General features: G+C 39.6%; 1 protein-coding gene, 1 long non-coding RNA gene and 1 pseudogene across 51 annotated transcripts; 2 read left to right on the top strand and 1 right to left on the bottom strand.

Moving 5' to 3' along the window:
* Positions 1 to 18,815: 18,815 nt before the first annotated feature.
* On the bottom strand, positions 18,816 to 23,609 carry LOC147358311 (uncharacterized). Its single transcript, XR_015141577.1, has 2 exons — positions 23,175 to 23,609; positions 18,816 to 19,010 (listed from the first exon to the last, which is right to left on the bottom strand). It is a non-coding gene; the product is annotated as an uncharacterized LOC147358311 (long non-coding RNA).
* A 244-nt stretch (positions 23,610 to 23,853) lies between these two features.
* EMSY (EMSY transcriptional repressor, BRCA2 interacting) lies at positions 23,854 to 104,649 on the top strand. 50 transcript variants are annotated; one of them, XR_015141573.1, is made up of 22 exons: positions 23,854 to 23,992; positions 25,682 to 25,790; positions 31,091 to 31,190; positions 32,701 to 32,775; positions 34,115 to 34,156; positions 37,529 to 37,704; positions 39,313 to 39,465; positions 41,194 to 41,453; positions 50,403 to 50,679; positions 55,058 to 55,312; positions 67,352 to 67,501; positions 70,196 to 70,366; positions 75,991 to 76,127; positions 78,563 to 78,736; positions 80,743 to 80,941; positions 88,938 to 89,102; positions 90,800 to 90,955; positions 91,964 to 92,005; positions 94,352 to 94,704; positions 96,614 to 97,177; positions 98,146 to 98,646; positions 102,607 to 104,649. XR_015141573.1 is itself a non-coding variant. In XM_086338489.1 (22 exons), the coding sequence occupies exons 2-22, from the start codon at positions 25,721 to 25,723 to the stop codon at positions 102,799 to 102,801; spliced, it is 4,014 nt and encodes a 1,337-aa protein (XP_086194615.1). In that variant the 5' UTR covers positions 23,854 to 23,992; positions 25,682 to 25,720; the 3' UTR covers positions 102,802 to 104,649. The 50 variants fall into 50 exon arrangements, 46 of the variants coding, with proteins under 46 accessions (XP_086194615.1, XP_086194612.1, XP_086194617.1 ...); XM_086338489.1 differs by having other exon boundaries at positions 94,553 to 94,704; XR_015141574.1 differs by lacking the exon at positions 91,964 to 92,005.
* Positions 104,650 to 125,845: 21,196 nt separating this feature from the next.
* LOC147358313 (prefoldin subunit 4 pseudogene) lies at positions 125,846 to 126,706 on the top strand (annotated as a pseudogene).
* The last annotated feature ends 17,473 nt before the right edge of the window (positions 126,707 to 144,179 follow it).

The following is a 144,179-nucleotide window of genomic DNA, read 5'->3' on the forward strand; positions in this document are numbered from 1 at the left end:
TACTGGAGCTCCAGTTTCAGCATCAGTCCTTCCAATGAATATTCAGGACTGATTTCCTTTAGGATTGACTGGTTTGATCTCCTTACTGTCCAAGGGACTCTCAAGAGTCTTCTCCAACACCACAGTTTGAAAGCATCAATTCTTCGGCACACAGCCTTCTATATGGTCCAACTCTCACATCCATACATAACCTCTGGGGAAACCATAGCTTTGACTATATGGACTTTTGTTGGTAAAGTAATGTGTCTGCTTTTTGTATGCTATCTAGGTTTGTCACAGTTTTTCCTCCAAGGAGCAAGCACCTTTTAATTTTGTGGCTGCCGTCACCATCTGCAGTGATTTTGGAGCCCAAGAAAATAAAATCTATCACTGTTTCCATTGTTTCCTCATCTATTTGCCATGAAGTGATGGGACTGAATGCCATAATCTAAGTTTTTTGAATGCTGAATTTTAAGACAGCTTTTTCACTCTCCTCTTTCACCTTCATTCAGAGGCTCTTCAGTTCCTCTTTGCTTTCTTCCATAAGAATTGTTATTATAATTATATATATTATATTATAAATATAATACTAGAATATTGTAATTATTGATAAAACCCCTATTCTGCAGTTATTTGTCTGTTTGCTCTAAGACACATTCCCCCACTCTTTGCTTTCTTCAGTATAATAAGTAATATAGAAACTTGAGAAATACATTTTTTTAAAGCCTCTCTTGCCAGAAGAAAGGTATTGGCAGGAGACTGAAAGGCACTGTGAAGGGAAGAAGCCATAGTTTTGTCCCATTTTTCGGTGGTGCCTCCACCAGCAGCACCTCTAATAGATCAGTACCTACCGTGGGGTGGCTTCGCCCAGGGTGACAGCACCTTCCCCATCTCCCCTTTTCTCTTCTAACTCTCATAAGCTGTTTCTTCCTTAGGCTACTCTCAACAATTTCTTGTTCTCAATCCTTTTCTGTTTGAAATGATCTAGAGCAGTACAGCAACCCACTCCAGTGTTCTTGCCTGGAGAATCCCGGGGACAGCAGAGCCTAGTGGGCTGCCGTCTATGGGGTCGCACAGAGTCGGACACGACTGAAGCGACTTAGCAGCAGCAGCAGCAGCAGAGCAGTACAGCAGAGAAGACAATGGCACCCCACTCCAGTACTCTTGCCTGGAAAATCCCATGGATGGAGGAGCTTGGTAGGCTGCAGTCCATGGGGTCACTAAGAGTCGGACACGACTGAGCGACTTCACTTTCACTTTTCACTTTCATGCATTGGAGAAGGAAATGACAACCCACTCCAATGTTCTTGCCTGGAGAATCCCAGGGACGGGAAGCCTGGTGGGCTGCCGTCTATGGGGTCACACAGAGTTGGACATGACTGAAGTGACTTAGCAGCAGCAGAGCAGTATGATCCCATATGATGTTCTGTGATGATAGAAATGTCCTAACTGCACTGACCTATACAGTATCCACTAGGCATATATGGCTACTGACTTCTTGAAATGTGACTAGTGTAACTTAGAAACTGATTTTTTAATTACTTTTCATTTTAATAATTTAAATGTAAATAGCCACACGTGGTTAATGGCTACCATACAGGACAGCACAGACCTAGAAGGATTTGTTTTTCTGACTGGACATTGGCTGATACAATAGTTGATATCAAAAGTGGTTGTGGGAAACCAACCCTCAAATATAGGACTCTGGGAGACTTCCCTGGTGGTCCCAGTGCCTAAGACTTCCTGCTCCCAAGTGGAGGGGGCTCAGGTTTGATCCCTGATCAGGACACTAGATCCCTCATGCCACAACTAAAGATTCCGAGTGCCACAACCAGACCCAAGACAGCCAGATAAATAAATATTTTTTAAAAAGATGGGACCCTGGGATTGTTAAATGACCTCACTGGGCTTGAATTCAGTGATGAGCTCATTGCCAGTGGAAAATGAGTTACTAGGCAGCAAAGAACCCCAACCTCATGGAAGATGGCAGGCAGTAACAGGACTCCAAGTTGGTTTGACATACTCCAGAGGTCCCTAAAGTAGGCAAATTCAGTGGAACAGAGAAAGACAGTATATTTCACAGGCAAACAGCAGGAACAATAGCATAATACAGCTGGTTTTATTGCCCTGAAGTCCCCTGGGGCAATCCAATGGGCCTAGATGGCAGCTACACACCAATGGATTTGCACTGTCACTGAGGAGCCCTGGGTAAGGGCTCAGAACCTTTTATAACAAGCAACCAACAAGCCAGTCTCCTTCCCCAAGGGAGTGAGAAGAGCTGTACAACAGTCATGCTGTGGTCATCTTGGTCTACTTCACTGTCTTTGAGACTAGTTGCAGAAATGACCCAGAGTCCGAGCATGGATAGTCCTCGCAGTCTGGCACACCTAACAAGGATCTACAGAGACCCTTGGGGCCCCTGGTGGACTGCCTTTTCCAGTAACTAGTGATCCATAACTTGCAATAGCAAAAGAGTTACTTAAACCACCACCTGTGAAATTAAAACAAAAAGAATTTTTTTAAAAACCTATCACCTGTGACTACCTGGGATGAACTGCCTTTTGGTGGCCAGTCTTTGGGAGAACAAATTTCAGCAGATCATGCTGCTGAAATTATTGTTATGGTGAGAACTGTGACTACAAGGGTTTTGAGACAGGTTGGCTGCTTCTGACTGCACCAGAAGGCTTGTTGGAAGAAAATCATAAGCTCAGAGTTCTAAACTCTCCAGTTGTAGGCACACTGAGAGAAGTGGAGAGTTTCTACTATGACTCTAAAATAATTTTATACCGATTATAGCTTCAGGACAAATATAATTGAAAATCAGATACAAACTTTGATTCTCTGACTGCCCAATTAAAATGTTAGTGGAATTCACAGATTTCTTAGAGGAAAGTGAGGGCATGAATGGGAAGGAATGGAATCCTGAGATTTAGAATAGAGAGATTTGGTTTGATTCAGAAAATAAGAGAATCTGAAGTGCCCAAAGTCTCCTGAGATCCAGAAATATTAATATAAAGAAGCTTCAGTTCAGTTCAGTCGCTCAGTCGTGTCCAACTCTTTGCAAGCCCATGAATTGCAGCACGCCAGGCCTCCCTGACCATCACCAACTCCCAGAGTCTACCCAAACTCATGTCCATTGGGTCGGTGATGTCATCCAGCCATCTCATCCTCTGTCATCCCCTTCTCCTCCTGCCCCCAATCCCTCCCAGCATCAGAGTCTTTTCCAATGAGTCAACTCTTCGCATGAGGTGGTCAAAGTACTGGAGTTTCAGCTTTAGCATCAATCCTTCCGAAGAATGTCCAGGATTGATCTCCTTTAGAATGGAGTAGTTGGATCTCCTTGAAGTCCAAGGGACTCTCAAGAGTCTTCTCCAACACCACAGTTCAAAAGCATCCATTCTTCGGTGCTCAGCTTTCTTCACAGTCCAACTCTCACATCCATACATGACTACTGGAAAAACCATAGCCTTGACTAGACGGACCTTTGTTGGCAAAGTAATGTCTCTGCTTTTGAATATGCTATCTAGGTTGGTCATAACTTTCCTTTCAAGGAGTAAGCGTATTTTAATTTAATGGCTGCAATCACCATCTGCAGTGATTTTGCAGCCCAAGAAAATAAAGTCTAACATTGTTTCCACTGTTTCCCCATCTATTTCCCATAAAGTGATGGGACCAGATGCCATGATCTTAGTTTTCTGAATGTTGAGCTTTAAGCCAACTTTTTCACTCTCCTCTTTCACTTTCATCAAGAGGCTCTTTAGTTCCTCTTCACTTTCTGCCATAAGGGTGGTGTCATCTGCATACCTGAGGTTATTGATATTTCTCCTGGCAATCTTGACTCCAGCTTGTGCTTATATGATCAAGTTTTTTTTAATCACTCCTTACATAGGGGGTGTGTGTGTGTGTGTGTGTGTGTGTGTGTGTATTGTAAGAGAGAAAGAGAGGGAGAACAGAGAGCAGCACACGTGTGCATAAAAGCATCTGTATCCCCTAGGACCATTTAGGACCCTATGTTTGAAGATGGAATGCACAAACTCAAAGTTCTTTCCAAGTCAGAAGAATCTAGGTCTCCCATCTCCTTCAAATCACTTTCATTCTATGTCTAGCCTTGGCTGTTAGCATAATAGAGGCAGGCAAGGTCCATGTGGAAACACAAAATTCTCAATCATAAATCTATCAGCCTTAGAAAACATTCACAGCCTCTTGCCAAGTCTGATTTCAATCCTCCTCTTGAGGGCCTGCATTTCTCTCTCCCATTTGTTCTACGCTTTTATTGTTTGTTTATTGAAATACTCCACTTGCTGGAAGGCTCCCAAGGAAGTAAGTCATAATGCTATTTTGTTACAGCTGGGATTCTGGGGATGACGAGGGAGGGAAGGTGAATGTGGTGTTATGTGGGACTCCCCATGACACCCATGGCAACTTCATTGATAAGACTTCAGTGCAGTGATAAAACTTCAACACCCTACTTGTCTGAGGATAGAGCAATGAATAAGTTGGGGGACCCTGCCCTCAACTCATGGTCTTACAATCTAGTGGTGAAAGTGAAAGTTGCTCAGTCGTGTTCAACTCTTCACGACCCCATAAACTATAGCCCGTCAGGCTCCTCTGTCCAAGGAATTCTCCAGGCAAGGATACTGGAGCGAGTAGCCATTCCCTTCTCCAGGGGATCTTCCTGACCCAGAGGTTGAACCCTGTTCTCCCACACTGCAGGCAGATTCTTTACTGTCTGTGCCACCAAGGAAGCCCCAACAATTTAGTGGTAAAGATAGAGAAGAAAAAGGGACTCCCTGGTGGTCCAGTGGTTAAGACTTCGCCTTCCAATGCAGGGAGTGCTGGTTTAAATCCTGGTTGGGGAGCTAGGATCCCACATGCCTCACAGCCAAAAAAAACCAAAGCATAAAACAAGAAACTATATTGTAACAAATTCAATAAAGACTTAAAAAATGGTCCACATTAAAAAAAATTTTTTAATAGAGAGAGAGAGAGAAAAAAAAAAAAGGTACAATCCAAGGAGATCAATGTTAGAAGCAAGTGCAAGGCGCTTCAGGATCAATTGAGTTGAGAATAGGAGGTGGAGAAAGAGGGGGTGCTTTCCTGAACCTCATCCTGAAGGATGAGGAGAGGTGTTCCAGACAAGCATATGGGTGGGGTTGGCATTGATTCTGGCAGAGGAAGTAGCATGTGCAAAGTCTTGGAGGGGAGATATAGTGTGTCTCTTCAGGGACAGCGGTGACCAGTAACTAGAATTTGAAGGGAAAGTGATATAAGATGAGGCTGCACTGGTGAGCAGGGACACCTGTTCTGGAGGAATTTTAGGTGTAAGAGTGACATGATCGGCTTTCTCTGTCAGAAATGTCATTCTAGAGAATGGCACGGGGGCCAAGAAACCGGTTAAGAGGTTGCTGCCTTACTCCAGGCTGCATTACTCAGAGAGATGTTGGAGGCTTGAAACAGGGTGGTAGGAGTAGGAAGAGAGAAGGATTCAAGAATTTCAATGTTATTGAAAAGGCAGAATTAACCAGACCTTAGTAACCTATTAGACATGGAGAGTGAGAGAGAGAGAGGGAAGGGTGGATGGTGAGCCCAAGTGTATGGCCTGGCTAACTGCATGTTCTCTTTAAGTGTGAATCAATGGGAGGTTCAAGCAAGTGCTCATGGAACTCAGAGGCTAGAGAGACCTCTGTGGGGAGAGACATGGGAGGTGTGGTTAGTGAGGGTCTCTGCTTTCAGAGAGGAGGTTAAATGAGAAGAGTAGGAGGGAAAGATGGGTCAGTGGAAGAGCATGGGATTTTGGCATCAGAGATACTGGGATTCAAATCCCTGCTCTGCCATTAATTTGCTGTGTGATCCAGGCCAATCTTGGGTTCTCTGAGCTTCAGTATCATCATGTGTAAAATTTAGGCTAAGGCTAATTTCTACCCCTACTGGAAAAACATAGTTTGTAAAAGTGTAAGCACTGGACTTAGGCTAATTATCATTGTCTTCAAGTGCATATGTGCACAAATTCACCCTCTGTAATCCATCAGCAAATAGTGAGTACTTATAAGAACATTGTTCTAGTTGTTTTAAATCACTAAGTCATGTCTGACTCTTACAACCCTGTGGACTGTAGCCCATCAGGCTCCTCTGCCCATGGGATTTCCCAGGCAAGAATACTGGAGTGGGTTGCCATTCCCTTCTCCAGGGGATCACTTATAAGAACATAGGCATCATTTATTAAGCCTCAGTCAATTTGATAAGCACTACGTATAGCCACTGGTCTTCCCTAGTGGCTCAGTGGTAAAGAATCTGCCTGCAATGCAGGAGACCTGGGTCCCATCCCTTGGTTGGGAAGATTCCCTGGAGGAGGATGGCAACCCACTCCAGTATTCTTGCTTAGAGAATCCCATGGACAGATGAGATTGGCTGGCTACAGTCCATAGGATTGCAAAGAGTCAGACACAAATGAAGTGACTAAGCAGCAGCAGCAGCATGTATAGCCACCATCTAATTTAGTCTTCACCATAATTCTAATGGATATTATATGATCATCCCCATTCTATAGAGGAGGAGCTGCTGCTGCTGCTGCTAAGTCTCTTCAGTCGTGTCTGACTCTGTGCAAACCCATAGACGGCAGCCCACGAGGCTCCCCCGTCCCTGGGATTCTCTAGGCAAGAACACTGGAATGGGCTGCCATTTCCTTCTCCAATGTGTGAAAGTGAAAAGTGAAAGTGAAGTCACTGAGTCGTGTCCGACTCTTTGCAACCCCATGGACTATAGCCCACCAGGCGCCTCCGTCCGTGGGATTTTCTAGGCAAGAGTACTGGAGTTGGGTGCCATTGCCTTCTCCCATAGAGGAGGAGAATGATACTCAAAAAGAACTTTGCCTAATGTCACACTACCAGTAAGTGCTAGAGCAGGGATAAGAGCCTGGATCTGACAAAGCTATAGTTCTACATGCTGCGAGAAGATGGTTTCTGCCCATCAAGCTTCACTCTTAAGCTGAGGACTCAAAGGCCAAGAAGTGAGATCTATTCTTGTTGGTAGATGGGTTGTTAGTCTTAGATCATCAATCCCTTGAGCAGGGGAGGCCTCTAGTGCCCTCTTGGGGCAAGGGCGTCAGGGCAGTGGGCCTCTTAGCAGAATCATTTCTTATAGGGTCCCCTGTCACAAAGGCATAGGTAATTTTTCCTGAAGGATTAAGGCTGGCAAATTAACAATCACAACTAGAGGACGTTACCTATGAACTGCTTCTAGTGCCCATGCTTTTGACTTTTTCAGGCTGGGGTCAACCACAGGAACCTTTGTGGGAGACCTCAGCCTGCTGCTCAAATCCTCTGGCAATAATTACGTACAAAATTGTAATAAACAGCTACATTTACTGAGCACCAAAGACTTTATATATGCCATCTCATTTAACTTTATAACCATCCAACAAACTAGAAAATTAGCATTCTAGGAGATGTGTGACTTGAGTAAGTTCACACAGCTAATAAGAGTTAATAACAATAGCCAACATATATTTAATGCTTATCACATGTCAGGTTTCATGACAGACACTGTTGGTTTTCTACATAACAACTATTTCACCCCTTCTCTACTCATGGAATCCTAGTTTTGTTCAGATATCCATCCCTAAGAAAAGAGGACTCTATCTCCAGCCTGACTGGCCGAGCCAGTCAATCATGGTGATTCTATTCCCTTCTGTCAGTGATTAGATTAAAGGCAGCCTTATGACCCAGCTTCAGCCAAAAGTGTGAGATGGAGCATTAGTGAGGAAGTAGCATAAAGACTTCAATGGGAGAGACAGTGTGTTTTATAATAACATCAGGGAAAGGTTTTCTTGCTCTTAAAAAAACATAAAATAAATGACCCTCTTTTGCTTTTATACATTGTAGTGTCAGAATGTGATACCTGGAACTGTGGCAGTCATTTTATGATCATGAGGAAGACCAACCTAGGAAAGCCTGTAAGCTGAGGTTGAAAGAGCATAAAGATGGAGTGAATCTGATTTCTTTATGAATAAACCAATCCTGGAACTTCCCTATTTCTAGATTTCTTGTTCTGTGAAATAATAAATTGTCCTAATCATTTCAGCCACTTGTAGTTTTTGTTACTTGCAACTGAAAACATTCTAACTGGTACACATGTACTGCATACATGTACACATGTACTTAATAACTTATCACCAAAAATCAGTGATGATGGTGTTATTGTCCCTATTTTACATATCAGAAAATGAAGGCTCAGAGAACTTGGGTAACTTGTCCTTAGTCAGAGAGATAGTAGAGTAGTGTCTGAACTAGCTCTGTCTAAATCTGGAGCCAGAGTTCTTTTTTTTTTTTTAATTATTTATTTTTGGCTGTCCTGGGTCTTTTGCTGCTCATGGGCTTTCTCTGGTTATGGTGAGTGGGAGCTACTCTTCATTGTGGTGTGTGGGCTTCTCATTATGGTGGTTTCTCTAGTTGCAGAGTACAGGCTCTAGGGTGTGTGGGCCCAGTTGGTTGTAGTGCATGGGCTTAGTTGCCCCAAGGCATTGGGATCTTCCCAGACCAGGGATCAGACCTGTGTCCCTGGCATTGGCAGGCAGATTCTTAACTACTGAACTACCAGGAAAGTCCCAAAGTTCTTAACCACATCATACTTATGTGAGACAATTAAAGCCCAATCTTGTCTGGTTGGCTCCAAGACCATGATTATTCCTTCAGATTTCATTGCTTCCCAATTTCTGGGATGAAGTTCTCAGAAACTTGAATCCATGATGGCTGGTACTTACGGTATGATGTTCCCCCATCAGGAAGAGAAAGGGCAGTCACAGGGTGCAGGCCGCATAGTTGCAATCGAAAGGGACCCAGACCTATGAGTCCCCGTTACCAGCAGACTGAGACTTCCCTGCCACTATGGCTTGATGACATCTGTTCTAAGTGATTGCCTGGCCTCCAAAGAGAGACAACTGGATTAATACTAATGCTTTTGTATATAAAATTCCTCTTTTGTCCCAGGTATTTAGTTCTACCTGGATGGACCTAACCAGTTTCCAACTGCCCCAGTAAGAAATTACTTTGCATCATCCCCTGGTAGCGAATCGGGGGTGCCAGGAAGGGAATTCTTGTGATCAAATGCAGGATTAGACAAAATAACAGTTAAGGTTCCATTCCTTTTCTGAACAGTCTATAATTACCTGAGAGGTACCAAGAAACCTAGAAAAGCATTTTGGGATCATTCTGAGATAGTTTCAACATGCCAGGGAAAATGATTTGAATTTGATAGTAAATGAGTAGCCAATGAAGGCTTTTGATCAGAAACACAACATGCTCAGCATTGTGATTTAGTGTATGTTATTTCGGCAGGTATAAGCAGAATTGATGTAAGAAAAGATGGGGATGGGAAGACCAGTCTGAAGATTTAAGGGACCCCCTTCTCCTTTACCACCTAATGAAAGCACTACTTTCTGATTAGCAGAGCCCAAGTGTCTTGCATACCACAGAAAACAGCTTCAGTGACCTGGGAAGAAACACACCTCACTCTGAATGTTCCCACCCAGCTCAAGGCTCACACATGTCACGCTGCACACAGCAGAGGTGCTGACAGAGCCAGAGGACCAGGATCAGTTACACGGAGAGAGGAGGTAAGACTGCCAGAGCCAAGCTGCAGAGAATTATCACTGAAGACAGCAGGCCCCAAAGGAGCTTGAGGCAGCCTCTCAGCCAGCTGCAAGGAGCTCAGAGCAGGAGTTTCAGGCTCTGGGAAGGCTGGAGGCCTTAGACAGTACTTGGAAGTGCAGGGTCATCAGTCCCAGGATGTGAGGACTGGGGGGTTTCTGAAGGATCCAGTAACCCTCTTCCTGAGAAGCTGGGCCAGTTCTGCATGATTACTGGGGGCAGCCTGGTCTTATGGCTCTGGTTCTGGAAGCAGGGGTTGCACTGCATTTCCTCCATGCTGTCACCAGCTGCAGAGAACTCCTGTTATTAGCTGCCTTTGGGGCCATGGACAAGCTCTTTTCTGAGCCCTCTCAATTTCTTTCTACTTGATTCATCACCTACTCGAGGCTGTCAAAGTCAGTGTTGGCTTCTCTTCGACAAGCTCTGGCCAGACGTGCACATGTCTCCTACACCTTTAAGACAAGCACTCCCGGCACATTCCTTCTTGATGGCCTGTGAACATTGCAAGATTTTACGAAAAGTAAGGCAGCCCCATGAAGTCATCGCTCTTTATATAGCAAACCCCTGCAAGGCAACATAAATGAGTGAGGGGCCTGGGTTTAAGAGAAAGTTGCATTTCTCCAACAGATACACGTTTCTTCACATCCACAAAGAAACACGGTATTCCTTTTTTTTTTTTTTTCATTGCCATGGCCCTTGTGATCTAACCTCCATTTCCCCCACTTTTCACAGAGACATGGGTACTAAGAAATATTTGTTCTCTTAAAGAAAAACATGAGTGCAAGTGTGATGATAAACGGTGTGGTGGAGACTAGCAAGTTATAAAACACCTTTGGCATTTAAGAGGGATAAACAACACTCAGCTCATGTGAGAATGAGAGTGTGGTAATGGCCAGATCTTCTGATTTTTCAACAGAAGCTGGAGATCCAGAATTTTACGTAAAATCTCCCAGTTTTAAAACATTGGCTCATTTCCCTCCACTTACCAACTATGTTTCTATGCTCTTCCCACTGCACCAAGCCAGCTGTCACTCCTGCCCAGACCTTGATCTCTCTGTAATGTTGGTCCCTGTCTGCAATGCTTGTCCTCCCTTTCTCTGCCTGAGAATCTCTTACAATTTCTCAAGACCCAGATCAAACTACCCATCCTTCTAACAGCTACCTTTCTCTTTGTAAGATCAGGTGCTCTTCATTCTTTCTCTGCCCCCACAGTACCCCGCACATACTTCAACCAGACCTCTTACCACACTGTCCTGGAATTGCTGGTTTCCTTGTCTTTTGTTCACCAACCTGAGAACTCCCTGAGGGTAGGAACTTTTATAGTCTCTGATATGAGAACCTAGGGTAGGACGGTGAGAAATATGCAAGAAAGTATTGAGTTGGCCAAAAAGTTCCTTTGGGTTTTCCCATAAGACGTTATGGAAAAACCCAAATGAACTTTTTGGTCAACCCAATAGAAATACTTTCTACTATACAGAGGAGAAGATAAATATTCAGACAAGACAGAGAGCCAAAGGCCTGAACATTTCAAGTAATAGGTCCAGGAGGTGATTATAGGTGATAAAGAGAAGACAAGCCCAGAAGCCAGGAATTAGGGTGATTAAAATAGGTTGGGAACTGGAATGGTTTAAGATGGATGCTGTGGATGGAAATAGTGTCTGGAGCCTGTTTTTACAGGGTGCTGAGAATGTAATAGGGGCAGAGAAGGGTCTCATTGCCTTAACATCTTTGTGGTGGCCTCCACTATTAGCCTGATAGTCTGATGAGTTTCTCTTCTCCATTTCAATGATTCATTCTCAGCAAACATCTGTTGAGCATCCATTCTGTGCCAGGCTGTTAGGTACCGTAACTATAATGTGGAATCAGATATCATCCCTGTGCTTGAGCTTGTGATCTGGTGGAGGAAATAGATGCATAAATAGATAATGACAAGAAAATGAAATAAGTGCTACAACAGAGAGAAGCACAGAATGCTCTGGTAGCACAGAGCAAGGGCTCTCGATCCATTAAGATCCAGAAATGTAATTTGCCCGAGGACATACAACTAGGGAGGATTAGAACTCAGACCCATTAGACTTAAAAAGCTATTCTTTTTCCATTGTAGAAAATTGGGACAAGACAGAAATGACTTTATGATGATGGAAGAAATTTATGTGTATATGCTTGGTTAAGCTGCAACTGTATGAGTCTAGGTTAAACTTGGTTAAAAAAACGATAGTTGCCGGAGATTTGGGAAGCAGAAGTGAATCAGAAGGTGCAGCTCTCTGAAGTTGTGGGTCTGAAGGCAAACATGGAGGTGCCAGCACATTTTAGCTTGTCTTCATTCTCCTCCACTCCACACCCTGGTCTTCCCACTGCTGACTCTCCTGGTCAATCGTAACTCCAAGTCCACCACCAGACATTTGGCTGTGCACCCACAGACTACCCCCTGAGACGTCTCCATGAGCTCCCCCATCACAGTCCCATTCTGTAGCTTGGTGTCCTTGGCTTCTTCTAGGATTGGTGACTTCTAGGATTGGATCCGTTGGTGACTCCACTGGTCCACTTTCAGAGCTCCACTATCAGAGCTCCACTGGCCCAACTCCTCCCACATTGTACAAGTTCCAATTCCTACGATAAACCCCTTATCCCATAATTCAGAGTAGTTCTGCTTTCTTAGTTGAACACTTACTGAAATACTGTGCTTTTCCCAAAGATGAAAATAATTGAGTAGATAGAAGAACTGACTGAGATTGAAAGTCTATTTTCACCATTATCTCTGTAACTCCAGTGCCTCTGCACTTAGCAATTCAGTAAATATTTGTTGAATTGGGTTGAATTTGTAGGTTGCTTCCAGTTCATTAGTACAGATATCAAAGAATAGCTTCTGGGGAAGAGATTTTTTTTTTTTTTGCTTTTGCTTCTGTTTAGTTATTTTCCTAGGATCAATGCAAAGGTATGGAGTCCTTTATGGCTCAGGTTCTGACTCAGGACAGCATCTGTTGCATTGGCTATATATGTTTGTTTCCTGGGGTACAATATATTTTCCTCTGGCTTCTATTTTCCTCTTTCTTCCTTTCTATCCCTTGCAAAAACAGAGGAAAACCTCACTCTTGTGCACTTTCTCCAAAGAAAGTATTTCACACTCTAATCAGATCAGAAAAAAAAAAAAAAAAAAACAACCCATATATCGAGTTACCCTCATGGGAATGCTCCTCTGGCAGGGGCTGAGTTGGAAGTGAGAGAAACAAAGACATCTGGAAGTGGAGGGGCTCTGCTCACTTGGGTTGCATGGACAGCAATCAACTCTGAACCATTTAATTGCAGGGGAATTTCCTTCTTGCTACTTAGATCATTCAGCACTGGTTGAGAGAAGACACATTACATGCTCACTTTGCCTCCTGGAAAGCTGGGTTAAATGTTGTTTCAATTAGATAACCATTTATGGAATGTCTGTCCTAAGCTAGTCCCTAATGTAGCTGCTGGAGATACTGCCCTTGATGCATTTTCAGCCAAAGAGGGAGGGAAACACGATGAGTTATAGCACAAGTTAGTTTATACCAAGTGCTAGAAAACAGGCATAAACAAAGTACTACCAACAGAGGAGGGAGCAATTACACTTGATGAGGGACTTTGGTGAGGGGGCGGGGGTGAGGGAAGAACACTAATGGAAACACTAAAGAAGTACTGACAGAGGGACCTAACATTTTTAAAGCACTGAACTGGGTTTCAGAGAGCTAACAGTTACTGATAATTTATCCTGTGCTGGTCGCGGATCTAGGTGCCATATATATGTTATAACATTAAATCTTCCCCAAAACCCATGTGGAGGAAACAGAGGCACAAAGAACTGAGGTAACTCATTCAAGAACTTAAAAGAGGTAGCGCTGAATTCAAACCCAAATCTTTTTGATTTCCAAGAACATGCCCTGCTCCCATCTGCTTGGAGAATGATTTTCAAAAGACATTTGAGACGGACAGTAAAGAATAAGAAGGATTTTGATAGGCTTCAAAAGGCAAGGGGCTGCATTGAAGGTATGGGGGGAAGGCATTCCAGGCAGAGAAAGAGTGGAAAGAGAACAGCCCCAGGGCAGAGCATGAAGGTGTGAGGCCTGCTTGGCAAACCTTAGGCAGTCTGGGGTGACTGTGGAAAGACATTGCCACATGCACATACCAACCACTGTCTTTTTGGGTTCAACACGCCATTCAGTAATTCACTCAACAGTTTTGGGAATTTAGAAGTCAAAATCCTCAGTTCTTGCTCTCAAGGAGTCTCTGATCTAATGAGACTCTGGTGAGATAACTATCAGCAGATTGCCTTGTACATTTCAGGTAGGGTGTGTGTGTGTGTGTGTGTGTGTGTGCGCGCGCACACGCACGCATACATGTGAGCATTTCCTTCCCACAATCATTTCTCACCACATATATTCCCCAGGCTCTCCATAAGCACGTGTTCCTTTATTACCTCTGCCTTTAGCAAGGATTGGATTTGAACTGCTGGCCTTGACGTGATAAGTTTAAAGCCTGCAGCATCTCAGCAAGTGCCGTCTCCACCCATAAGAGACCTGTTCTGGTCTTCCACTAGCTCACTTAGAGAATAATGATCAATCCTAGGGTTACAAGGGGAAAAAAACTTTCACTGAAACTGACAAGAAAGCAGACACTTTCTACTATTTCTCTGCAGACTTCACAAGTGCTCAACACTTCTTGAAAGAGAATATGGCTCTGAGGCTTTCATTCTGCTGGCTGGAGGAGAGTTTTAAAAAATACATTTCATCTCTGGCAGATCACCGCAGAACGTCATAAACAGCTGGAAACTCTCTGAGGTGAAGACAAGTTGAATATTATGTTTGGATTTATAGTCCCCTCCCCCTTACCCCATGTAGTTGATTTCCATTTCCGACAGGGTTATTATTTCCATCTTTATGAAATATCTTGGATCTCATCTCAGATAATTACTAATTATCATCAGCTCCTCACCTGAGGCACCTTAGCACTTGGGTGAACCTAATTTTTTTATTTAAAAAATGAACTAGGGAAAACTTAATGGGTGAGATTATGTCTTTAATTCTATTTTCATTTGCAATTCCCTTTGGCTTTCTAATGATCAGGTCATTAATCAGTGTCAAATCACCATCCAGAGCACAGACAGTAAGTACTCTTGTTACTTGGGCTCCAACATGGATTAAATGGCAGTAACTTGTGTTTTTGGGTCTGGTGCTCTTTTGTGAGGTGGTGTGGTGATTATTTAGGGTACAGACAAAATCTCAGAGGCCATCTAAGGTTTTTAGCCAAGAGTGTACATCACAGCCTTCTGAAATTTGATAGAGCTTCCCAAGCTGTTCTGACAGGTACTCCCAGTTGAGGACCACTAACTGGGAATCCAATATCCCTCATTTCACTTCTATGTGTCCTGTGCTTCCATGCCTTTGCTTCTCCTATTTTCTCTGCTGTGACACCTTTGATACCCTCTTCTTACTTCTCTGTCTGGTAATATCCTGCTACTTTGTGAAGCCCAGCTCAAATGCTACCTCTGCTAAGGAGCCTTCTGTGATGGAAATAATCCTTTCTCCTTGATCCCATAGCACTCATTAAATGCCACGTCATCGTGGACATTCTGTGTTATCATGTTATCCTATGGTAAATAGAGCTATCTGCATATGTCTACCTTCCCCACTCAACAATGAGGTCCAGGAGGATAATGGTTATAACTTATTCATCTTCCTAACTTCAGGGCCTGACATTCATTCAAAGAATAAGATCAGATCAGATTAGTCGCTCAGTCGTGTCTGACTCTTTGCGACCCCATGAATCGCAGCACGCCAGGCCTCCCTGTCCATCACCAACTCCCGGAGTTCACCCAGACTCAAGTCTATCGAGTCAGTGATGCCATCCAGCCATCTCATCCTCTGTCGTCCCCTTCTCCTCTTGCCCCCAATCCCTCCCAGCATCAAAGAATAAATTGATACCCAAAAGTAGTAAACATTGGCCTGCTAAATTTAGCCAGATCTGGGCTTCCTTTGCATTTATTCACTAGGATGCTTATAAAGAAAGATGTGCAAGGATGTGAAAGGTAAGGACCTAAAGGGCCATGATGTTAAGCTTTTAAGTTTTTTTTAAGAACATCACTTTCCCAACAAACACAATAACTGCTTTTATCCAAATTAGTAATGTAAGGCTAGATACCTACTAGAAATTGAAGATGGGTTTTCAGAAAAGCAGACAATCTCACCAAAACCCAAATCTTAATCAATTGGTTCAAATGGTAAACTTTTACATGTGCATATTTATTCATATAATCCCCACTTAGATCAAGATATAGAACATTTATAGCACACTGGCATGTTCCTACATGCTCCATTCAAGTATTTGCTCTCTTCAAGGTATTTACTTTTCACACTTCTAAAACTATAAATTATATCTGATGGCTTTTGATCTTTATATAAATGGAATTTCACAGTATGATTGCAACCTCCTAGTCTCTGAGCAACCCAGGTCTGCTGTCATAATGAGAAGGAATGAGTGTGTTTTGCATGTGAGAGGGATATGAATTGTTGTGGACATTTTCCAAAAATAGGCACAGCATCATTTCTGGCCCTACATGTTCTTTCAGGACTCTACCACTCTTCCATCAAGCAATGGAACCTATTTCCCACTTTCCCCTTGAATTCAGGTGGGCTTGACTGCTCCAGTCAAGAGTATGGCAGAAAAAAGGCTCGGACTTCCATAGCTTGATCATAAAAATGATAGTTTCCTTCTCTTCAGTCACTTGTCCTTCAAATCTGGCTACATGTTGTAAGGATGCCCAGGCCACATGGAGATGCCACATACAGATATTCCCAAGAATAATTCCAGCAAAGATTCCAGGCAACAACCAACATCAATTGCTAATCATATGAATAAATGAGCACTCATATGCTTCCTGCTCTTAAGATATCAAGTTGCCCCAGCTCATGCCCAGAGTAGAGATGAGTTGTCCCCACTAAACCCAAACTTGGAGATTTAGGAGCAAAATAAATTGTTCAAGGCAAAGCAAAGGTTTGTTATGCAACCACAGATAACTAAGAGTCTGTAGTGTCTGTGTGTTCTTGAGAAGAGTCTTCTGGTGATATCCGACTTTGGACAATTTTTTCTCTTTAGGCCATTGTAAAATGGAACAATAATTACTACGTTAAGGGAATTTTGAGGTTCAAATGAGGTAATACACGCCCAGGTACTCTTTTTATAATAGGATCCAAACCACCTAAAGGAAATCAACATTGCATATTTATCAGAAGGACTGATGCTGAAGCTCCAATACTTTGGCCACTTGATGCAAAGAGCTGACTCACTGGAAAAGATCCTGATGCTAGGAAAGATTGAAGACTAAAGAAGAGGGCAGCAGAAGATGACCTGGTTAGATGGCATCACTGACTCAAAGAACACGAATTTGAGCAAACTCCAAGATAGTAAAGGACAGGGAAGCTGGGAGTGCCGCAGTCCGTGGGGTTGCAGAGTTGCACACGACTTAGCGAATGAACAAAGATGCTACCTAATATTATCTCAACTTAGTTTCATCAAGCTGTTCTAGATTTACTGTTTCGTACCAAGTCCCTTTCACGTGTGTGTGTGTCATATACACAAATATAAACCACCTTTCTGTATACACATAGGCAGGCACATCATAATACTGCAGCTTCTATCTTGCTTAGATCACTTGCTCTGGGGGAATCCAGCTACAATGTCATAAGGATGCTCAAGCAGCCTTATAAGAAGTCCCCATAGTGAGAAACAGAACTCTTTTATCACTAGTTTGCCAACCATGTGAGTGCCCTACCTTGGAAGCTGATCCTCCAGCCCCAGTCAGCCTTCAGATGATTGCAACCTCTTAGAGATCCAAAGCCAGAACCACTCTCCTAAGCCACCCACAGAAACTGCAAAAACTGTTGAAATAAAATTTTTTTTAATTCACTAAGGTTTGGGATAATGTATTATACACTAATATTTAACTAATAGATCAATCAACATGGGGAGGGATGCAGAGATGAAACTGATCCAAGCTTGAGGGCTGCTTTAGGGTCTATGTGGAAGGATAGAGACTGTCGAATGGACTTGAAAGCGCTGATGAGACTGAGCTTGAAATAAATCATCTTGGGAGTCCAGGGTAGAAAGCAAAATCAGAGGAGGGAAGACTTAGAACTGGGAGACTGTGAACTACAGATTTCACTGAAGTTGAAGATCAGACTTAGTGAGGGTAAAGGAGTAAGAAATATGTAATAAATGAGTTTTGATTGTGGAATACCTTGCTTAGTGATTTCAAAGGTGGAACAGTTCTGGAGAACAAAGTGCAGGATGGCAATGATGGGGAAAGGTTTGTATACTTTTCTGGGGATTACATGGGCCAAGCAATGGGGTAACCTAAGCAGGTATCAGCAGATTATTAAAAATCTCCTTAAGAGTCTTTCATGCCTAGAGTTACAAAATGAGGGTGGAATGGAGTTTGAATGGCTTGATGGTAAAAGCCTTAATACAAGAGTAGTTGGCTTTAATACAGATGGTAGTGACAAATTAGAAGAAAGTCAGCCTTTATTTCTGGTTCAGGATACTGAAGATGGGAGGAGGAGAATTCCATTTGAAAGAGTTTCAAGGGAAGCAGTGAACTTGAGGAAAACATTAGATTTTAGACAAGATTAAAAGGCTATGGTTTTTCCTGTGGTCATGTACGGATGTGAGAGTTGGACTGTGAAGAAAGCTGAGCGCCGAAGAATTGATGCTTTTGAACTGTGGTGTTGGAGAAGACTCTTGAGAGTCCCTTGGACTGCAAGGAGATCCAACCAGTCCATTCTGAAGGAGATCAGCCCTGGGATTTCTTTGGAAGGAATGATGCTAAAGCTGAAACTCCAGTACTTTGGCCACCTCACGCGAAGAGCTGACTCATTGGAAAAGACTCTGATGCTGGGAAGGATTGGGGGCAAGAGAAGGGGACGACAGAGGATGAGATGGCTGGATGGCATCACTGACTCGATGGACATGAGTCTGAGTGAACTCCGGGAGTTGGTGATGGACAGGGAGGCCTGGCATGCTGCGATTCATGGGGTCGCAAAAGAGTCGGACACGACTGAGTGACTGATCTGATCTGATCTGAAAAGGTGACAGCAGTGTTCTAGGAACAGGTTAGATGAGTAAGCATGTTTCTTTAGTTCAGCATGGGTTTGCTCATAAAAAAGCTAAAACTTTATTCTTTTTAAAAAAATTTATTTTTATTTTGGCCGTGCTGGGTCTTTTTTGGCTGAAGCTGCGTGGGCTTCTCATTGCAGTATTTCCTCTTGTTGTGGAGCACAGACTCTAGGCCATGCGAGCTTCAATAGTTGCGATTCCCAGGCTCTACAGCACAAGTTCAGTAGTTGCTCCTCAGCTTGTGGGATCTTCCTGGATCAGGGAATTAAACCTGTGTCTCATGCACTGGCAGGTAGATACTTAACCACTGAGCCACCAGGGAAGCCCTACAATTTTATCACTAGCATCTATGCATGCTTAGTTGCTCAGTTGTGTCCAACTCTTTGCAACCACATGAACTGTAGCCTACCAGGCTCCTCCATCCATGGGATTCTCCAGGCAAGAACTCTGGAGTGGGTTGCCATTCCCTTCTCCAGGGTTACCTTCCTGACCCAGGAATCAAACCTGGGTCTCCTGTATTACAGGCAGATTCTTTTACCATCTGAGCCACCAGGGAAGCCCATTGGCATGTGGGAGCTTCCCAAGTTTTATGTAGGTGACTGACGTGTTTGAAATTCACAAAACTCACCCTGACTGTAGTGGCTGTATGGCAGATGTAGTGGCAAGGAATACAGAAGTTCCTTTGGAGAAAGAGGGTAGGTAAAAAGGTTCATTCCACACAGGTGATGAGGCATCACCACCAGCCTACTAAAACAATGAGGTCAGCTACTTGGGAAGTAGAAGAGTATAGAACTGAATGGTTAGCTGGAGAGAGGAATGGAGGCAGTTGACAATGCAAAGGCCAGATCTTTTAATCATTTTAGAACCTGTTCCAGACTGCTCAAAGCACTTCTGATCCTTCACTGAGCCTGGATATGTATAATTGTCAGTTATCTCCAGTTTACTTCCCTTCTTTCTTTTCTGTCCCCCAAATCCACTTATTTTTGATCTATTCGATATTCTTTTTTTTTTAATTTTGGTCTTGTTATCCCCTTTTAGCACACACCCTGGCTATACCAGTGTGGTAATACAACTTTTTGATGGTAAGAATCTAAAGGCAGTGTGATAAAGTGGAAAGGGCTGGTTTCCAGTCTCACTCCTGCCATGAAATTCCTATATGACTCTGGTTAAGTCACTTCACTTCTTTAGACCCCCCAATTTTTTAATTTAGAAAATGAATCTTTAAGGTCTTATCCATTTCAATTTTCCTACCTGTACAATATCATAGGAGCTTAACAGATATTTTCATAAGAGTGAAATCTACCATCTCCAATATAGTACTGCAAAATTAGAATGGTAGATAGCATGCATCTTGAAGTTTGTTCCAAGAAACATACTTAATCTGCTTTGTCAATAGGGGAATACAGTTTGAAATAGGTATTGAACTACATTTCCACAGACCAGAAGTAGAGAAGAATGGTTCTCACTTTATTTACATTTCCTGGAGTTAAAGTGACTTCACTTGAAATCATGGCTTTGCTACTTACCAGCTTGTTACCTTAGGCAAACTATTTGGTATCTCTGTGCCTTAGTCTCTTCATCTATAAAATAGGGGTAATAATATATCTCATAAGGCTACCATGGAGATTAGATACATTTGAAGCAACAGTTAGAACTGGACATGGAACAACAGACTGGTTCCAAATAGGAAAAGGAGTACATCAAGGCTGTATATTGTCACCCTGCTTATTTAACTTCTATGCAGAGTACATCATGAGAAACGCTGGGCTGGAAGAAACACAAGCTGGAATCAAGATTGCTGGGAGAAATATCAATCACCTCAGATATGCAGATGACACCACCCTTATGGCAGAAAGTGAGGAGGAACTAAAAAGCCTCTTGATGAAAGTGAAAGAGGAGAGTGAAAAAGTTGGCTTAACATTCAGCTCAACATTCAGAAAACGAAGATCATGGCATCTGGTCCCATCACTTCATGGGAAATAGATGGGGAAACAGTGGAAACAGTGTCAGACTTTGGTTTTTTGGGCTCTAAAATCACTGCAGATGGTGACTGCAGCCATGAAATTAAAAGACGCTTACTCCTTGGAAGGTAAGTTATGACCAACCTAGACAGCACATTGAAAAGCAGAGACATTACTTTTTCAACAAAGGTCCATCTAGTCAAGGCTATGGTTTTTCCAGTGGTCATGTATGGATGTGAGAGTTGGACTATGAAGAAAGCTGAGTGCCAAAGAATTGATGCTTTTGAACCGTGGTGTTGGAGAAAACTCTTGAGAGTCCCTTCGACTGCAAGGAGATCCAACCAGTCCATTCTGAAGATCAGCCCTGGGATTTCTTTGGTAGGAATGATGCTAAAGCTGAAACTCCAGTACTTTGGCCACCTCATGCGAAGAGTTGACTCATTGGAAAAGACTCTGATGCTGGGAGGGATTGGGGGCAGGAGAAGGGGATGACAGAGGATGAGATGGCTGGATGGCATCACTGACTCGATGGACTTGAGTCTGAGTGAACTCCAGGAGTTGGTGATGGACAGGGAGGCCTGGCATGCTGCGATTCATGGGGTCGCAAAGAGTCGGACATGACTGAGCAACTGAACTGACTGACTGACTAGATATGTAACTGCATCTGTAAGAGAAAGCCCTAGATAAGCATTAGCTATTATTATATGCTAGGCAGAAGAGTACAAACTCTTGTGCCTCTCCTTAAAGAGCTCACTCTCTGTGAGAAAGATTTTCATACAAATGACCGTAACTCAATGTTCTGCGTTCTGTAACAAGAACTTACTACAATAAGTGGTGTAGGAGCAGAGACAAAAAATGCCTCGCTTTTCCGAGAGGGAAAGGTAGGGACAGGATAATTGTCTTGAGAGTAAAGTTTGAGTCTGATCATTAAAGAAGAGAATTTAATGTTAGGAATATTTGGGGATATGGAGCAGTGAGAGGCATTGTGGGGAAGGCAGCTTCTTGCTGCAAAAGACAAACAGGTTCTGAGCAGAGGGAGTATGTGTGGTAGATTAGAGGTAGTAGTTGATGACAGAACATCATCACTTGAGAGCTTGTTAGAAATATAGGATCATAGTCCCTACTGAGATCTACTCAATCAAAACCTGTATTTGAATAAGATAGTTAGGTGGTTCACTGAACACTGAAGTTCGTGAAGCACTAGCCCAGGGCAGACTCTGGAGCCAAGGTGCTTAGGTTTAAATTCTGGCTTTACCATTTACTTATTATTATTTTTCTGGCTGAGTCACTGCAACATGGGAATTGGTTCCCTGACCAGGGATTGAACCCATGCCCCCTGCAGTGGAAGCACAGAATCCTAACTGCTGGACTGCTAGGCAAGTCCCACCATTTATTTACTATGTCTAACTTTAGGCAAGCTAAATTCCTTCCTATGCCTCAGTTTCCTCATTTGTAATCAGAGATAAACAGTATCTACCTCAAAAAGTTTTAAGAATGGAATGAATATTTTAAAAGCTTAGAACAGTATTGGCACCTATCAAGCACAAGGATAGTATAAGCTATAGTAATTCTTGACTCATACACTAATTATAGTCAGAGTTGGTTTTATAAGCAGCTTGTCTTTCCATTTCTACTCCATTACCTGTCACCTTGACATATGTTGTAGAGGAAGACACTTCGAAGTCAGAAGACCTAGGGGAAAACCTAGCTCCCTTCAATTCCTAGCTTTGTGGAATAGGGTGAGTTCTTGATCTGTGTTTTTCTTTTTCATAGTAGGGAGTAATCTTAATTAGACTTGGCTCACTAAGATGCTATGAGACTCAAATCAAAGAATATTCAAAATCTTCTATTAAAGTTTCATTTATCATCTTTCCAAGAGTTAAGAAACTGGTCAGAAAACAGGTGATACTTTTAGTAGGACAGACGGAAGAGAATGCACTGGAAGATTAGGGATGGGGTGGTGGGAGACTATTTGTCCCACTTCCTGACTTTCTCAAGGGACAGACTTGGGTTCCAACACTATAAAATTTTCCTGGGCCTCAGAGGATTCTTAGCTAATGGGCCAATAGCACACACATGTTGTTATTTTTTTTTTTCTACCTAACCTACAATGGAGATCCAAGAACTTTTCTGTACGTTGTGTATCACATCCCAATAGGGTAAAATTAACTTAACATTTATAAGAAAACCTTGTTAATATCATAAAGCAGATTAAAAACTCCTTTCCATTTGACCATTTTTACCGGAACAGTCGTTTCCCAAAGAAAAAAATTTGAAAGGGTGGGAAATCACAAAATTTGATTAGATCTTCAACAATAACAGGTACTGGTTTCGATCTTACGGCCGCAATTAACTATATATTGGGCCCTTTTTCTCATCCATTAAATAGAGGCAACAATACCCTCTTCACACAATTGTTCTGTGATTAAGAACAAAGGCTAAAGGGTGAACCTACCAAGTCGCTGGGCCTCAAATAAATCCCTTCTCCTTCTTGCCTTTGACAGAAATGGCACTATCATTCCCACTTTACAGGTGGAGAAACCCGAAGTCGAGAACGCTCGGGTCCCCCTTCTCTACTTGCAACTTCGCAACCCCAAGTTCGGGTACGCCCAACTGCGGTTTCCACTGTGTCAGGTCTGGCAGTGTGGATGTTCTCTCCTCGAGCTGCGTCTGGCGGGGCTGGAGGCCGTAATAATTGCTCCCAATACTCTTGAGGAATCCGAGTCTAACCTCAACGGCTTCAGGGACCAACAAACTTCCCAACCTTTCCTAACCCCGCCTAGAATAAAGGTCGCAGGGACCCCTCGGCTCCAGCTACCGACGCCATCTTGGCCGCTACGTGTGACGCCACACGTAGCGAAACACGCAGCGGAGAGCCAGTCCATTGGGTCTCTCAGGACAGGCGCGCGAAGCCGGGAGAGGAGGGTATGGGAGAAACTACAATCCCAGCCTTCTTTGCGCGTGCCCACCGAGAGCGAAAGAGGAGGGAGTTTGAGTTCAGACCACAATTCCCAGCAATCCTCGCGATGTCTCTCCTTTGCTTTCAAAACGTGGAGGAAAAGAGGGACAGAAGAATGGAGATCTTTTGGTGTCCGTTCTTCGAAAGGCGGGAAAGGCGAACTACACCTCCCGACTTGCAACGCGCGCCTGCGCCTGCGCCCTGATACCTGTCGCCATCTTGCCCGTTCAGAGGCACCGCAAACAAACCCAATTCCTGGTGTCCCCTAGTCTTGGCGGAGGAGCCTTTTAGATGAGCTCAGAAAGGCCGGGCAGGTGGGTGACTCTCAGACAGACTGCTGGGAAGAGCTGGCAGGATAGCCAGTCTGAAGGACCGCCGGGCCAAGCATTTGGAGCCTGGCTTGGGGCGCCCAGCCCCATCCTCCGTTGTCTCCTAACGGGATCGTGGGGCTCCCCGAGGTGGGCTTAGGGGAACTGGCAGGCCTGGTGCTGGAATTGCGGGGGTCCAGCTCCTGGGGGCCTGCCGGTGAGTCTTGGTCGTCTACCTGGCTGTCCGAGCGTCAACTCTTTCTCTCCGTTGTCCTCTCCGCTAAGGAGGGAGCGAGGCGCTGATGCCTACCAGAGCCCTTGACTCCGGCTACTGGTCCTTACAGAGCTTGGGTCGCGGGCTTGACATTGGGGTGGGCGCTGAGCGGCAAGGGTGAGGAGGGTGGGCGGGCTACTCTTGTTGTGGTGTTGCGAGAGAGTGCGTGTTTGGGGAGGGGGCGGGGCGGGCTGGCCTCCTTGACACTTGAGTTGGGGGAGGATTAGACAGGATTCCGTTTCCCCGAGCGGGCTCCGGCAACCTCTGCCCAGGTTTCCAGTGCGATGCGGCCCCGCAGTAAGGTCCTCTGGCGGGGACGCATCGGGATGCCGTGACGTGGTGCTTGATTCCGGCGGTCGCCGGCCACCTCCAAGATCCTGTCGGGAGGCGGGGACTGGCTTGTGGAGGGAGCGGATTCCTTTGGCTCTGCCCCTTCTTCCTCTTCCCCACCCCTTTTCTTTATGTCATTCTGCCGACTGGGGCGCGCAGTCCAGTTCTCCTTGCTCTGGGTTGGTTCTTAGCTGAGAGGACTATGGGAAGTAGGGGGAGGGGGTTCAATTCCAGGCGTGGAGCTGGAGTTAGCAGCCCTAGCTCTTGGAAAAGAGATAGCAGTTATTACGGATCGATGCCTGACTCCTAGTCTAGACACTGAGCTCGCTCATTCTTACATTCACTCATTCATTCATTCGTGTTACTCTTCTCAATCACTCATTTATTTAACAGATATTTACAGCAGATCTGCTGTGGGCTAAGCAGGTATTGTGTAAGGGCCCAGCGCCGTTGTCTTTTTCTAGACCAGGGGATTACCAGTCCGAAGTTTCTGACATCTAAACTTTTGGGAAACGCTTTTGTAAAGACTTCGGGGTGTAAATTCATCTTTCATTGTTAAGACGAGGAGACAGTTCCATTTATCCACTTAGCATCTTAGGATCTTTACATATTGTATCTCATGTAATTCATAGTGAGAAACCTGGCAGAAGTCAAGTGAATTAATTGCCCAAGATTACATAGGTAGTGGCACCTATTTATTAAATAATGTGCCTGCCACTAGAATAAGAACTTCACGTACACTGTTGTTCAGCCCTCATAGCTGGGTGATAAAACCTCTACTTTATAGTAACACATGTTCAAGTAGACCTGTTTACCCAGGATCACACAGCCAGTAAGTTGTAAGATCTAATTAAAGCCTATAGGTGTCTGATACCTATGTTCTTTCCATGTGATAGCCTGGAATAGTAAACTCCCAAATGGTTAAGTTCTTCGTTTGTCAGAAGTTGTAAAATGTGGAGGTGAAATAGGATTTTGAGATACTTTTACTGATTTTGCTTCTTAACGTGTGAATAGCCAGGTGAGTGGGCTTTTGAATGCACTTGAGCAATGTGGCCTTTTGTAATTTGACTTTTTGGTTTTTGCTTTGGAAGGGAAGACAAGCTCTTTGGGGCTACCAAAAAGAAGCAGCAATGCCTGTTGTGTGGCCAACACTTTTGGATCTCAGCAGGGATGAATGCAAAAGGATTCTTCGAAAATTGGGTATGATTTTAATTTCTGATGTTTTGTGCCTCTCTGTGATGCTTTTTGCTTTCTATTTGGGTCATGACTGTTTGCATGGATGTCATATTTCATGCTGTGTTAGAAATCCTTTAGAGGTATATAGTTCTTGTTTTACTCTTTGTTATTTCCTTAGTGCCTAGCATAGTGCTTTGTACACAGTAGATGCATGAATCCTATTAATAATAATTGCAGCTAAGAATTCTTCAGGGCTACTGGACTGAGTCCTTTACATTCAACATCTCATTTAATTGTCACTCAAACCAGATAGGTATTTTTCTTTTTATGTCCCCATTTTACAGATGACAAAACTGAAGCTTAGAACCCAGACTAATTCTTTAGTATGTCATGGGGTCAGAATTTCAACCCAGGGAATATGATTCCAGTCTCACTTTAACATACTCTTAGGCTTCATGAGTGTGTGTGAATTACATGTGTGTGCGTGTGTGCTCAGTTGCTCAGTTGTATCTGCGACCCCATGGACTGGAGCCATACTGTTTCTGAATTCTGAGTTAATGTAAGCTATGCTGACTTTCCCAAATTATATTTTACTATCAGTAATAAAACACCATTTACGCTTGTAATGAACCATTTAGTGCTTCTTTTCCTTTAGGGCAGTCTTTCTCAAACAGCATTGAGGGAGAGAATTAAGCCCTAATGCTAAGGCCTTCATTGTATGTAATGAACCAAGTTTTCTACCTGCATCTAGAATGGTATGTTATGTATTATCTTTGGGACAATTGAGAAAAAAAGAGTTACTCAAATCATTTTCTGTATTTTGTGATTCAAATGAGAATCCTTGGTTGAGAAATGTAGCCTTAGACTCTAAGATTCAAGGAGGATATTTTTGTCTTATTCACCACTGTAGTCTCAGACCAGCGCATAGTAATGACTCAATAAATGAAAAAAATAATTTGGAAAAGAACATTAAATGTTTTGGCAGAGGAGAGCCTGGTAAGCTGCCGTCTATGGGATCGCACAGAGTCAGACACAACTGAAGCGACTTAGCAGCAGCGGCAGCAGCAGCAGCAATTATTTAGATATCTGTGATTTTGAAGGGGAAAATGCGGACTTTGAATTCACATAGATTTAGGATCTTGGTCCTGTTACTAATGACTGACATCCAAAAGCAAGTTGTTTAATCTCCCTAAATCTATTGATAATTTTGTAAATGAAGGGTAATAATAATCTGCCTCATAAGTTTGTGGGTTAAGTGTATACAGAAAGAGCCTATCACAGTGTCCGACATCTGAGTATATAGCATTTTAAAGCAGTTGCTTTCAGACATTTATTTATTTGCAGTTGAATCTTTTCTTCACAAGAAATCTTTGTTGGAAATTCCTGTGGATAAATCTGAATCACAGCTAGTCTGGCCTTAACTGCTAATAACCTTTGCCCTTTTTATTTCCCCTTAGGGGCTACCATGAAGATTTCTATATTTTAAACTATTTCTTAGCATTGTACTCTAGTACCTTGGTTTTTTTTTTTTTTTGTCAATTATTCCTTTATTTTATTTTTTTAAATTTAACCTTATAAGTTAAATTTTTACTACCCATTCAAGGTTTTCTATACACTGATAGACAATTGGTCTAACTTGTTAGCTACCAGTTATAAAATTGGATTTGTATTTATTTCATAGCTGAAATAGTTAAAGAGTTATTGTGATCTGTTCAGATCACAACTGCAGTCAGCTGCTTTAGTTTCTGGGCTTTTGGAACCTCAAATCAAGAGATTATGTTTAAATATAAAAATTGTAAGCTTTAAGTCTTAAATTTATCCTTACTTTTAGTCAGAGCTGTGTAGGTAATGTTGCTGAAGAGCTGCTTCTGTACTGAAGAGAACAGCCTTCCTATAGGGTAATGTCATCTTCAATGATCCTTCTTTTGGGAGGTGAGCTTTGATAGTGATTTGCAGAATGACTTCCTCCTCACCCGTTGACTCATTATCATAACAGTGAAACCTTTGAATTGCTTTCGGACACTAGCTCTAGGTCCAGAGTTTAGAGAAGGTACTGTGTTTAAGAGTTAGCTTAAAATATTTTAAGGATTAGCTTTTAAAAAGATTCTTTTAAAACAGTTATAAATTATTTTAACATAAGATGTTAAACATTTATATTTTACTTGTGAAAGTGTTAGTTGCTCAGTTGTGTAGCCCACCAGGCTCGTCATTCCTTGGGATTCTCCAGGCAAGAATACTGAAGTGGGTTGCCATTTCCTTCTCCAGGGGATCTTCCTGACTCAGATCAAACGCGGGTCTCCTGCCTTGCAGGCAGATTCTTTACTGTTTGAGCCACCAGAGAAGCCCACATAGACATTGGGATAGAGGATTTCTATCTCTATATAATGCTAACATGGGGCTTTATGAAATACAGTATTCATATTGAATGGCAGGTTTGCTTAAATGGAATGGGTTGAGGCTTTATTAAAATAGTTCAGATCTTTTGTTTTCTGTGGTATTTCATGTGTTAATTGTTTCATTATACTTAAGTCTCATTAAAGTTAACACTGTAATAGAATGGTATAAAAAATAATACCAGAAATTCAACTGAGCTTGATATTTGTCAGAATCTTAGGATTCTCATCAAAATGGAAATCCACAAATGTGAATAAGGTTGGGAAGCTAGCCGATGTTCTTTACAGTGAATGAATTTCTCATTGAATGAAAGGAAAGTGTGCCTTGGATTGTGTACCTGTGAGAACTGTGTTCTGAGTTATACAGTTTTGTGTGTGGTTGCTACCTCTTCTATCCCTGACTTTTTAATTAGACTTGGAATGAGACTTGAGGTGTCAAAATCTTTGTCTTTAGTTAATTTCACTTTCTAAAAAATACTGTGAAATAGTGAAATTTTGATCACCATAAATTTCACAGGCCAAAAGTGAACCTTTTCCTGAAATCACTTCTCTCTGACCTCTCCATTTCTTTTTATGGTATTGTCATTTTCCTAAATATCTTGGAAACTGAAAAACCTGGTTATTTTCCTTCTGCCATTCCTTCCACGTTTAATCAATCACTGAGTCCTATCAAAAACTTTTTAGACTGGGGATAGTGGCTTTTCTTAGTCTGGCCCCAAATTCTTTTTCTATTTTTATCCTTGTTGGATTTTAATCACTTTGAGAATACGGACCTTGTTTTGTTTATATGAAGATTCGCCTTGGTACCTTGCAGTAGTAGTAGTGTTCAGTTAGTAGTTAGGTTTGAATTAGTGACTAGCCAAGTACAGACATATTTTTACTTTTCCTAGTATAAAACTCTCAAAACAGTGACTATTACTGGAAGTTTAACATCTTTATGAAACATTATATGCTCTTTTACTCTATGTTCTTTTTGTACATTTGCGTCCCGCCCCCCCACCCCCCATCCCCCACCCCCCATCCCCCACCCCCCACCGCCCCGCCTAGAGCACAGTTCTGTTTCTGAGTAAAGCTTATGCTTCTAGACTAGATGATGTTTTTCCTCTGTGCCTTTACCACTGTATTGTAAACTGTATCAGAATTGTCTGATGACTTGTTTCACTGTAACTTTATTCTAGAGTTAACTTCTTAAGGCAGGGTTTAGCATACTATCTCGTATATATAATGAGATTCAACACTGATTTGTTGAATAAAATACTTGATAAATGAGGCATAAACATTTAGAGTATAGTGATTTCTTAAGTTATCCCCAGTGTCTTTCTGAACTCTACTTTGGGTTCTGATAAAAGCTGAAATATGTTTTTTGGATCAAAGTATTTCCAGGGAAGCAGAGATTGTCCTTCCAGAAGGACCACATGAAACATCTACCTAATATCCAGTGTAGATTGAACATGCAGGATGTTTACACATGAAATAATTCAGTTGGACAAGACATGTCTATTTAATATGGTCAACTCACTCTTCTATATAAATTCTTTTTTTTTTTTTTTTGACAGAACCGTGGATAATACAAACTGAATGAGGCTACTATTTTACTGTTATTGTAGTATCTTGAATGCAGCTGTGCATGCCTTAGTTATTTGGCTAACATTCGGTATCTATTATATGTAAGGCATTGGCAAATACTGGTAGTAAGTTGGATCTATTAAGAAGATAACTGTAGTCTGGATACTTATTTCCCATCATTTTGTTTTGTTCAGGTCTACTTGTCTCATAGTGTTTATGGTTTGAAACAACTGTTTTATTATTTCTCATGATTCTGTGGGTTGCTCGTGTTGCCTGAGCTCGCTCACATGGCTCTATTCAGCTGGAAGCTTAGCTGGTTAGTTGGGCTCAGCTAAGGTGGCTGGGCCGCTCTCTCCATGTGACCTTTCATCCTGTGCTTCTTCACAGCTTGGTGATCTTAAGGTTCCAAGAGAACAAGGCCCTGTGTGCAAGGCTGCTGTTTGCATCATGTATGTGATGTTCCATTGGCCAAAGCAAGTCACATGCCAAGTCCAGAGTCATTGTTGGAGGTACTATAGAAAGGTAGTACATGAGGAAGTTCACTGAGAAGCAGGCATGGTTCATTGGGAGCCATTGAGGGCTTTTTGGTTTTATAGTTTAACCACTACTAGGGACAACAGTTTCATTAAATAATGGTTGTTGCTGTGGAAAGTTAGTGAAATGAAACTGTCTGGAATTAGGTTTCAGTGTATTATGTACTGATTCTGTAAGAGCGAAAATTCACGTTTGCTAATCTGCCTTAGTCATTTTGCTGGTGGTTTCAATTTGTTGGTGGTTTCTTCAAGGTACCTTCAAAGTGTCTTCTAGGACACTAGGTAAAGAAGCTAGGATCAGAGATGAGAAAGGACTTACCCAGGGTCACACAACTAATGTCAGTGCTGGAGCCAGAATCTGGTCATTTGACTCTTGATCCAGTAGTTTTTCAGTTGCACGCTACTCACAGATGGAATATAGGTTGAATTCTTAGGCAAGCTTAAGGAATTATTTCAAAATTTTATCAGCAAAGCTACCTATCAATAATACTAAGAACTTCTCTTACCAGCCTTATTATACCACTGGGAACCTTTTCCCAGTTGTTGGTAGCATCCAAGTTGAATGTTCTTCAGTGATGATATGTAAAGCAAAATATTTAGACTTTTCTTCCTAAACTTTTACACACATGACTTCTGTGAGGCAGTAAAAAAGAAAATAAGCTTATAAAAGCCACATTTAATGTATGTTAGAAGATAAAATTTTTAATAAGAGGACATTAATGAAATATTTGCATATTGATTTTTAGGTTTCCTGCCCTGAAGTTTCACTGTATATAGCCATACTATTAAAATATTGATGGTCTATTTTGATAAAATAATTTTCTTCTTCTAGAATTGGAGGCATATGCTGGAGTTATCAGTGCACTTCGGGCACAGGGAGATCTCACCAAGGAAAAGAAAGATCTTCTTGGAGAACTCTCAAAAGTTCTTAGGTAAATTATCATAAAAGTTTGTGAGACATGACTCTAGGAATTTCATTTTGAGATATTTTGGTACTTTTCTCTCTTAGGCTGAAGACAGAGGTGTTCAAGTTGTTGGTACTTAGAGATCCCATCCCAGTTGTGTGCTTTGTTACAGAAAATCATGTAATTTACCATTTATTCTGTACTCTAATCAGAAGAGGTTTAAGGCAGGTTATTTTAGCTTTGGGCTAGTTGGAAAAGGGAAATATTTTTAACCTGGGTAAAGGAAAGAAGAGCTAGGAGTGACTGGATATGAAGATCTAGAGTGTCCAAGTGGCATCTGTTAGGGGTAGAAGAAGACACTAGGAAGTTGTTGTCTTAGGTATAGAAATGGGTAGTGATTATATAGTCATAGCATTAGGGACAGTTGATCCCTGCGGCTTCCCATTAGTGTGGGACTTCAATTCATTAAAAAAAATCTGGTGAAAGGGGTTCTTTGATACTTTGCCTTGATCCATTCTTAACATCTTGAGCTTTCTCAGAAAATTCAGTTTTGTTTTAACTGAAATGTCCTTTCTACATTTAAGACTATTTTGTCCTATTTTTAAAGTGAAAATAGGGAAGAGATTTTTTTCCTCCCTACGTTCAATTATCAGTAAAGTAGATATGTTATTAAATTCTGTCTTAATGCCTCCATACTTAACAATTTATATTTTTTGTTTGTTGTTTATATTGCCTCATAAATTCTGCTTTTAAGCCCCTTAGATATTTTAATCAATGGTATAGATTTAGCCTAGTAATAAAGATTACAGTTTCAAGGGTGGTATTCATTTTATTGAGTATTTATGAATGGAATGGGTATAGCCTTTTTTTTAGTTGTTTAGATTTAACTTTACATATATTTAATCAGATCAACATAAGCACATTTTTACCATAGTGGTGATGTGATATAATGCAGAAGACATGTAGCTTCAGTGTTGAGTAATAAAGGAGTAATATCTTGGTGTCAAGTTTCATAGCATATGAAACATTATCTTGTCACTTTCATTTATTTAGTATATTCACTGAACATAAAATTTTAGACTCTTAAGCTTTAGAAAGGACTTTCTTTTGAGGGCCAAAATCTCAGTAACCATGATTAGAGGTCATTCAGTGGTTTGTATCTTTAGATAACAGGAACCTCTGCTAATCTTGACTATGGTCTGACATTTCTGAATTGACGTTAATGACTTCATATCAAACTGAATTTGTCTTTCTGTGATTTGTAATTTGTATAATTTGTACAAATTTATAATTTGTAATTTATAATTAGAATTTAGTTACAAATTCTCTCTACAATTACACAGAATCAGTCTGAATCCTTTTCTATGACTTTAATTAAAGCATTTGAAAATATATATATTAGACCCTTGTCTTTATCTTTTTTACACATCAATTCCCCTCCTCCCCCACAAACAAAATGTTGACTTAAACATTAATAAAAGTATAGAGAAGAGATGCCTGCTTGGCAGAGTTCTATAATGGCTATTTTTTTTCATAGTATCTCAACAGAACGCCACCGTGCTGAAGTTCGGAGAGCAGTAAACGATGAACGGTTAACAACAATTGCACATAAGTAAGCCATTAGTCATACCACCCCTGATTTTTCATGACATAGTATACCATAGTTTTGAAACAGTCTTCCTATTGTGTAGAGATTCCTGAGTCTTTTATCTTGATAGTAATATCTCTGTACTCAGGGATCCTAACCATAGCTGTGTTAACTGTTTATTTTATTGGTTATGTTTTGCATTTGGTTAGGCAAGCTTTAAGTACTCAGGTCAAATCCTGTTACAATGTAATCTCTGTGTACCTAAAGGCCTCTGCAGTTTAGCAGGTGATTCCTGTATTTGAAACAAAGTTTAATAAAACAAAGTAGCCTGCTTCCCAAATTTGACAGCCCCTTAGAGTTTCTTTGTAACAGTATTTGATATGTATACATATTGCTTTATAAATAGGCATTATAAATTTTTTGACTAATATTTCATGTATTTTGAGATTCAGAAAAAAGATTGTAACATATAACCTGGTTTTAAAAAATATGAATACAATGTATTTTAATTTATTTTGAAAAGACAACAAAATACAATTATAAAGGATTCTTTATCAAATTGCTTTCAGATCATTATGACTATTTGATAGATGGGGTGGAGGGTGGTGGAAGGTAGGGACTGAGCATTAACGGAGTATGTATGGAGAGAGTGCCTCCTGAAAAATAGAAAAGAGCAGAAATTATCCTTTAAATGTTAATGCAAGATGGTAGGAACATTTGATAAAATAAGGTATGTTATAGAATAATTCATTTGTTTTTTATTTTTGTCTTAATATGAAGTAAAGCTACAAGAAAAATTTTGGTACCTTTCCATTCTGTAATAAATAGTGCTTTTAACCCAATTGGCAGTATTAGTATTGACCCCGAAGATCCATTAGCTTCATGTTGTACTTCTCTGTTCCTCATTTTACTTGACTGATAAAATGGGGTGCTATCTTTTTAACTGCATAGTTTGAAAAATAAGCAGTTTGAATTTGGAGATTTTTCAGTGGTAGATATCTATGCACTGTGGAAATTTAGAAATTTTCCTCTAGTGACATTAAGTATTGTTAGGCCAACATGGCTGAAACATTTAAATATTAACGTGCTCCTTCTTTTAAATTTCTCTAAACTTTTAAATTGAGATACTCTAAAAATAGTAATTGAGCCTAGATTCTAATTTGAGAACTGGTAATAGGAAACTTATGTGCTAGATAATGAAGTAGTGAATAGTAGTTTGCAATCAGGGGCACTTAGAGACAAAATTAGTACCTTAAAAACATTGGAACAATATTGTGGGGCAATTAGTTATAAGTTGATGCATCAGTTTCATACTTAAAGATAACATTTATTTAGTCTCCTTTTCCTTTTTTCCCCTTTAAAGAATGAATTTATCCTTATATTTGGGTGAAAGACCAAGTTACAGGTATGCAAATAGGTTATTATTATTTCAGGCTTTTTCTTGTATTTATTTCAAAATTGAAGCTCTCAATTATTCAGGGGCACATACTTCATTTATGAATTAACCGAGCCCCTTGCTTTTCCTTCTCTTCTCCTCCTCCCCTTCCTAATACTGCCCACCCTTTAGCTATTTTGCTGCTTGAAAGTAGTCAGAGGGTGGGAAGGGAGAGGAGGTGAAAATTTTAATTAGTCATTTTACTACTTGTTAGTTGTTCTGGAAAAGGTTTGATGGAAGAAATTTTAAGTATTTGCCAAAGTATTTTGGTTAATATGTGAGTTTCTTTAATCTGACCTCTCCCTTTCCCTCCTCTCTCTATTAGCATGGATAATTGAGAGTTGGCTTCTACCTACCTGTTTCCTCTTTTTTTCTCTCCTTTTCTGATTTCTTTAATACATGAATTTAATTTTTTGAAAAACGTTTACTTCAGTGTATAATTTTAAGCTTCTCAGGCGTTTCCATACTCCTGTTTTAATATTTTATATTGTGGTTTTAGTTTGACCAGATGTTGTATTTACTTGTGGAGCCCAAGGGGCAATGAGTGGGTAATGCTGAGGAGGACATAGATCCCTCATCTGTCTGTCTCCTTTGCCGTCTGTAGCAACAGAATCTAGTTCTAAAGATTATCTATAGGAGGTTTCATACTCTGAGCCTGAAAAAAGTAACTTGAGCCAAGGAGGAATGCATCTGAACAGACTGCATTCCCTTTCTCCTCTCCCTTCCCTCCCCCACTCAAAACAGCAGCTTAGGCCAGAAGGAATGTTTGAAAGGTGAAAAGAAAGCCAAGAAGATTGAGCACAAAGGAGGTGGAAACAAAAGGAGTCGAGTGTCTGGGATCAAAGAAAAGCCTTGCTTGAACCATAACACGTTTTTATTATTTGATACTCTAATTCAGTTTTGAAACATGACAGAATTATAGTATTAAAGCCTGGAATGTTAAGAGGCCTCACAGTTTTTAATTGGGCCACTCTTGGATCTAAAGAAAGTAGCTATCCAGAATGACTGATCTCTTAACTCCTTCCCCATCAGCTAGTCATTCATGGATACTGTATGAGCCTGTCTGTGAGGATTTCATGCTGGTGCCATGCACACCAAAGGATGCAAGGGCCAAGGTAGTTCTACTAGTGTCAGACTTCTCAGAAAAGGGACTTGGAGCAAGGTTTCCACCCGCCTCTTGCTATATTTAGTATAAATAAAGAGATGTTCTCTGAAACTTAGGAATCCCAGGGAAGCCATGGAATAAGATGTTTACAGAAACCTGTAAAATTCTTTTTAGATGATTTGTGCAGCTAATGCATATTTACACCCTCATTAATAAGCAAGTAGGAATTTTAAATCTAGGTCTAACATGATGAGTAATTTTTCACTCACTTAAAAAAATTTGGGCATGTTTGCGTGAGTAGAAATTTGGAAGATTTATAGATCTTTTTAAAAGTTGCAGTTGTGTTTTTTGCACTGCAGATTCTGTCTTTTCAATAGCATATATATTCATGTGTTTAAATTATTAATCTTCCATAATTTCTGCCACTATTTAACAGTGTACCAGGTAAGTGTAGACATCATTTTATTTGTATGGTAAACTTTCATCAGCAAATTTTTTTAGCGACTTTCTAGTAAAATGGTAGCAAAATAGGAGTAAGCCAAGAAAATACTGAATAGCTTTTAGAACTTTTTCCCTTTGACAATCAGTAATAGCCCTTTTCTGTCTCTCTTGTTGTACCATTCTCTGTTTCAAAACTAGCATCAATTTGGAGATTACATGATAACAGATTTGTGAGGGTTATCGGGGTCTTAGGAATCCCTCTTTCCCTTGTCTTAGGTAGGCCTGTGTTAAACCATAGGGAATTTGCAGATTTTCCACAATAACTCAGTTGGATTCATCAACTCCTAGAAATTCTTTTCTTAACTGAATGTAAATTCTTCTCAAGTTGTAATTTGTTTCATTTATTGAAAGTTTGTAGATTAGACAACAGTGTCTAGTTAGTATAAATCAAAGGCAAAAGTTTGACATGAAACACATTTGAAAATTTTTATACCTTCTACTTGTGTTGTGGCAGTTCATTTCAATAGAATGGTGTATGCTTGTTGAAGGAGCTGTTTAGTAACTGTGTGACCCTAAGCAAGTTATTCAACCTCTTGGTAACTCAATTTTCCCATCTATAAAATGGAGATGATAATATTACCAATTTCATAGGATTGAAAGAATTAAATGAGTTAATACAGGCAAAATATTTAGAACAATATATCACATATACTAAGTGCTAATTGATGTTAACTATCATCATCACCGTCATCATCATCATTCCACTATCCACTAACAAGAGCTTTTGTGTACTCTATCAAGAATCAGTGCACACACAGAATCTTAAACTCTAGGTTGGGTTGTAGAATCTTTGGTTTTGAAAAAGGTGCGCAAGTATTTCCAACTTAGTGAAGAAATTGGTTGATTGATTCTGGGTGAATTTTAAACCTTGACAGTCACCATTAGTTAGACTGCTGCCTTTATTGAAGCCAAGCAAAGGGAAGGGAAAAGCTGTCTTTTCATGCTTCAACCTCCGTTTGGACTCCTAGGATAAAATTTGCTCAACAAGTTTAGAGTAAAATTGAGAATAGTGTCTGCTAAGGAATAGAGTTCAGCTGCCTCAAACATTTCTAAGAGTGAAGAATGATATAAATAAGTAAAATTAAAATAGTGGCAGATTTCTTCCAGTGTCCTCAGATCTAGTCTACTTATTTTTAATAGAAAGGATAATAATATAACACATTGTCAGTGACACCTGCAGTGATGTGTACAGCTTCGCACCTCCCAGTACCTAGTCTCCCTCGTTTACTGCCTCAGTTTCCCTTGTTTGAAAGCCTTAGAACCTCTGGCCATGCAGGCAGTTAAGATAATTTTGCAAAAATTCAGTGAATTTCATCCTTAATTATTAAGGAAAGTCTGATTTTTGAAATTGAGTAATTTTTACCTTTTTAGCCTAATTACAACATTAGTTCTAAAAGTTGGTAGAAATACTAGTTTTCATCTTCAATACCAACCAGATTTAAACTAATGAAAATAATGTTGATGTTTATTTACAAGGCATGGGACAGTTTTCCAGAGTTTCAGAGATGTTCGTTATAAGATTCAGATTATGGAATAAAATGTGTGAAAACCTAAGTGTATGTAAGATTCCTTAAATTCTGATTTTTATTCATAGTTTTGATCTTGCTTAAAATAAAGCCTCTCCTGTTCACTCAGGGTACTTTTTTTATAATTTAAAAAGTTATATTTGAATATATGTATTTGATTCAGTTTTAGCTATCAAGAACTTTTGTAGCAGCATTTTCTTTTTTGTTTAGTATGTCTGGACCTAATAGCTCCTCAGAATGGTCCATTGAAGGTCGTCGATTGGTACCCCTGATGCCCCGGCTGGTTCCCCAAACTGCCTTCACTGTAACAGCTAATGCTGTTGCCAATGCAGCTGTTCAGCACAATGCATCTCTTCCAGTGCCTGCAGAAACAGGAAGCAAGGAAGGTGAGTAAAGAAATATTTCAGTGTGTAGAGATGACTTTCCTTGGATTCTTTCAAGAAAAGTTATCTTATTTTTCATCTGTTTTTGTACCAGTATTCAAACGCTGTGAAACGTAGTGAATAACTCTTGTTCTGAAACTAGAAACTGCCAAGTTTTTAGTCTCAGCCAAAATTAAATATCCCTTTTGTTCAAAGTGTGAATTACATTAATCACAAAATTGCAAAAAGCCTTGGAATGAATTTTTCGATAGGAACCTGTCTTGTTAGAAGTGGATAAAAGGCCTTAGAAAATTAATAAGGCAATAGAAGTCATTTATAATAGCTGCCGGAGAAAGATGCTGAACTGATACTTTAGAAAATAAAGTTCTGTTTTTGTCTTCTGGAATCAGTGGTGTATACTGCTTCTCTGTTCCAGTCAATGTGTTTAATCTGTTAGGGGTTACGTGGCTGATGGAGAAGGCTTTCTTATTGTTATTTAATCTAGTCATTGACACATGCTTTAAAATTCCTTGGAGTTTCTAAGGTAACCGAGAGTAATATTAAATTTGAGAGTGCATGTTTGAGTTGACTTCAGTAGCTTAGTTTGGTGTTATATGAAAATGACCCTGAAAATAATGCAGATTATTATTATTGTCAGATTATTTTGGGGAATTATCTTTTTTTGACTATCTATGGATCGTGGAACAGAATGAGACATTCCTCTCATACATGCCAGACTCTGTTTTACATGTAAAGAAGCTATATTTAGGGAGAGACAGTTATCAGTGTGCAAACTTGGCCTTCATTGAATTCCTGTTTTCTTTGTTGCAGGTGAGATATCTTTTTTCTCTGCCCTCTTTTATCTTTTCTGTTTACCACCTCTCTGATTCAGTGGAAAGAATATAGAATTTTTGATAGTTCTAATCTAGGTTTAAATCCTCATATTTCATTTCCTTGCTCTGTGACCTCCACCCAGTCTTTTAGCTTCTGTGAGCCTTGGGTTCCTCATCCTTAAAATGAGGATGTGGTGTTGTGAGATTAGTGATAATATATGGGAAGAATTTAGCATAATCCATGGTACTCATTCCTGCTTGTTACTGTTATTCAAGCAGTTAAAATACTGTGTTGTCATTACCTTAGTTATTATTGCACTGTTTAGATGGCAAGTGACTAGTGAGTTGTTTATAAGAGAAACTTACCTTGGTTTTCTCTAGGGGCTAAGTTGGAAATTTCTGTGGTTAGGGAAAACTGATCCATCACTCCATCATTGATACTGCTATTAGTATTAGAAAAGAATATAAGTATATGCTTTTTGTCCAACTCTTGCCATGAGTAAATAATGATTTTCATTTTTCTCAGTTTTGAACTTGGTTTCTTTGTAACTGTGCTCTTCTCTGTTGTCAGTGCCACCTGTAGACAGCTACTAAATACTTGGGGAAAACCTCGTTAAGTGATGATTTTCAGGAAAGGTTATTAATTTTTTTAACCTGTGGACCTAATTCCTAGTATTGGCTGCTAACTTCTGGTTATATGAAAATGTTAAAATTGGCCTGAAGTAAAAAAAATTATCTTTGTGTATGTGTGGACCGTTTTGGTGAAAGTTAACAGCGGACTTTTTTATCGTTCCTTCAGTAGTGGTTTGCTATTCCTACACAAGTACCACGTCAACCCCAACCTCTACCCCTGTTCCAAGTGGCAGCATAGCAACGGTTAAGTCTCCAAGACCTGCCAGTCCTGCCTCCAATGTAGTTGTCTTGCCAAGTGGAAGTACTGTTTATGTCAAAAGTAAGTGATATTCTCAGTGTTATCAGGGCCATCTTGGCTAAAAGCTGCAGCATAGGCTCCGATTAGATCTGCCTTCCTGATTAATTCATTGGCCCACTGGCTATAAGCAGTGGTTAGTTTTTGAATATTGTAAAGAATTCCTTTCTTGTAATTGTAGTCTTTGTAGTGTTTTTAAAAATTATGCAACATATCATCTAATTGTTAAATTTCAGTGAAGCATTCTAGAGCATCTTTCTTTCATATTTCTAGTTGACTGTAATTTTTTGAGGTTTATTTGCAGTTGTTAACCCTTTGATTCTACCCTGTGAAGCACTTTGATGTCCAGTTCATTTTTTGCTTTCAATGTCTGTTATGTCAGTATTGATTTGCTTTTAGTGTTAACTCGAGATCATTACTATTTGACTTTCATTTTTCTCAATGTAGTTATAAACTTAATTTCTTTGTAACTTTTAGAGGTGGACTTTGCAGTTTTAGACAGAAATAATTTTATGTCATGTCAGTCTTGGTTAGAGTCTAAAACTTAAAGGTATAAGGAGTTATGTTTTATCACCAATTCCATGAGTCATGCTGAGTGCTTTTGTAAATGTCTGCTTTATAAAGATTTCCTATGTATATTGCAAAATTTTGTTTTTCATTTGATTTTTTTCTTAAGTACAAGACAATTGAGGCTTTAGTACGTAAAGAAAAATTTTAAACTTTGGGAGTATTATACCTGATTTCTGTGAATTTAGCCAAAATGGTTTTTTAAAATAACTGTAGAGGTCTATTTTTTAATTGTTTTTTAAATGTTGGAAGTGAATCCCAAACATGAAGAAAGTATTTCACATAATATATAGCTTGAAGTAACTGAAAGTTTATTGCTTTATTCTCAGAAATCACACAGGCAACATTAGTTTGAGATATAATCATTCATTCTCCTAACTTCATATGTGCAAGGCACTGTACCAGGGAAACAAACCAGTAAGACTGAGTTGTTGCCCTCTGAGAGTCCCTTCATAACAGGAGATGTGCAGACTGACTGCCACATTGCCATGGGATAAGTGATACCAAAAAGAATGTATGAAGTGCTTTCCAAGCTCAGAGGCGACATGGATTAGCATTGCTTGGAGTAAGGGAAGGCTTCACTGAGGAAATAGCTTACAGGATGATGATTGCTGGATGATGAAGAGGTCATTGATGATACTTGGTGTTCCCCAAAGAACAAGAGTATATAGAGATTCCACATGGATAGAGAATGTGATAAGTTGGCTTTGGGGAATGGTGAGCATGTCAATTTGCAAGGATTATAGGGTGGGTGGAATAGGGTACTGTGTTCTTAGAAGGATATGGGACCTTGAATGAGACAGTAATGATTTTTGTGGCTTATCTTGTAGGGAGGTAAAACTAAAAGATTTGAGGCAGGGCACTGGCATGATTAGATGTGAGATTTTTATAACTTGTAGTAGGTTGAAAGGTAGAACGGAAGTGGAGAAATTAGAATCATGTACACCTTTTAGGAGGTGGTTGCTGAAACACAGGCAGGAGATAAGGAGGCCTGACATGGCTGTAGGGTTAAAGTCGGGAAGACTCAGAGATAGCTCCCCTAAGGGAGGATTGATAGAACTGTCTGATTGGGCATGAGGCAAAGGGAGAGGTCAAGGATGACTGATGACACGATGATTTTAAAATGAAGTATAAATACAAGGTTAGATCACTATAAAATTTAACGATGTTGTTATTGCCTTACAGGTGTTAGCTGTTCAGATGAAGATGAAAAACCCAGAAAACGAAGGCGAACAAACTCTTCCAGCTCCTCCCCTGTTGTCCTTAAGGAAGTTCCAAAGGCTGTCGTTCCGGTCTCGAAGACGATCACTGTGCCTGTGAGTGGCAGTCCTAAGATGAGCAACATCATGCAGAGCATTGCCAACTCCCTGCCACCCCACATGTCTCCTGTGAAAATAACCTTCACCAAACCATCAACACAGACGACAAACTCAACAACACAGAAGGTATGTGGTAGAGGGAATCTCTGTCTGCCAGGTGCTGCTTTAATCTCTTTCAGTCAATGTGATTCAGATTTAACAAACATGCACTGAGTACTTACTATGTGCTTGGCATTATGGTGGGAATGTTCACATCTCTTTCTTTAATTCTACATATAAAGCTTTGGGTTAGATATTATTATTTTACTTTTTGTTTATGTTTTTGTAGATGAGGCTCAGAGATGCCACATGACTTGCCCTATATGATATAGCTAGCAGATCTTCTAAGACTTCCATTTATTTCACTTTTATGGTTCTGTTTGGAAAAAAAAATATAGAGGATTCTTTCAGCCTCTATTTGGATAACTTTACCTTTAGGAACTCAGTATTTATGCTGCCAGAGTAATGAAGTTGTCAGACAGAGTTAGGTGTTTCATAGAAGAAAGGAAGGATATGATTAAGTGAATAATTGTTATCATCTTATTTTTTAATCCTTGAAAGCTATCATTAATTCATTTCTAAAGTCTTCTCTCAGTATGTTCAAGTCATCAGTATTTGGTCAGTTTTGTTATTAGAACCATCTACTTCCGACACTAATCTGGAAACTGATGGTGCCCTAGGCTTGTTACACACTGCTGTGTCTAAGATCTCCCTTCACTGTCATTCTGATCTTCCCCTTTCTTGGTTCATTTACAAATTTGCTGAAGTATATCCTCCAGTAGCTTCTTGGTGTATGGGTGGGGTGGAAAGTAGAGTTGTTCAGACCTTTTGTGTGTGCGTGTGTGTGTGTGCACGTGCGCACGCATGTGCATATACTCAAGTCGTGTCCGACTCTTTGCAGCCCTGTGGACTGTAGCCTTCCAGGCCACTCTGTCCATGGGATTGTCCAGGCAAACATACTGGAGTGGGTTCCTCCTCCAGAAGATCTTCCTGACCCAGGGATCGAACCCATGTCTTCCACATCTCCTGCATTGCAGGTGGATTCTTTACCACTGCGCCACTTGGGAAGTCTTTGAGACCCTACATGGTAGACTGAAAATTTCTTTATATTCTATTCTCCTACTGTCTTGATGTCAATTTAGCAGGTAAGTATTCTAGGTGGGAGATCGTTTTCCTTGAGAATTTAAAGATGCTGCTTCACTGGCTGTTGGCTTACAGTGTTGCTTTTGAGAAGTCCAGTAATGCCATTATTATTCCAGACCCTCATTTTCTCTTGGAGAGCTCTTAGTAACTGTCAGAGTTCTGAAACTTCAAGGTAATTTTCCGTGGTTGGGGTCTTTATTTTATCCATTGAGTTGTGGACTCAAGTGGCCCCTGTTATTCTAGTCACTCATATCCTTCAATTCTGGAAAATTTCTTGAATTGTTTCTTTGATTTTTCTCTGTCTTTTTTTGGATCACCTCTTATTCTGGATATTGAATGCCTAGATTGATCCTGTAATTTCAATCTTTCTCATCCCCAATTTCCATTTGTTTGCTTTTCCTACTGTAGTAAAGTAGTTAAAAGCTTGGATTTTAGAAGTAGACTTCCTGAATTTTGAATCCCATTTTTTGCTACTTACTAGTTATGTGACTTTAGGAAAACTAAACTCTTGATGTAAGTTTTTCTGTGGTAAAATCGTGAGAATAATATATCTATTTTATAGGGTTTTAAGTGTAAACAAATGAAATAATAAATGTAAATGTGTAGGATAGAGCCTGGCACATAGTAAATGCTCTGTAAGTATTATTTTCTTTATTTTTTAACTTTATCCTTCATTACTTGTCTGGAATTTTTCATTTTGGTTTTTCTGTTTAAAATTTCTAGTAACTTTCTTGCTCTCTGAAAATTCCTTTTTTTTTTTTTAATAGTATCTTGCTCTTTCATGGTCACTATGTTCTTTTCTAATGATACGATAATTAAAAAAATTTTTTTTCTTTGATATTTTCTCTCTTGTAAATTTCTTTTACTTATTTGTTTTAATCTCTGTCTTTAAGTTTCCTTAAACGTTGGCCACATCTATATATGGAAATGGGGACTAAAAAGCTGATGAAAGCTTTGTGAGTTGGATGGGACATAACTGGCTGGTGACTTTCATTGTGGGTTGACTTAGCTGGGCTGTTCTGTTGATAAACACTCAGTACCACTTTACCTCCATTAGTTGTCATTCTCATTAAGGCTTTTTCTGGATGGATTCTTTAGAGAAGAATCTTCTAGTCTTCACCTACAGTAGTAAGCCTGTCTGCCAATATTTTGGGAATGAAGGGAGGGAGAGGGCTGGATAGTCTAATCATTCAGTACATAAACTTTACTAAACCCCTCTGTTTTCACCATAGCACTTACTCTCCTCAGCCTTGTATCATCAAATTCCCTTGGATTCAATCTCTCCCTCAAGAGAATAAGTTTTTAGTCTTCCTTTAGGATAGGGGAGGATAGCTGGGGATCTTAATGCTGCTTGAACAGGTTTTCAACTGATTTCCATTTGTTTAATCCCTCTCTTACCCCCACTTCAGAAGCATCTGGTACTCTCAAGTTTCTGAGTCTTTCTGGGATTCTCTGAAAGCTGTCTTATTTTTTGTTTCTCTGCTTGCTGGTCTTAGATGTTCAGTTTTTTGAGTATGCTCGATTGGTTATTACTTCTGTTTTCCACTTTTCAAAAACGTGGTAGCTGTTGTCTCCTTTCTATTTTAACCTTTTGGGTTTATGTGCCCCTTCTGAAAAATCCCTTCATACTGTTTTAGAGGGATTTGGGGGAAGGAGTAGAGGTGAATTCTTGTTTTCAGTAGTTTGCTTTCCTACTTTTAAGTCTTTAGATCCATGATAACTTTCATTTAAAGAAGTTTCTTGGAAAGATGTCAAAATTTTAATTTTCTTGATAAACTAGAAATGATAATGAATTGATTTGTGGAATATAATTTTGTCTTCAGTCTTAGGATGAGGCATCATGGTTTAGTATTAAAAATCAGGTAAGGATTTTTATAGTCAAAGAGGCCTGGGTTAGAACCCCAGGTCTTGCAGTATGACTTGAGATAAATTAACCTTTCTAAATCTGTTTATCCATCTGTGAGATGAGGATAATACCTATTTTATAAGGTTATTGTGAGGATTAAATGAGACTGGGTATTTTATTTTTAATATTTATTTTTATTTATTTGGCTGCATAGAGTCTTAGTTGTGGCACATGGGAACTAGTTCCCTGACACTCAGGGATCGAGCCCAGCCCCCCTGTATCGGGAGCACAGAGTCTTAGCCACTGGACCACCGGGGAATTCCCGAGATTGGGTATTTTAAAGTACACAAAATGTATGTACTCAAAAAATGTTAGGTCTCTTCCCTTGCTGGTGTTTTAATGGAAAGCAGTGTTACCTAACACTAACTTGCTAATCTTTTTTGGTAGACTTATATAAAAATATTTTACTGGAAGAGATAAACCTATAAGTCAAGTCAGTGAACTTTAAAAAAAAATTTATTTATACTATTGGGAATGAACTGTTCCAAATAATGAATTTATTTCACTAAGCCTCCCCCTTAATATATAGAAGTTGACTATTTTTGCTGACTTCTTAAATGTTACACTGAACATAATTTTTGTATTTGTATTTGATGGCTCCAGGGTAATCTTTCTGAATATCAATTTTTATACATTTTAATTATTGTTTTCTGGGCTAGCTGGATATTAGGTGTCTTTAGCCTGCTATACTCCAAGAATATTTAAATCTACTTCTGTAAATTTGTACTACCTTCTTTGCTGGATCCATTTTATCAGTAATTCTCTTCTCATCTCCCTCTTCTCTTCTGCTCTTTTGATATTTGAGAAATAATGTAGCAAAGTTATACCTAAAAGAGCACCCACCTCTAGTCTATGTCCTTTTATTTCCTTATTCTGTCTTATTTTACTTTTATTCATTATACTTATAACTAGTTGACATTATGTTACTTATTTGTTTATTTTCTATTTCTCCCATACAGTATAAGTTACTGAAGGTAGAGACTTGGTCTTATTCATTACTATTTCCTAGTGTTTAGAACAGTGCTTGACATGCAGTAGGTGTTAACTAATATTTGTTGAATGAATAAGTATATATGGTTCTAGTAGTTGCTCTCAATCTCTCTTGAGCCTCAGTTTCCTTTAAAAACAAAGATAATAATAGTGCTTACTACTTAATTGAGATGATTCGTGGAAAGTACTTAACATAGTACATATGATGAATACTCAGTAAATGTCACCTGACATTTAAATTAACTTTCCAGTCTTCTTAGTAAACTTATGTAGAAATTCTTATAATAGATGGGGGCTCACCTATAAGTGAAATTGGTGAACTTTTTAATTTTAATTTTTCCTTTTCTTCTGAATTGTCAATTGAAAATGGATAGTTGAGGTTGTCAGACTTGTAATGCTCATAAGAGGACATATTTATCTCCAAAGTCATGCATGAGTCATCCCATAATATTCCAGGCTTAGAACCTTAGATTTGTCCTACTGTGTTGAATAAACATGTAAAACAAATTAAATTGGCTTTTCTGGTGGCTCAGTGGTAAAGAATCCGCCTGCCAGTACAGGAGACATGGGTTCAATTCCTGCTCCCAGAAGATCCCACATGCCATTTACCAACTAAGCCCCTTTACTGCAACTACTGAACCTGTGCTCTAGAGCCTGGGAGCCATAACTACTGAGTCCATGTGCCGCACCTGCTGAAGCCTGCATGCCCTGGAGCCTGTGTTCCAAAGAGAAGCCATTGCAATGAGAAGCCCACGCACTGCAACTAGAATAGCTCCCACTTGCCATACCTTGAGAAAGCCTGTGCAGCAATGAAGACCTAGCACAGCCAAAAAAAAAATAAAATTAAGACCTATTCATTCCACAAATATTTACTAAATATCTAGTATTTATTTTGTTTTAGGTGCAAAACTATACTCTTCATGTGTATTCAGTGCCATTAATTTTGTTATTTCTTGGAGAAGCTGAATGTGGGTAGGACTAATAGATACACTGGATTTTTGGTATGTTTTTTGTTTTCCTTTTGCTGGATAATTGGATTTTTTTGAAATCTCTGTAAAGCTGTTACCATTATTCTATTCACCTTGGATTTCTCACAAATCCTATGGAAGTCAACTTAGGAATTACTTTACATTAAGTATAATTATTTATGAATTTGTGGACTTGATTCAAACTCAAATAGGTCATGTATTTTCAGGGTAGACAAATTTCCACCTGTGTTAATGTGGTGCCTTCATTTTAAGTATAACATTGGTACAACACTTATATAAACAAAGCAACAGAATATAGCTTTATGCTTTCACATGCTTGATTGATATTTTTCATTTTATCCTTAGGGTGCAAGTCCCAGCACTCTTAAGGAGTTTTTGTGAGTGCTAGAAGGTCAGTAATTTGAATTATGGCCTGAATAAACACTGTTTGGTTCTCTTGGTTTCAAAATCCCTTTGTTTTCCTTATTGTAACACGTAACTGAAGTACAAGTAAATTTTCTTCAAGGTGGATCTCTAATTTTGGATAACCCCTTTTCAAATCAGAAATTAGCTTGCAGACTGAAATCTCAAAGTATATTTTATCATTTATACCTATAATCTAAAACATGCTTTCAAAGATTCTATATTTATTTTGCTGAAATGTTATTGTCTCAATATTAGAAGTCTACATGTATACTCTAGTTCTAAAATTAAAAATATTTGACCCAAGTGTGAATGCTTCCCTTTCCCTACCCATGACAGATATTGCCTGTTAAGTGTGGCAACTTTCCTGCCAAGCCTTGGCTAATTCTCATCTGTGCCACAGAGTCCCTTTAAAAACTGTGCTCTAGGAAGGTACTACTATTAGTTCAGAATTGGCAAATATGAAACCTGCCATTACTATTACTACTATTAATTGGCTTGGCTAGTTGATAGTAACTGTGAGCTCTTTGGATTCTCAGGAGTATCAGAATTTGGGAAAAAGATATATAAAATTTTTTAATGAAACAAAAATAGAGTACATTAAAATAAATTTCCACATTAATGTGATATATTAAAAATTTAATTTTCAGGTTGATTTGATCTATAACAGCTTTACTGATATCCTTCTAACATTTATTAAGTAGTAGTAATAAGATACTATTAAGTACCATTTGTAAACTGCCAAATATTGACCACCTGCTATGTGCCTAGCACTATGTTAGATGCTTCACATCATTATCTCACTTAAGCCTTATAATGGTTTGTAAGGTAAGTATTATTATCCCTATTTTATAGATGAAAATTGGAACATAGAGATTTTCACATATCCGGGGCCCTACCATTAGTTAGTAGCAGAGATTCTCTACTCAGAGTTCTCAGGTTCATTTGACTCTTAACTTTGGGTCTTTTCACCATATTGGTCTACTTCTCAGTTTATATGAAGGCTAATGATTGTGTTTGTAGTAGTGCTATGTAGAGGTTTGCTGATTGAGTCTATGTAGAAGTACGCTGGTCAGCTCTATAGAGGTTTTTGCTGGTCAAGACTCATATGTCTCTTGACTCCTCAAATAATCAACAAACTTCTTAAAGTAATGGACACTACTTAGAATTCTCTAACACTGGAATATATAATAATAATGATATGACGTCAAAGCTTCTTTGAGATGTCAGTACTGAGTACAGACAGACATCAGTAAGTTTGACTTACTGATTTAATTTCAGACATTCTTTAGGACTGATATAAAAATTAAAAAAAAGAATTTCTCTCTTAAATTCTTTGGGTTTTTCAAAACAATTTTCTGTCCTAGGTAGGTAAAAAGTAATTCTGGTTAAAGAGGAAAAATTCACTTAGTATCATTTGGGGTATCACTAAACTACCATTATTCTTGCCCAGAATAAAGCTGATACTACAGATTTATAAATGGTTTTGTGTTCTCAACTGTAAAATGGGGATAATAATAGTAATCTCTGTGGTAAAATTGTTAGGAGATTTCAGTAAACCAGTGTGTATTAGCTCTAGGAGCTAATCTTGATTCTCTTCTTTTCCTCAACTGCCATTTCCATACATCAGCAAGTCCTGTTGACTCTTTGTCTTAAAGTAATCTGAATCTGATCACTTCTCTTTGACTACTAACACCCTAGTCCGAGCAGCCTCTCCCATTTCTTGCCTAGTCTACTGCAGTGACTTCTTTACTAGTCTCACTGCTTCCACTCTTAACTCTCATCACCCAGCAACTAGAATGATATTTTAAACTATAAATCAGGTTTTGCTATTTCTTTACTTAAAATCTTCCCATGGCTTCCCATTATACTTAGTATAAAATTTAGATTCTTTACTCTGGTTTGCAAATTTGATCTGGCCTCTGCTTACTTTTGTAACCCTTCCTTGCCTTGTATGCTTTTGCTGCACTGGCTCTCTTTTCTGTTTTTAAATACATCAGACTAATTCCTACCTTTGATCTTTTGCGCCGTCCTGTTCCCTCTTTCTGAAATGCTTTCTCCTCTGTCACCTACATTTTTCAAGTCCTAGTGGTTAACCTTGAAGTCTCTATCCTGCCTCTTTTTCCCTCCATTTTCTGTGTCTGTGAGCAAATCAAGTTGGTTTTCCTTTAAATATATTCAGAATTTGTTCACTTTTTGTCAGTTTTACTACAGACATTTTGGTCGCCATCTTCTCTGCTTGGTTTTCAGGAGTCTCCTAATTTGTCTTCCTGTTTCTCCTGTCTCTGCCTGGCTGTACTTTTCACCTAGCAAATTGAGTAGTGCTTTGTAAAAAGTACTTTATTTTTTTGAACAGATTTGGATTTATAGGAAAATTGAAAAAATAGTACAGAGAGTTCTCATATACTCTGCACTCAGTTTCCCTTGTTCTTACATTTTGTGTTAATATGGTACATTTGCTCCAATTAATAAACCAGTATTGATACATTAATATTAATAAAGCCCATGGTTTATTCAGATTTCTCTAGTTTTTACCTATTGTCTTTTTCTGTTCCAGGATACCACATTACATTTTCTTGTTATGTCTTCTTAGACTCCTCTTGGTTGTGAAAGTTTTTCATACTTTCCTTGTGTTTGAGGACCTTGACAGTTTTGTGGACTAGTCAGATATTTTGTAGTATGCCCCACTTCTTTAATTTATCTCGTGTTTTTCTTATGATTAGATTATGGTTACGGGTTTTTAGAAGGAAGACCACAGAGATAAAATGCCATTTTCATCATATCATATATCAAGGGTATACATATCAACATGGTCTTACATCATCTAGTCCCCCATTACTTTACTAAGCCTGTCTGCTACTACTCTCTGTCTTATAAATTCCAATCCAATTTATTAGGTCCTTGAGGTTTCTTGAACATACCAAGCTTGTTTCTCCCTCAGGAGCTTATTATTCACTGTTCCCTGTTCCATTGGATGCTCTCCTCTAGGTAGCAGTGTGATTCAACCCCTACTTGGAGTTTCTGCTTATTTATCACCTTGTCAGAGAGATCTTCATTGAACATTTTATAAAAAACTGTATACCACCCCCTTTTTCTTTTGTTTTCTGCCCTGCTTTATTGTGTCTTCCATTTATCTCAACATGACATATATTTTTCTACTCGTTTACTATTTTTCTCCCCTTACTGGACTGTAGTTTAATGGAAATTAGAAATTTTTCTGTTTTGTTCATTCCACTAGCCTCAGCCTCTAGAACCATGCCTGGCACATAGTAGATGCTCAACAAATATTTATAAATGAATGACTATCCAAATTATTTTCTAGAAAAATTATACCAGTTTATACTTCCTGAGCATATTGAAATGCTGCATCTGTACAGCATTGAATGTTGTCTTTTAAAATGTTTGGTTAGTAAAAGTTGTTTCTTTTAAATAAATATTGATGATCACTAGTAAAGGAAAGCTTTCATATATTTTTAGTTGTAAATTTCTTTTTCTTGAATTGCTTCATTGTGTTTCATAAGCTATTTTTAAATTGTATAAACTGTGAGTCTGGATACATTAGTAGTGTGATAGGTACATGAAAATAACTTATTTTACCTTCCTTAGGTTATTATAGTGACCACATCACCAAGTTCAACCTTCGTGCCCAACATTCTCTCCAAATCCCATAACTATGCAGCAGTCACTAAGCTTGTACCAACATCAGTCATTGCTTCCACAACTCAGAAGCCACCAGTGGTTATAACTGCTTCACAGTCCTCTCTGGTCAGTAGTAGCAGCAGTGGCAGCAGCAGTTCTACACCATCACCTATTCCTAATACAGTTGCAGTAACAGCTGTGGTTTCTTCCACACCATCTGTGGTCATGTCAACAGTAGCACAAGGTAAGTGGTAATTCATCACAAAATTCTGTCCCTGTAGTGTATGGAATTTTTTTTCATAATATTTTAATTTTATTGGAGTATAATTGATTTACAATGTGTTAGTTTCAGGTGTACAGCAAAGTGATTCAGTTATACATAGATTCATTCTTCTTTAGTTTCTTTTCTCTTATAGATTATCACAGAATATTGAATAGAGTTCCCTGTGCTATATATATAGTAGGTCCTTGTTGATTATCTGTTTTATATATAGTAGTGTTCATACCAAGCTTCTGATTTAATCCCCGCCCCCCAACAACACACGCACATTTCCCTTTTGTGAAATTGTTATTTGAGAAAAGAAGGGTATTTCTCTTGTTGTTCAGTCACCCAGTTGTGTCCGACTCTTTGCGACCCCATGGACTGCAGCATGTCAGCGTTCCCTGTCCTTCATCATCTCCCAGAGTTTGCTCAAACTCATGTCCGTGTTGCTGTCGGTGTTGCTATCCAATCATCTTGTCCTCTGTCGTTCCTTTCTCTTCCCGTCTTCAATCTTTCCCAGCATCAGGGTCTTTTCCAGTGAGTTGGCTCTTTGCATCAGGTGGCACAAATATTGGAGCTTCAGCTTCAGCATCAGTCTTTCCACCGAATATTCAGGGTTGATTTTCTTTAGGATTGACTGGTTTGACTGACTGGTATTTCTCTTCGTTATTATTGAAATACCTTTAGGCAAATGAATATTCCATGCTTCCATTTTTCATTCTTAATTTTCTCCAGGTATCTTCTGAATCTTTTGGGAACCTGTGACTTTGACTTCCCTATTTTCTCCTTTGTTTCTTAGCATCCTGTATATCTTTGAGCCCTAAGTTGTCATAGGAGAGCTAGACAGGACATCTCAGAGATTTCTCCTAAATTCAGTGGAATTCAGTAGAGCATGAGAGATATAAAAGGAAACTATCCAAATGTAGATACTCCAAGGAAAGTGTATGATTATTTTGAGTTTTTGTTTGAGATACTTAATTTAGATATAAGGGCTAAGAAATTAAGGCATTTTCTTAGAAAAAGGTAAATGTTAGCAGAAGTGGTAATATATAAACTGCAGTTGTGATCTGAGTGCAGGGCTTCTTCAGTAGCTTCTTTGTAGGTACCTGGGGCACTATGGCATTCAGTGTCTGCTTCTTTTGGGGACTAAAGACAAACTGTTTTAGAGCTGATGTATCTGTTACTGGTTATTCTTCTAGGGGCAGCTGGTGGTGGAGGGGGAAGAGTCTTAATAACAATAAGACCTGGTGGAGGACGCCATGTTAATATGTGTAGTTGTTCAGGCGCTAAGTCGTATCTGACTCTTTGTGACCGCATGGACTGCAGCACACCAGGCTTCCCTGTCCTTCACTATCTCCTGGAGTTTGCTCAAGCTCATGTCCATTGACTCAGTGATGCTGTCCAGCCATCTTATCCTCTATTACCTGCTTCTGTTGCCCTCAGTCTTTCCCAACATTAGGGTCTTTTCCAATGAGTTGGCTCTTTGAATCACATGGACAAGGATTGGAGCTTCAACTTTAGCATCAGTCCTTCCAATGAATATTCAGGGTTGATATCCTTTAGGATTAACTGTTTTGATCTTGTAGTCCAAGGGACTCTCAGGAGCCTTCTCCAGCACCACAATTAGAAAGCATCAATTCTTTAGCACTCAGCCTTCTTTATGGTCCAGCTCTCACATCCATACATGACTACTGAAAAAAATCATAGCTTTGACTATGTGGACTTTTGTCAGCAAAGTGATGTTTCTGCTTTTTAATGCACTGTCTAGGCTTGTCATAGCTTTTCTTCCAAGGAGCAAGCATGTTTTAATTTCATAGCTGCAGTCACCATCCGCAGTGATTTTGGAGCCCAGAAAAATAATCTGTCACTGTTTCCACTGTTTCCCCATCTATTTGCTATGAAGTGATGGGATCAAATGCCATGATCTTAGTTTTTTGAATGTTGAGTTTTAAGCCAGCGTTTTCACTTTCCTCTTTCACCATCATTAAGAGGCTCTTTAGTTCCTCTTTGCTTTCTGCCATTTAAGTGATATCATCTGACTGGCTCTAAAAGCAGAGTTTAGGGGAATTGTGTATGGTTGGCTCATGTGTATGGAGAGGAACTACATATTTGGAATATAAGAAGTCCTAAATTCTACCAATTAGAATGTTTATACTGAATTGGTCATCTACGAAATAGGATAACTGAAATTTTCTTTTTTATTATGGAAAATTGCAAGCACATAAGCAGATAGAATAGTAAAATGAATACCCATGTGCCCATTACCCAGCTTCAGTGATGAGCAACACATGGTCAGTCTTGTTTCATCTATACCTGCTTTTTTCCTCTACATATTCCTGACCCAGAATATTTTGAAGCAAATCCTAAATATCATAATTTTGGTTATAAATACTTCAGTATGTATCACAACATGATTCTTCCCTTTTATCCCCTCTAGTTTTCATATAGTATTTATCAGACTATAAGTCATAAATAACCTTTTTTATCTTATCTCTTAAATTCATCTGACTCTTGTTCTTCATTAACAGAAGAATGGACTATTATTTATTACTCAGATTGATCACTATTATTTTTCTACTTTTTATTGTTTCTCAGATAAATCCTGTTGCCATTGTCTTTTCTCTTACTTTGGTGAGAGAAATTTCTTTTGTCTCATTCTTCTAATGATGTTTTATAGACTTGATGAATTACCTTACCAAATATTGTGACAGTCTTCTGCTTTTATTTTCCTCCTTGATTGCACTTCAACCTAAGTAACATGGTACTTCCTATTTTGTTGTATACACTAATACTCCTGTTCTCTTTACTATATTTGTCTTTTTAGTCTGGCCCTGAACCCAATTCCCATTTTCCATTTCTGTTTCATGAAATCCTCTTGTTATGAAATTCCTCAACCCTGTCAATTCAAATGTGCTCCTGTATAAAAGGATGTAGAGAACATAGATTGGTTAGGTTCCTCATGTGCACAGTTTACCTCAGTTAATACAAGAGTTCATTAATGCAATGTAAAGGTTAAAGTTTTCAGATAGTTTAAAAATACTTTCACTTGAATAACACTTTATATTCATTAAGTTTTAAAACGTTGGCACTTGAAAGGGGCTCCAGAGATAATCTAGTTCAGTAAAACTAAGCAATATAGCAGACACATGTCACTAAAATCCTAGCAGTCAGGGAGGGATGGAGGTGAGCAAGGTGGAAGAATAATGTGTAAATAAGATGAGTAAGCCCTTGAGCTGATTCTAACTGCATCTTTCTTTTGTCTTCTCTCAAAATATTCCTCAATCTGTGGTTTTACCTGATCCGTTAAACAACCCTTAGAGAATTATAGTGCAGGGTAAACTCAACATACAGGAAAACTGAGTTGGAGTGTCTTAAGATTTCTTCTTCATTTTTATTATTCTCCAGAAACATTTTACATACAAATGTGATATTTAAATTTTTTTTCTGAATTGCAATATAAATGTCATAATAGGGCTGTGGGGGAGGAAGGTGTGAAATAGCCTGTTTGATAATTAGATTTTTATAATTAGGTTATTAATTTATCAGTTTCTCTTCATTACAGATAATAGTCCTCTTGTGTTGTTGATGAATTGTAAAATTACTGATGAAAAATCTGGGAGAGGGAATAATTTTTCTCAAACTCATAACATCTGTAGTGAAAATTGTTGGTATTTGCTTCCTGTGCATGCTTGCTAATACTAGCATTGCACTGAAAAATTTCTTAAATACTCTTATCATGCGAATTTTTTGCTATGGATATATTAAATAGTATGCCCACTTGTACCTTTCCACATGATTATTTAATGACCCAGTTCTCAAGAAACAACTGATATTTACTTTATTGGAAATGAGATACAGAAGAGCTGCTTTACCATGCTAAATAATAAAAGGTGAATGTTTCAGTATGAATTATTTTGTCTAATGCCATTTTTAAATTGACTCATTAAAACCTGAAAAGCAATATTTAAAAAACTGTATTCAAAACTTAGTTTGCAAAAAACAAAACCAAACTTAGTTTGCTTTTGTTCTTTTATTCACATTGAGAATCTATATTTTCCAAGAGAAAAACCTATTGAGAGATGAGTGAGAATGTGCTGGTTGATGTTTCTTTTGTTTTGACTCTTCACCAAGGGAAAATGAATTAGTTTTTTGAGTGTTGGAGCAATGATGCCTCTCTTGCAAAGTTTGAGGACTAGATATCAGATATGTAAAATACTACATACATTATATCTGACCCTAGGTGTTGGATAATCATTGTTTCTTTGATTTACCTAGTTTTAAATTATTATCTACTATAATAACCAGAAGTAGTTTTAATTATGCTTTAATTTTAAATGTTCTTTTCCTTACTTTTCTATAGGTGTATCTACGTCAGCAATCAAAATGGCATCAACCAGACTTCCTTCTCCCAAAAGCTTAGTGGGTGCCCCAACTCAGATTCTTGCACAGTTTCCTAAACAGCATCAGCAGTCTCCTAAGCAGCAGTTACATCAAGTGCAGCAACAGACACAGCAACAGGTGGCCCAGCCTTCTCCAGTATCTCATCAGCAGCAGCCTCAGCAGTCTCCTTTGCCACCGGGTATCAAGCCTACCATTCAAATCAAACAGGAGTCAGGTAAATGGAAAAATGTTTATAGGAGATGGTAATTCTTCCCCAGTCACCAGTTCTCTGAAAATTGTAATAATATATATGGATTTACTTCCACATATAGGCTCCTTAAGCACAAGAGTTTTAATTCCAAAGTATATTCTGAGGCCCTCATGTTGGGGATATTTATATAGAGGAAACTGATGCTTGGGAATAGAGAAGAATGAAAAAGCAGTTTGCACAGCAGGAACAGGTTTTCTTCAGTGAACTTTCAGGAGAGATAAAAGGAAGCAGAGGAAACAAACCCAGATTTTAGAACTATACTCTGGAGCCCACTGGGGTTATGAGAAGTGAGCAGTAGAAAAATTAGTCTGGGGAGTCTTGTGTTAGAGGTCATATTGTGAATTTGGCATGAGTTGCTAGGTGCTAGGCAGAGGTACTAAGATTAAAAGACACTGTGTACAGTGAAGAAATGTGGCGTAACAGTTTATTGAAATCATCTCTAGCACAGGGTGCTAGCACATTGGGCACTCAAGGGTAGGAGACAATAACGTAAGTTACTGAATCATAAAGGTATTGACTAGAAAGGCAGATAGGATAGAGTCTTAGATTTAAGGAGATTAAATGCCTCATAACATACTTAATATCTTTAAGAAAAGAAAATGGATTTTTTTTTTTCCTCCATGGAATCTATATTTTATTTCAGAGTAGAACAGGACTTTGGGAGATCCTGATATTTTCAATTTTTTGTTTACTTTCTTGATAGGAACATTTTATTATTTTTTTAAGATGTAATTGATATAACATTGTATTAGCTTTATATGTAGCATAATGATTTGATGATATATATATATATATATAACAAAATGATTACTCCAGTAAGCATCATCACCACACATAGTTGCAGTGTTTTTTCTTGTGATGAGAACTTTTAAGATTTACTCTCAGCGACTTGCAGTATACAATGCAGTACTGTTAACTATAGTCATCATGCTGTACATTACATCCCCAGCACTTATGTGTCTTTTAACTGTAAGTTTGTACCTTTTGACTGGAACTTTGTACCATTTGGTCACTGCCTCACAGCTAGTATGAGGTATGGATAGTACAATGGATCAGTAGTCATAGGGAAATTGATCTCTTGTTTTCTTTTTGCCTGCAGTCTCTGTCAGGCTTTAGTTTCAATGGTATATGTGCTTTCAAGAAAGAAGTGTAAAGTTTTCCTTTTCAAAATGCTCTGGAATTTTTTTAAAAAAAGAGCTTTATTGAGAGAGAATTCACCTACCATTCAACCCATTTAGAGTACTATTTAATGGTAGGTATATCCTTGGTGGCTCAGATGGTAAAGAATCTGCCTACAGTGTAGGAGATCTGGATTCAGTTGCTGGGTCAGAAAGATCCCTTGGAGAATGGAATGGCTACCCACTCCAGTATTCTTGCCTGGAGAATTCCATGGACAGAGGAGCCTGGTGGGCTACAGCCGTAGGATCACAAAGAGTCGGACATGACTGAGCAGCTTTCACTCACTCCGTATATTCACAGATATGTACAACCATCACCACAGTTGATTTTTAGAATATTTTCATCACTTTCAAAAGAAGTCCCACCATGACAACCTCTTAGTCTTAAGCAACCACTAATCTACTTTCTGTCTCTAGATTTCTGTACTCTGGGTTTTTATGTGAATGCAGTCATTTAATGTGTGATCTTTTGTGACTGGCTTCTTTTACTTCACAATGATTTCAAGGTTCATTTATGAAATAGAATGTATTAGTGTTTCATTCCCTCTTATGGCCAAATAATATTTGCACATTCTGTTTATCCACTTGTTCATTGATAACACTTGTTTGTCTCTGATTTTTGGATTCTAGCAACTAGTACTTTGTGTGAAGTGTGAAGTGATATTTCATTGTGGTTTTGATTTGTGTTTCTCTGATAACTAATAGTGTTGAGTGTCTTTTCATGTGATTATTGGCCCTTTTTATATCTACCTTGGAGAAATGTCTATTTATATCTTTTGCCATTTTTAAATTGAGTTATTTGTCTTTTTATTATTGAACTGAAAGGTGGTTTTTTTTTTTTTTTGCTATACGTATTTTAGATATTAAGCCTTTATCAGATACATAAACTTCCAACATTTCCTCCCATTCTGTGGGTCGTTTTTTCATTTCTTGATGGTGTCCTTTGAAGCACAAGTGCCTTTAATTTTGATGATATACAGTTGATTTTTTTCTTGTGTTGCTTGTACTTTTGGTATCTTATTTAAGAATCTTTTGCCAGATCCTAGGTTATGAAGATTATCCTTATGTTTTTCCTAAGAGATTGATACTTTTACCTCTTAAATTTAGATCTCTGATCTGTTTTGATTAATTTTGTAATGGTGTGAAGTAAGGATCCCACTTCATTCTTTGCATATTGAGCTTTGATTATCCCAATACCATTTTTAAAAAAGACTGTTCCTTCATTCAATGATCTCAGTACCCTTGTGGAAAATCCACTGAAAACGTGTATGACTTTATTTCAGGATTCTCAATTGTATTCCATTATACGTCTGTCTCTGTGCTGATTTGATTACCATTGGTTTATATTAAGCTTTGAAATCAGGAAGTGTGAATATTCCTGTTCTGTTGTTTTTTAAAAGATGTTTTGGCTGTTCTGAGTCCCTTGCGATTCTGCATGAAATTTGAAATCAGCTTGTCACTTTCTACAAAGGAGAAAGCTGAAAATCTCATGGGTTTGCTTTGAATCTGTAGATCAGCCAAGGAGTATTACCATCTTTATAATATTAAATCTTCTGATCCATGAACATGGGATGTTTCTGTGTTTATTTAGATCTTTAATTTCTTTCAACACTGTTGAAATGAGTGGTTTTCAGTGTATTAACTTTACACTTTTGTTAATTTATTTTTAAGTATTTTATTTTTCTAGTTACTTGGATTAGTATAGAAATGCAACTGAATCTATTGATTTTACATCTGCAACTTAGCTAAACTCACTTTTAGTCCTAATAGTTTTTAGTGAATTCCTTAGGATTTTCTATATGAAATAATCAAATCATCTGCAAATAGAGATAGTTTCTTCTGTTACAATCAGGATGCCTTGTATTTCTTTTTCTTGCCTGATTTCCCTGATTAGAATGGTAAAATTTTGAATATAACTGGCAAGAGTGAATATCATTGTTTTGTTTCTAGTTCCTTCTATTCATAGAACTTCTTTCAGTGTCTGTTGTAAGGGGTCAGTTAGCAACAAATTCGCTTCATTTTTATTTGGTAAAGACTATTTCATCTGCAATATTTGAAAGATAGCTTTGCTGAATATCAGCTTCTTGGTTGATGGATTTTCTTTGACACTTTGAACACATATTTCTACTGCCTCCTGGCCTCCATTGTTTCCACCGAAAAGTCAGTTTCGAACCTCGATGCAGTTCCGTTGTAAATGAAAAATTGTTGTTCTCTTGATGCTTTTTGGATTTCCTCCATGTCTTTGACTTTCAGCATTTTAAGTGTGGTATGCCTGTTTGTGGATCTCTTTGTATTTATCTTCTTTAGTGTTTGTCCAGCTTCCTGATGTGTAAGTTACTGCTTTTCAATAAATTTGGGACATTTTCAGCCATTGTTTCTTTGAATGTCCCCTTTTCTCTCTGTTCCTTCCTTTTTGTAGTTACATATGTATTGTGTACTTACTGGTGTTTCACATTTATGTTCATTTTTTTCATTCTTTTTTCTTTCTATTCTTCAGCTTGCATAATCTGTAAGTGATCTATCTTTAAGTTTGTTAATTCATTTTTCTGCCCGTTCAAATCTACTCTTAAGCCCTTCTAGTGAATTTTTTATTTCAATTACTATACTTTTCAGCTCTACATTTTCCATTTGATTCTTTTTTGTAATTTCTATTGCTTAATTAATATTCTTTATTTGATGCAACTTTGTTATCATACCTTCTTTTACTTCTGTAATCCTGCTTTCCTCTAGTTCTGTGAACATATGTGTAATGGCTGTTTTGAAGCCTTTTTGTTGTTGTTGTTAAATCTGACACGTGATTGCTCTCACAGTTTCTGTTGACTGCTTTTTTTCCCCTGTGTGGGTCATATTTTCCTGTTTTTTTGCATGCCTCCTGATGTTTTTGTTGAAAACTGGACATTTTAGACATTTTACATTGACATTTTAGATTGTATATATAGATAATAGACATTGTGTGTTGTAACTGGGTACAGGTCTTCCTCTACCCTCATTTGTGATTTGTTACTGTTATTTGCATGGTTATTTGTTGTTTAGTGACTGGATCAATTATTTTGTTGAAGTTGAGTTCAGTTCAGTCGCTCAGTCGTGTCCAACTCTTTGCAACCCCATGAATCGCACCACGTCAGGCCTCTTTGTCCATCACCTACTCCCAGAGTTCACTCAGATTCAACGTCCATCGAGTCAGTGATGCCATCCAGCCATCTCATCCTCTGTTGTCCCCTTCTCCTGCCCCCAATCCCTCCCAGCATCAGAGTCTTTTCCAATGAGTCAGCTCTTCGCGTGAGGTGGCCAAAGTACTGGAGTTTCAGCTTTAGCATCATTCCTTCCAAAGAAATCCCAGTGCTGATCTCCTTCAGAATGGACTGGTTGGATCTCCTTGCAGTCCAAGGGACTCTCAAGAGTCTTCTCCAACACCATAGTTCAAAAGCATCAATTCTTCGGCACTCAGCCTTCTTCACAGTCCAACTCTCACATCCATACATGACCACAGGAAAAACCATACCCTTGATTAGACGGACCTTTGTTGACAAAGTAATGTCTCTGCTTTTTAATATGCTATCTAGGTTGGTCATAACTTTCCTTCCAAGGAGTAAGCGTCTTTTAATTTCATGGCTGCAGTCACCATCTGCAGTGATCTTGGAGCCCCCAAAAATAAAGTCTGACACTCTTTCCACTGTTTCCCCATCTATTTCCCATGAAGTGATGGGACCAGATGCCATGATCTTCGTTTTCTGAATGTTGAGCTTTAAGCCAACTTTTTCACTCTCCACATTCACTTTCATCAAGAGGCTTTTCAGTTCCTCCTCACTTTCTGCCATAAGGGTGGTGTCATCTGCATATCTGAGGTTACTGATAAGCCCCCACTATTGTTCCTTAGGGAGGTACAGCTCCAGGTATGCCCAGTTATTCTGAGGTGACAGTGGTATTGGTATGGCTCTTTCTTCTTTTTTCCTGACCACATCTAGTTGTTAAACTTCACTAACTGATTTCTCTGTTGTATCCAACAATGCTCTGGAGCATAAGTTGCTCTACAAACTGTTGCAAATTGTGGCTTCTTTGAAGGAATAATTTCAAAGGTCTATTTTTGATATTTGTTCTTACCATAGGAGGGTTCCTCTCAGCTTCCTTACTATTCGTCTCTCTTCTACAAACTATCTGGCCTATAGTCTATCTTAATCAAATCCATGATTCTACTTATAGAATTGCCTTTCATCACATCTTCCACTGTTTTGAAATACCCTAAGGCTTGAACTTCTCCACTGTTTTTCAGTTGCTAAGTGGAGTCCGACTCTGCGACCCCATGGACTGCAGCATGCCAGGCTTCCCTGTTCTTCAGTATCTCCTGGAGTTTGTTGAAACTCATGTCCATTGAGTCGATGATATCATCAAGCCATCTCATCCTCTGTTGCCCTGTTGCAGGAATGGGAAACCCCTTTCAGGGCCCGAGAGTGGGCTCTTGTCTAACACTTGGAAATGAATTGTCCAAGGAGACATATGAGCTGACAAAGCAAGAGATTTTATTGGGAAAGAGGTTGCTTGGCGGAGCCAGCAGGCTAAGGGAACTCAGGAGAAGTGCTTTGCCACGTGGCTTGCAGTCTCTGGTTTTATGGTGGCAGGGTTAGCTTCCTGGTTGTCTTTGGCCAATCGTTCTGACTCAGAGTCCTTCCTGGTGGTGCCAAGGATTGCTCAGCCAAGATGGATGCCAGCAAGAAGGATACTGGGAGGTAGTTGGACACATGGTGTCTCCTTTTGACCTTTCCCAAACTCTTCTGATTAGTGGTGGCTTATTAGTTCCGTGTTCCTTGTGAGGGCCTCCTGTGATAAAATAACTCAAACAAATGATTACTATGGTGCCTGGCCAGGGTGGGTGATTTCAGTCAATGTGCTTCTAACAGCCCTCTTCGCCTCCTTCCCTCAATTTTTCCCAGCATCAAGATCTTTTCCAATGAGTTGACTCTTCACATCACGTGACCAAAGGATTGGAACTTGAGCTTTAGTATCAGTCCTTCCAATGAATATTCAGGGTTGATTTCCTTTATTATTGACTGATTTTATCTCCTTGCAATCCAAGGGACTCCCAAGGGTCTTCTCCAGCACCACAGTTCAAAAGCATCAATTCTGCGGCACCCAGCCTTCTTTATGGTCCAACTCTCACATTCATAAATGACTACTGGAAAAACTATAGCTTTGACTGGAAGGACCTTTGTTGGTGAAGTAATGGCTCTTCTTTTTAATACACTATCTAGGTTTATCAAAACTTTTCTTCCAAGGAGCAAGTGTCTTTTAATTTTATGACTATAGTCGCTGTCCGCAATGATTTTGGAGCCCAAGAAAATAAAGTCTGCCTCTGTTTCCATTGTTTCCCTATCTATTTGCCATGAAGTGATGGGACTGGATGCCATGATCTTACTTTTCTGAATGTTGAGTTTTAAGCCAGCTCTTTCACTCTCCTCTTTTACTTTCATCAAGAGGCTCTTTAGTTCCTCTTCACTTTCTGCCATAAGGGTGATGTCATCTGCATATCTGAGGTTATTGATATTTCTCCTGGCAATCTTGATTACAACTTGAGCTTCATCCAGCCCCACATTTAGCATTATGTACTCTGCATGTAATTTAAATAAGCAAGGTAACAGTATACAGCCTTGACGTACTCCTTTCCCAATTTGGAACCAGTCTGTTGTTCCATGTCCGGTTCTAACTGTTGCTTCTTGACCTGCATACACGTTTCTCAGAGGGCAGGTAAGGTGGTCTGGTATTCCCATCTCTTTCAGAATTTTCCAGTGTTTGTGATTGACACAGTCATAGGCTTTAGCATAGTCAATGAAACAGAAGTAGGTATTTTTCTGGAATTCCCTTGCTTTTTCTATGATCCAATGGATATTAGCAATTTGATCTCTGGTTCCTCTGCCTTGTCTAAATCCAGTTTGTACATCTGGGAGTTCTTGGTTCATGTACTATTGAAGCCTAGCTTGGAAGATTTTGAGCATTACCTTGCTAGCATGTGAAATGAGTGCAGTTGTGTGGCAGTTTGAGCATTCTTTGGCATTGCCCTTCTTTGGAACTGGAATAAAAACTGACCTTTTCCAGTCCTCTGGCCACTGCTGAATTTTCCAAATTTGCTGGCATATTGAGTGAAGCACTTTCACAGCATCAACTTTTTAGGATTTGAAATAGCTCAGCTGGAATTCCATTACCTCTACTAGCTTTTTCGTATAGTACTTCCGAAGGCCTTTGACTTCACACTTCAGGATGTCTGACTCTAGGTGAGTGATCACATTATCCTGGTTATCTGAGTCATTAAGACACTGTTTTGTATAGTTCTTCTGTGTATTCTTTCCATCTCCTCTTAATATCTTCTGCTTCTGTTAGGTCCATACCATTTCTGTCCTTTATTGTACCCATCTCTGCATGAAATGTTCCCTTGGTATCTAATTTTCCTGAAGAAATCTCTAGTCTTTTTCGTCACATCCTACACTGTTTTTGAGAGCACCCTTAGGTTTGAACTTCTCCATGCTCTGTTACAGATGAGTTCAGTTTCTCTGGGAAGAGGCTAGGGAGCTATCTAAGACCTGTTTTTATCCTCAGGCAGCTCTGGAACTCTGGGGGTAGGGTCATGGCAGTCTTTTCTATGTATGTTACCCCTGCTCTGTAAGCTGACAGCACTCAGTGAAGTCAAGTGTGGGAGAGTGGGCAAGCAGCCTGAGATCCTCTCGGCTTGCTTTCCCCAGTGGTGGAACCACTGTCTTACAAGCCAGAGTGGTCACGAGCCTAATATTCTCAGAGGCTTTTTGCCCAAGATAGAGCCATGGATTGGGGGCTGGGCAAAGGGGAGTAGCCACCTCTTGACTGCAGTGGCCTGTGACTTAGCAGCAGGTACCAGGGAGCAGGATGAGATAAGCTGAAGTCCTTCTACTCCTCAGAAGAAAGCCCTCCAACTAGGAGCTGGAGAAGGAGGAAACACTGTGCCCTTGACTATGGCAGTCTGGAGAGGAGTCCTTGCTTCACATGTAGGGAGGAATGACGCGGAACAGGTCTTAGTTTAAATATTAGAGATTTCCCCTGTCTTACTAAATGTATTCTTGAATAGATGTTTTTCGTTTAGTCTTGGGACTGTCACCAGAGCCTTTCATTGGTTGGTTTTATTTATTTATTTTTGAAAAATCATTTTCACCAGTTTCATTGTCAGCAGAACTCCTTATGCTTTCTTGTCAGAAATCAATCTCTTGAATGGTTTTTGTAATTTGCTTATTTTAAATTGAGGTATAATTGACATATAACATATTATTAGTTTGAGGTGTATAACATAATGATTCATATATGCATGTATTATGAAATGACCCCAATAAGTTTAATTAACATCCATTACCACACAAAGAGGAGAGTGAAAAAGTTGCCTTAAAGCTCAACATTCAGAAAACTAAGATCATGGCATCCAGTCCCATCACTTCATGACAAATAGGGAAACAGTGGAAACAGTGGCTGACTTTATTTTTCTGGGCTCCAAAATCACTGCAGATGGTAATTGCAGCCATGAAATTAAAAGACGCTTACTCCTTGGAAGGAAAGTTATGACCAACCTAGACAGCATATTAAAAAGCAGAGACATTACTTTGCCAACAAAGGTCCATCTAGTCAAGGCTATGGTTTTTCCAGTGGTCATATTTGAATGTGAGAGTTGGACTGTGAAGAAAGCTGAGTGCCGAAGAATTGATGCTTTTGAACTGTGGTGTTAGAGAAGACTCTTGAGAGTCCCTTGGACTGCAAGGAGATCCAACCAGTCCATCCTAAAGGAGATCGGCCCTAGGTGTTCATTGGAAGGACTGATGTTGAAGCTGAAACTCCAGTACTTTGGCCACCTGATGTGAAGAGCTGCCTCATTTGAAAAGACCCTGATGGTGGGAAAGATTGAGGGCAGGAGGAGAAGGGGACAACAGAGGATGAGATGGTTGGATGGCATCACCGACTTGATGGACATGTGTTTGGGTGGACTCCGGGAGTTGGTGATGGACAGGGAGGCCTGGCATGCTGCAGTTCATGGGACACGACTGAGTGACTGAACTGAACTAACTGAACTGAACTACACAATTGGCTTCCCAGGTGGCTCAGTGGTAAAGAGTCTGCCTGCCAGTATAGGAGATACAGAAGATGCAGGTTCCATCCCTGGGTTGGGAAGATCCCCTGGAGGAGAAAATAGCAACTACTCTAGTATTGTTGCCTGAAAAATTCCATACAGAGAGGAGCCTGGTTGGCTACAATCCATGTGGTTGCAAAATGTTGGACATAACTGAGCAGTTGAGCACACCACACAGTTTGTTTTGTTTTGATTTGGTGATGTTAGGGCCAAAATCTTGGCTTTCTCTGCCCTCTGAAGCCGAATAAAAAAATACGAAGACAGAGTTTGGAGGAATTAGAAAGGTGGCTTTAATCCTCAGCCAGCAGAGGGTGGAGGAGCCTGATAGGCTGCAGTCCAGGGGGTCGCTAAGAGTCAGACACGACTGAGCGGTTCACTTTCACTTTTCACTTTGATGCATTGGAGAAGGAAGTGGCAACCCACTCCAGTGTTCTTACCTGGAGAATCCCAGGGACAGGGGAGCCTGATGGGCTGCCGTCTGTTGGGTCGCACAGTCGGATACTATTGAAGCGACTTAGCAGCAGCAGCAGAGGGCGACACAACAGCCTCATGCCTCAAGACCTGAACTTCCACCTCTATGAGGAGTCTAAGAGCTTATATAAGATGAGGGCTTGCAGTCAGGAGTCAATGATGAGGAACAAAGGTGTAAGGATCTTGTATTCTTCCTCTTGCATTGTTTCTAAAAACAATGATAGGGTGGCATCAGGTAACCCAGTAATTGAATCTGGCAGTTTGGTAGCCCTGTGGCCTTCTTTCTGTAGTGCAAAAAGAGAAAAACTATGAGGGGTGGTCTATGAAGCGAGTGCTGTAAAGGTGAGCACCAGATTCAGGATGTAATTCACAGAGAGTCAAAGGATAATAGGTGCAAAATGTAGCTCATGTCGAGTTAGGGGGCAGAAAAGCAATCTTAGTTACAGACTAGAGATTAGGATTGATGCTTTTGAATTGCAGTGCTGGAAAAGACTCTTGAGAGTCCCTTGGACAGCAAGGAGATCAAACCAATCAATCCTAAAGGAAATCAACCCTGAATATTCATTGGAAGGACTGATGCGAAAACTCCAGTCCTTTGGCCACCTGATGTGAAGAGTAGACATTGGTAAAGACCTTGATGCTGGGAAAGATTGAGGGCAAGAGAAGAAGGGGCTGACAGAGGATGAGATGGTTGTATGGCATCACTGACTCAATGGACATGAGTTTGAGCAAACTCCAGGAAATAGTGAAGTACCGGGAAGCCTGGCATGCTGCAGTCCACGGGGTCGCAAATAGTCAGACACGACTGAGTGACTGAACAACAACAGATTAGGAACAGTTAAAGTAAAAAGTAGGAATGATCAGGCCTGCTGACTGTTCTCTTTATCTTCTTTGTTCTCAGGAAAGGGAAAGAAAAAACTTAATTCCTCTTTTTTCCTATTTACTGCAACAATGAGAGGAATGGTTTTAAAAGCATGGGAGTTATCTTCTTTATGTACCTTAAGCATTGTTGTAATTCATTAATGAGATAATTCTAGAAATCATTTTTCCCCTACAGCTTTATAGTTTATGATTTATTATAATAAGAATTTGTTTATACAGTAGTAATACTTTTTTTTCTATTGAATCCTTGCTATGTATTAGGCAACTCACAATTTTCCCATAATTAATCTTCACAACAACCCTAGAAGGTATATATACTAATATTATCTTTATTTTATGAATGGAAAGCTGAGTCATAAAGATCATTAAGTAATTTGACTAATTATGCCTAGATGTTATTATTTTAATTTCTTTGTTGGGTATAAGTATTTTATAATTATTTAAGGCTATTAAATAAATATATTTGTTTGCTACCTCATATCTTAACCTAAATCACCATCCAAAAAAGTAAAAATTTTAGTTGTCTATTGAAATACATTGTATTCCATGAATTATTTCAGTGAAGTTTAGTGGGGAAAAAGTGTTACCAAAATTTTCCTTCCTTAGTTAACAGCTGTTAGGACTTAAATTTGTTGTTAGCATGAGAGATTTCTTTTAAATGGACATCTGAAATTTGGAAAGTCAATGTAACAGTAACATTTAAATAAATTGGAAAAATGTATGAAAAATATAACATCACCACCCTAATATTTTAATTTTATTTTTATATATTGTTTTCAAATTCTTATCCACATGTGTATTTTATGTAGGTTCAATAACAGCATATTCTTTACTTTTGACAAAGTGAGCTATTTAAATACTTTAAAATAAGTTTAAAAATAAAAGGTTCATAAAGAAAATGTTCTTGCTTTTTGTAATCTTAAGAGGTTAGAAAAATCTTTGATAGAGTAGAGAATATATAAAAGCTACATTAACTTTTATTTTTGTCTTCTAATCCTTTCATCCCAGGTATTTGCATAGAACACAGATTGTCTGTGGAAGTTAAGATCAATGGCTAATTTGGTTTGAAAGCTCTCATATGATGTAATCATAGACAAAAATCATTTTTTATTAACAACTTGTTAAATAGTTTTTGTATTTTAATTATATTCCTGAATCAAAGAAATTTGGAAAGATAGGAGTTTGAGGGATAAAAGTTAAAAGAGTATTATTTATCAATATGAAAGAAAGCTTCTTTAGTCAAGACTCAGTAAATGTGTATAACTGCTGCCCTCTTGGGTTGATATAAACCACGTTATTAAAAAATAATTTGTATTGAGATTTATCTTTCTTCTTTCAAAGGTGTTAAAATCATCACACAACAAGTTCAACCAAGTAAAATCTTACCCAAACCAGTGACAGCAACTCTGCCTACCAGTAGCAATTCCCCTATTATGGTGGTTAGCAGTAATGGTGCAATTATGACAACTAAACTGGTAACCACTCCTACTGGTAAGTTATCTTGAGCATCAGTCCATTCATTCATCATACTCACTGAGTAATTTCTCTGACCCAGTAATTTGCTTGACATTGGGAATATAGAAATTCAGGAGACAGTTCTTTAAAGAGGCCTCTCTTGACTCTTCCCTCCTCCCAACTCGAATTAGCTCTCTGCTGTTGTCATGGTCCTCTTCTTTTCCTTTGTAACACATACTACAGTTTCTAATTACTTAGGTACTTTTTTGTCAATTGTTTGATGTTAATTACTTTATTAGCTCATGAGCTCCATGCGGATAAAGGACCGTATCTGTGTTATTCACCATATGTATGTAGAGCTGATCTGTAAGTAGGTGTTCAGTCAGGATTTGTTGAGTGAATGAAATCGCAGTCCCAGCCCAAGAGAATCTCACCCTGATGAGGCTGAGAATTGTTGTTACATTATTGTATGGTAAGTGTTAGTCTGACTGAGAGAAGCATTGGATGCCATTTTACCCAGGTATGAGAGTATCCAGACTGTGGCCCAAGGAAGTGAAATAGTACCATCCTTTGTGACTTTGACCAGTTTAATTCCTCTCAGTCTTTTCTGTTGTCTATTTCTATGTGATCATAATACCTTTACCAAATCTGGTATGTTAAGTCCCCAGGAGAGTGCTTTACTAGCCATTACTATAATAGCCATTACTATAAATTAATGTTAGAATTAGTATTATCCATTGGTGTTATTTTAAATTGGTGTAACTCTTGCCAGACTCTTTGAAGAGGGCCAAATTTAGATGATGAGATGAGATTGTTGGCTGCATCACTGTCTCAATGGACGTGAGTTTGTGCAAACTCCAGGAGATAGTGAAGGACAGGGAAACCTGGCATACTGTAGTCCATGGGGTCGCAAAGAGTCGGACATGACTTAACAACCGAACAACAACAATTTAGATGATAGAATCTGAAGAGTGTAAAATGATTCCTTTCTCAAGTTTATAAGCTATCACCTATTGGCCATTATGTAAAAGTGTGTATAAACATTACCCTTAGTCTCCCTTAAGCTTTAATGTCTCCATTTTCAGAAACAAAACAGAGACTTATGTTAAGCAACATCACATGGCCACATAGTCTATAAAAGACAGGACTGGAATTTGAATCCAGGTCTGTTTGACTCCCAAAACTTTTTTTAAAAAGGTTGTGATAAAATATAGATAACATGAAATTTATCATTTTCCCCATTTCTAAGTGTACAGTTCATTGGCATTAAGTACATTAACGTTGTTTTGCAGCCATTACAACCATCTAGCTCCAAAACATTTTTGTTTTCCCAAACTGAAACTGCCCATTAAACAATAACTCTCCATTCCCACCTGCTTCCAATCCCTGACAACCGCCATTCTGCAATACTTCATCTTCTTGCAAAGCCTATGTTTTAAAAACAGTTTTTCTTTTATTGAATCTATCATTCTTCACCCAAAACTTTTCTCCATTTTGTACAAAGATGTGATTCCTCATGTTAGGGAAAGGTAGTGAAAAATAATGTATCCTTATATATCTATGTTAGAATAAATGTTTCTGCAAATTTTAAAACAAAAGCTAACGTTGAAATATTTTCCAGTTATAATTAATTCAAGCTGTGTATCTTCATAGCATATTTATTTTGTACTAGATTTATTTTTCTGATTTAGATGTATGTTTGTAATCAGTTTAATTCTACTTAATGTTCCTCCGCTTCTTCCTTTTTTTGGGTAGTGATTGTATTTTAAAATGGTAAATACTAACTGGATAAAACCAATTTTAGGGGGGTTTTGAAAATGATTATTACAGTGACTTCTGAACCTAATTATGAAAAAAATGTTTTCAGTTGAAGAAAGTGTTACCTGAATTATCTTCTTTCTCCTCAAAACTAACTGTTCTTAGGAACAGTTTTAGAAACTTAGGAATAGTGTTTCTGAGTTACCAGATGTGTGAGATGCTACAATAGGCTAATCTGGTTAATTTTTAGTTCCTGTTTGGGGGAAAGAAAAAGTCCTAAAAATAGTGGGTACGAGTGTAAAATCTTTTTGAGAGATATGAAGAAAAATATTCTAACAGGTCAGTTAAAGTTGAGGAAATATGTAAATAGTGAATTTTCTCAGTAAAAAAATATTCCTGGCAACTCTTGGCAGCTACAACTTTAATCTCTAGTAAAATGATGGAATAACTCTCTAATGATGGAAATATATTTAGAGGGTAGCAGAGTACAAAACAGTAAAAGTTTATAAAATTTTAGGCAAACAATATACTGCCTTATTTGCTGAGTGCTGACGTTGGATTTGGCACTGAGAGCATAAAACAGATGCGGAGACCTTGAAATCTATAACAGAAATATCTAAAATGCTCTGGCAGGAAAGATGATTAAATTTAAGTTTCTTTTGGCACCAAGCTAGTGGAAGAAGGGTAGTGGAAGAAGGGAACAGAGTTAGTTATGCTTTTCTTGGGGTTAGTAATTTGATGCAACACATCACAAAATTTTATGTGTAAGGTTAATTCAAATTGAGTTGGCTGTAGTTCTTGCTATGTGCATTGAAAACTGGCTGTAAATTGTTATTTAATGGCTTGACACCTTGAAATTCCATTTTCAAGTTAAAGCAATGTAGATTACATTGAATTACAGTTAAACTGTATAAATTGTCATTCTTCTAAAAGTGATGACAAGTTTTTTTCTTGGCTTTTCCCTTTTTATAGGCACACAGGCAACCTATACTCGGCCAACAGTGAGCCCATCTATAGGTCGGATGGCTGCAACCCCTGGAGCTGCAACCTACGTGAAAACTACCAGTGGTAGCATTATTACAGTAGTACCCAAATCATTAGCTACCTTGGGGGGCAAGATAATTAGCAGTAATATAGTTTCTGGTAGGTATATCTGAAATATGTTAAAGGTATAGGTGACCAATAAGAGGAAAAAACATTTCACTGTCAAGGGATACTGTTTTGATCTCAGTTTTCTGCTTAGAAATCTAGAACTTGGTTTTTAGCCCTTATGTCTAGTGATTAAGTATAGTTTTTTAGTTCCAGTATAAAATCTTTACATGTTAAGCTTTTGAGAGTTTAAAAATAGAAAGAACATTTAGTTGCTTTTAATCAGAATGGGAGGATTATAGTTTACATTTGCATAGAGATGTTTCATTTATAAAATATTGTCCCATCTATCAATTCATTTCTACCTCAAAACTCTGAAATAGTTGGTATCATCTCCAGTTTATAGGTATAGATGTATTGTACATTTCAAGAGATGAACGTGACCTGTCCAAAGCCACATAAACTAGGCAGTGAAAGAACTAGTATTTATTTGTCTAAATATGTTTGTGGGATCATAATCTCAATTACTGACTAGTATTTATTTGTCTACATATGTTTGCAGGATCATAATCTCATAGTTTCAATTACTAATGTTACTTTAGCTTATTAAAAATAAAAATACTTGAATATTTTTATTTGTTTTTCACCATTTATAAGGGCTTTTTACTTTTTAAAAATATTTAACTCAGATAATGAAAGCTAATATTTATTGGTATTTTAGAACCTTACCTGGTTTTTAATGGCTCATTTATTCCTGCAATATTTGAGTTGTATATCCTGAAGTGGAATGTTAACATGGTGTCTATTTTCATCGAATATTGTTTTTTAATTAAAATGATGTGAATAATCTCTGACCAGGCAAGCCCTGTGGACTTTTACTGTCTACCATTTTTGTAGACTAGCTGTATTTTGTATGCCCCCAGTGAATTGTTCTGACATTTTAAAGTGAAGGAATTGAAGTTCCTGGCAGTAATATGATGTTGCTGATAACTCAAGGAGTGAAAAAAAACAAGGCAGGTCGTGGTATTGGCATAAAGCTCTATATTTAAAGCTGCTAACTTTGGCTCTACTCTTTAAGTGTAAGTGAGAAACTTTGATGTTTGCCAAACTAAGGAGGGTGAAACCAGTAGGGAAAGAATCATACTTCAGCTTTTAAGAGGATGTTTTAAATAACACAGTTAAAACTAGATTGTAATTTATTACCTGACAATATCTTTAAATAGTATAGAGCACACACTTAAACTTTATTTTTCAAAAAGTAATCATGTTTTTTTATTAGTGTATAACTTTTTATGACCATAGGGTATTTATTTAGGTATAAGTTCTTAATACCATATAGCTTGAAGGAATGTCATGAAGCCTCTTGTTTTCAAACCTTATTTATGATTTAGCTGCTTTGTGTGAGGTTAGAGCAGTATACACAAGCACATTTTCCTAGAAGCAAAGAGGCAGTGAGGTATATACCCTACACTTGTAAACATACCTTTGTTCTAAAATATAAAGTAACTGGTGGTTAGTTGCTATTTCAAGTGTATAGATACATAGAGGAAGAGCTCTTAAACTTTTTCAGCACTGTAGGGTATAATGGGCTCACAGCTGAAATAGCTGTATTCATTGCGTGGGGCTCGTTTTGCCTCTACCTCTGCTTCACTATTTGACACTTTCATTCTAAAGAACTTCTCTCATTTCTGAGTACTTTAAACTAATCCTTATGTTACGTGTCAGTGTTTCTTATTATATTCTCGTTCCATGATACTGGGGTTATTGGTCAGTTTTTAAATTCTCAATCCCTGTCTTTTCACAGTAAACCAATAAGCCAGGTTGAATGAATTTAGACAGTTTTCTACCTTAATCTGTGATCCGATGCTGGATGCTAGAGTCAATGCCCTCACCACCCCCACAACAAAAAAGAAATGCTTTTCTTAAAATACACTCATACATCTGGCTTTGAGAATGGAAGGCTTTTTTAAAAAAAATAATACTTTTATGTTTATTGTGGGGAATTTAGAAAATACAGAAAGGTATACAAAGAAAACTAAAAACCTATAATTTTTGCCATCTAGGGAAATAATCTGTGTATATTTCTGTTTATTCCTTTTTCTATTTAGATTTCTGTATAAATGTTTTGTGCATATATGTATATTTTAAAAATTAAATATAGATCTATATAATCAGTTTTAATCTTTTTTCATATAATAATATCATTTTCTCATTCCATTAAATGTATTTTGATACCTCACACCCCAGATTAATGACTATACAATATTCTCTCCTATAATGCACCATAATTTAACTGTTTATTCATTGCTGAATGTTTTAGGTTACCTAACAATTTTTTTCTCATTGATAATCCTATGAAGAATATTATTATACATAAATTATTATATGAAATTCTTATTTCCTTTGTATAATGTCCTGGAAGGCAAATTCATGCTTCCAAAGTACTTTCCAGAAAGGTCAAGTTTTTATTTTTATTAGAATAAGCAGTTAAGTTGAAGGCATGACTGTTTTTGCAGTTAGTCATTTATGCAGTCAGATATTTACTTATATGTGTGTGTGTATATATAGAATTATCAGATACGTAAGTCTGTTGGTGAGCTTTGTTGAAAGTTGGTTGAAAAATCGTGTCTGTTTTATGCAGAAGATGGATCCTTTAGAGGTAAACTCATTATCTTGAATCTAAGGACTTTATGAGAACCTGTGACAATGGCAGGACTTGATTTTGATTCCCCTTATCTTTAGTACAATGTCCAGGCAAGGGGCTAGTGTTTGTATATATTTGTTCATTCGTTACATTCATTTGTTCATTCGTTATATTCATTTGTTCATTCTTTGAGCAGAGTAACATATAAAAAATTACCCCCCAAACCAAAATTGCCAGAGTGATTTAAGAATCAGTGAATAATAAAGTCTAGGCCAATTAATTTGTGTTCTTTACGCCTGCGTTCCATAAGGCTCAAAGTTTTACAGGCATCTTATTTTTGAATAAGAATCTCTGGAATGCGTCAGTGTCATAGCCTATGACCCAAATGTGATTCACAGTTACTTGCACCTATTGTATGTTGACTCTATAAGTAAGGACTGTATGTCTAGGTGAGTTCTCTAATATGCTATGAGCTAGATGTGGGGTTGGGTGCTGTGATACACAGTGATGTACACAAGGGATATTCTGTGCCCTACAGAATGCTAAACAGGTGAACTTCATACATTGTCTTGTAACATGAGAACTATAGGCTGAATGCTATGAAAGTATAGAGGAAGACTTTTTTTTAAATGAGTAATACTTCTTACTTCAATATAATAGATATCACCTGAGATACAAAAATATACTATTAGAATTTTAAATTTTTACAATTTGATAGTTCTAGTTATAAATCGTATTCTATCTTAATATAATACTGTACTTGCTTTTCCTTATGTTATGCCCTTTTCTTCAGTTTTCTAACACATCGCCTCCCATTTTGTTAAGCTAGTGAACTTGGTTTGCAGCTGTCTCACAAATTGACACACCTGTAATAGAAAGGATTTGATATTTTCATAGTTATAAAGATAATTCATTTGTTAAGTAAGTTTTGTCAAAAATGTGACCCTTATACTTTGCTATAAAGTTAAAGCTTGGTTTACATTTCCTTGAGCTAGTATTTAATGCTTACTTTCTAAAAACATTTTTTTATTAACCAAATATTTGATGAGGGAGCATTGTCAGAGAAGGCATCATAGTTAATCACATGAGGAATTGGAGTTAATAAGAGTTAAAGTTGATATAAGTAAATAATAGGCAGCTTGGTTTTTGTGGCTTTTAACAGCTTACTATTCACAGACCACAGATAAAGGAAAAAATATTTGTGAAACTGGCCCATGGACAAAAGTGCTTTTTTATGTAACCTGAGCATGTTACCTCGGACTGATAGAGGCATTAGATGATGGCAAGTGTATTATATTGTAACAAGATTGCCAAAAATTGATACATAACTAGAACATTCTTATTCTTATCAATCTTATTTCCGAAACTATAGTAGAGAATGCTAAGGTTTCCCAGTAGAAAATAATAAAATTTTAATTTTTCTTCTCAAGAGTATATTAATCAGTCATGTATTTAATGTGTATCCATTCTGTGCTTAGTCATTTGATAAATGATATGCAAGCCTGTAGAGGAAAACTATGACTTGCCTGTTTGCATAGCCAGAGGAAATTATAGGTATAAAGGGTGCATTGGGTCTAGTATGCTCAAGGACTGATGTGGAAATCAGCACACTGAAGAAGAGATATATATTGGGTAATCCTGAAAATTAAAGTCTGATGGAACCTGGAGGGCTAAGCTGAAGAGTTTGGTCTTTGTGTGGTAGATAATAGGAAGCCATAATAAAAGAAAATACTCGTTAAACTATAGAGATTATGGTGTACATTGTGCAGTGGGAACAAATAAGATCAAATTATAAAGGATTTTGAAACCGAAGAAGGCAAGTTGAAACGAAATGCAGTGAGGATTTGAAAGGCTTTTGACCAGTTTCACATGTTGTTGGTTCGTGGCATGATGAAATGAGGTGGTGTTTTGTTTTGTTTTGTTTTAAGAATGTTTGCTATGGCAGGATACATCAGAGCTATTTGCATGACAGAGAAGCTTGAAATAGGGAGAAGATACCGGAAAGCAAGAGAGATGTCGGCCTATCTGTTGAGCTGACATTGATAACATTTTGAAAGAAGACATTTGTTATGACAAATTTAGTTCATTTGTATACTCACTGAATGATAACTTGAGTAATTGCAATACAGTGTGTGCTAAACACTGAGGAGTCAGTGGTATAAAAAAATATGGTTGGAGCTAAGGGGCTGTTATTTTGTTAGAGGATGCAGAGTGAAGACAAGGCAAGAATCAAAGATTTGCACCAGGATTTCCAATTTGAACAATTAGAAGAATATAGGGTATGAATATGATAGGAAGATAAATTTGATAGAAGAGAAACATATTGTGGAAGTATGTGCGGGAGAGGGTAAGATACTAATATGTTTGGATTGGTAGATATAGATCTATTATATAGAACTTAATGATTGAAAATATAAATTTATATATTTAAGTATATAAATTAGGGTTTCATCCTCAGACTTTTCAGAGTGTTGGAAATTATAAGAGTATGTGTTTCATCTGACTTGGTCTGGGACTAGTGTTTATTTTCTTTTTTGTTCTCATAAAAATAAATGACATTTCTTTTTCATAAATTTCCTCTACAATTTAGTGTTATATGAGAATTTTGATATACATTTATCCTTTTTTATATTCTTTTTTTGAAGCGTTTTCCTGTCATACTAGTCACACAGGTAATACTATTGAGTTTGGGAGAAATGTTTGTCATAAAATAGTCTAATTTGTTCCAGTGAACTAGTCAGAAGAAAAATATCGATAGGGAAGCAGATGGTGATATATTTAGATTCTGAGTTTGTTATGTAGGTCTTCAGATTCCAAAAAGATGAATGCTGTAAGAATCGATTCTTAATATTCTTTCATTCTAGGACAACTTGTAATTTATTATTCCAAGGCCTTCATTTTCATCCTCATGACAGGTTTGACATCATCTGGGGTGACACTGACTACATGTATTTAATTGTGTACAACATGAATAGAAATAACCAAATATCACTAGTCCTTAACTCAGGCCTCCTTTTCTCCCCCCTTCTCTAAGGAACGACTACCAAAATCACTACAATCCCCATGACTTCCAAGCCCAATGTGATTGTTGTGCAAAAGACTACAGGAAAAGGAACGACCATTCAAGGCCTTCCGGGCAAAAATGTTGTCACAACGTTGCTAAATGCTGGAGTAAGTAAGAGCTTAAACTACAGACTGAGCAGTCCACTGAGGATTTTAAAGACCAGCTATATAAATATTTGTCTAAGGACTTTAGAACCCACAATGGATAGAATGGCTTGATTTACTCCTGCTGTGATGTAAAAAACACCACCTATTGATGCCATTTTTTACAGTAATTTCTAAAACATGTTGCTCATGACTATGTTGCTTATGACCATGATTTCAGTCTTAGCTTGGTTCAGATGGAAGATTTTACCAGCTTAACTCAGAGGAAACTCTGTCAGTGGACAGTTTTATTGCTGCTTATGGCCAGTAGATACCAGTCTCGTATTGGACATAGGCTAGGCAAAGAGAAGTATTTGCCGCTAAGACTAAATTAATGATAAGGATTTGTTACTTTCACTTTTACTTCTTGAGCTAGTGGGAAAAAAATCAAGTAAATTAGAGATGCATTTATAGTTCTGAAGGCAATTGTTACGAGGTTAAGAGATTTGAAGTTAGCCAAACCTAGGCTTTGTCTCTGAGTGTCATAGGTGTTTGGCTAACTTATTCCACTTCTCTCATCCATAATTTCCTCATTTGTACATTGGTGATCTCTACCAGTGAGTTTGTTGAGTTATGAGTAACTAACTGGTAACTGTTTTAAAAGTGCTTAAAACAGTACCTGGCCCATAAGTCCTCAATAAATTGTTTCTTCTTACTGTTATTATTCTTTGTACTTAACTATAGAGGTTTGGTAGTATCTCTACTTTGCTAGAAAAAAGAATACTATGCTTCATTGTAGTTGATCTCTAGTGGCTTCCTTGGCATCATAGTCTTTACAGTGCTGGTGGGTGTCTAGTATTAGATATTTTCATCATGTAGGAAAGTATAGATTATTCCCAGCCTCAGTTCACATAGTAAGCCAAAAATAAAGTCAGAATTAGAATATAGATTTTCAGAAATTACATGGTTTGTAATTTCATGGAACTTGATATTAAAAGAGAGGGGTACCATGTACTCTAGGTCCTATGGTCATATAGATATAAAAATAGTATATGTGAGTACTAGCTGCCATATATATCTAATAGCAAAAAGTTTGATGCAAGAAATGATAGTCAAACAAGAAGATCAGGGTATAAGACCATCCTCTTCACCACATAGGTACATGCACCTATACTCGTAACTTGCTTACCTGTGCATGTACACACACACACCAAAAGAGCTTTTTCAGAAAAGCCTGCTAGTCTGTTTTGAATGGGTCTTTATAATTTTACTTGGACAGGGCCCATTGAGCTTCTTAATAAAAGGGCACGCCCACTTGCAAGCTGGCAGCTCTTGGCAAATGATTATAGAGCTCTTTCCAGAGATGCTGCCGTGAAGGGTGTGTTATGTATTAAAATAAGTAATCGCACGGTTGGCAGACACTCCATGTTTTCCTTAGATTATTGCAGCAGATATTTAAACTTGTGAAGTTTGTAATCATTTAACCTAAATTTACAGAGTAATTACCTTTTTGCCAGTTCACCTAGGTGTTTTGTTTTTACTGGCTGCTAAATTTCAGTGGCTGCACATTTAGGTGATGGTGACTGAAAAGAAAAACTGATAAGGTGAAAAAATTTTAGATATTTTCCTTTTTAATTTTATGGATTTTAATTTTTAAAAAATTTTAGTACTTTAGTAAAATGACTGAATTTAATTTGTTAAGCTCAAGTATTGACTCCATAAATGATCAGAAAATAGTACTTAAGAATAAAGCAGATGAAAATGTAGAAAATGGTGAAAAGTTAATGGGCTTAAACTATCTAGTTAGTAGACTAAAGTGATATTAGTAACATGCTAATGTGGGAAATGTCCTAAGTTTTTTCTTTGTATTTTCCAGTGTAACCTCAGAAAAAATGTTAATATTGCTGCTGATTACATTTCTTGCCCACACCATTTCACATAGACATTCTGCTATGTAGCCTTATAACTTCATATTTGGGAAACTTAATTTATTTTGTATGTGAACATTTAGCTATTGGTAGAATGCACACTAATTTTTTTATTACACATATGTTTATTTCATATAAACTGTCACATAAAGATGAATATTGAGGGAGCACGACCTGTAGTTCCAACACTTAGAGATAACAGTATATACTCTCTAAATTTTGACTCTTTTAGTATATATATTCTGTGAATGACAGAGAATACTAAGTATTCTTAAAGAAGGTAATTTTTAAAATTCACTCACCAAGAAATATTTACTGCCTTCTTTGGACAGAAGGTTGGTCACATGACTTCTAAGATCATTTCAACTAGGTCTAACATTTTTGATCACCTGGAAGCTTATACTTTGTTGCACAATTTGCAACCCTTTCCCCATCATCCTGGTAAAACTTTTCTATGATTTTTCAGTAAAAGGACTTTTTTTTCCCATTTAAATGTATATAAATCTCATGTATTTACTGACTTCAATTTAGGGAGAAAAGACTATTCAGACGGTGCCAACAGGAGCAAAGCCAGCTATTATCACTGCTACAAGACCCATCACCAAAATGATTGTAACTCAGCCAAAAGGTATAGGTTCCACAGTTCAACCAGCAGCTAAAATCATCCCAACAAAAATTGTATATGGGCAGCAAGGGAAAACACAGGTATGCTAAGATATGGTGATTTTTCTTGACTCTGGTATATTTCAAATTCCTAAAATTCCAAGGTAGAAATCTGAACAAAAAGATGAGTAACACTGAAAGAACCAGATTATTAAAAGTTATGATTGAGTGTTTATAACCGTCTGTTTTCAAAACCTGTGTTTCTCTTTTCAGTACTTAAAAAAAATTAAATATTTGTATCATGTCATGAGCAAAAATTAGAGAATAGAATCCCCTTGGAGTAAAATTTGCTGAAGGTGTATGTTGTTATTTGAGAAGTAGATGGTTGACAGAGGATAGTAGTTATTCATAATCTGTCAAAGAATATTTTTGTGTAAGCTTATAGGACCTTTGAAAGCACTTGAGATATTTACTTATAAATTTTATTTCCTTGAAACCTAAACAATGGAGAAAGTAAAGATATGTTCATTTTTCAACCAGTAAATGATAAGGGAGCTTTTCTAGAAATTTACCTGGGAAATTGAGGCTCAGGATTTAATCTTGTGTTGGTGGGCTACTGTTTATTTTTCAGGTACTTTACTTTCTTGAGAATATCAAAGGAAATGATGTCAGCTTTGGTTGAAAAATGCCATTTTTAGAATTTTTGTAAAAGATAATTTATCTATAATAGTTTGCCTTTAGAGTCAGTTCCCTCAATATTATAGCCAAATAGTTTATATATCAAAACCATTAGTTTTGTGATTTTTCTAATAAGGTCAAATTGCTTTAAATTTCAGTGGCAACAGTTACATTTGCTCCATCATCTTTGTCATAACCCATGTTTTCATTCTTGAATTTTTGGAAATGGGTGACTTAGTAGAGCCTGAAAGATTTAGATTCATATAAATGGAGAAGTAAAAAATAATTGTGGTGAAGTAACATTTTCATTCCATGTACCCCATTGAAGTTAACTCCTGGAGTCCACACTTTGAATTGAATGGTTCAGTGTGAAACTTTCTTCCCGTTTCACTTGTTCTACTGTCTGTGTGGTTTTGACCTTTGCCAAGGTTGATTTGTCACATGTTCCTTATTGACTATAGTAGTTGTCTAAATTGTGGCTCAGCAGTAAAGAGTCTGCCTGCAATGCAGGAGATGCAGGAGATGCAGGTTCAGTCCCTGGGTGGGGAAGATCCCCTGGAGGAGGGAATGGCAACCCACTCCAGTATTGTTGCCTGGAGATTCCCATGGAGAGAGGAGCCTGATGGGCTAGAGTCCATAGGGTTGCAAAGAGTCGGAAATGACTGAGCATGCACGCACACCCAGTTGTCTAAATTAGTGTTCCTTTGGAGATTTCTTAAAAGATGACTTAGGTCCTAAGCAAGATTACTTTGTGCAGGTGTGTTAATTAGGAATTTCATTTGGTTGCTAAAAAGAAACCTGAAGAACAGGGGCTTAAACAAATTAGGGTTTTATTTTTATTATGTTGATAAATATTTAGAGGAAGGAAATCCTGGACTGTTATTGTGACTCAAAAATTCTCCTGGGAGATCTGAGGAAATCTTTCCTCTTATGCTGACTATGTATAGTATACATAAATACTTAAATTCTATCACACACACACACACACAGGGGAAATCTTTCCTCTTATGCTGACTATGTATAGTATACACAAATACTTAAATTCTATCTCTCTCACACACACACACTTCCCCTGGGAATCTAGGCTCCTTGTGTCTTTCTGTTCTGCCGTCCTTAGCTTGTAGCTATCATTCTTCTATATAACTGCAGATTGTAAAATGATTCCTGAAGTCATTTTAGGCAAGAAAAAACAGAGCAAAGGCTCTTGTCAGGATTGTAGCTGTTGTAGCATGAACTGTATATGTGGCCTGGTATAATTGATTCATAGATTGAATTTGTCTGTGATGATCAATGCTGTGCCCAAAGTATAATAAATGGACAGAGTACTGTTTTCCACGTCAGGAAAATATTTGTTTTATTATGATCTAGAAGTTAAACATATTTTAAATGCTCAAAAATTTATACTGGTTGTATTTCCACTTGTCTTCTAGGTTCTTATTAAACCCAAACCAGTGACGTTTCAGGCCACAGTTGTTAGTGAACAAACAAGGCAACTGGTCACAGAAACATTACAACAAGCCTCCAGGGTGGCAGAGGCTGGTAATTCATCTATTCAAGAAGGAAAGGAAGAACCACAGAGTTATACAGATAGTAGTTCCTCTTCTACAGAGTCCTCCCAAAGTTCCCAAGGTAAGACCCGTTTTACTTCTGATTTATATAATTATTGCTGAGATAATGCCCTAGTTCTAAAATAGTTGAATCTAAGGATCTCAAACAAACATGTATACTTTGACTTGTCATTTCTTTTGATTTTATTGTCTTTTGTTTGATGTGAGCAGACATTTTGTTTTTGGTAAGGCTTACCATTCTTTCTTGCCTGGCATATGTTCATCAAATAATTCATAAACTAGGTGATGATTTGGGGAGATAGATATTATCAAACTGGGTAGAGCTGTGATTCCTTTTGTTTGCTTTGAGTAAGTAGAAGTGTGCAAGAAAGTGAGTGTACCTTTTGAAATGATTTTTGCTGAACCTTGAGAAAGGATCATGGTGGCCAGAGATAGGCCTATAAATGGGCTGTATGTGGGTGTTCATACATTACAGTTTGCATGGAATAAGTCTTAGTTTATTTCTGTTCTAGAATAATAATAGCACTCTCTTTCACTCTCATAGGTGTTCCAGTTTAGATGATAATTGTGTGGTTGTCCTAATTATAAGGAAGGTGATATGAAGCCAGGCTCCATAGTAGGGAAACTAGTTATAGTTAGTGCTATTTTAATTATGTTGTTCTAGGGAGTCACTTATTGAAATAAACTCAATGATCATAAGCTTTGAGATTTTCTACAAATCTAGTACCTGTGTCTGTCAGTTACCTTAACCACCCATATTGATCATAAACTTTGAGACTTTGTACAAATCTAGACCCTGATGCTGGGAAAGATTGAGGACAAGAGGAGAAGGGGGCAACAGAGGATGAGATGGTTGGATGGCATCACTGACTAAATGGACATGAGTTTGAGCAAACTCAGGGAGATAGTGAAGGACAGGGAGGCCTGGCGTGCTGCAGTTCATGGAGTTGCAAAGAGCTGGACATGACTGAGCAACTGCACAACAACAACAGATCTAGTACCCGTGTGTGTGTCAGTTACCGTCACCACCCAGGTAGTATATTTATGCCTGTACTTAGAAGCTCTGATATATTGAAACAGAACTGTTTATCTTTCTTTGATCATTCCTCACTCACTCTGTTTCCTCTCCTCATCGTCCACATTATTCTCTCTGGAATGCTTTCTTAGCACCTTCACTTTTTCAATACAGTTTCTTCATATTGTACAGGCATTATTATTTTAACTCTTTGGTGGAATCATCCCAGATTAGTCTTACTAATGGTTCATATTGCTAATTATTCCATTAATTCAATTTGAACATTTATCTTTAAATTTATACTGTGTAGTAAGCTTTATGAGAAAGCTTCATGAAGGAGGTAGCATTTGAAATGGTCTTTGGAAACTCATTGATAAAAAAATAAATTAAAATATTGATTTTAGCAAACAGTATGGCTCTCATTTTAGAAAATGGATAATTTTCTTCAGCGTATTATTAGTAATAGTAATATTTTCTGAATCAGTTTACTAAGGTTTAATTTATCATTCTATATTGGTTATGAATCAGTTTATGTCTAGTTACAGTGGGGTGATATTTACTCTATTTCTTTTAGACTTACTGATTTGATGTGTATAGATTCTATTCTTAAACTAACAAGATTCTTTTTTCCTCTTTTATTTTTAAGTCTGTACTTATTTGAATAATTCCAGCTGTTTTTTCCTTTGAGAAATATTTTCATAAAAGACAGGTAAAATGTTTAGGTTATGAATTGGTGCTGAAATGGGAACCTGAACAGTAAACTATATACACAAGCTCAGGTTACCTTTGAAATTGCTGTTTTTTCCCTAAGGGAGCTGTAAGCCAGTCATTACTTCCCTAACATGCCATTTCATTAGGGAGCCTTTAGTTTTCATTCTAAGAAAAGGATAAAAGTTTGACTATTTTTGGAAGTGATTGAGTATAAATTTCTTGCTCTTTGATCTGTTATTATATGTGGCATCATTTATTTTTATTTTTGTTATTAATCTCTCATTGCATATTACTTCTTTTTAAAATATTTTATAATACAGAAAAAAATCACCAAAGAGGAATATCTAATATAGTTAACTATAAAGCCAGTTTAAAAAAATATTTATTTATTTGCTTTTTATTTGGCTGTGCTAGGTCTTAATTGTGTCCTGCAGAATATTCGTTGTGCTGCACAACTCTTTAGTTGTGGCACAAGGCTCCAGAGTATGTGGGCTCAGTAGTTGTGACATTCCCTGACCAGAGATCAAACCCATGTCCCCTGCCTTGCAAGGTGGTTTCTTAACTACTGGGCCACCAGGGAGGTCCCTAAAGCCAATTTTTATAATCTTCATTTACTCCTCTCCCCATTTCACTGTATAGTTTCTTAGTACATTCTCCAAAGACAAGGGACTATATATGCTGTGGGAATGTATATGCTGTGTTATAAGAAAGGGATAAAGGTTTTGTTAAGTCTAAGACTCAAGTTTGGTTTTCATACCTACTGGGAATATAAGCACTATATAACAGCCCATTTTTTCCTTTATATTGTTTTTGTAGTTTTTAGCCCACCTCTGTTTAGTACTTTTAATGTAATTTCAAATTTATAAAAAGTTACAGGAATAAAAAGAACTTCTGTGTATAGTCTTTTACTATATTCACCACTTATTTATATTTTGCCCTATTTACTTTGTTGTTGATTCTCTTTCTGTGCCGCCCCCTGTGTGTTTATAATTTTTGAAATTTTTAACCATTTGAGAACAAGTTGTAGATGTCATGCCTTTTATCTCTAAATACTTATATATTTGTTGGCTTATATTTCTTAAGGGTTAGTCTCTTCATAACTAAAATACAGTTATCAAAATCACGATTTAAAGTTTTAGTTCTATGATCTACAGTCCATTCAGATGTCATCAACTGTCCAATCATGTAATCCTTTGTAGTTTTGCCAGTACAGCAACCTACCCCCACCACCAGTCCACAGTCCACATCAGTATTATGCATTATATTAAGTTGCTTTGTCTAATGTTTCTCATTTGATTCAGCATGAATTCCACAGATGTAGTGTATTCTTAGCTTTATCTTATCAGAAGGCACTGATGTCAGTTTGTCCCAATATTGATGATGTTATATTAATGTTGATCTCTTGGTTAATGCCTCCCCCCCGCCTTTTTTTTTTTTTTTTTTTTTGCATTATGAAATTACCATATGTCCCTTTGAGATTAATGGTAATATATGGGGAGATGGTTTGAAACTATATAAATATCATATCCCTCATCTTTATCTGCTAGTTTTAGCATCCAGTGATAATTTTCTAAAGTCTATTATTTGTTACCTAGTTGATAGTTGGCATTCTACTGTAAGAATAGATCGACTTTTCTTGACTTCATATCCTTTTTCTAGTGACTTCCTTTATACAAGTCTTAGAATAAAGATGTCTTTTTATGCCAAAGGTTTCCTTGATTCTACTTGTGGTTTCTAAACTTTTCCCACCATTCCCTGCCTGAAAGGAGAAGCAGTTTAGGCCTTATACATTATTTCTGAACTGTCTTCTCACAGGCTAGAATAGCGACCTTCATCTTCACCTTGTTATGGCACTTTCCTTAATCACCCTGGGAGGGTTCATTACTCCTTCTACACTAGGCTTCCAAAATTGCTTTGTACTACCAGCTAGTTTATTATTGATCATTTTATTTTGTACTTTTTTTGTTTGTTTAATATAATTATTTTCTTTTCCACTAGGCTACTAACTTCTTAGAGGCAAGCATCGTACTCATCTCTGTATATTCAGTATTTAGTGAAGAGGTTAACTAGCTCTAAGTAGACACTCAGTAAAAGTTTCTCTGAATGAACAAACAAAACAGCAACTGTAACAGCAACTGTGGCACAGGGTCAAGCTTCAGCCTTATAAATTCATTTTTGTTTCCTGAGTCCAAAACATTTTTTCCTTTCTGGGGTTTCTCCTAACCTAGTGGGTTAAGTGCTGTACACCTGAAGTATTTTTACATACTGATAGACAGCTAGATGACCAACTAATAGTTCAGGGTCATACTTACCTAGGTCGCTAAATGAAAATTGGGCCACATACCTTCCACAGCTCTTCAGCTTTCCTTCCTATTTGGATCTTCTTTTTTTCTCTTTTTCACTTGGGAACAAGGTTATTTGGCTTATTGGGTTCCATATTTTTTTTTAAAGAGAGAAAAAAACGTTAAAAGCAAAACTTTGTTTCCAAAAAAGGTTTTAAGTAGACTAGAATACAAGATTATGTGAAGTAAAATGGAAGAGAAAAAGGAGACAAAACCAAAGGTAGTGATTTAAGATGGAACATGAATGAAGCAAATATGAAAATGCATCCTATAAAGACATTGTTTTAAGTAACTTTTTTTCTAGGATGATTTTTCCAGAAGCTTCATGATCTCAGCAGGTTATGGTGAGGGTAAGGAATGAATGAAGGTTAAGCAAAACATACCAATACTTATTGCAGAACTTTTCAGAGTCATTATGTGGTGATATATATTGTGAAAGATGAAGAATGGCGTATATAATATAAAATGCCCCCCAACTTTTTTGAGCATGGAACCCTTCTTTTGCAAAATGTTCATTGGAACATTTGGGGGAAAGCTGTGTAAGCAGTTAAATACTGTGAGGGCCTTGTTTTTTATGACAGTATTTCAGAGGGAAGATACCTATTACATCATGGAAAAGATACAGACATCTTGGGTTTAGTATAGAATAGATGGATTAGGTGCGTGCAGCATCTGGGAGTCATTTTTATGAAGAACAGTAGGTGGAAACAGGACATTTATAGAAAAGAGAAGATGAAGATTGGGTTGGGTTGTGGGGGACATAGGAACTGTTGTCAGTTATCTTAAGGAATGTGACATAGAAGAGGGAAAAGAATTGGTCTTTGATAGGTACATGGGCAGAACTAGAACTGTTGAGAAGCAATCAGAAGACCTGTTTCCACTCCATACAAGAAAAATTTCTAATTGTCATAACTGTGCAAAGATGGAAGGAAATTACCTTGGAAAACAGTGAGTTCTTTAGTGCTAGATTCCTGGACTGGTGGTGATATTTTGAAGATTTTAACATAAGATCGATGATAGTATTAAACATACTTTTAGATTTTATTTTTTCTAGCTGAGAGGTCCCATGTGAAAGTTGAAAGTAGCTCAGTCGTGTCTGACTCTTTGCGACCCCATGGACTAATACGTAGTCCGTGGAATTCTCCAGGCCAGAATACTGGAATGGGTAGCCATTCCCTTCTCCAGGGGATCTTTCCAACCCAGGGATCAAACGTAGGTCACCCACATTGCAGGTGGATTCTTTCAGCTGCAGGGAAGCTACCAGGGAAGCCTGAGAGGTCTTACCGCTGCTGCTGCTGCTGCTGCTAAGTCGCTTCAGTTGTGTCCGACTCTGTGCGACCCCAGAGACAGCAGCCCACCAGGCTCCCCCGTCCCTGGGATTCTCCAGACAAGAGCACCGGAGTGGGTTGCCATTTCCTTCTCCAATGCATGAAAGTGAAAAGTGAAAGTGAAGTCACTCAGTCGTGTCCGACTCCTAGCGACCTCATAGACTGCAGCCTACCAGGCTCCTCCGTCCATGGGATTTTCCAGGCAAGAATACTGGAGTGGGGTGCCATTGCCTTCTCCAGAGAGGTCTTACAATTCTATGCAAATGTGATAGAAGCTTTTTATAGTAAAGACATATGAGACTTTCTTCCATAGAGATGCCTGAATTTGCCTTTGGATATAACAGTATAGTGTGTATCTCTAGTACATAACATACAGTATATGCCCGATAAATACTTGTTAAATGACCTATGGGGAAAGATATCTGAGGGTCAGTAGGCCACCATCCCCAAGAGAGGTAGGGAAGTGTGGATGGATGCACACTGCATAATCAAATGGAACTGTTGTATCAGGCTCCTGCTGTCTCAGTCATTACACTCTGACCTCAGCGTCAGATTTGGTAGGCAGTAGATTTAGCTAGTCTAAGCTAGAGGAAAATCACTCAAGGAATGTTTTTGATGTTTAGGTTCACACCCATTCTGTGTCACAGCCATTGTGGTTGCTGCATTGACGCTTTGTATGGTCAGCTGCACTTTTTGTGTATGGGCAAAAAGAGAAAAACCAGTCTCCCCAGTCCCTATGGGATGATGTTATGTGGGCTGATGTGTCTGATTAGGTGCTCCTTGTAGAAATGTGTTTTCTTTTTCAGTCTTGTGTTACCTTATCTCTCTACCAATGCAGTTTTTGCTTTCTTCTGGGTAGTTAATATGTGTATTTTACAGAGTTGGGTTGCAAAGTCATTCTTTGCCTATAGGTCCTTGTACCTAACCAAGGGGTACTTATAGCATCATGAGAGATTCTTAAAATTGAGAACTAAGTTTATATAAAATGAATGATTCCCTAATATAATCAGTTTTCTTTAAGTTTAATTTCTTATATATGCTCTTAGAATTAGTAAAGAAAAACTGCTGTAGGCCTCACATAGCTTTTGATATTACTACATGATATTGTTCTTCAATCATCTAGATTTTTTTTGAAAGTTTAATGGAAATTGTACATCCCTGGTGTGGCATATAGTCTACCTAGAGTTTAGAGGATAAGGTAGGGAGCAGAAATACAGTTTTGTTTTTATGGTAAATAAAAATTCCAGATATTTTGTATATTGATTTTGTTTTGGGGGGAAGATAGGTTTTTTGGTTTTGTTTTGTTTTTGAAGAGTCATTCCTGCTGCTTCAACCTTTTTGAACAACTTTGTGGTTTTCAAAAATATAAAATTCATAGAAGGGTGAACTTAGTTGTACTTATTCTTGGTTTTGGGGCTGCATGAATTACTTTCTGTGATACTTGCACTGACCATTCCAACTCATAGTAGTCTTTTTCTTTCTATTATATAATTGCCCTAATCATTTGACTTTATCTCAGGATACAAAGCTACACACACACACACACACACGTTTTATGTCTCCTCCATTAGAATCTAAACTTGGGAGTAGGAGTCATGCTTTTATAGCCTATGTAATTTCTTTGTGGTATCTTGGACCAAGGAGTTTAAGAACTTAACAATAGTGTAGTATACTACACTTATACTACTTATTCCATCTACTTATTCTGTAGATGGAAAACTCAAATAATTTGTTGTTTGATTTTATGTGTCTAATATTTACATGCATACTTACATAGCATGAATATAATAAGCCTTGAGTTAGTTAGGGCTATAATTTATTTTGAAACTAACAAAAAGGCTTAGAATTGAGAAATTTTCAGGCCACAACCAGAACAACAACAACAAAAATAAAACATTTCTATTGTCCTTCATAGTTTATAAAGCTCTTTTACATATATTATTTCATTATATCCTCAGAAATCCTCTGAGGTAGAGAGGTAATTTTAGTGTTGCCATTTTAGAAATAATGATACTAAGACCCAAAGAATCAACTTGCTGGTAATTGCTAGAGCTGGGACTGTAACCTAAGACTTTGAATTCTGAATGTTATATGTGTCCTATTATATCATGCTGCTTCTAGATCATTTATCCATTTTTCTTGTCAGTGGACAGGATTTCCTTTCAGTAATTCCAGTAAGTGTTGACTGAATGCTCAGGTTGTAATACAGAACACATTTTTAGGTGCATTGGGGAAAATAAGACTCATACCGCATTTCGTTCTTATGGTACGTGGACATGCACCCACCTACAGAAATGCACACCTATTTATCATAGCAGTTATAACATTGAATTGTAATTTGTCTCTTTACATGTCTGTCTCTCCAACCAGATTGTGTGCTTCTTGAGCATCCTTTGATTATTCTGTGAGCTCTTTTATATCCAGTGCCAAATGTAGACTGGCACATAGGTGCCCAGTCTGTTGAATGAATGAATGAATGAATAAGTGAATATAGACATGAAAGACATTATGCCCTCTGGGAGCTTACAGTCTTTTTGGGGAGATAAAGCATGAAGTTTGTAGTAAAACAAAGATTTTTTAAAAAGAACAAATTGTTTTTTTTTTTTTTTTTAAGAGAAACTTTGTTTATAGGGTTTTTTTTTTTTAACTAATATAAAACAGATTCCCAGCCTGTAGTTCATGTAATTGCTTCCCGGCGTCAGGATTGGTCAGAACATGAGATTGCAATGGAGACTAGCCCCACCATAATTTATCAGGATGTATCCAGTGAATCACAATCAGCTACTTCAACAATCAAAGCTCTGTTAGAACTCCAACAGACAACAGGTATGAATTCACATGCTCAGCTGAATGAAGCATGTTTTCTCTAGAGATGGGTTGTGCTAAAGTACTACTACTGTTATATTTTCTTTGTTATTATTTGAGCACATTTCCCCCCTCTGGACTTGTCTATAATCATTGGTTCAGTCTGTTTACTTGTCAGTTCATTAAGATGTTCACAGATATACAGATAGACAGACTGTAGTCTATCATTTCTATCAGAAGAAAGAAGAAAAACAGCACAGTTCTTTTCTTCTCTCTCTCCAGCTTAAAGTGGACAATCCTGTTGCCTTTTGTCACCAGAAAGGAGTAGGTCTATCGATTTCTAAGCACAAAGATAAATGCAGTACATTTGCCAATTCTATTCAAGAATAGTAGAAGGCAAATTGGAGGGCCCCTGCCATCCTGCTTGATATTGGTGGAGCAGTTTTGTGGTCATAAAACATTAAGGGCCTTGCTAACATTCTAATTTGTTTTTTTTATCTTCATACTTCTTTGTATAATATAACAACCTGAGCTTCCATGCAAAGCTGTTCTCATTTAGCAAGATCCAATCAGTATTTCCAGTTACTAAATATCTTCTATAAACTCTAGGCAAAACTGTGTTAGTTATACTGACTTTTCTATTATAATAGATCAGATATTGTCAGAGTTCTTAGGGGACCTTAGTGATGATCTCGTCCATTCGTTTCATTATGGATAAACATACTGAGACCTAGAGAGGTTATCCAGTTGACTAGTGGCAGAGTGAGATTCCATGTCTTTTGATTCCCAATTCAGTGTCCTCTCTACTTGTGGGGTGACTTTTGTATTCTTTTGGTTTTGTTTTACTTTCTTTAAATGATTATCTTGATTTTATCACATTTTATGCTTGGTGAGAACAATCTGAATGATTGCTTACTGGACTTAATTACTTACTGTTTGTTGTAACATCCACTCTACACTACCCAAAGAATACTAGCATTTATTTTAAGTCTTTGATTTTTTTATTGGTGTTATTTTTGGCTTTAGGCATTTCCTTAGCTCCTTGTCTTTAACATACTCAACTATTTCCGTTAATGCCTTATAGAGGGTGGAAACCAAATAATTTTGTAGAAAAAGTGATAATTTAGAAAGTTATTCTATCCATGGAAACCATTCTTGATTCCAGACCATTCCATAGACATTTTTGCAGGAACATATTTTCCTAACAGTGAATATTTTTATCCTTCAAGAGTCATAAAAATGTAACAATTCTTTGGGAATTATCTTGAATTTTTAATAGATCAAATTAAACTGGTCACTGTGTTGTGCTCTTCCGGGCAGTTGTGTCCTGGAGCAAATAATGCTAAGTAGTGCTTACTCACCCTTTGTTTTCAGGTTGGTGAACTGAAGAATACCAGGTACTGCCTTGACTAAGGGTAAAGGAAGTGTTCTAAAGGGATGTATGTACAAGGGAAACAGATCCAGTTGTTTGGCCTAGTGATAATAGGGGCAGATTTTAGTCTGAACGCCTCTGCGTTCTTGCTGTGCTGCTGAGTATGCTTGCACAAGTTGTGCACTCTATAGCCATCCAGTAGTCTGTGCTTTTGTTTTCAACTTCCTATCTTCTTAGTCACTGCCCATGTGGCACCCCAGAGGTCTTGTTCATTTTTCCATGGACAACTCTGGTTTTAGTACTTGTTTATAATAAAGTTAATTTTTCCCCTGACTTTTTTATACAGTGAAGGAAAAATTGGAATCTAAACCAAGACAACCCACTATTGACCTAAGTCAAATGGCAGTGCCTATTCAGATGACCCAGGAAAAGAGACATTCTCCTGAAAGTCCATCAATTGCGGTGGTAGAGTCAGAACTAGTTGCTGAATACATCACCACTGGTAGGTGTCCTTTTAAAAAGTAGTATTAAGGTAGGAGTGCTACCTTTCTGGATTTCATGTGATGATTGGGGGAAAATGTATTTTTTATATTTCTCGATCTCTTCCAGTTTTCTCTCAGAACAGATTCACATTGTCTTTGGGATTTACCCTGCCTTTAATGATTAGAGGGAGAAAATTGATAGATTTTACAAAGTTTGCAAGTAATATAAAACTGTAGTTGGCCTTAAAGAATATCTGTGAACATCAGGCAGCACCAGTAGTGAGAGGATAGAATATCTTTTATGGGGGAATAAGTACTCATATACATTTGAATTTTTTAGTTTTGGGAAGGGGAGGTGGGTCAAGGGTGAAAGAAAGTATAAAATCCAACCCTCCTCCCCCTTTTTAATGTAAAGAAAAAAATGTGGAAAATTTTAAATCCTTGTAAATAGTTAAGAGTTGTGATGGAAAACACATTAGGTATTTATGTGGTCTGGCAGCAAAAACACTGATGATGTTTTTGGATGGCATATGTAGAGAAGTGGAGCAGGAAGGATAATAGGTTCGTTCATATTCTGGTGAGACCACACCTGGAATACTGCTTTCTGTTTTGGGCCCTCTATTACTTTGAGATTTGGAGGAATTCAGAGAGTAGTAACATGAATAATTAGGGCTTAGGAGAGATGACTTATGAGGCAGTATATAAAGAACACCTGTCTTCTGTTTTCTTAAGCATAAGAGAACAAAAAGTTGCAAATATTTGAAGGATGTAAATACCAAAGTGGAAAGGGAATTTTTTGGCATAATTTTGGGAGATATTGTTAAGACTAATGGATTAAAATTGCCAAAAGGGAAAATCCAATTAAAAATTATGTAAAGCTATCTACCATCTTTCTTTAGAGATACTTAGCAAAAAGCAGAGGGCAGTATGTTGGGAAAATCAATAATAACCTCTGGGGATAGACTAGATTATCAAACGGTAAATAGATAAAAAGACCTATGATATCTTCCCTTACTTATCCTTTTCAGAACGCACTGATGAGGGGACAGAGGTTGCTTTTCCCCTTCTAGGTAAGTGGTGTGCATCCATTTGTAGCAAAAGTAACTGAAGATAAAAGATGATTGTTTTGGGGGCAAACCACTTAATGGATGCGCTCTACTCTGATCTGGTAGAGGAAAGGTAAGCTCTACTCAGTAAAAGGGAGAGAGACTTTCCTTTTGCAGAGTAGTGGGATTCTTTCTCAGAAATGAGCAGTCTGACATTGGAAAAATAAGAGTTGTTTAAAGAAATAAGTGACTGTTTTATGGTGTTTACATGGCCCAGTTAAAGGTCACTTCAGCTGTTTTCCAAATATCTACTCTGTGACCTCCCTTCTATAATCTTCTCCCATCATATCTTCAGCCTCACTGAGTGTTTTTTTTTTTTTTTTTTTTACTTCAAAGCCAACTTCCTGACCCTCTTGTATTATTCTGCAGTGGATGTTATTTTTCTTTAACTTACCTACACTCTGGAGAATTACTATGAAGAGATTTTAGTATTTTGAATTTATAGTATCTTGAGGATTATTCTTAAATGGTTTCAGTTGATCATCTATGAAATCTACTTCATTTCTTAATAAATGTAATAATTATGAATATTAGTGTGGGCAGTAAAAATGTTCCATATAATCTAATAATTTCATCAGAAATTGTATATATTATTTTTCAAATGTCATTCATTTCTGATGATGCTTCTATCAGTAAAAAGCTTCATTGATTTGCTTGCTTAGTTTTAATATTATTAATATGATTTTTTTCTCTTAGTTGTACTATAAATGATTTCAGTATTTGTTATTTTAATACAAACTATGACTCCCTTTTTTCCAGTTTCGTTGAGCACATATGAAAGATTGTATTAACTCATATAATTTAAAATGTATATATAAAGCTTCTTGTGAAATGCAATAAGATACTATAGTGCATTGATAAAAGAGTACTAGTGGTGCTGCCTGTAACCTCATATCACATGTAGGCGTATATATAGCAACAATAGAAAAACTGCATGGTGGGACTTCCTTGGTGGTCCAGTGGCAGACACTCTGAGCTTGCAGTGTAGGAGGCCTGAGTTTAATTCCTAGTCAGGGAACTAGATCCCACATGCTGCAACTAAAAAGGTCCTGCATGCTGCAACGAGGATCAAGGATCCTGCATGCAGTATTGGGACCCAGTGCAGCCAAATAAATAAATATTAGAAAAATGTTCAAAAAAAAAAAAGAAAAATGGCATTTTTGAATATAGATAAAATGTGTTATAAAAATGAAGCTTATTTGTATTTCACTAGATAGTTTTAAAGTTCTATACTGACAGTGGCACTTTTACATTGATTTTGTAGTGATCATCTTTTCCTTGGGCATTTGACTATGACTTTTCTAAGTATGGAACCACTACTACTTGAAATTGTAGATCAAGGTATATGAGAATTAGAACCATGGATTACTGAGAGGTTTTGATATTCTCAAAATCCTTAGCTAATTTTACAGATTTATTTTTACCTGTTTCTGATTCAAAAAGTTGGTTTCCAGTAACTATAGACATTTTTAAAGCTCTGTAGAATAAGAAGTGTTGAGTATTTATACTGTTTAAAAAGTTGAAATTGAGGCTGATTAAAAGTGATAGTTTGGCATCAACATAGATGTGTAGTTTAAATGTATAGTTTACTCCATGGGACCTTCCAGCAAGAGACTAAGAGGTGGAATTATTTCCTGAACTGTACTCTTACTCATTTGTTTTGGATGAGCTGAATTTGAGAAGATGAAAGAACACTAACTTTTCTGTTATTTTGTTAACTTTATATTTTGGTACTTAACAATCTAAGGACCATTTTCAATTCATTACTTCATTTGGTCCTCTTCTAAGAAATAAAATTTTATTTTATTTATAAAATAAAAAACAAAAATAAACAAAATAAAACCTCTGAACTTTAGAGATTAATAACATAGAGTTTAAGTGACCTCTTCAAATTCACATAGCTGATTGGTGGCAGAGTGGGACAGAATCCAGTTGTGACTGTTGATCCAGTTCTCTTTCTGTAGTATCACCTTGACCTATCATATCACCTTTAGGATATGAGAGAGTGTCTTTTGTATATAAAGGAGTGAATGCTTCTGGTTTATGTATTACCATTGGAACTGGGATCAAGAGGTTAAAAACTTGTACTGTCTCATTATCCTTAAAAATATTAGTCTAGGATTTGATTGCAGAAATTGATTGTTGTTTTGTTACCTTAATGGGGTAAAGGTCACTGGAGAAAGAGTACAACTCACAGGAGGATATAGCTTTAAGGGATTTGTTCCTCCTTTGTGGTAATAGTTTTCACAGTGCTTCCACATACATTTCTCATCTCATCCTTATAATAGCTCTGTTATTCCCATTTTACAGATGAGGACACAGAGTCTCAGAGAAGATAAGTGACTTTCTCAGAGTTACACAGCTCATAAATGGGCAGACTCTGGTCTTCTGCCTCCTAGTACCACACTTTCTCTCTGTGATGCAATCTCACAGACAGTTATTTAAAATGACTACTGGTTACAGATGCTGTGGTGATTTCTGGAGAAATATCATCACCTCCTCTATTTTCAGTCAGCCACCGCTCCCAGCCCCAACAGCCCTCCCAGCCTCAGCGGACCCTCCTCCAGCATGTGGCTCAGTCACAGACTGCAACACAGACATCCGTGGTGGTGAAGTCCATCCCAGCTTCTTCCCCTGGAGCAATCACCCACATAATGCAGCAGGTTGTATCTCTGCTTTTTCCTTCTACCTTCTGTAGCCACTTCCTTCCTGAAATAAGATTCAGTTTCATCTCCTATTATAAGAGGGGAAATAACTGAGTTAAAGAGTGTTAGTGTAGTTCTTTTCATCTGTGAGGGGTGAGTAAAGGAAATGAACTGAGAGTCTTAACACCAGAAAGTAATTAAGAAATAGTATTCTTGGATCTTCTGTGAACTCTTAACATTTCAAAAGGGTAAAGCTATCTAGATGAATCTATGATATCAGAATTGCTCACTGTTTCTATGTATTTTCTTGTTATGGAAGGGTTTATCACTGAGGCAAGATTTTCAAATGAAGTAGAAGTTGGCTTCCTTAAGCTGTTTGATGCTGAGTTTTTCATTTGTTTTACTTTTTGCTTTCATAAAGAATCCTTATGGGAACATTAAAAATAACTAGGTAAATATTATTTGACTTCTTTTATTGAATGTGACCAATTGAGGAAGAGAGACTCAACAGGAAGGAAAATGAATTAATATAAAACAGAAAATGTGGTACCAAGGGTAATGGGGAAAAGGTAAAAAATACATCGATATATTGATTTTGTGCCAGATACTGTGCTTTGAGCTTTAAATGCTTTAACTTATTTAATTCTTGCTATGAGCCTGCAAGGTGATTGTATCATCCCTCTTACAAATGAGGAAACTCATGCCCATAGAAATTAAATAACCTATTCTGGATGGCAGAACCAGGATTTAAATCTAAAGAATCCTGCCTCTATTATAAAGTGATATCATAAATATCAGATTTAAGCATGACTTATCATTAGCAGCCACATAAATTACCATTACTCAACTGGTAGCAGTTGACCGTAATTACAGGCAAACTACTCAAAAGGCATGAAGAAATTGTTGAATTAAAAACCTGTGTATGTAAGGTCATTATGAGATAGGGGAGAGTTTCGATTGAATCTCAAAGTTTTAAAGTTTAAGTAGATGTGTAGCATTTGACAAAGCAGTGGGAAGGATGGGATTGGGGTGGATCTTCTGTCACTGAGGGAAACCAGATGGCCAGAGATTTTGCTGGGTGTCAGCTCTCAGCCTGGAGTCTGGCCCTCATCTGGTTGTCCTGACATTGACTTTTCTCAAGACACCCGGGGAGGTCGGACAGCTGGCTCTAACCATGTCACTCAAGATTGCTGCTGCCTCCCATCGCTGTTAGAACTGACATCAGGCCATCTCTGTTTCTCCTGACAGGAGTGCTCTTATTGCTGCCACAGTTTCCTTCCCTCCTGGGAGGGAGCCGGGTGTGTGAAAGCCATTGCCTGGTGGGCGTGGAACCTGGGCGAGGAGGGCTGGGGCAGAGGGCAGATCACTCAGACCTTGGTAGGCCTGGCCACCCGTCTCCACCCTTAGCAAAGAGGCCCTCTGTGGAGACTGGGATGGGCATGGCCCTCAGACAATGCCTGCCTCCTGGACTGTGCTGAATGGGTGCACAGCACAAGTGGGCGTCTCTGAACCTTGGATTTTCTCTAGATACCTCACTTCTGGGTTGCTGCGTTCTTCCTTTGGACAGATGAACAGCTCTGGAGCTGTGTCCTGAGCCAGGGACCCTTTTCTTTTCCCATCTTGTGCTGTGCTTACAGAGCATCCTTATTTTTCTTACCTTTTAAGTTCTGGGCCCTCTGAGAGTTTTCTTACTGCAGTGCATTTGCCAGTTTTTGCCTTACTTAATGTCTAAGAGTTGAAATTTTAAGAGTCTCAATCTAAGGCTGCCTTTAGATTTAGAGACCTTGAGAGTTTTTTGGTCTTCTTAGGTTCTCCCTTCTGAAAATTTTGAATGATTCTCATAATCAAGTCTTTTCCAATTTGAGGAAAATGTAGCAATATAGGTGTTTTTCTTATTTCATTCTTACTTTGTGCCTTTTTTACTTAGGCATTAAGCAGTCACACTGCTTTTACCAAACACAGCGAGGAACTTGGAACTGAGGAGGGCGAGGTTGAAGAGATGGACACTTTAGACCCTCAGACAGGTCTGTTTTATCGATCTGCCCTGACTCAGTCACAGTCAGCTAAGCCGCAGAAACTTAGCCAGCCACAGCTGGAACAGACTCAGCTGCAAGTGAAAACTCTGCAGTGCTTCCAGACTAAACAGAAGCAGACCATCCACCTGCAGGCAGACCAGCTCCAGCACAAACTCCCGCAAATGCCCCAGCTTTCCATCAGGCATCAAAAACTCACCCCTCTCCAGCAAGAACAAGCACAGCCCAAGCCAGATGTGCAGCACACACAGCATCCCATGGTGGCCAAAGACAGGCAGCTTCCTACCTTAATGGCACAGCCCCCACAGACTGTAGTACAGGTGCTTGCAGTGAAAACCACGCAGCAGCTCCCTAAACTGCAGCAGGCTCCGAACCAACCAAAAATCTACGTGCAACCCCAAACCCCCCAGAGCCAAATGCCGCTCCCAGCCTCTTCAGAGAAACAGCCGGCAAGCCAGGTAACGGAATATTGATAGCATGCAAAGTTAAACTTCTCTGTTCACGGAAAAAAATGAAAACATCACGACCCTATCGTGATTAGCGGTGCATTCTCCTGGCAAGAGGAAACTCAAAAGCCTCATTACGCTGGTATTACTTTACTCCATCAGAAGGTTGACATTAGGGAAGAAATGTACGCATTAATATAGGAAGAAAAAAAGCATAGCACTCAGAACTTGAATTTCCAGGCAGTTTTTAATGAAATAACTTCAGCATTGATCAATAATGCATAGATATACCTAAATTATTTTTATTTTTTAGGCATAAAGTATTTATCTCCATGCTTGTAAGCTCTTATTTCTGTGGCAATAATGCTAATAAGTAAACTACAGTCTTTTAAGGAGCTTCATTGACCGTCTTCCTTTGTAGTTTACACCACCACCATTTGGTTAATAAATTTATCTTCGAGATTTCAGAGGAATTATCTGTGAATATTGAAAAGAAAAATTATATTAGGGAAAATTAGTGGCTTTGGAGTGATGTATGTGTATATGTGTGTGTTATAAATACATATATATATATATATATAGAATATGTTTGTATAAACGTATTTTGAAGCAAAAGATTGAAAAAACCCTACTTTTATTTTAAAAAACTGAAGATTATATGAAATGATTTGAGATGGGTTTAAGGTATACTGTGTGGGGATGTAAATCCCAAGGAAAACAAGGCTGCTGTGACTTTTTTTCCTTTACTGCTATGAACCTTGGCTGGCTGAACAAAGGTTCTTTTGACCCCTCCTCTTTCACTAGTTTTCTTAAAGGTAACCAGATACTTTCCCATCAGCCCTCTTATTGAAACACCAAGCTTCAAAATATCTTCCTAGTATACAGCACAAATGTTTCTTTTGCCATTATTATCTGGGGTGTTTGATAGGTTTTCTCAAAGATATGTAGCTGTAACACACACAACCCCAATTTGTTTTCAGGTGGAGCAGCCAATTATAACCCAAGGATCCTCTGTTACAAAGATAACTTTTGAGGGGCGCCAGCCTCCCACAGTTACAAAGATAACTGGTGGCAGTTCTGTGCCTAAGTTGACATCACCAGTTACAAGCATATCTCCCATTCAGGCCTCTGAGAAGACAGCAGTGTCAGACATTTTGAAAATGTCTTTGATGGAAGCTCAGATTGATACAAATGTAGAGCATTTGGTAGTGGATCCCCCAAAGAAGGCTCTTGCCACTGGTGTGCTCACTGGTGAAGCAGGATCATTACCCTCCACCCATGTGGTGGTGGCAGGGATGGCGAATTCCACTCCCCAGCAACAGAAATGTAGAGAGTCCTGTTCAAGTCCATCTGCTGTTGGCCCTCCCCTAACGACAAGGAAAATCGATGCACCAGGAGTGCCTGCGACAGGCCAGTTCATGCGTATTCAGAATGTAGGCCAAAAGAAAGCTGAAGAGAGCCCAGCAGAAATTATCATCCAGGTAAGAATCAGAAGGAACACAAGAAATCTTGGGTGTCTTGAGGGTTGTGGGTTTGGTGTGTTTTGGGATGTCACAGGAAGAGTCAAGCCAAAATAGCAGAGAGATTATCAAATTTGGTTTATTACCTATTACAAATATACAAGTTTATAATTATTTTCTGAAACAGAGTCCTAGAAAATTGATAGATATTATCACAACAGTACACCTTAGAGACAGTCAAGGGCCCTGAGCCCCAGTGTCCACTTGATTCATAGATGCAAGCCACACTTGCCAGTGTTGACTCAGCAGTCAACCTACAAGATCAGCAACTTTCCAGGTCAAATTTTGGGCTTCTCAGTCTTTGCCCAGAGTAGAAGTAGTTTGTACTCTTGGGATATAACTGGATTGTACTCCTATTTCAAGTTAATTTTAGAGACCCCTGTAGAAACACAGTTCTTGATCTTGATCCAAATTTATGGTTTTCAGCACTATAAAACCTTAATTAACTGAAATGTCTAGAGAACCATGTTGTAAGAGAATGTTTCTTAGTAATTTAATTTTATAACTAACTTGGGATTAACCGTAAAGCTTTGCTTTTTATTTCAATCATTATATTATTGAAAAATCTTATTACGGTTACTCTCCTGTCTTGGTAAGTACAGGCTAGTGAACATGATGGATTATTCATTGACAGTAGATTTTCCTATGCCTCACATTCCCTTCATTCTAAAACTCATCTGTTATCATATATAATCCAGACTGAAGAGTTACTGGGTCCAGACTAGCTTTTAGAAGTTGTGTTTTATTTCCCTCTCTCCTTGCAAGGTTCCAGGTTTTTTTCTTGACATTTGTTATTTTTTGCTTGGAAGGTATCAGAGCAGCACATTTTAGTTAATTGAGAATTTGGATTTATTGAAATGTGGATAATCTAGTATTTACTATGGATGGTAGTATTTATTGTACTATATTGTGTGACTTAGACTATTCTGTAGTAAATTTTGCCTTTCCTGTGATCCCAAGCCATGAAAGAATGCAAATTGACCGATATTAACCCAGATGGGATTTATTTTAGTATAGGGGAAATGCTTAAGTGCAAATAGATCTGGCCATTGAATTATTCAAACATTTTGTTCCTGTCAAAACAGTGAACTAAATAATCGTTGACCAGATGGATTTGTTACATGTTTTTTCCCCCTGAAGAGGTAGCATTGCATGCTAAGTCGCTTCAGTCGTGTCTGACTCTTTGCGACCCTATGGACTGCACCAGTCTCCTCTGTCCATGGGATTCTCCAGGCAAGAATACTGGAGTGGGTTGCCATGCCCTTCTCCACTGAAGAGGTAGGGTTTGGTGGAAAAGGAGGTTTCGTGGCTTTGCTATTCACTGTGTGACTTTGGGCAAGACTACTTAACCTCCCTGTGCCTTAGTTTCCTCATCAGTAAAATGGGAATAAGGAATGCCTACTTTACGTGATTGGCATAAGGAGTATATAAAGTTGAGATGAAGCACTTAGCACAGTACCTGGCTTGTCATGATTGCCCAATATATGATAGCTATTCCTATTTTTACTAAAATTTACTGTGGCCCCTGGGAGTTTAAGTTCTTTAAGTTCATATACTTGCTAAATTGAAAATTATTTTGAATAGCTTATGTGGAAATTATTTTCTCTACTTCATGAACAGGGGTGAAAATGTAATTTGCTTCATGTATCAAAGATGATAGCTAATGAGTAGGTTCTCTGCAAGAATACTGAGCTAATTTTTAGCGTTTACTATATGCTAGGTTGATGTGTCACTGTGTCAGAGGGAAGAGCAGCATTAAGGACCAAGCTTTTGGAGTCAGAAATATCTAGATTTGAATCCCATAATCCTTACCTACTTTGTGGCTTTGGGCAACAGTTAACCTCTGTTCCTGTGATGAAGGGGAAACAATAACAGCTCAAAGAGTTGTTTTGAGGATTGAGTAAATATCTGGTTAAGTGTCCTATATAGAGTAATACTCAATAAGGATAGCTCCTGTTGTTATAATCATCACTAACAGATTGTTAGAACATTTATTTTCAGGTCTCAGTAGTTATGCTTAGCTTTGACCCAAAGTATTGATTTTTACTCATTCAGTAAAATACCACTGACTTGAGTGAAGGAAGTCTGCAGAAGTTCCTTGAAAAATGTTCTGTAAAAATTCAGCATGTTTAATGTTAAGTACCTTGTAGACAGATAATCCATATTTCTTTTATTCATTCATTCATTCCACATGGATTATTTGACCTCTGTGTTCCAGGCACTGTGCTAGGTGTAAGGATAGAGGAGTACACAAGATGAATGTATCTTCTATTTTGAAGGGGTCTATATGTATATGGAATTCATAGAATTTAGATCTGTAGGGATATTTAAAGCATATCTTTTCTAATGATCTTATTTTACACAAAATTAAACTAAAGCTTAAGAAGGGAAGTGACTTATTCAGAGGTCCACAGCAAGTCACAGCTAGAGCTGAACTAAAATTCTGACCCCACCAGAGACTTTTTCATAGCGATCAGCTGTATGGAACAAGGGCAGGAGGGTGAGGGAAGACAAAAAACTTTACCACTTTAGAATCAATGCCTGGGCATCTTACACTATTTTCTTGATAGTATTAAAACTAAATTTGCATCTCTCCTCAGTAGAAGGTTGTTTTGGTTAGGTATATTTTCAAAATGCTGATATTCAGCTTTGCTCCTGGGTTCTTTATGTCAAAGATACATTATTCGTTGGGAAAGTTAAGAATCTGTTGGCAATGCAGGAGACCTGAGTTCAGTCCCTGGGTTGGGAAGATCCTCTTGAGAAGGGAAAGGCTACCCACTCCAGTATTCTGGCACAGAGAATTCCATGGACTGTATAGTCTCTGGGGTCGCAGAGTCAGACACGACTGAGTGACTTTCAGTTTCAATGTGTGCCAGACCCTGTTCAAAAGTTCTGGGTATCTGGCAATGAAAAAGATAGTCAGGATCTGTGCTCTGGTTCATACTGTCTTGGATCTTACATTCTAAGGATGAGAAGAAAACAAAGAGATGATAAATCAATAAAGAAAATGTACAGAACATAATAGGGGTTAGGGGTGGAATCGACCCAGTACTCTGGTTTCCTTTCATAGAAGGAAGGCTTCTCAAAGCCTTTTACTTGAAGCATTTGAGCTAAGATGCAGATGATAAGAATGGAACCAGCCATGTAAAAATTTAGAGGAAGGATATTCCAGGAAGAGGGGAAGAACTAGTGCGCACACCCTGTGGTACAAGTGAATTTGGAATAAGGCTGGAGACAAGAACAATAGGAAACAATTGTAGAATTTTAAGTAGGGGTATGATATGAACTGATATACCTTTTAAGAAGGTATATAATAAAGTTGAGAAAAAAAAGAATCTGGCAAGGGAATATGTGGTTATCTTTTGGTACTTTCATTGTTTAAAAGACTGTCTTCTCTAGCCTCATTTTCAGTAAAGATTGTTACTATGTGACCCAAACAAATAAGTTCACCTTTGAACTACCAAAGGGCTTAAAAATATTGTGGTATCAGTGGATTAATCATTCATCTTGCAGAAGCAAAATCTGATGCATTTACATTTAAAATTTGCTTAATGACCAAATAAAAATATCCTGAGTCTGTCTCTTGAATTAGGCATGGACTTCAGCCTCCTTTGTTAGAAGAGGCACCATCAAGGAGTGGAGAGATCACTTTGCGTTGTGGAGGGCTTGGATTTGAATCCTGGCATCCTAGCATTAACCCTGACCAACTGTGTGACCTTGATTAAGTCACTTACTATCTTAGTTTCCTCATTTGTAAAATGGGAATAATATTAAGCATCTAGCATAGTGCCTGGCATCTAGTAGTTGTCCAGTTAATGTCAGTGTCCTTATTTCCTTCCTTGTTATTGTTGAGGACATCCTTCTGTTACCTTTTTTTTTTTTTTTAACCATGAAGCTTCTCTCCTCTGTCTTCTCTTCCAGGCCATTCCCCAGTATGCTATTCCTTGCCACTCCAGCTCCAACGTGGTCGTAGAGCCAAGCGGGCTCCTTGAACTGAACAATTTCACCAGTCAGCAGTTGGATGATGATGAGACGGCCATGGAGCAGGACATAGACAGTAGCACAGAGGATGGAACTGAACCCAGCCCCTCTCAGAGTTCTGCTGAGCGATCCTAGTGTTTTGGACACAGGAGTGCACTTTAAAACCTACTTGGTTACCAAGTGTCCAGGGAAGCCCTTGTATTTTGATGTCTAAAGAGAGCACTTTGCCCATGCTTAGACTGTGGACCCTGAAACAGCAGTGTTTCAACAAGAATTGCTGCAGGAGTAGCATTTTAAAACAAGATAAAACTCACAGGGGAATGTACTTTTTTTTAGAAAAAGAAAAAAGATGCACATCTACAGTGACATAAGACCTGATATTCTTTCTCTGTTGGACCACGGCTAATGGAAAAGTTTGTCTTGCGGTGGAAAGAGACTTTTCCTGTGAATGTTCTTCAACTGGTTTCTACTGAGCAAACACCATCAAAAAAGGAGAATGTGAATAGTTTGTATTTTGAAACAGTGTGTCAGGAACAGTTTTTTTTCTTTTTTTTTAAATCTTGTATGTTTTTGCAAATCCTTGCAAGTGCTGAATTGGTTAACATTTTACATCTCCGCAGTTCGTATTTTATAAAATAACTAGTTATTTGATACTGGCATTAAAGAATCCTTGTTAGATGGTGGAAATCAGGTCCCTAACCAGTGGGAAGTGCTTTTTTGGGTGATTTGTACATTCTCACCAGTTGTATGCTAATTTATTGTGTTGTTGTTCCTTTGTGCTCTGGGCAGCACACTTGCTTTCTATTTATTTAAATGTAAACATTTCAAAGCAGGCCGTATTCCTTCTGACAAATTTCCTGTAAGCCAGGATTGTCTACCCTTTCCACCTCCCACCCCCTCCCCCTTTCTCCTTTAAGAAAACTTATGAGAAAATGTTTCATTGTGAAACAGAGGAATAGAAATATTTTCTAGTCCAAAGGAAATGTTCAGTTATGTTCAGGAAAACAAATTATTCATATGATGCTATCTTAACACTGAAATTGCACATTCATGTTGGACTGAGACTTTGAAAATAACTTTTACATACCTTTGTTTAACCCCCTTTGAAATGTATAAAAAGTTCATTTACAGTTCTAAATGTAATGTTTTTAAGCATTCTACCTTTTTAGGACATGATTTGTTTAAGCAATATGTTTGGGTCTTGTGATCACTGTCTGTCACAAGTAGAGTGAAGGGTAAGAGGGTGGGAACGGGTAAGAGTTTTGACAAGTTGTGGCAAAGGAAACTATACTTTTCATTTTTTAAAAAAATGTAAATAGAAAAGTTTTTAACGGTTTTATATAGATTTCACTATAAATAAGCATTTTAAGACTGACAAATGTTGAACTGTATATACATATATCAGCATAACTGCCCAATTTTTTGGTGCTGAAGTACTGTAAAGTAGAATTCATCAATGGTCTCCTAATTTTTACATCTATATCTGGAAAAAAAAAAAAAAACTGTGATCCTATAGTTAATAAATTCCCACTAGAGTGACACTGAAGATTTAAACACAGGCATTCACAGATGCACTGATTTCTTGTAGTTGTCATTATTTCTGCTACATGATAATGACTTATACCCATAGATGGAGCTGTTGGGTATTATTTTATTGTACAAATTCCTGTTTAAAAGACTTTGTGACTGTTTCTAGTTAAGTAATTTTTTTAACCTTTTGGGTCATAGACTTTGAAAATCTGATGACACTTTGAACTCTCACCAAAAAGTGAAAACTCTCACATGCCAATATACATGTTAGGTTTTGCAATTTTTAGGGGTTCATGGGCCTCTAAGCCTATCTATGTGTTCCAGGTTAAGCCCTCTGTTAACGGTCAGTCCATTACTTACAGATGTAAGTTTTTATAAAATAAAATATCTTTTAAATATTCATGGATCAGGTAACAGCAAACTTGAATAAAGTCATTATGTTCTACTTCTGCATATTCCGGTACCACAGCATACCTGTGTCCCTTTGAGAATTTAGCCTTAATATGTTTCAGCAACTAAAATGGCGGATGAAATTTCCATAGTCTACATTTAAAAAAATTAGTATATATTTTAACAAATTATCAAATGAGGGATTTATTTTTTTTTTCTTTTAAAAACTGTTAATCTCAAGGACAGCATGAATTTCAGTTTATTTGATAAATATTAGTTAAGCATCTTCCGTGTGCCAGATGCTAGGCTAAGCACCAGGTATGTACCATGGTGAATAAACAGAAGATCCTTCCCTTGTGGAGTTGACAAGCAGGGTTACTGGCTGATGAAATGGATGTGAAGGCTAAAGGAAAGAAGGAACAAGAGTGGCTCTTAGGTTTCTTAATTTAGTGGGTGGATGGTAATGCCATTCATGGATCTCTAGGCATCCTTTAACTGAAGATCTTAGCATTAGCTCTTTTACCATTTCATATGTTTAAGTTCATAAATGTAAGTTTACGTCATCCGTGTGAAAGATATTCCAAGATTACAGTGCAAATGCTATGAAATGAATAAAACCCTAACAACTGTTATAAGCAGTGATAAGAAAAATCTGTTTGGTTTAAAGGAAACTTTGATAAATGCTTCGTACTAGCAGTTGCAATTTATGGTGAAATTACAGAACTTTAAAAAAATGAGCAGTTTTACTGAGATAACTTCACATCATACCATTCACCCATTTAAAGTATCACAGTCAGTGGTTTTTTAGTATATTTAGAGTTGGGCAGTCATCACTACGGTCAATTTTAGAGCATTTGTATAACCCCCCAAAGAAACCCTGTATGCCTGAAACCACCACCACCCTGGCCCTAGGTATCCTCTGATCATTTCTGTCCCTATGGATTTATCTGTTCTGGACATTTCATATAAATGGAATCATGTAATATGTGGTCTTTTATGACTGTCCTCTTTCACTTAATGTAGTGTTTTCAAGGTTCATTCATGTTGCAGCGTGTATCAGTGCTCCATTCCTTTGTGTGGCTCAGTAATAGTCCACTGTGTGGATATACCACATTTTGTCCATCCATCAGTTGATGGGCAGTTTGTGTTTCTACTTTGAGGCTCTTACGAATGATGCTATTATGAACATTTGTGTACAAGTTTTACGTAAGTTTTCAGTTCTCTTGGGTAAATATCTAGGAGTGCAATGTCTGGGTCATGTGGTAAGTATTTTTAACAGTTTGAAGAACTGCCAAACTCTTTTTCTACAGTAACTGCACATTTTATATTCTTGCCAGCAGTGTTGGAGATCTCCAGTTTCTCTGTGTCTTGGCCAACATTGGCTGTAATTTTAATTGTAGTTATGCTAACATATGAAGGGTCCTGATACATATTTCCTTGATGGCTAATGATGGGCATTTTTTCATGTGTTTATTGGCCATTCATCCATCTGTGGAGAAATGTTCTTTGCCTATTTCTTAATTAAATCATTTTCTTTTTTATTATTTTAATTGAGAACTTTTGAAGTGCAGAAATATTACTGCTCTTAAAAGTCAGTTGTTTTCTGGAAATTAATTCATCACCCTTAAAATCTTAATCAGGTTCTTGTTCTTCATCTCTAATGTAGCAAATTACTTAACATCCTTAAAAGTGTATAGAGCTTTATAGTTGAAAATGCTTTTAAATACATTTCAATACACTGCTGTGATAGGAGACTTCAGTAGCACCTGGGATGGTGCAGAGGAAATAGTGGGTAGGTTTTGAGCTCCAGGCTCCTCTGTTTGTTCGTCATATGAACTTGAGGAAGTCACATTTTCCGTAATTCTGATCCCGTAGAATTATTGTGAAGATTAAATGAAATTGTTTATGTGAAAATGCCAGGCACAGTTGTGCTCTATTTTGTAAGTCTAAGTTTGGTGATCTATTTTTTAAGTATTTGTACCACTACCACTTAAAAAACTGAAGGCTCAGAGACAGGTGATGTACCAAACCTCACAGGTTAAATGCTAGCAGGCATCATGCTGAGCCATGAGTTGCTACTTTCCATAGAAGAGTATATTTGTGCCACCAGACACAGGACTGATCTTTGTAAGGTCAGAGGAACTTGGTGTTGGTCTTTAAGATGATCATTACGCCAGCCTAACATGCCTTCACTCAGAGGTGCTCAACTCAGTTTAATTATGTGTCACAAACTCCTGATAAGAGGAAGTAGAGTGAAAAAGCACCATATGGGCAAGGCCTTTCCAAGAAAGGACAGTGAAAAACAGTCTTTTGCCTCTGCTTGCAGGTTTATAAGCCTTTATGTAAGTGAGGTTTGATGATCACTGTACATTTGTACTTGTGAGAAGGCCCACTCTTGCCTTTTTCTCTTCCTTATTTACATACACAGTGTACCTGTACACTTTTATTTAAAAAAAAAAAAAAAGCAAGCCTGAGTTTGATTCCTGACAAGCCATGTGAGTTTGGACAAGCTCTAAGGGGCTTAAAACAGCAGAAGATGGAATGAATTATAATTCCTACTTAAAAAAAAACTGATAGGTGAGCAAAATTCCTCCAAAGTGGTTCTTTCTGACTTTTTCTTTCTCTTCCAAAAAATATCAATAGTAACTGTAGATACTTCCTTTGCATAGACATCAGGGACACAGTTGTCAGCTGGAGGAGAAGCCCTTGTCCTCATGGAGCTTAAGCATAGCAAAGGAGATAATGTTCATCAAAGATCACACCTAGATCTATTCAGTGTTAAATGCTGTGACAGAAAGTGCCATGATAGCATATAAATGGGGAGGTTGGGGAGTTTTTTCCTTCAGGAAAGATTGTTTAACCTGTAATCTGAAGGAAGAGAACTGAGCTAGGCAAAGAGGAGGGCAGCAGCTGTCCAGTAGATGGACAGCAGATACAAAAACCTCGTGGTGGGAGGGGACTTCTAGGCCAGTGTGGCAGCAGTTTGGAGAGCAAGGGCAGTGAGTACAGTGGGAGTGGAAAGTAGAGACCAAACTGTATGGATCTTACAGCTTGTTATAAAAGTTTGAATATTTTTTATAAGAACAATGAGAAGTCATTAAAAAGTTTTAAGCCATTAGAGCCAGTAAAATGAATTAATACTTTTACAAAATATTTGGAGTTACGTTGGTTCATTGGAACAGAAAAACATTTAACATTTCTTTTTTGATGCCAGTCTCATCTCTTTATGTCCTTTTTCTCTAACATCTACAATGGTTCCCCAGTACTGTGGAATCTGGTATTCAAGGTTTTTAGCCATAGCTTCAGCTTAGGTTTCTAGATTCATAATTCATTTCACTACCCTGGTCTGTTGCCTATATACCCCACCACACACACAGTTTATGCTGTGTTAGAAAGTCTCATTCCTCAAAGCCCAGCTTGAATTTCACCTCCTTCACTAAGACTGCGAAGATCTCTTCCAGGAGAATTCATCCCACCCCACTGCTAGGTTCCTCTAGCATTTTGGGAGAAACATGTTTTTACTAATCATTTATCATTAGTTACCTACTGTGAACCGTTTGTATTGCATGTGAATCTCCCTTACAGACATCTTTTGGGGAGGGGGTCAGTTCAGTTCAGCTCAGTCATTTCCGACTCTTTGTGACCCCATGGGCTTCAGCACGCCAGGCTTCCCTGTCCATCACCAACTCCCAGAGCATGCTCAAACTTAAAGTGTTGCCAATTTCATTGATCCCTTCCAATAAATGACTTCATTGATTCTATTGTTTTTCTATTCTCTGTTTAATTTATCTCCATTCTGTTCTTTATTATTTGCTTCCTTTTGCTAGCTTTGGTGTTAGCTTTTCTTCTTTTTCTAGTTCCCCAAGATGTAAAGTTAGGTTATTGATTTTGAGACCTTCATTTTTAATGTAGGCATTTACAGCTATAAATTTACCAGATGCATTACTTTTGCTATATTCCATGCATTTTAGTATGTTGGGATTTTTTTTTTTTTTCCGTTCATCTCAGGCATTTTCTAGTTTCTCTTGTGATTTCTTCAACCATTGGTTATTTTAAAATGTGGTTTAGTTTCCACATATTTGTGAATTTTCAGTTTTACTTATTTTTAAAGTTATTTACTTTTGGCTGCACTGGATCTTTGTTGCTTCGCACAGACTTTCTCTAGATGCAAGGAGTGGGGGCTACTCTAGTAGTGATATGTGACTTTCTCACTGTGGTGGCTTCTCTTGTGGAGCACAGGCTCCAGGGCACACAGGCTCAGTAGTTGTGACTATTCGGCTGTATAGCACAGGCTCCGTAGTTGTGGTACACGGGCTTAGTTGCCCATGACATGTGTAATCTTCCCAGACAAGGGATCAAACCCATGTCCCCTGTATTGGCAGACAAATTCTTAACCACTAGACCACCAGGGAAGTCCCAGTTTTACTTCTTTTATTTTTTTTCTTCATTCTACCATAGATAATCTATCCATGATTGATGAAAGTGGTGAACTGACATCTCCACAAGTCTCTATTATTGTGGAACAATTTCTTCCTTCGGTTTTTATTAATATTTGCCTCATATATTCTGGAGCTCTGTTTGGTGCATATATCCTTAACAATTATTTTGCATGGATGGAGGTGCCTGATAGGCTACAGTCCATGGGGTCACGAAGAGTCGGACACGACTGAGCGACTTCACTTTCACTTTTCACTTTCACGCATTAGAGAAGGACATGGCAACCCACTCCAGTGTTCTTGCCTGGAGAATCCCAGGGACGGAAGAGCCTGGTGGGCTGCCATTTATGGGGTCGCACAGAGTCGGACACGACTGATGCGACTTAGCAGCAGCAGCAGCTTGATGAATCAACCCCTTTATCATTGCATATTGTGCCACTTTGTCTCTCTAACAGTTTTTACTTAAAATCTATTTTTTCTGATAGTAGTATAGTCACCTTAGCTCTCTCTTGGCTACCATTTCCATGGAATATATATTTCTATCCTTTCACTTATATTCTATGTTACCTTTAGATCTAAAGTGAGTCTCTTGTGAATAGCAGATTGGATATTTTAAAATGTAGTCTGCCAGTCTTCTTGAAGGGAGAGTTAAATCCATTTACATTCATGTAATTATTAAGAAGGAAGGATTTACTTCTGCCATTTGCTATTTGTTTTCCAAATGTCTTATACCCTTTTATCCTCCATTTCCTCCATTACAGTCTTCATTTGTGTTCAGTTGATTATTTGTAGTGAAATGTTTTGACTCCTTTCCCAATTCTTTTGTGTATATTTTTTAGATACTTAGATATTTCCCTTGTGGTTACCATGGGAATTACATGGAATATCTTAAAATTACAGTAGTCTAATCTGAATTGATAATTTTGATAGCATACAAAACTCTGCCCTTATATTCATTTGCCTATGTAGTTATTGGGTATCTTTATTTCTTCATGTCTTCAAGTTACTATCCAGTGGCCTTTTGTTTCAACCTGAAGGATTTTAGCATTTCTTTTAGGGAAGATCTATTGGTAATTAAGTCCCTCATTTGGAAATGTCTTAATTTCTCCCTTATTTTTGAAAGTTTTGCCAGATATTGAATTCTTGATTTTTTTTTCTTTTAGCACTTTTAAATATGTCATCCCACTTCCTTCTAGACTCCATGGCTTCTGGTGAAAGATTGGCTGTTGATCTTATTGTAGAGCCCTTGTACATGCTAAGTTGCTGCCCTCTTGCTTCTTTCTAGAATTTTTTCTTTGTCTTTTGAGAGTTTGATTATGATGTGTCTTAATGTGGGTCTGTGAGCTATTCCAAATCCTGAAAGATGATGCTGTGAAAGTGCTGCACTCAATATGCCAGCAAATTTGGAAAACTCAGCAGTGGCCACAGGACTGGAAAAGGTCAGTTTTCATTCCAATCCCAAAGAAAGGCAATGCCAAAGAATGCTCAAACAGCCACACAATTGCATTCATCTCACACGCTAGTAAAGTAATGCTCAAAATTCTCCAAGCCAGGCTTCAGCAATATGTGAATTGTGAACTTCCTGATGTTCAAGCTGGTTTTAGAAAAGGCAGAGGAACCAGAGATCAAATTGCCAACATCTGCTGGATCACGGAAAAAGCAAGAGAGTTCCAGAAAAACATCTATTTCTGCTTTATTGACTATGCCAAAGCCTTTGACTATGTGGATCACAAGAAACTGTGGAAAATTCTGAAAGAGATGGGAATACCAGATCACCTGACCTGCCTCTTGAGAAACCTATATGAAGGTCAAGAAGCAACAGTTAGAACTGGACATGGAACAACAGACTGGTTCCAAATAGGAAAAGGAGTTCGTCAAGGCTGTATATTGTCACCCTGTTTATTTAACTTATATGCAGAGTACATCATGAGAAACGCTGGACTGGAAGAAACACAAACTGGAATCAAGATTGCCGGGAAAAATATCAATAACCTCAGATATGCAGATGACACCACCCTTATGGCAGAAGGTGAAGAGGAACTCAAAAGCCTCTTGATGAAAGCGAAAGTGGAGAGTGAAAAAGTTGGCTTAAAGCTTAACATTCAGAAAACGAAGATCATGGCATCTGGTCCCATCACTTCATGGGAAATAGATGGGGAAACAGTGTCAGACTTTATTTTTCTGGGCTCCAAAATCACTACAGATGGTGACTGCAGCCATGAAATTAAAAGACGCTTACTCCTTGGAAGGAAAGTTATAACCAACCTAGATAGCATATTGAAAAGCAGAGACATTATACTTTGCCAACAAAGGTTCGTCTAGTCAAGGCTATGGTTTTTCCTGTGGTCATGTATGAATGTGAGAGTTGGACTGTGAAGAAGGCTGAGCTCTGAATAATTGATGCTTTTGAAGTGTGGTGTTGGAGAAAACTCTTGAGAGTCCCTTGGACTGCAAGGAGATCCAACCAGTCCATTCTGAAGATCGGCCCTGGGATTTCTTTGGAAGGAATGATGCTGAAGCTGAAACTCCAGTACTTTGGCCACCTCATGCGAAGAGTTGACTCATTGGAAAAGACTCTGATGCTGGGAGGGATTGGGGGCAGGAGGAGAAGGGGACGACAGAGGATGAGATGGCTGGATGGCATCACTGACTCGATGCACGTGAGTCTGGGTGAACTCTGGGAGTTGGTGGTGGACAGGGAGGCCTGGCGTGCTGCGATTCATGGGGTTGCAAAGAGTCGGACACGACTGAGCGACAGATCTGATCTGTAAGTTTATTCTACTTGAAGTTCCCTGAACTTTGTATGTAGATTCACGTCTTCATCATCAAACTTGGGAAATTTTCAGTTATTTTCTATTCAAATATTTGTTCTACCCTTTCCTCTCTTTCTTCTTCCGGGACTTCCATAACACATATATTGATCTGTTTGCTGGTGTTCCATACGTCTTTTAGACTCTATTCATTTTTCTTCATTCTTTTCTCTTTCTGCTCCTCAGACTGGATAATATCAGTTGTTTTATCTTCAAATTCACTGATTCCATCTTCTGCATTTTCAAATTTGCTCTTGAACCCTTCCAGTGAAATTTTTAACGAATTTACCAACATATCCCCCATTTTCCCAGCCCCTGGCAACCACCATTCTACTCTCTGCTTTTATGAGTTCTACTTTTTTAGATTCTACATATATGTGAGGTCATGCAATAGTTGTCTTTCTGTGCCTTGCTTATTTCATTTAACATCTTCCAGATTCATACATGTTGTTGAAAATGAGTTTTACTTTTTAAAAGCTGAATAATATTCCATTGTATATGTATACAAGAGAGTTCCAGAAAAACATCTATTTCTGCTTTATTGATTATGCCAAAGCCTTTGACTGTGTGGATCGCAAGAAACTGTGAAAAATTCTGAAAGAGATGAGAATACCAGACCACCTGACCTGCCTCTTGAGAAACATGTATGCAGGTCAGGAAACAACAGTTAAAACTGGACATGGAACAACAGACTGGTTCCAAATAGGGAAATGAGTACGTCAAGGCTGTATATTGTCACCCTGCTTATTTAACTTATATGCAGAGTACATCATGAGAAACACTGGGCCGGAGGAAGCACAAGCTGGAATCAAGATTGCCGGGAGAAATATCAATAACCTCAGATATGCAGATGATACCACCCTTATGGCAGAAAGTGAAGAAGAACTAAAGAGCCTCTTGATGAAAGAGGAGAGTGAAAAAGTTGGCTTAAAGCTCAACATTCAGGAAACTAAGATCATGGTATCCGGTCCCATCACTTCATGGCAAATAGATGGGGAGACAGTGGGAACAGTGGCTGGCTTTATTTTTGGGGGCTCCAAAATCACTGCAGATGGTGATTGCAGCCATGAAATTAAAAGACGCTTACTCCTTGGAAGGAAAGTTATGACCAACCTAGATAGCATATTAAAAAGCAGAGACATTTCTTTGTCAGCAAAGGTCCATCTAGTCAAGGCTATGGTTTTTCCAGTGGTCATGTATGGATGTGAGAGTTGGACTATAAAGAAAGTTGAGCACCGAAGAATTGATGGTTTTGAACTGTGGTGTTGGAGAAGACTCTTGAGAGTCCCTTGGACTGCAAAGAGATCCAATTAGTCCATCCTAAAGGAGATCAGTCCTGGGTGTTCATTGGAAGTCCTGGGTGTTCACTGATGTTGAAGCTGAAACTCCAGTACTTTGGCCACCTGATGCAAAGAGCTGCCTCATTTGAAAAGACCCTGATGCTGGGAAAGATTGAGGTCAGGAGGAGAAGGGGACGACAGAGGATGAGATCGCTGGATAGCATCACCGACTCAATGGACATGAGTTTGGGTAGACTCCGGAAGTTGGTGATGGACAGGGAGGCCTGGTGTGCTGCGATTCATGGGGTTGCAAAGAGTCAGATATGACTAAGCAACTGAACTGAACTGGACTGTATATGTATACAACACACACACACTTTCTTTATCCATTCATTTGTTGATGAACAGATGTCTTGACTTGAGAATAGTGCTGCAGTGAACATGGAGTACAAATATCTTTTAGAGATACTCTTTATTTCCTTTGGATATATACCCAGTAATGGAATTGCTGCACCATATGATAGTTTTGTTTTTAATTTTTTAGGAAGCTTTATACCTTTTCCATGATGTTTTCATTTTAATAATTATATATTTCATCTCCAGAATTTTTGTTTGGTTCCTTTTTATAATTTATTGATATTCTCCTTTGTTTAGACATCACTTTCCTTTATTTCTTTGTCCATGTTCTTCTTTAGCTCTTTGAGCATATTTAAGACACTTATTTTAAAGGCTTTGTGCAGTAAGTCCAATGTCTGAGTTTTCTGGGTGACTTTCAGTTAATTGATTTTGTACTGCTGAATGGATTGTACTTTACTCTTTATTTATATACTTTGATTTTTTTTTGTTGAAAAGTGAACATCTGAATATTAAGATATGGCAACTCTGTAGACATCAGATTTTCACTTTGCCCCGGGATTTGACGGATTTTTGGTTGGTTGGTTTGGCATTTTTTTGTTTTTTACTTTGATCGTTAAAGGCTATAGTGGGTCACTTGTCTCATGACTTCTCCTAACTTCTTTTCCCCACCCAAGAAACTGTTTTCTTTTTCATGTATGGTCACTGAAGTCTCTATTCCTCAGCATGTATTCAACTAGTGTTTTGACAGAAATTTCCTTGAACCCTAGGAGCTAAGCAAATATACACACACATACATACCTCCTTATGTTTGTAGGCTGACTTTGTGCTGTGGCCCTTCAACACTTAACCAGACTTCACTGAACTTAGAGACCATGCTAATGTGAAGCTTGAGGTCTCAGTCCTTTTCCTAAGTATGTGCATGGCTTTCTAAATGTCTCCTAATATACGGGGGCTTTTGAATGCCCTAATTTCAAAAAAACAAAAACAGATGACTCCCTTGTCTTTCTCCCCAGTCCTTAGGTGGTTTATCAGTGGTTGATGTCTCAACCAGATCTTGTTCTTCAGGTGTGTGTAGGTTGTCTTTCAGCCACACCATGTTTTCAAGCAATGTCTGCGGCCTTTTCAGCCTGAGTGAGTGTTTATTTAAGTGAGATAGCAATGAGTGCCTTGCTTTGGTCCTTCAAATAACCCTGAGGCATCTTAGAACAGATGTACACAATAATTTGCAAAGGAGGTTTGCTGTCCTCCTCCCAGAACCAGGGACCAGGCCCCTACACTGGTAACTTGACATCTTTAAGCCAAGTCAGGGAGAGAGTGGGATGAAGACTAGTAAAATGCCATAAAGCTTTCCTGGTTGTTGTTTTTTTTTTTTTTTTTCCAGTCTCATTTTTTAAAATTCTGGTAAAATATACAGAATAAAATTTACCATTTTAAGTACACAATTCATTGGCATTATGTACATTCAGATTATTGGACAACCACTACCACTGTCTCCAGAACTTTCCTCATCCCCAACTGAAATTCGTTACCCATTATGTAGTAAGTCCTATTTCTGTGCCCCATGCCCAGCCCCTTACTAACCATCCTATACTTTTCAAGTTGCCATTTGCTTGATTCATCATTTGGTTATTGCTGTAAACCTTTGACTATATTCCAGAGTCTGACAAATTAGTTCTGACAGTTTCTGCTTATTTTTCAGTGTTTCTGTGGGATCATGGGAGCTTGGAGTTGACTATCGTTTATCTGCCGTCACCATCAAGATTTTGTCCTGAGCAGTTAGGAAGAGTAGAACAGCCGTTAACTGAAGTAGGAGAGACTTAGGGAAGATCAAATTTTGAAAGAGGGTATCAAGGGTTCAGTTTAGCATAAATTAAATTCAAGATACCTGTAAATAGGTAGGGGGAAAAAAAAGAGGTACAAGGGCTGATCCCTGGGCAGCCCAGCACATAGGGGTCAGGAAGATGAGGCAGAATCAGAAAAGGAGACAGTAGAAATGACCAGAAGGATGGGAGGTGAAGCTGGAGACTGAGGTAGTAGTATCTGGGAAACAGCTAAAGAAAGCTGTTAAGTCAAAATGAGAACTCACAGAGCTAGTCATGTGAAGTCATCGGTGACTTTGGGACGAGCAATTGTGGTGGAGTTAGGGACAAAAGCTAGAGAAGAATGTGAGGAGGAAACTGAAAATACAGATAATGAGTTGCAAAGATAATGAGTTGCTATAAAGAGGAGCAATTGCTAGAAAGGCAAGTGAGGTCAAGAGGTTTGTTGATTTTTGTTTTGTAACTTAAGAAAATAGGATTCCTGATGGGATTGATCCAATGGACAGAAGAAAGTTTATAATGCAGGATAGGAGAATTGCTCATGTACTGTTCTTGACTAATGGGAAGAGAAGGGATTTGTGGAGGTGTTGGGTTCATCCATTACAACATAAGAGAAGTAAATTCAGGAACAGGAGGGTAGGTGGGGAGATAACATTTGCGTCAGTTTTCTGCTGAGTCTCAAATCCATATCTATAATATTATCTCTTCCCAGAGCCAAAACCCACTGCCTTGACGCATCCCCAACTGGATTTCCTAGAAGTACTTCAGCCTTAGGCTGTCCCAAACCGGAATAGATTAATTCCTTTTCTTCTAATTTATGGTTTCATTCATTAGCAACCTCAGAGCTGGTGCTGGAAGGAGGGTAGACATCTTCCATAGGCAAGAAAGTAGGAGAATGGGATAGGCAGATAACTCAAAGATGGTGGAAAATTGGGATGTGGGGTGACTAGGGAGCAGTGAGCTCAGAACAGGCCCCTGGAAGCTATTACACACCCAGAGGTCAACAATGCAATCTGTCAGGGTCTCATGGAGTTATCCATGTTTTTTTTTTTTTTTAATTTTTTTTTTAAACTTTACATAATTGTATTAGTTTTGCCAAATATCAAAATGAATCTGCCACAGGTATACATGTGTTCCCCATCCTGAACCCTCCTCCCTCCTCCCTCCCCATACCATCCCTCTGGGTCGTCCCAGTGCACTAGCCCCAAGCATCCAGTATCGTGCATCGAACCTGGATTGGCAACTCGTTTCTTACATGATATTTTACGTGTTTCAATGCCATTCTCCCAAATCTTTCCACCCTCTCCCTCTCCCACAAAGTCCATAAGACTGTTCTATACATCAGTGTCTCTTTTGCTGTCTCGTACACCAGGTTATTGTTACCATCTTTCTAAATTCCATATATATGCGTTAGTATACTGTATTGGTGTTTTTCCTTCTGGCTTACTTCACTCTGTATAATAGGCTCCAGTTTCATCCACCTCATTAGAACTGATTCAAATGTATTATCTTCAGTTTTTCTCTGTAGCATTAGATTGTTAGCCAGCTGGAAAAACCTGACAAGCGCTTTTGCCTCCTGGGCCTTGTATTCCTTCCTACTACACTGTACTTATCCCTGATTATTGACCAAAACGCCTTCTCACCCTCCATCCCGAAGGTCACTTTCAGATACACTTTTCCCAAATTCTTCCCCCATTACTGTTGAATCTGTCTCCTTTATAGCTCCTCTGAATTTTCATTATGGCTTCCAATTTTTGCTCCGTGAAAGTTTTGCTCCAAGAATTGAATTCCTCTTCATGTCCCTAGAATAGGATCTGGCATGGATGAGGTATCAACAAATTTGTTGATTGTGTAAAAAAAAAATCAGACCATTCTGGTCCTGGGGTTTGCTCACAGGTGCACAAATGCTTATTAACATTAAAATGCACAAGCACATCCCAGCAATAACATCCTTATTGCAGGCTGTTTTTGGATGAGGATGTTATTGTTGTGAGATATTTGCGTATCGGCCTCTCTGGACTCCGAGCGCAGTGCCCTCCTCTGCTGTCACTTCAAAGTGCAGGAAAACCATGGGTGGTGATTTTAGAATCGTATTCAGAACCCTCAGGGAATGAGTCATTTCATACTGACGACTTTTCCGGATTGCCACAGTTCAAATAAATTAAGCAACAGGACATTGTTGTTGTTGTAGTTATTGTTGTTAATTTTAACCTCTTTAGAAGGTAAATTTCAGAAATATATTACCATACCATCCTGAATATGATCCTACCATCTCTTGTTTCTTCACAATCTTCATTATGAACAGAGTTATAATGATTTTCCAGCTCAGCGATCAGAGTACACAGCCTTGCTAAAGGAGTGAGAGGAGGCATAAGTCAGGCTCAGTCTCTCCCTGGAGCAGATCCAGACTAGAACCCCAAATCTAACCTGGAGGCAACCGAACTGCCCCAGGAGTCAGAGGGGTAGGTGGCGGGGAGGGCAGAGGCAGGCTCTGACCTGAGCACAGGACCAGTGACTCAACTGCTTCTTCGTGGATTTGAACTCTGTGAGGATTTGTTAAAATGCAGTTTCTGAGTCAGTAGATTTGGACTCAGCTCTGGGCCGGCATCTGAGTTCTGCATTTGAAACAAGCTCTCGGGTGATGCCAGGGCTGCCGGACCACAGGCCACTCTGTCAATATCAAGACTTTTGTTGACCTACTGGAGGTTTGCTTATAACCGTGTGTGGGTTTTCTTGGGAAGCTTATCTTCAGTGAGTCTTTCTCCGGGGCGTCTTACAAGTACCTGATGGCCTCTGGCACAAGTACCTGATGGCCTCTGGCAGTGTGCACATAGTGCTCTAAGTTTGCAGAGTGCTCTCACATGCCCTGTTTCCCTTCATTCTCACAATAGTCCTGGGAGGTAAGTTAGCACCATTTTCCCAACTGGGAAACCAGTTCCTGACATCTCCACATTTCTTGCTCTTCTTGTGGTTTCTTGCTGCCCACACCACATCTGCACTGTGTGCCTTCCACAGCCCTGTGGACTCGGCACAGTGGGGATGCACTGGGGAAGATGGTTGTGTGTGCACGCACGTGTGTGCCTGTATTAAAATCAAAGGCTTATCAACAGCTGGAGCGCACAGGCCCATTCAGTCTCACTCAGGACACCCTGACTGAGAGAGACATTTTCTCTGCTCTCAAATCTCCTCCTCAGATGATGACCTCACCTTGTATTGTATAGACTAAACGCTGAACTCAGAAGTGGCAGTGACCCTCTGCAGTGTATACTGAGATGCTGTTGGCACCCCACACATCGCTCCTTTAAAGCCTTTCCATTTCAGGGCCAGCTGGCCAGACTCCTTCTGCCGACATCAGCCTCTCCGCTCACCTAAGGGCTTTCTCTGGCACAGGGACCTGCCTCTGCCCCATGCAGGTGCCGAAATGCTGGGAAATTTACGGCCCTCCAGTTAGCCAGGGACTGATGGGAGTGGATATAAACAAATAACCCAGCTCTCTCACCTCTTAATTTGGGATAACTTAAGAGCATCTTCCACACGTTAAGCCCCAGTTACCCACAGTGGTAACTGGCTTGGTAATATTGCCTTTATTTGCTGCCTTCCCCTCCCTGCCTCACTCCCCAACTCCTGTAATAATGTTTCCCGGGGCCCCCTCCTGAATGAATGACTTACACGTGATGACTCCTTGTCTTGTGCTCTGCTGGGGGAACCCAAATTAAGATACTTCTCCCAACCACTATTTCTAATGACCTACTTACGTCTGGGCCCACGTGCCTGCCTTCTCTCTAGTCATAATGGAGAGAGCATTCCAGTTCCTTAGAAAGGTCACACCATCTCCCAGGGATCTGGATGATATCCTCCTGCTTCTTTTATTGAATGCTGATTGGTGCATGTGTGTGACGACACTATCAAAGACAGGGGAAAGATCCACCTGGAAGGATTAGAGGAAGTAGTAGCTGTCACTCACACAGGGCCAGGAATAGAGTTGGTTCCCACCAGCCAGACTGGAAAGCTACTTATTTCACAAGGCTGCAGGTAGAGTGCTCTGCAGGTAGAGAGTTCTGCCTCAGTCATGGGGAATCATAAGTCCTGGATGAATTGCCGTTTTTGTCCTGCCTAACGCATCTTAAAAGAAATACCCCCAAGAAGATCAAACTGTTTCAAACTCATTTAAGTGCATCCTAGAACAAAGCTCAAGAATCTTTATAGAAATAAATACCTAGCATTCAACAAGGTAATAGTCACCATTACTTGCATCGAATAAAGATGATCAGAAATGCAAATAAGCAGGAAAATGCAACCTACAGTGAGAAAAATCAAATAAAACAGACACAGGCTTACCCCAGATGTAAAAACTAACAGAGAACATTTTAAAATGTCGTTATCAGTACATATTTGTATTGAAGTGTTAAATGGAGACATTGAAGATATAAAGACGCAAATGAAACTTTTAGAGGTGAAAATTGTAATATCTGAGATATATGTTGAGTAGGATTAATAGCAGATTAGGCATTTCAGAAGAAAGTTTATGGGACTTAATGACAATAATAGAAAGTATCCCCAATGAAACACAGAGAATAAGAAGAAAACATCTTAAAATGAACAAGAGCATCAGTTGACTGAGAAAATTTTAAGCAGTCTAATATATGTGTATTTTGGCACCCTGGAGAAACAGAAGAGAGACAGAAGAATACCTGAAAATAATGGCCAACACTTCCCCGAATTTGATGAAAGCTATAAACCCACACATCTTAGAATCTCAGTGAGCTCCAAGGACAAGAAACGTGAAAGAGTGTACATAGACATTTCATAGTCAAATGCTCAAAACCAATGATGAAAAGGAAGCCTTAAAGCACTAGTGTGAGGAAAAAGACACGAAGGAACCAGAAGAAGGATAATAACAGATTTCTCTTAAGAAACAATTCAAGCAAAAAGACAGCAGAATGATACTTGAAAGTACAGAAGGAAAATACCTATCAACCTAAAATTCTGCAGCCACTGAATGCAAGTTTTAATGATGGTTTTTCACAACACACTGTGATTATGTGGGATTTTGTCCTTAAGGGAAGCCAGGTGAGCATACAGGGGAACAAAGAAGACAATGGATTTAACCCTAACCATATAAAAAATCTGGGCTTCCCAGATGTACTAGTGGTAAAGAACCCACCTGACAGTACCGGAGACATAAGAGATGAAGGTTCAATCCTGGGGTCAGAAGGATCCCCTGGAGAAAGGAATGAAAACCCACTCCACTATTCTTGCCTGGAGAATCCCATGAACAGAGGAGCCTGGCGGGCTATAATCCATGGGGTCACACAGAGTCTGACATGATTGATGCAACTTAGCACACACTCACATAAATAATCACGTTAAATGTAAATTATCTACTCTCAACTAAAAGGCATAAAGCATTAGATTAAATATAAAAACGAGACTCAATTACATGCTGCCTCCAAGAAACTCACTTGAAAAAAATCATAAATAGTTTAAAAGTAAGTGGATTGAGGTACAAGCTACTATGTATAAAATAACACAAAAATATAGAGCAAAAGAATCGGACATGACTGAGCGACTAAACACACACACGCCTTGTACATAACATGGAATACAGCCAATATCTTGTAATAATTTTACGTGGCATATAACCTATAAGAATATTGAATCATTATGTTGTACACCCGAAACTAATATAATATTGTAACTCGACTATACTTCAACTTTAAAAAGTAAATGGAGGGACTTCCCTGCTGGTCCAGTGGTTAAGAATCCGCCTGCCAATGCTCGGGACGTGGGTTCGATCCCCAGTCTGAGACAATACCACATGCAGCAGGACAAGTACGTCCTGCATCACAACTACTGAGCTCGTGTTCTAGAGCCCATGCTCTACAAGAGAAGCCACCGCGGTAAGAAGCCACGCTCTACAGCTAGAGAGTCGTTCCGCTCGCCACACTAGAGAAAGCCTGTCTGCAGCAATGAAGACTCAAAAAGGTAAGATAGGTCACTTCAGCCATGTCCGACTCTGTGCGACCCCAGAGACAGCAGCCCACCAGGCTCCCCCGTCCCTGGGATTCTCCAGGCAAGAACACTGGAGTGGGTTGCCATTTCCTTCTCCAATGCATGAAAGTGAAAAGTGAAAGTGAAGTCTCTCAGTCGTGTCCGACTCTTCGCGACCCCATGGACTGCAGCCCATTAGGCTCCTCTGTCCATGGGATTTTCCAGGCAAGAGTACTGGAGTGGGGTGCCATTGCCTTCTCTGAAGACTCAATATAGCCAATAAATAAATAAATACAATTTTTTTTAAAGTTAGTTAAAAAGTAAATGGATTGAAAATATATATACTATGCTATCAATAGTACAAAAAGAGTTGGAATGGCTCTACGTGTCAGATAAAGTAGATTTCAGAGCAAAGAGTATCATCAGAAATAAAGAATACCATTTCCTAATAAGAAAGGGGTGCCACGTGCATGCTCAGCCATGTCTGGCTCTTTGCGACCCCATGGACTGCAGCCTGCCAGGCTCCTCTGTCCGTGGGATTCTCCAGCCAAGAATATTGGAGTGGGTTGCCATGCCCTCCTCCAGGGGATCGTCCTGACCCAGGGGTCAAACCTCTGTGTCTCACGTCTCCTGCATTGGCTGGCGGATCCTTACCACTGAGCTACCAGGAAAGCCCTAAGAAAGAGATAAACTCATCAAAAGCATGTAATTCTAAAAGTATATGCATGTAATAAAAGAATTTCAAAGTGTATTAGAGGAAAAATCTGCTAGAATTGCAAGGAAAAGTAAACAGATTCACAATTACATTCAGAGACTTCAACATCTCTCTCTTATTAATTAATAGAAAAGAGATAAAGCGTTTACACTGAAAAATGGGGGAGCCCAAAGCAAAAACATTATGCTAAGTGAAAGAAAACAGTCACAAAGCACCATATACTGCATTGTTCTGGTGTTTAGTCACTCAGTCATATCCGACTCTTTGCGACCCCGCTGGGCTCCTCTTGTCCATGGGATTCTCCAGGCAAGAATACTGGACTGGGTTGCCATTTCCTTCTCCACCATATACTGTATAATTCCATGCATATGAAGTATACAGAATAGGCAAACTCATACAGAATGTAGATCCATGATTGCCTAGGGCTTGGGGTTTTGGGTAGTGACTGCTGTTGGGTACAGAGTTTTTGTCTTTTTAAAAAATATGATGCAAATGTTCTAAAATTGTTTGTGGAGAAGATTGTCCAACTCTGTGAATTGAAAAATTGAATTTTCACTTTAAAAGGGTGAATTTTGTGGCTTGTGAATTATATTTCAATTAAGCTGTTATTTAAAAAGTTGTTCTAAATTTTGTAACTAATTCTTGGGTTAAGTGTCAGACAAACTCCTGATGGTTTCTCACTGCTCTTACGATGACTTCCCAACCCTAAACCCTGGTGCAACTGACCCTATCCAGCTCATCTCCTTCTTCTCTTCATTCTTGTGCTCCAGCCACAGTGGGCTTCTCTCTGTTCCTGGACATGGCAAACTGATTCCTGTCTCAGAACCTTTGCACTTGCGGTTACTTTGATCCTGAAGTCTGTTCTACAGAACCACTTTATTTTCATCAACCATGTTTCATCTCAAGTATCATCTTCTCTGAAAGGCCTTCCCACATTGTGCTGCCAAAAGCCTACTTCTGATTCCATGTTACCTTATTTTACCTATTTCATGCAACTTAGTTCCTTAAACAACCTTCTTTGTTTATTGACATATGTGTCTACCTGCGCTAGAATGTAATGTAAATTCTTTGAGGAATAGGTTTCTTGCCTTGTTCCCACTGTATCTACAGTTTTTAGAACAGTGCCTGGCTCATGGTTGTAACTGAGTAAGAGTTACCCAGATCAAAGAAAATCACCAGAAATACACAGTGCTGGTAGAAATAATGGCACTAGGGAGCAAGGCATGAAGGGTAGAAGGAGTGGATGAAGGTCATGCCTAAGTGACACCAAGGGGGTCAGGTTGACTGCTCTCTGTAGGTTAGCAGGCTCAAGTGCTAGGGCTAGAAAGACGCTAATGCAGTAGGAATAGATGTTTCTAAACTTTTCTTTAACGATTTTTAAAATTAGAAATATATAATATATACAGGAGAGTATATAGTATTTTTGTACAATTTAAAGAATAATTATAAAGCTTCCCTGGTAGCTCAGATGGTAAAGAATCTGCCTGCAATGCAGGAAATCCAGGTTCGGTACTTGGTTTGGGAAGATCCCCTGGAGAAGGAAATGGCAACCCCCTCCAGTATTGGAGGGAGAATTCCATGGACAGAGGAGCCTGGTTCATGGGGTTGCAAAGAGTTGGACACAACTGAGCAAATAAATACAAACATTCATGTAGTTACCACCCGAGTTAAGAAATGGGAACTTGCCAGTCACCCTCCAAGTCTGTGTGATTCTTGTTACACTCCTCTTCTCAGGACAAAACCACTCTCCTGATTTTTTTTTTTAATTTTATTTAATTATTTAGCTGTGTTGGGTCTTTGTTGCTGTGTGTAGGCTTTCTCTTGTTGCAGCGAATGGAGGCTGCTCTCTAGTTGAGGTGCACGGGCTTCTCACTGCAGTGGCTTCTCTTGTTGCAGAGCACGGGCTTTAGGTATGTGGGCTTCAGGAGCTGTAGCACGTGGCCTCTTTAGTTATGAGCCCAGTAGATATGATGCAGGGGGTTAGTTGCCTTGTGGTATGTGGGATCCTCCTAGACCAGGGATCAAACCCATGTCCCCTGCATTGGCAGGTGGATTCTTAACCACTGGACCACCAGGGAACTTCCACTTTGCTGATTTTTATTATAGTTATAACGTTGCTTTTTTTTTTTTTTAATATTTTGACATCTACTTGTGCATGATTAAATAATGTATTTTTCAGTTTTTGAACTTTACATAAATGAAGTTATACTGACTGTATCTTCTATGATTTGCTGCTTTTACTCAACACTATGTTTCTTAGCTATTTCTATGATGACAGATATGGCTGTTCATTATTACTGTTGTATAGGACTCCACTGACTGAACATACCACAGTTTATTTTCCAGCCTACCAAAGTGGGGTGGCGTCTAGTTTTTGCTATGCTAGAAATATTTTTGTATATGTTCATGTTTTCCCAAGCCCAGTATGTGTATACTATTTTCTCTGGAGAACCCTGATGTTATACTCAGTTTATTTATTCATCTATTGAAGGACATCTTGGTTGTTTCCTATTGGAGCATTCATGAATAAAGCTACTATAAATAAACATTCATGTAAAGGATTTTGTATTTACTTAAATTTTCAGTTCACTTAAGTTATACCCAGGAGTGTGATTGCTGGGTTGTATGGTAAGTCTATATTTAGCTTAAAAGAAACTGCCAGGGAAGAGCGCTCTTATTACTTCACATACTCATCAGCATTTGGTATTGTCAGGTTCTTGGACTTTAGTTATGCTATTAAGTGTGTAACAGAATGTCATTATTGCTTTCATTTGTATATGACAAATTATTTTGAGTGTAATCATATTTTTAACTTTCCCTTTTCTGATTACTTTTAAGGTTGAGTTTATTTCATATGTTTATTGGCCATTGACTTTTCTCTTTATGAAGTGTTTGTTCAAGTTTTTTTGCTCATTTTTTCAATTTGATTTTTATCTTTTTCTCATTATTTCCTAGAACTTCTTTATATATTCTGGGTGTAATTTCTTTTCTGGTGTAAGACATTGCACATGTTTTTACTTACTTTATGGCTTGCTTTTCACTTTATGATGCTTTTTGATGAACAGAAAACCTCTGTATTTGAACTAGAGTGCAGGCTCTAGAGCTCTTAGTGTTATACTGGTTTCTCTAGTTTGTAAAACTACGTGGGTAGTTTTTACACATGGGTTTAGTTGCCCCTTGATACTTTGAATCTTAGTTCCCCAACCAGGGATTACCAAGGAAGTCCCCGAAAGTAAATAGGCTTAACTTCTTTTGCCTAAGTCCTGCTCCCCTCCCTGCTGCCCTCTGATCCGGTTCCTCTGTGCTTACCTTCCAACCCTATTCTCCATTCCCAAAGGAAAAGGTCCTATCTGGCATTGCCTTACAGGGTAAGGACGGGCAGAACTGAAAGGGAAAACGTAGAGTCTTGTTAGTGGGTAGGAGTTGTTAGGACAAGCTCTTGAATGCTCATATGGTAATCTTTTTTGTCCTGTCACAGCTTTAAATCATAGTGGTAATCTGGATGGAACAGGGACCACTACACAGAATCTACCGTGCCCAAGGGAATCCTATGAGGGACCCTGCCGTTTTCCCCTTTATTTTCCCTGTTGCTGGGCAAGAGGCCAAGGTGATCCACATAGTAAAGTCCTGGGGTTGAGGGGAGGGAAAATGAGAAAGAACTGAATAGCTTGGGGTTGGAGAAATTTTTCAGGGCATTTGAGGTGAGAGGAGCCAAACTAAGAAGAGGACAGAAGTGACAAGAGGAGAAAGTGGATTCTCAGAGCATCAAACAGAGTGTATTTAGATTCATTTTTCTTTTCAACAGACTCAAGCAAAGAATGAATTGTTCTAAGACTCCACTAAGGTGGCAGCCACTATGAGGAAGGTGTCATATGAGGAAGGTGTCAGTGTTACTTTTGAAGGTAAACAAAAGACACATTTGCACAGAATACAGTTGGAATCCCAGAACTGAAGGAAGAATTAGGAGTAAAGAAGGAAACAACTTTGAAATTTGGAAGACGCTTGTCAGGGCATCATGCTTGCAGATGATGACTGCGTAATGATATCAAGATTATTTAAGACTGGTGATGTTTTCATTAGCCATTCTCAGTAATGAGCTCAAGAAGTCTCAGAAGAAGCAAAGAAAAAATTTCCAAGAAGAAACTGATGCCTTAGAATCCAAACTGAGATCAACTCAGTGGATGTTAGACTCGAAAGTTGAGTTATAATCAAGATTTGACAGCAACATAAGCCTTGAAGTGAAGTGAAATCGCTCAGTTGTGTCTGACTCTTTGCGACCCCATGGACTGGAGCCTACAAGTCTCCTCTGCCCATGGAATTTTCCAGTCAAGAGTACTGGAGTGGGTTGCCATTTCCTTCTCCAGGGGATCTTCCCGACCCAGGGATCGAACCCAGGTTTCCCGCATCGCAGGCAGACGCTTTACCATCTGAACCACCAGGGAAGCCCACTCTTTGCGACCCTATGGACTATAGCCCACTAGGCTCCTCTGCCCATGGGGATTCTCCAGGCAAGTATACTGGAGTGGGTTGCCATGCCCTCCCCCAGGGAATCTTCCCCATCCAGGGATTGAACTTGGGTCTCCTGTGTCTCCTGCATTGCAGGTGGATTCTTTACCACGGAGACACCAGGGAAGCCCAGTTTATTTGCTTATTTTATACATAACAGTTGTACTGTTAGGGGAAGCACACTGATTGAAACCGCCCACCCTGGCCAGGCACCATAGTAACTATTTGCATGAGTTGTTTTATGACAGGAGATCCTGATAAGGAATACGGAACTAATAAGCCACCACCAAGCGGAAGAGTTCGGGAAAGGTCGAAAGGAGATACCGCATGTCCGTCCACTTCCCAGAATCCCTCTCGCTAGCATACATCTTGGCTGAGCGATGCCTGCGTCACCAGCAAAGACTCTGAATTAGAATGATTGGCCAAAGACCGCCTGGAAACTAATCCCATCACCGTAAAACCTGAGACTGCGAGCCACGTGGCAGAGCAGTTCTCCTGTGTTCCCTTACCCTACTGCTCTCCACCTGGATGCCCTTTCCCAATAAAATCTCTTGCTTTGTCAGCACATGTGTCTCCTTGGACAATTCATTTCCGAGTGTTAGACAAGAGCCCAGTTTTGGGCCCTGGAAGGGGTCCCCCTTGCTGCAACAGTACCTCTTAATCCTACACCCTCTGCTTCCCTCTCCCCACTGGTAAACACTAGTTTGCTCTCTATATTAAACTTGAATAATGTTTACATTGAAATGACTTCTTTAAAAAGAGAAGGATGAATTGTTCTGCTGTCTTTATCTGCTAGGTTTACTTCTTAAATGCAATGCTAGTCCGACACTGAACCCTGAGTGTCTTTGGCTTCAGAAGGACTCCACTGCCTGCTTGCTATGGATGTACAAGGCTGTGTTAAGGACTTTAAGGATGAAGAAACGGAGGATCCGAGGTGGTGGGTGTCTTGCCCCTAGTCACAGAACTAAGAGATGTCAGAGCATGGACAAAAATGCAGCTAGGTCTGACTTTCTAGCCTGAGGTCTTTGTCTTGCTGCTCAGACGGCTCTCCTTTGATCTGCCGCTGACCCTAGCTCATTCCTGCCCCCTCACACTTCCTGTTCCCCTCCCCTCCCCCTTGTTGTCCGCAGGGCCAGGCCTTGCCTCAGGGCCCAGCTGAACCTGTACCCTCTCCAGCTCCTGTCATATCAGCCTCTAGAGACATCGCCCCCTGCCTCCTCAGAGAGAAGGAGAGAAAGCTCTTTGCATCCTGACACTCTCCAGACAGCCAGGCCCCAGAGCTTGCAGCCAAGTGGAACCCCTCCGGGTGCCCCCAGCCTGGGCTCCGGGTACGCTCCCCGTCACAGCCCAGGAATGTGGGCATCCGAGTATCAGCAGCAGACACGCTGGCTGTCAGCCGAGCCAGGGGCCCTGATAGCTGACAGGAGCTGAAAGAACCATTAGAGAGGAAGGCTGGGTCCAAGGGGCACATTTCAGGGTCGCTGGGCTGGGCAGAACAGCACAAACAGCCAGGGCTGGCAGCCTCGGAGAAGCCACTGCCTAACAGGCCTCAGTTTCCCCATCTGTAGAATAGGGATGGTATTTCCTTTAAAAAAAAAAAAATTCATTTTATTTGTGTATTTGTTTTTGGCCACGCTGGGTCTTCATGGCTGCTGAGGCGTTTCTCTAGCTGCTGTGAGCAGGGGCCACTCTCTAGTGGTGGTGTGCAGGCTTCTCACTGCCATGGTTTTTCTTTTTGCTGAGCACAAGATCCAGGGCACATGGGCTTCGATAGTTGTGGTGGGAGGGCTCTAGAGCAAGGCTCAGTAGTTGTGGCACATGGGCTTAGTTGCTCTGTGGCCTGTGAGATCCTCCCAGACCAGGGATTGAGCCCCTGTCTCCTGAACTAGCGGGGGATTCATTATCACTGAGCCGCCAGGGAAGCCCCCAAATACTTCTTGACCTGCCTGCCTCACCAGGCAGCTGTAAGGAAATGAATGTGATTGATAATACCACCTGATTTTATTGCCTACTCCAGCCCATCTCAGAGAACCACAGGGGAAACCGAGGCCCGAAGAGGGCAGCTCACACCTGGGGCTGTTAACAGAGCCAGGCTCAGCTTCCAGGTCCCTGTTTCCCCAACCAAAGCTCTTCTCCCTATTCTCAGTCCTTTCTGTCCTGAACACACTCAGGTAGAAAGGATAACTTCCTGCATGGGGGACTGGGATGAAGCAGAGCTAGTCCAAGGACCTGGGACAAGGCCAGGAGAGCCAGACTCCAGGCTTAGGCTGTCATTGACCTAATGTGAGAAACTGGGACAGGATTTCTCCTCTCAAGGCCATTCTTTATTATAACGTGGGGTCATCACCATCAAGGGTGCTTCTTAGACTTTCGTGTGCTGGTGAATCACTGGGATCTTGTTAATAGGCAGGTTCTGATTCAGCAGGTCTGGGGCAGGGCCTCAGAGATGTCATTTCTAACAAACTTCCAGAGTCTGCTGATGCTGCTGGCCCTCGGACCACTTTTCTTATTCTTCAGCTAAGACAGCAAAAGAAATGATTTATTGTACACATTACATTCAGCCACAACTGACAAGAGAACTAGTCCATAATATCAGTAGTCCAGGGCAAAGGACCAAAAGGAACTGCTTTGATACAAGCATGGTGGGTCTCTCAAAGGTGGTCAGGGCAATCAGAATGGCTGTAGATGTTCCAGATAGATATTCCACTGAGACAAGTTCTAGATGGATGACATGCAGTCGAACACTTTGTACCAGCGTCCCTGGCCTCTAGCTTTCACTGTTTCTGCTTCTGTGGCTTCTGTGGTGTACGAGTTTACTTGGACCTCTGCCTCATCTTTCTTCTTTTGTGCTTCAGCCTGCACATTCACTTCTTCCTCCACTTTGCTCCCAAGGTATGGAGGCTTCTCCAAAAAAAGCCCTTGGACCACTTTTTAAGAACAAGAGTCTGAAGGAGCCCTAACGGCTCCTGGTATGGCCTTTGGTAAGTGTCTGGTACTCTGGGATGTCTCCTTCCCTTCACCCCAGCAAACCCCCACCCCCAGGCTGTCCAGAGGTTCCTGACACTCCACCCGGGGAGCACTTCCTCTCTTCTCTGAGGCTGTTCCCTCCATCCACTCCTGCTTCACCTTCAGAAGCAAGAAGTCTCAAGTTGTTCCTTCCTCCAGCTGGGACTTGCCTCATGAAGACCCTCCTCCAGCCTTTCATAGGAGCCAGAGTCCCGTCTCTGTTGAGGATGTGAGGAGCTTGTTACACAGCTTCCCAGCTCCACGGGGAAGGCTGGGAACCCTTAGAGAGCAGACTCCCAGGAGCGCCTCATCCCGAGGCCTGGTTCTTGTCTCTGGAGTGGGGCCACCTGGGCTTTCCTGCCCTCAACACCCACCCAACAGTAGCAACTTCTGCAGTAAGATTTATGTGATGCCATTGGGTTTTTTTAAAAAAAGAAAAAACAGGGTGTGTGTTAAGAAGGAAGGAAGAAACCCAACATTTATTAAGGTCCTATTGTGTGGCAGGCATATTCACAAACATCTCTTCCTCCCAACCCTTGGCCCTGGAAGGCACTTGCCTGAAGGTCATGGTGAGGATGGAAAAAAAATGAAGCCTGTGAAACTCCTGAGTGACTTGTCAGCAGTTTGAGGAGTGGATAGAGGCCAGCCTGGTTTCAGAGCACAAAGAAAGAGGAGGCTGGAGCAGGCAGAGGAGGGGTGTCCAGCGCTGGTGGGGCCTGTTGATCACAGGCGGAGTAGAACTTCTCTCTATGAGCAGTGGGAGCTGGTAAGGATTAGGCAGATTTGGGGCCAGATCAGACTGGGTCTCCAGAAGGACAATGTGGCCACTGAGTGGAGATGTGTGGAGGGGCACTGCTACACTAGGAGGTCCTTTCCCGCCCTGGGATCTTGAACTGCACAGGCTGTGTAGCGGTTGTTTGTCTCCATTCTAAGTATCTCTATGGCACGTTCATGTCCACAGCCCGAGTTCCCTGTCAAAATCCCCAGGAGGGGGCAGCACAGACCTCAGTCTCCCCTTTGGGAGACAAGGTCCAAGGACCGCCAAAGGCTTCCCCGAGACCCCCCTGGGATGAGTCACTGGGCAGGAGTGGGAACCCAGGCTCCCACAGGCTATGTTGCTGCCAGGACTCTGGGGCATGGGAGGGAGAGAGACCGGAAAGCTGGGGCCCAGCCCGGGTCAGCCAGCGTCCATCACCAGGAGCATCACCAGGCTGGCCTGGCTCAAAATAGCTCTCCAGACGCAAGGAAATATTTTATCCTACTCTGTTTTCCCACCAAAGAAAATAAACATTCCCAAATCTCAATGGGGCCAGACTCCAAAGAGGGGGAGAGGGAACGAGAGCAGGCCTGGCCGCCCACTGAGAAGTCGGGTTTCTGTCCTCTTCGTTCCTTTCTTCAGGGTCAAGACTTTGTTTTGTGACATGAATGTGGCGACTCCCACGACTTTCCCAGTGGTGACTGGCTTTCCCTTCGTGTCAGACTGCCCTTTCCCAGGGGTCTCTCATCTCAGACATGCTGACACTACTGGCCAGCTGCAGAGACCATGCTTGAGGGGTACAAGTATGGATTATTTAGGACACAACTCTGCCCTTGAGGGGCTTACAAAATACTGGGTGGCAGGGCGGGGCTTCCTCTCTCCTTGAGGAGCTCTTGGAACCTGGGGGAGAGAGCACTAACATTTACTGAGAGTCACCCAAGAGCCTGGTACGTGCCAGAAACTCCCACAGACAGAGTCATCACATTTGACCCTCACAAGCCTTTGAGCTGTATGTTATCACTTCCCATTTTCCAGATGAAGAAACTGAGGCTCAGTACGGGCATGAAATCTCAAGGTTTCATGACTTGCGAATGATAGATCTAGGATTGAATCATATGTTACGCAGTTTTAGGACTGCCCTTTGCATCCTGCTGGCTCTTGTGGGCCCCACATGGAGACTGGCCTGTGGATTGAAGGAGCCCTGGACACACTCATGTACAGAGCTCTCCCCTTCTCCCTCTGGCTGTGGGAACCCTAGGTCCTGGGACACAAAGACCTTCTCAGGAAGACAGAAATGAGGCTGGTGTTATGTTATGGATTGAATTGTGTTCCCCCAAAAGATCTGTTGAAGATATAACCCTCATACCTGCCAATGTGACCTTATTTGGAAATCAGATCTTGGCAGATGTAGTCAAGTTAAGAAGAGGTTGTAGGGTGGGCCCTAGTCCACTATGGTTAGTGTCCTTATAAGAAGAGGAAAGATTGTCATGTGAAGACAAAGGCAGAGATTGGAGTTATGCTGCCCTAAACCAAGGAATGCCTGAGACTACCGAAAACTTTTAGAGGCAAGGAAGGGTCGTCCTCTGGAGGGCTTTGGAGGGAGCATGACTGCCAGCACCTAGATTTTATAGTTCTAGCCTCCAGAACTGTGAGATAATACCTTTCTGTTGTTTTAAGTCATCTAGTTTGTGGTCCTTAGTTATGGCTGCCTTGGCAGACTCCTATAGCTGAGGTCTGCCTGGTGTCCCCCTTGGCTTCCTTAGGAAGCAGGCAGACTAGAACTTGTGGGAGAGAAGAGCTCAAGTCTCAGCTCCATGAGGGAAAAACTTCTCCCAGTCAGAATGAGTCTTCAGTGGGGGCTGCTTCAAGGGAGTGAGGGTCACATCATAAGGTGTATATGTGAAGGAGTAGATGGACCTTCTATAGGAATATTTGGTTGTCTCTTTCTTACTGCTTTTTTGGGAATTCATAAATGTATATATAGATATAAAAATAGAAAGGATCAGCCTACTGATAAATTTTCTATGTATTTTGCAAACATGTTTTCTAGTTAAGGGGCTTCCCTCATAGCTTAGACGGTAAAGCATCTGCCTGCAATGCAGGAGACCCGGGTTCGATCCCTGGCTTGGGAAGATCCTCTGGAGAAGGAAACGGCAACCCACTCCAGTACTCTTGCCTGGAAAATTCCATGGACAGAGGAGCCTTGTAGGCTCCAGTCCGTGGGGTCGCAAAGAGTCGGACACAACTGAGCAACTGAGCATGCCCTTGTTTAATATCTGGTAGAGCAAAATTTCCCCATCTTCACTTTCTTCTTCTGGAATGTCTTCACTATAGTTTTTGGTATTTATTAAATGTCATTTAAAAAATCCTTATCCCTGCCCATTTATATTCAAGTTCTCTTAAAATAATACTAGTATCACTATTAATCTGAATGATTTACTTTAAAATTTGTATAACTATTTGTGTAATAAAAGTTTAAAAGTTTGGGATATAGTCATAAAAAATTTTAAGTGTAGATAGCAATATACATTGGAGAAGGAAATGGCACCCCACTCCAGTACTCTTGCCTGGAAAATCCCATGGACAGAGAAGCCTGGTAGGCTACAGTCCTTAGGGTTGCAAAGAGTCGGACACGACTAAGCGACTTCACTTTCACTTTTCACTTTCATGCTTTGGAGAAGGAAATAGCAACCCACTCCAGTGTTCTTGCCTGGAGAATCCCAGGGACGGGGGAGCCTGGTGGGCTGCCGTCTGTGGGGTCGCACAGAGTCGGACATGACTGAAGTGACTTAGCGGTAGCAGCAGCAGCAATATACATACAATGTATTTATGTCTACATTATGATGAAATCCCTGGAGAAGGGAAAGGCTACCCACTCCAGTATTCTGGCCTGGAGAATTCCATGGACTATGTAGTACGTGGGGTCGCAAAGAGTTGGACACGACTGAGCTACTTGCACTTCACTGTGATGAAATCATTCTTCATACACTATTCAGCCATTTGACTTTTTCACTTGGACATATGTTCAATATATTTTCATGTCATCAAAATCAAACTGACAGCCCACTGACTCTGGAAGAGGAAGACCCCATGGCTGGGGCTGTTGCAACCATGATTGCCCAGTTAGTGACCTGAATCAAATAGTCATCAGAATGCTGGGCAAAGGAAAAAAAAAATAGAACTGCCTCATTTAAAAAATGTTCACAGTGTATCCCATTTTAGAGAAGTACTCTAATCTAGTCAATCAATTTCTTGAGGTACAATGATACTTTCAACAGATCACTAAAAAGAAAAAATTCTAGGGACTTCCCTGGTGGTCCAGTGGATAAGAACCCACCTTCCAATGCAGAGGATGCAGGTTTGATCCCTGGCTGGGAAAGTAGGATCCCACATGCCTTGTGGACAAATAAGCCCGTGCACCGCTACTAAGACCCAAGGCAGTCATAAATATATAAATAAATAACTTTTAAAAATTGTACTTCCCTAAACAAACTACCTTCCAAGAATTGTGGCCATTTATACTTCCACCCCACTCCAGTACTCCTGCCTGGAAAATCCCATGGACGGAGGAGCCTGGTAGGCTGCAGTCCATGGGGTCGCTAGGAGTCGGACTCGACTGAGCGACTTCACTTTCACTTTTCACTTTCATGCATTGGAGAAGGAAATGGTAACCCACTCCAGTGTTCTTGCCTGGAGAATCCCAGGGACGGGGGAGCCTGGTGGGCTGCCGTCTCTGGGGTCGCACAGAGTCTGACACGACTGAAGCGACTTAGCAGCAGCACACTCCCGCTAACCCTGGATCACAGTGCCTGCTGGATTACAGTCACCAACACAGGGTGTTTCAAGAAGGGAATTAGATACTTTAAAAATAGAGCAAAGAACATAATAGACAAAGAACATAAAAGACATCACCCAGCTTTGCCCCATATTTACCGCATGAGCTTTTTATTACAGTTTCTTTGGAAATTAAAAAGAAATTAAGGACATTTCACACATAAGTAAAAGTGGAGCGATTGAACCCTGACCACCTTCAACAGTTATCAATTCATGGCTAACTGTGCTCCATCTAGACTCCCAACCACAAGTTAATGAAACAGACACCAGACTTCATATAATTTCACCTGTAAATACTTCAGCAAGCCTTTGCAAAAGATAAGCAGTTTCACACCTTAAAAATGAATGATTTTCTAATATAATCAAATACCAATGTAACAAATTTTACTGGTTGTCTTTTTACATATATTATACATATGTATAAAGTATATATACATACGTATATATAAAGTATAATAGATAATATGTATATTCATTTATATATATATTTTTCTCTTTATGTATATATATTTGCTTGAATAAGGATCCAAAGTAAGGTCCAGACATTGCTTTTGATTGTGTCTCTTAAGTTTTTCTTTTTAATTTTGAAACAAGCACAAACACAGAAAAGTGGCAAGTACATTACAAAGAACTTCCCTTCCCTTGAACCTTTTGAGTGTGAGTTGTGTACCTGGTTTCCCATCACGCCCTGAGTCTGTACTATTTCCTACGAAGACTGTCTCCTCTGTAATACAACCAGCAACACCAGGAGGCTAACAGGGAGTCATTGCTACTGTTTACTCCTCAGACCTCCTTCAAGTGGCCAATTGCCCCAGCAGTGTCTTGCATAGTCGGAGGACCCAGTTCAGACACACTCGCTGTATTTAGATGTCATGTCTCTCTAGCCTCCTTCAGTCTGGAAAAGTTCCTCAACTTTTGACTTTTAAGACCTTGACATTTGGGGAGTGATTTTCTAGACCAGTAGGAATTTGTCTGACATTTCCTCATGATTATGCATCGTTAGCAGGAATAGCCCAGAAGTGACCCTGTGGTTTTCTCATTGCGTCTTCAGATGGCGTGTGATTTTGACCGGTTCCTTTATTGATGAGGATAGAGGTGATATCTGCTAGTCTTCTCCACGGTGAAGTTACTCTTTTCTCTTTTGTGATTTCATAAACACTTTGAAACTGTGAAAATGTCTCATTTCTCATCAAGCTTTCGATTTATTCATTTGTTTATATCAGTGTGTACTTATGGTTTTCTGTTTTATTCACTGGGCTGTATTTAGTTTTGTGATCAAACTGTCCCTAGCTTGATCAGTCCCTTCAAGCTGGGTCATGTATCCTTTTGAAAAGTCCCCGTCATTCTTGGATACTTCCGTAATTTCTGGCACAACAAGATCTTCCAGGCACATCTTGTACTCTTCCTTCCCCTATCCTGTGATCAGGCGTTCTCTGAGGAAATGCAAAACGGTGACATTCTAACTCAATTAGTCTTTCTTTGCTTATTAGCAAGGATTCCTTCATTCCAAACAAAATTTAAAAACTTCCTTTTCATCAAATACACGAGTTCATTTCTTTGAGGTAGTTTCAATAGCAAGTCAGGATAAATGGCTTTCCCTTTTCTTGTTAGCTTTCATAATAATAAGTTTATTTTCTAGCACCCTCCAAAGCTGATCAGTAAGACTTTTTGCTTCCAGTTTTATTGACATATAGCTGTTCTAAAGTTTAAGGTGTACAGCATAATGTTTTTATTTACATATAGCATAAAGTGATATTATAATAAGTTTAGTTAGTGTCCATTACGTCATATAGACATGAAATTAAAGAAACAGAAGGCAGTTTGCCATGAGAACTCAAGATTTACTCTAACTACTTTCACATATAACATACAGTGGTGTTAATTTCATTTACTGCATTGTACATTTCATCCCTCGTACTTATGTATCCCATAAGTGGAAGTGTGCACCTTTTGACTACCTTCATCCAATTCCTTCTCCCCCAATTTCCCACTTCCGGTTACCACAAGTCTGAATTCTTTTTCTAAGAGTTTGTTTAGTTTTGAAATATAATTGACCTACAACACTACATTAGGTCCTGTTACACAACATAGTGAGCCAACATTTCTATACATTTTAAACTGATCACCATGATAGGTCTATTATGATATGAACAAGTATTGTTATGAACTTGGTGACTTTTAAGTATTTCAATATATTTGTCATTATTGTTATGAAGTTCAGATGGTCCCGTATTTGGTCAGTGGGAGTCTGTCTTGGTTTGTTTTTCCATATGAATCTAATCATGAGGAAACAGGAGAAATCACAAGCAAACTGAATTCTTTCCCAATGAAAAAGTTCACTGGGAATTTTGTTTGGGATTGTACTGAATCTACAGGTCAGTTTGGAGAAAACTGACATCTTCAAGATAGCAAGTCTTTCCATTTATTAATGTGATATACATCTCTGTTTATTTGGTAAGTAACCTGTCTGCCAATGCAGGAGAGTTAAGAGACTCGGGTTTGATCCCTGGGTTGGGAAGATGCCCTGGAGAAGGATATGGCAACCCACTCCAGTACTGTTGCCTGGAGAATTCCATGGGCAGAGGAGCCTGGTGGGCTATAGTTCATGGGGTCACAAAACGACATGACTTAGTGACTAAACAGCAACAGCAACATCTTTCAATGAAGTTTTATTAATAGTCCTGTACATCTTTTGTTAGATTTATTCCAAGATATTGCACATTTTTATTAGTACAAATTATATTCTTTTTAAACTATATTTTCTAACAAAAAATGGAAAAATGGTAGTATATAAAAGTGCAATTGACTTTTGTGTATTGACTTAATCAGATGAATTGCTAAATTCTCTTAAGTCTGATAATTTGACTCTAGACTATTTTGCTTTTCTAGGTAGAAAGTCATATTAAATCATAACAGTTTTATTTCTTCCTTTTTGATCCTTAATTTTATTTCTCTTTTGTCTTATTGTGTTCTCTGGAACTCCTAGTGCAATGTTTAATAGAAATGGCAGTAAGTACTCTTCTTTCTCTTATTCCTATTTTTAAAAGAAGCACTTTTATTGCTTCAGAATTTAGTAAAATGCTTCCCATAGATTTTTTTGGGTAGATATCAGGTTTAGAAAATTTGTTTATATTACTAATTGTGAAGAGTTTTATTTAACTGCAAATGGATGTTGACTTTTATTTTTTCTATTACTTATTAAAAATAATTTTAATTTTCCCCTTTAATCTGTTGTTAAAAGCAATTCATTTATAGATTTTTCTAATGCTGAACACTGTAGTCAGAGAACATGGTTTATATGATTCTTTGGAGTTTGTTGATACTTGTTTAATAGCCTAGTGTATTGTCAGTAGGCAAAGGTGGTCTATGTGCTTTAAAACTGGGTTTATTGTACAGTTATTGGATACAGGATTCTAAATGCAAGCATTAGATCGCTGAAGTCTTACTGATGATTTTTTTTATGTGATCTAACAAGTTCTGATAGATCTCCCCCTGTATATGTCTTTCTTAAAGCTGTGTTTTCATGTGTGTATGAATTAAACAGTTTTATATATTTCTGGTTAATTGAAATATTAATTATTTCATGATGGCCCACTTTATCTCTCATAGTGTTTCTGTCTTCAAATCTGTTTAGTCTGATATTTATTTGGCTACAACAGATTTTTTTCTTTTTGGTTAATATTTGTTTCATCCTTTGAATTTTCTGTGTTCTTACAGCTATTTTTTTTTTTAACTTTCTTTAACCATCTTCACTTTGCTATTGTGATTCAAGTTATTTCTACTGTATAGCACATAGTAGGTACTCAGGAAACCCGCCATTGTCAGCCTCGGGTGTCTTCGAAGCCTTCTAGGGGTAGGGGACTGGGAAGGGAAGTGAGGTCTCCTCTCACTATTACCCCTCAGTCTGGGGGGCCTACAGGACATGGTTTTTCCTGAGAAAAGCATGGCGTTTCCAGAAAGACCTGGCTGAGAAAACCCCACTAGTCTGAGGCCACATAACTGTTTCCTAGAAACTAGATGTGAGTGAAACTCTGCTGGTGCCCGAGTCACAGCATACGTTTCCTGTTTTTCATCCACGAGCTAATAAAGTTATTTCCTTCACATGCTGCACTGCTGAGCAGGAAGGCCCTGCTGCCTCAAGGCTGGAGGCCGGCCCTTATCCACCGTGCTCCAGGCGAGGGAGGAAGTGGCCTGGGCTCTCCTGCGGGAGGGGCTTCCGCCCGGGCAGGACGGCTGTCGACTCTCCTCCCCACACACTCGACCCCTCAGCTGCAAGGAGGCATCAGAGCCAGCTCCACCCTGACAGTCCCCAGGGCTCTGTCCCGGGGACTGGAGCCCTCCGTGGGTGTCCCAACCATCTATCTGGTTCTCTTGGAAGACCCCTCAATGTCTGAGCAGCACCTCAAATTTCACGTGTCCCACACAGATCCCTTGCCTCATGCATGTCCTTCCTTACTGTCCCCATCTCTGCAGTTCTCTCACCATCCACCGCCTGCTTAATCCAAATGAAGGGCATAACTGGACCCCCTGCCCAATCCGTGTAGCCTGTTAGCCAGATGACTTGATCTGAGCTCCCCGGCCCCAGCCTAGACTCCATGCCCAGCAGTGTGGAGAGGGCTTCTGGGGGGTCCCAAGGACAGGGATGGGATGGTGTCATCGCTTTGCCCCAGCACAGTGTGGCATTAGGGAGACTATTCCAGAAACTGTGTTGAACGGTGGAGTGAATGAATGAGTGAATGAATGGGCAGGGCCCTCTAGAGTCTTCTTCAGGATAACAGCCTGCTGGGCCACCTCTTCTAACCATCCTCCCTAGTTGTGGCTTCACCATTGCCCCCCGCTCCTTCTTCCAAACCTGCTCCACTTCTCTCCCACATGAGCAACCCTGCTGCAGACATAACTCTGGTCGCTCCTCCGGGGCAGGGCTCTGGGGGTGGTGTGGTCTTGCACAGTGTCCACTCTAGGTGCCAAGGATACTGCACTGGGTCCTTTGTTTCTGATTCACTCAGACATTTCTGGAGCCCAGAGTATGTGCCATCCACTTGGGATATGACATCACACGGGTGAAAATTTCCTTCACCTGAGACTCACTCACCAGAGCGGGGAGTTGAGGACCCATAGCACCCAGTCACCAGTACATCCAGGTGAGCTGGGGCATCCGAAGTTGGGCTTGGTGGGTTCAGCCATGTGGTAACAGGGCAGGAAGCCTGTGAGGAGGTTGCTCAGGTGAAAACCTGGACAGCAGGCCAAGCTGCAGGGCTGAGCCCAGCTCCCAGGATATAGTGTCACAGAAGGATGGAGGGTGATGGCCCTGGGGGGCTGGGATCCACCACTGGTGACCCAAACAGACAGTGAGAAGGTCATGATTTAGGAGTCAGGCAGCCCCAACACACTGAGGAAGCCGCTCTCTGAGCCCCAGTTTCCTTTTCTGTAGCATAGATGTTAACAGCCCTTGTTTCACTAGAGGATGAAATGAAAGCACATCAGGCAGGCCCCTGGCACCTGTGAGGGGCTAAGCTGGGGACGTGGGAGGTGGGGAACTGTATCAGTCCTGCACAGGGGACAGGGGCCAGAGCCGCTCAAAGCCCCTTGCTGTCTTCTGCTCAGGGCTGTCAAAGCTAAGACAGAGGATGAGGCTTAGGGTGAGGGGCAGTGGAGGGCAGAAAGATTTAGTTTTGAGTTAGGCGATGTATGCACATGAGTACGACGCTCACGGGCTTCAGGAGGAGCGGGAATCACCCTGAGGAAATGGAGGCTCGGAGTGGAGATGGCCTGCCCCAGGTGATGGGCACAGCTGGGCTCCAACCCCGGCGTGCAGGCTCCTGCTCAGTCAGGCCCCCTGTCTTGCTTGTGCTGAGTTTGGGGACCTTACCCCAGCCGTCACCTCCTTTCTCAGAGTCACGACTCTGGAGCCAGCTGATTGGTAGACCTACCGCTGCATTGTTGACCCTGATGGGCTCATCTTTTGTTTCCAGCCCAGCCTGGAAGCCTGCAGATGCCCAGTGGTCTCCATTCTGCTCCTGACTGGGCCCCTCCGTGTCTTGGATTGGCCTCCCTGCTGAGTTCTAGGGGGGTTGGGCCTCATCTGTGTGTCACTAGCACCCAGCCAGGACCCTGGCACGGCGCAGAAACCTAGAAAAGTTTTGCTGAAGAGGAAAGAAGTAGAGGGTAGCCTGGGTTACCAGAATGCTCTGAGTGGGTGAAATTTCCCCACCCCGAAGAAGGGAAAGACTCCCAATTGTGGTTCCCCATGGTCCTAGGTACACAAATGTACTTAGGTGCATTTGGCCATTTGTTTCCAAATTGCAGTCAAATACACGTAATATACAGTTTACCATTTAACCCTTTTTAGCCACAACTCGGAGGTATTAAGCTGTTGTGCAACCATAGCCACCATCCAGCTCCTGGACTTTTGCGTCCAGGACTCTTGGCTGTCTTTTTCTTGTTTTTGGCTATGTGCTCCCGGGAGAGCAAGCGCCCTGCCTCAGAGCCTCAGCAAGCGCCCTTTACACACCAGGAAGCACGGCTGCCTCACAGCTTGTTGTGAGACTAAAGGAGGTGGGTGTGGGCCATGCTTCCCGGGTCAAGTGGGGTGCACCCGGGAGTGGCTGTTATCCTTCCCACGTTGGCACAGGCCAGCTCCTCAAGGGCACTTCCTTAAGGCCAAGGTTGCATGTAATGAGTACGATAATTGTGGCACTATCATGACAATGAGGCATGAAAGAGAGGACACTGGCCAAAGGGGAGCCGGGAGACCTAAAAATTCTCTGCTGTGGACTGTTTGTGGCCTCAGCCGTATCCCTGCCCCTCCTGGGCTTCTCTTTCTCCTTGTACACAGGGGCACACAGAGGGCGCTTTCTTATGGTACCGAAAGCTGCTTCTTCTCTGTCATCAACCTCAGGCCTCGCCTCACCTGGGCCAGGAGGCTGGGTGAGCAATTCCCTGTGCACACAGAGGGGAAGTCAGTGCCTCCCAAGGGCTCTCTGCTCCCTGCACATCTTGTGTGCTTGTCCACCAGACCACAGGCCCCTCGGGGACGGAGGCGCTGGCTTTCTCTCAGCCATCCGTTCATTCACTCACTCATTCACTTGTCTATTCACTTCTGTACTGTGTGAACTCTTGTCTGTGCCAGGCCCTGTGCTGGCTGCCTGTGTGGGCTCCTGGTGAGAGCCTCTGGTGAGAGGTCAGAGCCAGGCCCGGACAGGGTGGTACAGTGCTGGGCCTGCAGGGACAGAATGGTATTCCCGGCGCCCTGTGCCCGGCAGAGGGTGGGGTGGGAGCAGCCTGCGGTGCAGACGTGCTGGGGCAAGTGCCCGTCTCCTACAAGCTCTATCTCCTTATCTGTAAAGCAGCCGCCCCAGAAGGGGGTTGTGAGGAGCCAAGGATGCGGGTGTACGTGGCAAAGAAAGAGCACAGCTGCTCGGTGAACATGGTCTCGCGGGAGCAGAGTCCACGGTGGGGTGGCCCCACTCAGGAAATGCTGCTCCTATGTCTGTCCATCTGTCCCTTAGCCAAACCCTCCCAGCACCTGTTGGAACAGTGTATGGCAGACATCACACAATCTGGGCTGTCACTTCTGCAAGGTACTTCTTGAGAACGCTTAGAGATGCTTATCTTCACTGAGCTGGGGTTCTCAGAAGGGACCTGCTGCTGGTTGAGCATGAGACTTGGGTCCGCGACACAGCAGCGCAAGCCCCAGGCCCCGCCCTCCAGGTCCTCAGTCTTGTGGGGAGAAGTCAGGTGTGACACTGCAAGCGACCTGCTGCCGAGCGGGGTAGACCGTGGGACCCCAGGCCTGTGTTCCAGTGGGGGTGGGGCAGTGCCGAGCAGAGGGATAGACTCAATTCATGGACGGAGGATAGGATTGAAGCTGAGGTAAAGAACTGTTCGGGTGAGTTCTAGTGTTTAGTCTCAATAGCACCACCCACCCCCCAGCACACAATTTAGTTATTATACCCACAATCCCCATTTTACAGATGTGAAAGCTGAGGCTTAGTAAAGTTACTCCCTCTCCAAGGATCATGCTGTTGGCAGGTGGTGAGGCCTGGACTTGAATGCCATGCCACGCCCTGTTGCCTCACATAGTCTTTCTCTCTCTCCTTCTGGGGACCTGCCCTCCCCTCTGCCTCTTTCATGATCCCATACTCTGACCTCCTCCAGGTTTCACCTTAAAAACCACGGTGCCCAGAAGGCTCCATCTCATTTCCTGCTACAGGCTTCCAAGTACCTGGGTGCAATCCGCGAGAAAGCCGTAACTTTGTAATCCCTACTTCTCCCACAGCCCAGGCCTGGGACTGTCTTCCTAGCTCTGGGAAGGCCCAGGTACACAGGCTCCACCCTAGGGTGTGGGCATGGACAAAGCCTCTTTGTTCCATTGCCTGCCCCAAGGCTCCGCCTGAGCAGGAAGCTATGCCAACCCAGCGTGGGTTTGCTGGTGAGGCAGCGAGGGCCACAGATCCACAGATTCAGTCCCTGGGCTGTCATCTCCACCTGCATGTCAGTGTCAACTGCTGCTGCTGCTAAGTCGCTTCAGTCGTGTGCGACTCTGTGCGACCCCATAGACGGTAGCCCACCAGGCTCCGCCTCCCTGGGATTCTCCAGGCAAGAACAGTACAGTGGGTTGCCATTTCCTTCTCCAATGCATGAAAGTTAAAGGAGCTTATAAAAAAATTGCAAGGCAGGGCCCCACCCCAGACCCATTACACCAGAATCTCTGGGTGGTGCCTCAGTTCAGTTCAGTTCAGTCATTCAGTCGTGTCCGACTCTTTGCAACCCCATGAATTGCAGCATGCCAGGCCTCCCTTGTCCATCACCAACTACCGGAGTTCACTCAGACTCATGTCCATTGAGTCGGTGATTCCATCCAGCCATCTCATCCTCTGTCGTCCCCTTCTCCTCCTGCCCCCAATCCCTCCCAGCATCAGAGTCTTTTCCAATGAGTCAACTCTTTGCATCAGGTGGCCAAAGTAGTGGAGTTTCAGCTTTAGCATCAGTCCTTCCAAAGAACACCCAGGACTGATCTCCCTTAGGATGGACTGGTTGGATCTCCTTGCAGTCCAAGGGACTCTCAAGAGTCTTTTCCAACACCACAGTTCAAAAGCATCAATTCTTCGACGCTCAGCTTTCTTCACAGTCCAACTCTCACATCCATACATGACCATTGGAAAAACCATAGCTTTGACTAGACGGACCTTTGTTGGTAAAGTAATGTTTCTGCTTTTCAATATGCCATCTAGGTTGGTCAGAGCTTTTCTTCCAAGAAGCAAGTGTCTTTTAATTTCATGGCTGCAGTCACCATCTGCAGTGTTTTGGGGGCCCTGAAAATAAAGTCTGCTATGCTTTCCACTGTTTCCCCATCTCTTTGCCATGAAGTGATGGGACTGGATGCCATGATCTTAGTTTTCTGAATGTTGAGCTTTAAGCCAACTTTTCACTCTCCTCTTTCACTTTCATCTAGAGGCTCTTTAGTTCTTCACTTTTTGTCATAAAGGTGGTGTCATCTGCATATCTGAGGTTATTGATATTTCTCTTGGCAATCTTGATTCCAGCTTGTGCATCATCCAGCCCAGCATTTCCCATGATGCACTCCACATGTAAGTTAAATAAGCAGGGTGACAATATATAGTCTTGACATACTCCTTTCCCAATTTGGAGCCAGTCTGTTGTTCCATGTCCAGTTCTAACTTTTGCTTCTTGACCTGCATACAGATTTCTCAGGAGGCAAGTCAGGTGGTCTGCTATTTCCATCCCTTTAAGAATTTTCCAGTTTGTTGTGATCCACACAATCAAAGCCTTTGGCATAGTCAATAAAGCAGAAATAGATGTTTTTCTGGAACTCTCTTGCTTTTAGTATGATCCAACGGATATTGGCAATTTGATCTCTGGTTCCTCTGTATTTTCTTAATCCAGCTTGAACATCTGGAAGTTCACGGTTCACATACTGTTGAAGTCCAACTTGGAGAATTTTGAGCATTACTTTGCTAGTATGTGAGATGAGTGTAATTGTGTGGTTGTTTGAACATTTTTGCCATTGCCTTTCTTTGGGACTGGAATGAAAACTGATCTTTTCCAGTCCTGTGGCCAC

Source organism: Bos grunniens, chromosome 15 (genome assembly GCF_055505025.1).
Source record: "Bos grunniens cultivar Pamir isolate PY7600 chromosome 15, Bosgru_T2T1.0, whole genome shotgun sequence".
In the NCBI taxonomy this organism is placed as follows: domain Eukaryota; kingdom Metazoa; phylum Chordata; class Mammalia; order Artiodactyla; family Bovidae; genus Bos; species Bos grunniens.

Coding starts and splice junctions, on each gene's coding strand:
- EMSY (XM_086338486.1), top strand. CDS start 25,721: ATGCCTGTTGTGTGGCCAACACTTTTGGATCTCAGCAGGGATGAATGC. Junction 50,680..55,057: donor CATGTCAACAGTAGCACAAG/GTAAGTGGTAAT, acceptor ACTTTTCTATAG/GTGTATCTACGTCAGCAATC. Junction 67,502..70,195: donor ACTGGTAACCACTCCTACTG/GTAAGTTATCTT, acceptor CCCTTTTTATAG/GCACACAGGCAACCTATACT.